The 144,179-nt window shown below is 45.4% G+C and overlaps 1 protein-coding gene across 3 annotated transcripts; it reads left to right on the top strand.

Annotated features, from left to right (window-relative positions):
* The first annotated feature begins 60,593 nt into the window (after positions 1–60,593).
* On the top strand, positions 60,594–132,602 carry ZFP64 (ZFP64 zinc finger protein). Of its 3 annotated transcripts, XM_061127528.1 has the most exons (9): positions 60,594–60,801; positions 63,842–64,081; positions 77,421–77,582; positions 79,034–79,096; positions 81,948–82,199; positions 119,987–120,136; positions 120,267–120,329; positions 128,709–128,960; positions 131,348–132,602. In XM_061127528.1, exons 1-9 carry the CDS (start codon positions 60,756–60,758, stop codon positions 132,037–132,039), a joined length of 1,920 nt encoding a protein of 639 aa, XP_060983511.1. In that variant the 5' UTR covers positions 60,594–60,755; the 3' UTR covers positions 132,040–132,602. The 3 variants fall into 3 exon arrangements, with proteins under 3 accessions (XP_060983511.1, XP_060983510.1, XP_060983509.1); XM_061127527.1 differs by lacking the exons at positions 119,987–120,136; positions 120,267–120,329; positions 128,709–128,960; positions 131,348–132,602 and adding an exon at positions 88,302–96,852 and having other exon boundaries at positions 63,848–64,081; XM_061127526.1 differs by lacking the exons at positions 119,987–120,136; positions 120,267–120,329; positions 128,709–128,960; positions 131,348–132,602 and adding an exon at positions 88,302–96,851.
* The last annotated feature ends 11,577 nt before the right edge of the window (positions 132,603–144,179 follow it).

Genomic DNA, 144,179 nt, shown 5'->3' with positions numbered 1-144,179 from the left:
AAGTACCCTACCGCTCAGCTTCATCACCTGCAAATAGGCATAATAATAAGGCCTACCTCTTGGGCATATTGAAAGATTAAGTGAATAATAATGTTAAGTGCTTTAGGCCTGAGACTAAAAGAGGTGGGTGAGGCACTTGCCTCAGGCATAGAATTTAAGGGGACGCCAAAAAACTCGGTAATCAGCATCAATCATATTTTGGTGCAACGTTTAAAAAAGAAACCAAAGTTAAAAAAATCCATGATGAACCGAATATCAAAATTTTGCAAAGAAGTAGGATCACTAACAGCACTGTGTGAATCTGTGCTAGATCCTGAGTCAAAACAAACAAATGCATTCCCACAGTTATGCTTTTATGTACTTTTTAGAAGTTTAACTTTTTTCAGAATTAGATTTTGAAAATGATGATAGTTTTGCACCCATTCAAGGAGAAAAGTGAAATTATCAATTCTGTTTGGGATAAAAATAAATAGTTAAACTTAAAATAATTTTATGCATTTTAGTACACCTACTTGTCAGTTTTTCAGTATTTTTTCAACTTTAACATTCTGAGGGAAAAAATAACAATTAAAAAGATACATACCAGCATGCATATGGGAAATGCACATTTGCCTCAGGTTTCAATATGACTCTGTCTTTATTTAAATTTTTGATATTTTGTTCATTAGGGATTTTATATTAACTTTGTTTTTAAAAATAGGGTTTAAAAAAAAATAGGGTGTAAAATATGAGTTAACTTGATACCTGAGTTTTTTTTATGTGCGCTCTCCCCCAAATTTTGTACCCACAGTGAGTGCCTCCCTTTCCTCACCCTGGAACTGGTTCTGGTTAGCACACCCTGGCGTGTAAGTACTAATAAATGTTACAGCTCATCCTCAAACCCAGTTCATCCAGCACAGCTGCGAGTGTTCTTGTTTTACAACCCCTACACTGCTTCCTTGGTCTATCGGGAATAACCACATGTTCACATCTTAACAGGTAACCAGTCACCACAACACATTATATCTTTTTTTTTAATATCATGGCATGAGGAAACAAAAATGGCAGACTTTTATTGAATATTTCTGAGGCATATGTGTTGATAACTACTCATATAACCCGTTATAGAGGGGGGGAAGTTAACAAAGCCAAGGCAATTATGGCTGGATAATTTGAAGGACCCACTTTTTCTTGACAGCAAATTAATTGATGTTATAATGGGTATGTCACCCTGTCATCCATCAACATTTATTGAGTTCTGACAGTGTGCTAGGTTACACGTGAAACAGAACACACGCACACCAAAATTCCAACTTACTCCTTGCCAAGTGTGACCCGTTGATAATATGGTTTGCAAGGTATATTTTTTAAGTAAAAGGGAAATAATATTTCCGGTGCCCCCTGTTTCATCGCAGCCTGCCTCTCCCCTGTGTGCCTTTCTTTCACTCCTTTCACTCTTCCCTCCAGGCACCCCCCAACCCCGTATTTATCTTAGCACAATGGTTCTGGTTTGTTTTGAACATGAGTTGTAATCAGCTTCTGAAATGGAATGAAGAGAATTCTGATTTGTGGGAAGAAATAAATTTGTCTGATAGATGCATTTTAATGATTTCTGTTTATTAATGACCCAGGCTTTCCAGAACACATTCAAGAACTGAAGTTGTACTCAGCTCTGCTCATTCCGCCTCTCAGCGTATTACTGTAAAAGCAATGAAGAGTCAGCAGCAGCTGCCCAACCAACCAACCCTCTGAGCTCCCCAGGCCTGTTAACAGAGAGAGGCTGGGGTCTGGAGGAGTAAATACCCAATAACTTTGTTGAAAATGATCCTGGAGGTGGGGGTGGAGGGGGAGGTCTATGGCTCAAAAGAAAAAACAAAAACACAAGTAATTAAAAAAGAAACTTCATTTCCAGTTGCTGAATAAGACATTAAAGAATTGCAGGAAGAAAATCCAGTAGAAAAACAGCTATTTAATTTTTGAGTCATTGTTAGAAATTAAAATGAAAGAACACTCTGGGGTGGATTTATTACTTTGTCCTTAATTCCACATTCTCATTTTTTTTAATTTATTTATTTGCGTATGTATAGTTGCTTTGGGCAACACATTCCAGCATTAGATTGAGGCCTAAGTAGTGAAATTTCATCCTTAACCCCACATTTCCTTTATTTCCAGCAGCTCTAGTTACAACCTAATGTTATTTTAACAGTTTTTCTTTAATTTAACGATATTTAATTTGCATTCACTCAAGTGACATACAATAGATCATGCTATTACCAAGATTTATATCAGATGAACTGGCATAAATTCAACATTATAAATTGCGCCTGTAAATGAAACTATTATTTTACAGGAATTACTGAGCAGAAAGGGTAAGGACCCTCCAGTCAACCTTAGTCAAACCCACTCTTTAGAGTTTTATATTTTATGCCCGCAATAAATGCTTTTGTGAAAGCCCATAACCCACAGAAAAGTCATTCGAAGTACATTAATTACGATAATACTATCCAAAAAGCTGCAAGGGCCTATTTTTGTGACATCATTCTCTGATTTCTTGCTGCCTTAAATTATCCCTTTGATGGCTGTGGAGATTAACAGTCATACTTTTGTCATTAAATATAAGGCATTTTAAAGCTTAATCCACCTAAGTTCTAATTGATATTGCTTTCAGTTGGCAGATAGCGACCTGATTTATAATTTAAATATGCGGCATTATATGCATCTCTTCAGTATAATGAAAAAGCAGAGTTCCTCTCATCTTTCTCGGCAATGTTAAACATCAAGGAAAAGTCGCTTTCTTTTTTCCTTTTATATCCTAAGCCTAATTGAAAACTGTTCATTGAATTTCAACATGATAGAAAAGTCTTTTTATCTCTCAATTTGTCCATTAGCGATTATAATTGAAGTATCTGCTACACAGCTGAATTGATATTGTTCTTGTTTAAATTCTGAATTTCTCTAAATCTTTCAGAAGGCATCAAAAAATATATATGTATATGTATGCACACACACACTCGCATATGTATGTGGCTGAGGCGATATCAGCTAACGACTTTGCTTAAATGGAACATTAGACTAGCTCACTCTCCACGTGGATAAAGCCACACAAAGAAGGAAACCATCTAATTTTGCTGGAGAATGTGTTGCATAATAATCTTACCAGCGTGACCATAAGGTTTGCTAATTGCCACATCTGTTTAACAGCTGTCAGAGGCTTCCCACATGTTGTCATCAATATTACAACACAGTACATTACCAGGAATTTTATTGTTTTCAACTGTTATTTATTTGCCATAGACATTACTACAGCTAATGACGTCTATTTATGTTATACCACTAATTGTTTTCTGTTTTTTTAGAAACCTGTATTCAATCTACTGTCTTAGTTGGGATTACGCCTTTCTTTCCTGCCCCCCATCCCATGACCCCTGGCTTCCTGTAACCTCCCTGACAACCTCTTCATGTTAATGATGCTAATTCTTCTTCATCCACAGTCATAAATATCCTAATGGGTTTGTAGAATTGAAAAGAAAAAAAAAGTTTGCAAATTGTCCTCATTTCTTACTGGGGCTCCTGAATTCCTTCACCGAATCTCTAAACTGAGCCCACATGAGTGATGATAACCGTACAAATACCTCACTGTTTAGGCCGCCTTTATGGAGGAGGAGTGCGTCTTGCTGGTTTTTGTAATTACTTTTGTATCTCAGCTGGTTCCTCTCTACCTGGTTCCTCTGCTTTTTTGTAAAGCACAGCAAACCACAACATCTATTACGCAGAAAGCAGTGACTGACAAACTGCAGACTGAGTGAAGTACGCATGACCTGATTTAAAATGAACTGATAGGTGTCACTGATCTCTATTATACATAGAATGTGTGAATTCCATATGGTGTATTATTTATCCATAGTAGACGCCTTTCTGTTTCATTAATAAACCTGTATATCAGAGATATACAGTACTGATGTAGTTTGAGGCAGTACAAAACGACAGGGTATTTGCCTGCCATTGCTCAATTATTTTCCTCATTTTTCCCCTGCGTCTTTGCATGAATTATTAAGACCTTGGCTGTTTATTTAAGAATCTAATTTTAGTGCATGTGTCCGGCTGAATTCTGTTTTCTCCTCTAATGAAAGGAAAATAGTGTGAAAATTTCCAGTCTTGGACTCTGGTTTTAGATTTGCAATGCACAATGCAAGTTGTAAAGGTCACTCTGCTTTTGAACCATATAGCATAGACATTTGATGAGCCTAAAAATCCATTTTGGTTACGCATCACATCGTGCCAACAAATTAAAGCAGAGTTGCTTGGTTAAGTCAAGCACAATTTGCATGCACTTAGAGAGAAATAGATTGAAAGAGCAAGGATCTGATTTGAGTAACCCTACAGAAAATCTCTTAAGCTAAAGGAAGGTAGACGATTGGAGATAACTTCTGGAAGCTGCTGTGAGTGACCATTGTTATATAGTGATGTCTAACAGTGCCTGTTCTAATCACCACATTTGGATGTCTTTGGTTTTCATATCTAGTAATGCACATTCATTTATAACCAAATCATGCCACAACCTGCACAGAGATCTTTGAGAAGTCTCATTGGGAGAGTAGATGGAGATGACCTTACACATAAAGTTTGCTTTGCTTTTCTAAATAAGAACTGAGTGATAACATTTTGTTATGGATTAAAAGTGATTGAAGATGATATATAGATGTACAGTTGGGGGATTTTCTTAGTTTTTTTTTTTCATTAAATGACTTCTTCAAAGATAGGTCTGAGACAAATTTCTTTAGCTTGTTTGTTCAAGATCTAGTGGAAGGAAAATGATAAGAGTTCAGTGTCCACATTGCTTTGAGAGAGGAGTAAGTGCCATGGAGTCTGATAAGAAATCTCACGTGGTGTAAATCAGGCAGTCTCTGGAAGCATCCTGTCCTGCCTCATTCAAATTTAAAATAACTAAGGAAATGCAAAAAATCACTATGTGCATCAAAAACACCTTTTTCAGAACCAGACACACTCCTTCACACTAATGGAAGTTTTAATAAATTCACCCTTTTTTAGGGCAGCTTGGCAATAGCTTTCAAAATGTGTAATACTGTTCCAGCTGACCCCAGTGTTCTCTTTATAGAAACATACATTGTCGATTGCCGACATTCTTGTGCAGGGGTACAAAGTTAAATGTACAAAGGCAATCTTGAAAGTTGTTTTGTAAGATTAAAGATTTTTAAAGAGAAAATTAGAAATGCTTCAGGTTGACCAATAGAGGAATATTTGCACAAATTTATGCTTGATCCATTGTTTGTAACAGCAGAATATTGGAAGAAAACTGATTTATTATTAGAGTAAATAAATGATCAATTTGTATGAGATACCACACATTAAAAATAATAAAGATCTATGGTACTAATGTGGAAGGATATACTGGATGATAAGTGAAAAAAAAAAGTAGTTTACAGAACACCATGTGTAATATAGCCAGCAAGTGTGTGTGCATTTGTGGTTATAAGGTGTATTGGATGGTTAAAGATTTACACATCCACAACAATGCGTGGATTCCCACAAGGCAAGGGCTTTGGCCTGTCTCATTCCCCAGCGTGCTGCCTACATCTCCATATCCATGCCTGGCACAAAATAGAGACTCAAAAATGACTTGTTAAATGAATAAATGAGCACTCATATGCTAGTACAAGCAAAAAGGTGTGCTTTAAGGGATACAGAGGGAAAGATACAAACCAAGTGCCTAAAGGATGGGGCAAGGATTAGAGGAGAAAGACTAGGGGAGTTAATTTTGATCCTCTACACTGTTGGAGTATTTTTTGAATGAGAATTTTTCAAAAGGATTTATCAGAAAATTAAAAGGATTTCGAGATATAATAAAACTGCAAAATGGAAAGGCATGTTGTGGCTCCCATTTGCATTTTTGTGTGAGTGTAGGGTCTGTCACAAAACTCTGTAAGGTCTCTTCCATGGTGCCTCATTGTCCCCTTCCCTCAGTTCCCGTTAGAAAAGAGTGGGTGAGGATGTGACGGGCAGGAGTTAGGAGGACTCAGCTGCTCCTCTAAAGCTCCTGTGACTGACTGTGCTCTTGGGGAGCTGACCTCAGCGCTGTGGATTCTGACCTTGTGAAATACTCAACAGGAAAAGACTTGAACAAAGCCATCAAGGACAGCTCAATCAAGGTGTCTGACTGTCTGCAGCAGCAGTCAGGAGAGAGGGGGAATGGATGGACATGTTAAACATTAATAGAAAGTATATTAAAGGACTTCCGGTTTCAAATGGTGGGTCGAATTCACCCGTTTATCTTCTCGCCGTCTCAAAACCTGGCTACCAAGACAGTAAAGGCATTCGGGAGTTATAAACTCCACAAGGACAGAGAGAGAGAGTGGAAGAACAGACGATGGCAGGAGAGAAATGTCAGCCAGATTTTGAAAGACGGAAAGTGAATGAACCCAGTGATAATTGACTGGGTTCCAGAACCTTCCCATTAACCTAGGACTCTTTGCAACTCCATGAACTATAGCCTGCCAGTCTCCTCTGTCCATAGGATTGCCCAGGCAAGAACACTGCAGTGAGTTCCCATTTCCTCCTCAGCGGGATCATCCCCACCCAGGGATCAAATCCGCCTCTCCTGTGTCTCCTGCATCGCAGCTGCCGAACCGTCAGGTAGTCCTGCTTCAAAATACAAAGGAAGACTCAAGCGTCACCGTGTATTTGAGCAAAGCCTCTAAGATAAAATTCAGGCATGTAAACAAACAGGGGAGAAAGGAGGAGCTCTGAGGAAATAGACTGTGGCATGCAAGAAAAAATTGTCCTATGTTCTGAAATCTCTTCAGTGGGTTGTAGCTTTCATGAATAAAATGCATACAATAAATAACTTTTGGAAATTGAAAGATAGAGTGCAACATTTAAAAATTCAAATGATAGTTTAGAAGATGATGGTGAAAATTCTCCCAGAAAGTAGAACAAAGGAAAAATAAAGAGATAGATGATGAAGAGAAAATATTAAGAAAATTAAAGATACAATACCCAAATAATGGGTGTTTTTTAAAAACAACAGCAATAAAAATTAGGAGTGAAAAAGGGGAAATAACATAAAAAATTATCCAAGAAAATTTATAAAGCTGAAGAAGACCAGCTTCAGGAACCCACCAGTTACCCAGCTCCAAAAGTGAGAAAAGTCCACACCAAGTTACGTCATCATAAAATTTCAAATCCTAAAAATTTTGCAGAGACAGATTTTAAAAGTACCATCACACATCACAGTAGCCATGATGAAACCTGAAAGACAATACATTTCTTCAGAATGCTCATGCAAAAGTATTTCTTTCTTGTAATTTCATAACTAGCCAAATTATTACTCAGGAATAAAAGTATTTTCAAACTTCCAATCTCTCAAAAATTGAAATATCGGACCTCCTTTCTCCAGTAAAAGGGGGACTTTTTTCTTTTTCTCCAGGTAAAGGGGGTGCATCTGTCTAAGAGTGATGCCAACCAGAGGGAAAAAGAGAGGGCATGGGGTGGGGAGACGGAACCTCGCTACCATCCTGTGAGCCTGGACCCAGAAGTGAGGAGAGTGTGGACACGGGGCCTGACCGCAGGGTTGCAGAGTTTGGTTCACTCTGACCAGTGCAACCGCTGTTATTAATGGAATCCTCTCTTTATGCCTCATTCATAAGTTTTTCTGAATCGTGCCAATAAATATGGATCTCTCTTCTTCCTGATCATGAGTCATTTTTGTTTATAATATTAAACCAGTGAAGCACTTCATTTCTAAGGCCTCGCTTCTTTGCCTGTAGGTTTTATGTTTCTCTCCCGCATATAAGCCTGTGCTTTCCAAAGGGTCAGTTAGAGCTCCTCTTGGACAGAAACGGTGAGTTCCTGGGTCCACCTCCCCCTCACACCCAGACGGCCACCAGGTTGACGTCGTTTCCCCGCTTGCTCCTCCCACCTTCTCCCACTGAAATCCCTGCTGATCTCCTTGCTTTCAGATTCACTGCTCTAGGATCAGTCCTCCACACAGACACCTAGCCATTCTAGAATGCCAGTCGGATCATGACCTTTCCTCCTGTTTGCAGCACTCTGATTGCTTTCAGTGGCAGAGGAACACAACCCAGCGTCCCTAACACATCATGCAAGACCTGGGCCCGCGTCCCGCCTGAGTTCACCTGAAGTCCCTCGGAGCTGTTTCATACCCTGTGACTTTGCAAACCCCGATCCCTTAGCTTGGTGCGCCCACCCCTTTGTCTGACACGTTCCCATGGATCCTTCTAGAGCCAGCACAGATAATTCCTGCTCTCTGAAACTTTATCTAGTCCTTCCCTCCCCAAGAAGGGAGTGCTGATTGCCTCCCCTAATACCGGTCCTCTATTAGAGCACTTGCCATATCTTTTACAACGTCTTGTGACATGTCAGCTCCCCACGTTAGGTGATGAGTTCATTTCTGTGCCCCCAGATTGAGACAGGCTCTGTCCTTGGTGGATAATAAACACTTGGTGACGGATCAGTGAGTTCTCTTCTAGAACCTACTTCCTAGCACATTCGTGGAAATACATCTCAATAGGTGTTTAGCAAAATAAATGGAAGCTTCTTTACTCTCAGTAGGGTGCATCTGTTGGCTTCATGTCCCACATCTATTCCTCGTCACCCTTGTGCTAGAATGATGAATTTTTTAGGAAACTCTTTCTCCCGTGGTCTCTGCCACCTCTCGCTTGTCTTCCCAGCTCATGAAAGCTGACTATTAAATTGTTAGCAACCTGCGAAGTCATTTGAGATTGTGCAGGTAAGTTTGAAATCAGCCACAGTGGGAATTATTGCACATAGAAATGTAATATATTCAGAAAGATTAAAACTAACACATCTAAAGGGATTCCATGGATATTGTTACTTAAAGTGAGTTGCTCAGTCTGACTCTTTGCGACCCCATGGACTCTATAGTCTATGGAATTCTCCAGGCCAGAATACTGGAGTGGGCTGCCATGCTCTCCTCCAGGGGGTCTTCCCAACCCAGGGATCGAACCCAGGTCTCCCGCATTGCAGGCAGATTCTTTACCAGCTGAGACACCAGGGAAGTCCATTACTTAGGATGAAGCTAAAGAGGTATTTTTTTTCAAATTTGTCCATTTCAAGAAAAACATTCAATAAATATACCCATCAGCATTCTTGACTCCAAGCAACAGAAACCAAGTCTGGTTAACTTAGCAGAAGTTTTATTTGTTGGCAGGAAATCAGGAAGTCCCCCAAAAGATAAGAAGGCTGGAAAAATGAGCAGGAACCAAGTTGTGTCAGAGGAACCACATCAAGGTGACTCCGAGGGGAATTCTAACTCTTGTTAAGACACTATTCTCCAAGTGCCATGGCCACTGCTGCTACTGGAGATTTCTGCCGTTGGCTCACAACGCTGTCCCAGTGCCTTGGCCACCAGCCCTTACTAAGGGAACTGCTTCTGTAGCCCCAAGGTTTAAGTGCAACAAGATATGATGTGAGCCAGACCAAGACAGCCTGTGCTACAGACATCCCCGCATTAGTGGGGAGAGGGAAGGAGTACTTTCCAGGGGGTCTCAATGTGGCTGCTCCTTGGAACCGTCCGAGGAACTTTACAGTATGCTGCTGCCTGATCCCACCCGCGAGGTTCAGACTGCATTGGTCTGGAGTGTACCGTGGACATTCGCGCTTTTAAAGCCGTCTAGGAGGTTCAGCTGTGCAGTCTAGGCTGGAAAACACTAGGCCAGGCCGCCTGACTCTCATAGTGGGCAATTTTAGTTACTGAAAGGAGAAATGGCCTTATCTGAGCCTTTCGCCTGCACTCTGCGATCGATTTCCTTGCTCTCCTTATATTCTCTCGTGCTAATGCTGTTTTCAGCTCTTTCAATTATGCGATTTCCTTATCTTTATACTATTGAGAATACCTTACAAGATTTCTTAAACAGTAACTAAATTTATCTGCCTGTCATTTTGTTTTCATTATCCATGATCGCAATCTCTCGCATAGCTGATGAGAACATATCAAGTGATTGGTTTTAAACAAACAAACCAAAATCCACAGAGTCAACATTTATCCCAAGGTGTATGGGATGCGTGTTGCTTCAGTGGCTTTGGCGTGCGCTGCATCCGATTCAGCGTTCACTCCGGCCCACAAAGACGTCTCCCCTGAGCCCGTGGTTGGTTGTTCTTATCTACTGCTCCCCTCTTATCACAAAGGCTGGTGTGCTGTTTTCTGGAGTGTGTTGCTGTGGCCCAAGTTTTGCTCCATAATGAAAGCAGTAATTCTGAAAATGTGCCGAAGGAATAAAGACGCGTGATAATTGTCAGAAGTTCTTCATTTTGAACGGGAATTGCTCATCGTGGTTGACAATTGATTGCTTTTAGCTGTAGAATGCCTGTAAAAATAACAAGAATTTTAACAACCTAACTTCTGTCTTGCTTTCAGATGAGCTTATCGGCAAAGGAGGTGTGGATCCATGGAACACATGAGGAGATCAAACTCAAAGCCATGTTGAACTGCAGCTGTGACTCTCCGTGGTTACCCACTTGGCTACCTGGGTACAGTGTTCATGCATTTCTGCTTGCCACCACCTGCCCCAGAGTTAAACTCAGATGATGCAACTGGCCAGTCCTCTGTGAATCCTCTAACCCAGAATTTCTCCCCCTCAGAATTCCTGATGTTTTGAGCAGATGTGTATTTACCACGCAGGCACCATAGGCATTGAAGGACGTTTAGTTGCATCCCTGCTGTCTCTCGGTACGCAAAATGAAATAGCACATGTCTCTCCCTGAGCTGTGAAGACCAGAACTGCTCCAACCATTGCCAGATGTGCCCCGGGAAGGGGCAAAATCACTGTCAGTCAAAAACCACTGTTCTAATCCTTGCTGAATATTAGAATTACCCTTGATGCCATCGCATTGGAATCAGAATCTTTGGGCACGGACCCCAGGTGGCAGCATTGGAAAAGCTACCCCGGGGTTTTAAACCATAGCCCAGGTTGAGAATTTCCATCCTAAAGCAACTGGTCTAATATTGCTATAGAGCTTCTTAAAGTCCTTCTCAAATATTTTTATAATCGGGTCCTCCACTTAGCAACACATGAGCAACTACTACGTAGAAACAATATTAGCTGTAATGTCAAGTGCCATCTCGTGGAATTTGCAATTTAATGAGGTCATGAGAGTGCGAGGGAAATAAATTGTTTTTCATGTGTGAGCACGTATGGAAAAATACCTCGAAAGAAGACCTAAAAGGAATGAGAGAAATGAGTGCTGATCTGTGGAAGGAGGACAGGGGAGTTAATAGACAGGTGGGACCCAGGAAGCTCTTTGGGGGTTAAGAGCCACACGACCTCTGCAACAACAGGAGAGGGGTAGGGCATTGTGATGTTTTGAAGAGCCTGGTATATTTTTTAATGAAGACGGTTATGAAGACTACAATATATGTTCAGCACTGATCTTTTTTTAAATACCAGCTTTATTATAACACACACACCATAAAATTCACCATTTCAAAGTGTACAATCCAGTGATTTTTAGTATATACACAGAATTATGCAATCGACACCACTATCAAATTTCAAAATATCTTCATTACCTTAAAAACAAACCCCATACTCATTAGTAGTCACTCTCCATTCACTGCAACCACCCCAGCCCCTGGCAACCAATAATCTACTTTCTGTCTCTACACATTTGCCAGTTCTGGACATTTCATATCAACAGATTCATGTAATATATGGCCATTTGTGTCTAGCTACCTAGACAGAATCTGAAAACAAAGCAAAATGAAAGGGAAAACAAAGTCTTCCTCCCAAGAGGCAATTTAGCCTCGAGCCCAAGAGATAGGCTTTGGCACCAGACAAAATTTCAAATTAAATCAAGTCCTAACCCTCTAGCTGTTTGATCTCAAGCAGACACCATTGGTCGACCACCCATCACCCTTCTCAATGTCCAACTCTCACCGTAGAGACTGGAAAGTCTAAGTGGCATTGTCCCAAGTCCTCCAGTTTTGCCAAAAAAGAGACAGTGGAGAGTCTCAGATAGCTCCTAGGAAGGCTATTTCCTCCTACGGTTGGAGAGAGATGCACTGGAAGAAAACATTGTGTCATTTGTCCTCCACTCCTTCCTCCCTTTGAAGGATGTGCTAAGGCAGAAAACTCGGACACACGGCTGCCACATTGTGACCATGAGGGAAAGGCTAAGAAGATCCAGAAATGCCAGCCTAGATTCTGCTTCTGCTGCTACAGATCCAGTAGCAGCAACTGTCTTCTCAGTGATTAGTTATGCCAGAAAAATAAGCCCTTGTGTGTCTAAGCTACTGTTATTTGGGTTTTGATTACTGGAAGCATCAAATTACTGCAACAGTAAGTTACTTCACCTCGATGCACAAATTCACACATTGGGGCAGAGCTCCCTTGCCTGTATCTCAAGAATCTGCTACCATTTGTTGAAAATTGGTTTCCTTTTGGGAGTGTATCTTCTTTGGGGAAACTCATGGGATTTGCATCCTGTTCTCCTTTTGCTAAGATATGAGCCTATTAGTCAACCTACACTCATCAGAAACCCCTCCCTGAAATTTGATTTTTGAGATGGAAAGTTATCAGAATTCATTCTTCCCAGTGGAAGCACAATGACTAATGAGTCTGTTCCCACCACAGGGCTGATCCTATATTTATCCATGCATACCTTCATCCATTCATTCTAAAAAACTATTTATTGAGCACCTAATCTGTGGCTTCCCTGGTCACTCAGCTGGTAAAGAACCTACCTGCCAATGCAAGAGACATGGGTTTGATCCCTGAGTCAGAAAGATCTCCTGGAGAAGGAAATGGCAACCCACTCCAGTATTGCCTGGAAAATCCCATGGACAGAGAAGCCTGGCATGCTGCAGTCCCTGGGGTCTCAAAGAGTCAGATACAACAGAGCGCGCACACATTCACTTAAATCGGCGCCAGTGTGAAGACATGAATTGGAAAAAAAGAGACAAATTCAAGTAGTTTGTATTCTAAGTAGCTGATGAAAAGTGAAAAGTGAAGTTGCTTAGTCATGTCTGACTCTGCGACCCCATGAACTGTAGCCAACTGGGCTACTCCATCCATGGAATTTTCCAGGCAAGAGTACTGGAGTGGGTTGCCATTTCCTTCTCCAGGGGATCTTCCTGACCCAGGGATCAAACCCAGGTCTCCCGCATTGCAGGCAGACGCTATACCGTCTGAGCCACCAGAGAAGCCCCAAGTAGCTTATATCCTAGGACTGTAAACACATCTGTGTCTTATATAACCTCAAATGGTGACGAGGCTATGAAGAAAAAGTAGACTGAAGGGGATAGAGTGTGAGAGAGATGGGGAAAAGGTGAGTTCTATTTTAGAGGGTGATCAGAGAAGGCCTCACTAAGGAAACTGTTTGAACAGAGAAGCTCTGGCAAAAGTGTTCCAGGCAGAAGGCAGAGCAAGTGCAAAGGCCCTGAGGCAGGAGCCTGCTGACTGTGTTTGAGAAGCAGAAAGGGGGAAGTCAGTGTGGATGGAGCAGAAGGATGGGATGGAAGTGTGATTGAGGAGCAGGCAGGAGAGGAGGCAGGACCCAGATCCGGTCGGATCAAGCCACTTAACCAAAATATGAGAAAACCGTTTTAACTTGATCCCTCCGGCTGCTAGATGTTGTAGCCTGAGAGGGGAAGGCGGGGAGGGCCAGCAAGGAGGCGCTGGCAGTATTTCAGGTGAGAAGTGATGAAGCCTAGGATCACGGGTGAACGGGAAGTAATCAGATACCATGCATATTTAGAAGATAGACCTAACCAGGTTTACCAAACAACTGGATGTGAAGTGTGAGAAAAATAGGAGCGTCAAGGACAATTCCACCCTGATGGGCTGCGGAGCCATTTGCTGAGGGGGAGGACGACAGGAAGGACCAGATTTTTGGTAGACAGGGTGATGACAGACATTACGATGGTGGTCATTACTGTGGGCCTCTTGGGGCTTCCTTGTGGAAAGTCTGGTCCCTCAGCTTTCCCACCATTCAGAGCTTCCAGTATCCTTCCAGTAATTTGGCTGAAATTAACCAGAGTTCGTTTCTATTATTTGACACCAAAACCCCTTAACTGATATAAGGGGCTCCCTTGGCTCCTGAGTGTCAGCACAGGAAACTAAAGCCCCTCCTGACTGTGGGAACATGTGTTCTGAGCGACAACTAACAAACTCACAAATGAACTTTCGGACGCCACCCACTTCTCAGCAGGAGGCTGACTTTTCCTCTCCCAGTGTCTCTTCTCAGAGAGACAGCTTCTGCCAGTACAAGGTGGGGAAGTGTCAAATACTATTAAAACCTGATTGCTAATTCAAATGCGATTGTGCTTGATATGCTTGTCATGTAAAAGTGCACAATGTAGCTTAATAAAATTGATAGAACTCCCTTTGAAGATATTTTTGTCACAGAGGCACTCAATAAAACTGTTTCCATGAGGCTTCTCTGCCTCTTCAATATTTTGCTAGTGACACATGTGAGTGAACTAGTCCAGAACCTAGCAAAGCATGTTTACCAAAGAATGTTGGGGAAGGAGGAGTACTCAGATTCTTCTTTTTTATTTCTTGTTGTTAGGAAGTTCTCTACCAACTGCCCAACGATATGGTTCATCTGGTCACTGGGAAACCAAATCAAAGCTGTTTTACTTCAGAATCAGACGTGATGAATAAATAACCCACAGAGGTTGCTGTCACTAACTCAAAAATAGCTAATTATATTTACCAAGTCCAAAAATTAATCTGTTCAAGGAAATGTTTCTTTTCTTCCTGCCAACATCCAACAAGTGTTTTCAGCCTGGGACCCAAGAGAACCACAGATTCCCATTCACTAGCAAGATGGTGGAACTTGACTCCCATCTTTGTTTTTCATTTGTTAGTTTTCCCATATAATTTTTTAAATTGATATACTGTAGTTTCCTTTTTATTCAATTCAAAATTTTTTCTCTTTTTTTTTTTTTCCATGTGACATGTGTGATTGGGGGCAGGAGGAGAAGGGGACGACAGAGGATGAGATAGTTGGATGGCATCACCGGCTTGATGGACATGGGTTTGAGTAAACTCTGGGAGTTGGTGATGGACAGGGAGGCCTGGTGTGCTGCAATTCATGGGGTCGCAAAGAGTCGGACATGACTGAGCGACTTAACTGAACTGAACTGAACTGTGTGATCTTAGTTCCCAGACCAGAGATCGAACATGCGCCCCCTGCAATGGAAGCTTGGATCTTAACCACTAGACCACCAGGGAAATCCCGACTCCCATATTTGGGTGCAGCCAGCATGGAACAGAAGTAGGTAAGTGACTTCTTGGTGGTAAAGCTGAGTAACTTTGGAGGGATACTGACCTGAGTTCAAAGCTGGGTGGTCTTGGGAAAATTCTATCATCCTGGACACTGAGTTCCACATCTGTAAAATGGGGATGGTATACTACTCCTGCAATGAGAGGTGGTACTCTTTTGAGTGTAAATGACAGAAAATCCTATTCAAATGGGTTTAAGGAAAAGTAAATTAACTCAAATATTTGAAAATATTGAAACTAGAGCTGGCTTCTACCCCAGTCACTTTTGGGAGCTCAGAAATCTCATCAGGGTCTGGTAACCTCGTGCCTTGGCTTGGCCCTCCACCGTATCAGCTTCACACTCAGGCTGACCAGCTCCAGATGGGGGCAGGATGGTGGCCGGGAGCTCCTGGCTTTTGTGTTTTTCTAATGAAAATTAGAACGCCCCTCTCCAGCCATCCGAGCACTGGCCCGGTGTCACGTGTCCATCCCGAAGCCTGTCCCTGAGTCAGTGATGCTCCGCTCATCCGCAGACCCAGATGGAGCCGCTGCGGTGTCAGTGTTCTGAGGAGCACTGGGGGAGCACTCTGGAGAAGATGCTGTTCCCCGGAGGGAAAGTGTGTGCTGCCACCAGGACATGGGAGAACTCATGCCGTGAACCTGAAATCCGGTGAACGTGCAGCCTAGATTCTGCTAGGGTAGCTGTTTCAGATGCAGCTTGCTAAAATGAAAGCTAAAAAACAAGACACGACTGGAAAACCGAAAGTGATCGGTGCACAACCGCACACGATGTCTAGTACCAGTATCTGCTTTATTAGGACTGTCGAGAGCATTCAGTAGGAAAACACTGGTCTAACGCCGGTGTCAGTTAAGAATTCCTTTGGTTCAGGGGCGATGAAGATGTTTTGAAACTAGATAGAGGTGGTAGTTGCACAACACTGTGAAATGTGCTAAATTTCTCTGAGTTGAATTCACTGTGAAGTGGTTATATGAATTTCATCTCAGTATTTTAGAAGAATACTTTCAGTTGCAAATAAGAGAAAGCCCTAAGCTACTAACCTGAAAAAGTAGAGATTTCTTCATCTTATACAACAGGAAGTCCAGAGGTTTATAGACCAGAGCTGGTCAACGAAGCCCTCAGACCTCCCTTCTTTCTGCTTCACACTCTCAGCAGACGGCATTGATCCCCATAGTCACAAGGTGACTGCTTCTACTCCAGGCCTCTCATCTGTATTCCAGGTGAGAAGAATAAAAATGGCAGAGGGACAGAAGGGGGAAGGTAGGAAGGAAAACTGACGTTTAATAGAAAGATCAGCTTAGTCTTCCCAACTAGAACTCTACTAATGGCCGCCCCTGGTGGCAAAGGAGATGGGAGAACAGCATGTTTTTTTATGTGGACAGATTGAGTGCTTAGACAGAGTTTGAGTTCTGCTGAGAAGGAAGAAAAGAGAACAGATATTAGACAACTAACACTGTCTTCCAAGTGCCCACAGCAAAGTAGGACTTCCATAGATGTCAGTGGACATCAAAGGAGCAGGGTGTGGTATTGAAATTCTGAAAACAAAAGATACAGTCCTCTATGCCATTACCTCTGAAAGCTCACTGATTTTTAAGTGTGAGATTAATTAGGCTTATTTTTAGTATTAAATACAAGCTGATTGAATAGGGGAAAAATGAAAAGGTAAGCGAAAGAGACCAGTAATCCTCTTACACCAATCACTTGCCTTTTTTCTTGTCTTGTCTTTTTGTCGTTTTCATTTTAATGAACTGCATCTGAAACAGCTACCCTAAGAGAATCTGGGATGCAAGTTTACTGGATTCCAGGTTCATGGCCTTCACGTTCCCCCCAAAGAATTGCTCTTTGCAAAAGCTTGGTTTTTCAGTCCCGGTACCTCCCTGTCTCGTGTTCACGCAGGACATTCATGTACTGAGGATGACTTCTCATTCGAGGTACAACGAAAACATGAGAAATGGTTTTAATAAAGAGGGTTTGCGAGGGGTCTCGGGGGGAGCAGAGGAGGGGCTTGGTTTACATCCACGCTCTGAAAGGGCAGCGGGGGGCTTCTCTGGCGGTCCAGGGGCGGGGAGTCTGCCTGCCACGGCAGCTGGCACGGCTCAGGCGCTGGCCCAGGAACACCCCACGTGCCTCAGGGCAGCTCAACCCGTGCGCCACAGCTGCTGAAGCCCACGCACCCAGAGCCCATGCTCTGCACCAAGAGAAGCCCCACAAGGAGAAGCCTGCACACTGCAGGGAAGAACAGCTCCCTACCTCCCCCCTCCGCCATCGCAACTAGAGAAAGCCTGCAGCAGCGAAGACCCAGAGCCGCCAAAGAGAAAGACAACAGAGAACACAGAATCCATCACTGCTCTCATCATGGCGTCTGTGTTGCTCGATTGTCAATGTTTAGCTAACTATAAAAGACACTTGCTGTTGTATGACTAAATGCCATTTACATACCGTAAGCATTACACACTGTTTGAACAGAAACTTCATTTTCTAATGAAATATGTTTCAGCTTTTTTTTTCTCGTGAAAAATAATTACTGTGCATTTTTGAAAGTCAAATAATAATGACTGAAGATTCCCTCACAGCCCCAACCCACAGGGGAAAATCCTGATCAAACATCCATCTCAGGCTCATTTTTATACCTATTTCCATCAACATACACACATTTTTAAAACAAAAATGGAATCCTGTGGGGATCTTGGGCCAGGAACATTTATTCTCTTGTCTCACGTTTCCCTAGAGAGAGACCACACACACGTGACACTCTTGCTCCCACCCCCCAGATAACTGAGTTACTTGATCGATGGGTGATAGCCATTGGTCCACATTGCTGAGATGGGCAGGCTAACATAGTAAAAGGCTAACTTGGAACCTGCTGCCTTTCTTATCTGTCCCACAACCATGTAACCTGAGTCAGCAATCTTTGACAAGTGTAAGTTTTCCCTGGGTAAGCTGTGCCCAGGTGGACATACTCTGAAAAACATCCTCCAAAAAAAAAAATTTTTTTTCATCAAAACTAAAGCTGACATTTTTATATCTCCATCTAGCTGGAAGTCCTCTGAACTCATCTAATTATTTCCCTAAGTAAACTTCTAGACATGAAACTGCTGGATCAAGACACATGGACATATAAAGTTAGTTAGCTAGTTATTGCTAACTTCCTTCTGGAAGGAACTCTGGAACATGATTGAACCACAAATGTCTATTTTTCCACATCTTTATCAGCACTGAACATTTTTTAAAATGTTTTCCATTTCTCTGAAATAAAAATAATGTCTGATTTTACTTGCAATTTTGTTATTACTGAGACTGCATGATTTTTCATGCACTCAACATACTCTTTTTGAATTGTCTGAGAAATGAAGTTTTATTGTTATGAAGCCAGTGTCCTAATAAACCCTTGTTCTGTGTTGAAGTGTTAGTCACACAGTCATGTCTGACTCTTTGCGACCCCTTGGACCCTCTGTCCATGGGATTCTCCAGGCAAGCACACCGCAGTGGGTAGCCATTTCCTTCCCCAGGGGATCTTCATGACCCAGGGATGGAACCCAGGTCATTGCAGGCAGGTTCTTCACCGTCTGAGCCACCGTGTGAAATCACATCACAAGGGCCTCACGCACCCTCTTTTCTTCTCTCACCAGTCCTCAAATGCACCCATCCCAAGGTCAGGACTCGGAGTTGCAACAGAGACCACCTCTGGCCATCTTGAGTGGAAAAGGATAGTTTATAGTCTGAGAATCTCCATGAGGGACTGAGACATGGGCTGGAGGCAGCCCGGCCCGGAAGCACGCCTGCGGTGGCCTTGCAGAGCTGCTCGGGGGACAGACGAGCCCTTCAGCCTCAGGCCCTGCAGCCGGCCCCCTCCTTCGCCCTGCAAGTGGGCTCTGGACAGCGCCCCAGCGCCCCCGCAGTTGCTGCCTCCAGAACCTGGACGGGGCTGCCCCTCCACTCCCCAGAGCGCATCCACGGGGCGCCTGCAGGAATCTCAAATCTCAGGGTCTGCAGTGGGTGTCTGACTTGTGTTGTGTGAGAGCTGCCAGGGAGGCTGGGACGGTGAGCCTTCTAATGGCAGACAATGGGCTCTCACCATGTGGCGAATCTCCCGTGTCTGGGAAGGACACAAAAAGGTCTTGCACTGCCAAAGAAATGGCAAGGACCCACCACAATTCTGGAGGACCAGATCTATGTGTTATGGTACCTTGGGACCTTCAGAAACTTCCGTCTGCTCCAGCCAAGTCAGACAACTGAGTCCCTCCCCATCTTCTGGTGTATCTATTATCCCGTTTTTAGACGTGCTGATCCCTCCCTCTAGGATGTGTGTTCTTTCTTGGGTCTATCAAAGCACTGCTGATCCAGGCTACAAGCCAATAAAAATTATGCTTAAAATATAGTGCAGGATCTGAAGTTTCAAAGAGTCTCTGAAAAGAAAAGAAATCAACTTGTCCTCTGCTTCTTTGTTTCTACATTTAGGAGAAGACACTTGGACCATTCTTCTAAGAGAACTTTCTCCAGGATGGAAGACAAACCCCCTAAAACACACACCCTAAAACAGAGATTCCTGTCTTCCTAATACTTATATTATTTTTTTCAATTTGCTTAATGAACAAACAGAAACTTCTTCCTTGACCTGGAAAGCCTGGAATCCGCCCAGCTATCCCTTAGCACCATTCCAGCACGAGAATGATGGAGCTCTGGGAAGAAAAATCACCTCACGGTGTTGGCTGACATCTCAACAAGCGTAGAAAGATGTAGCGTGTTTTAATAGGTACATTCCACACTTTTTACTTTCTCTCCACGACACTGGATGGTGCCTTCTAGAAATGGTGATCAGCCACTTGTATATCCCGAAGAGTGAGCTTGAGGAAGGAGGATATTGTTCTGTAGCGTTACAATTGCATCTCCTTGTAACAGGCAATGGGGCCCTTCCCAGATGCCCTCAGGGTAGTGTGTGTGTGTGTGGGGGGGTGCCTCTTCATCTGCTCTTGCCAGCTGAGCCAGGCTCACGAAGGACACCCACAGCTGAGAAGAGTAGACCCCCCATTACAAAATATGCATTGGGCAGAGCAGAAAAAGAAGTAAAAGGAATCCAGATAGGAAAAGAAGAAGTGAAACTCTCACTGTTTGCAGATGACATGATCCTCTACATAGAAAACCCTAAAGACTCTTCCAGAAAATTACTAGAGCTAATCAATGAATATAGTAAAGTTGCAGGATATAAAATTAACACACAAAAATCCCTTGCATTCCTATATACTAACAATGAAAAAACAGAAAGAGAAATTAAGGAAACAATACCATTCACCATTGCAACAAAAAGAATAAAATACTTAGGAATATATCTACCTAAAGAAACAAAAGACCTATACATAGAAAACTATAAAACACTGATGAAAGAAATCAAAGAGGACACAAACAGATGGAGAAACATACCATGCTCATGGATTGGAAGAATCAATATTGTCAAAATGGCTATTCTACCCAAAGCAATCTATAGATTCAATGCAATCCCTATCAAGCTACCAACGGTATTTTTCACAGAACTAGAACAAATAATTTCACAATTTGTATGGAAATACAAAAAACCTCGAATAGCCAAAGTAATCTTGAGAAAGAAGAATGGAACTGGAGGAATCAACCTGCCTGACTTCAGACTATACTACAAAACCACAGTCATCAAGACAGTATGGTACTGGCACAAAGACAGAAATATAGATCAATGGAACAGAATAGAAAGCCCAGAGATAAATCCACAAACTTATGGACACCTTATCTTTGACAAAGGAGGCAAGGATATACAATGGAAAAAAGACAACCTCTTTAACAAGTGGTGCTGGGATAACTGGTCAACCACTTGTAAAAGAATGAAACTAGAACACTTTCTAACACCATACACAAAAATAAACTCAAAATGGATTAAAGATCTAAATGTAAGACCAGAAACTATAAAACTCCTAGAGGAGAAAATAGGCAAAACACTCTCCGACATAAATCACAGCAAGATCCTCTATGACCCACCTCCCAGAATATTGGAAATAAAAGCAAAACTAAACAAATGGGACCTAATGAAACTTAAAAGCTTTTGCACAACAAAGGAAACTATAAGTAAGGTGAAAAGACAGCCCTCAGATTGGGAGAAAATAATAGCAAATGAAGAAACAGACAAAGGATTAATCTCAAAAATATACAAGCAACTCTTGAAGCTCAATTCCAGAAAAACAAATGACCCAATCAAAAAGTGGGCCAAAGAACTAAACAGACATTTCTCCAAAGAAGACATACAGATGGCTAACAAACACATGAAAAGATGCTCAACATCACTCATTATCAGAGAAATGCAAATCAAAACCACAATGAGGTACCATTACACGCCAGTCAGGATGGCTGCTATCCAAAAGTCTACAAGCAATAAATGCTGGAGAGGGTGTGGAGAAAAGGGAACCCTCTTACACTGTTGGTGGGAATGCAAACTAGTACAGCCGCTATGGAGAACAGTGTGGAGCTTTCTTAAAAAACTGGAAATAGAACTGCCATATGACCCAGCAATCCCACTTCTGGGCATACACACTGAGGAAACCAGATCTGAAAGAGACACGTGCACCCCAATGTTCATCGCAGCACTGTTTATAATAGCCAGGACATGGAAGCAACCTAGATGCCCATCAGCAGATGAATGGATAAGGAAGCTGTGGTACATATACACCATGGAATATTACTCAGCTGTTAAAAAGAATTCATTTGAACCAGTTCTAATGAGATGGATGAAACTGGAGCCCATTATACAGAGTGAAGTAAGCCAGAAAGATAAAGAACATTACAGCATACTAACACATATATATGGAATTTAGAAAGATGGTAACGACAACCCTATATGCAAAACAGAAAAAGAGACACAGAAGTACAGAAGAGACTTTTGAACTCTGTGGGAGAAGGTGAGGGTGGGATGTTGCGAAAGAACAGCATGTATATTATCTATGGTGAAACAGGTCACCAGCCCAGGTGGGATGCATGAGACAAGTGCTCGGGCCTGGTGCACTGGGAAGACCCAGAGGAATCAGGTGGAGAGGGAGGTGGGAGGGGGGATCGGGATGGGGAATACGTGTAAATCTATTGCTGATTCATGTCAATGTATGACAAAACCCACTGAAAAAATAAATAAATAAATAAATTAAAAAAAAAATATGCATTGGGAAAAAATACTCAAATGTGTCAGAATTAGAGCAGTGGTTGTCTTTGGGAGATCAAGTCAATAGGATTTCTTCAAGGGGTTTGTGTTTTCTAAATTTTCTGTTAGATGCTTGCATTTCATTTTCACACAATAGTTCATCCATCTGCCCCAACTCCTCACCTCCCTGCTCTCCATCTTCGGGGGCAGGAGGTCCGCCCGTCTCTCAAGGCCCACGCCGCCTCCTTCAGGAGCGCCCACCGCTGGGGGGTCTCTCAGCAGTCTCTGCGTCTCCCCGGGCCCCCGTCTCTCACTGTCCTCGCTGGGGTGAGGTTTGGCTGTGTTCTCTGCACAGGCCGTTTACCCTGCCTGCCCCTGCTGCCCTCTGTGAGCACAGACTCTGTGTAATTTTTTTTTTTCAAGCCATAACTTTTTTTTCCCCCAAGCCATGACTGGCACAGTAGCTTACATGGATCAAGTACTCAACAAGTATTCAGAGTTGAATTCTCATTTTTTTCTTTAACAAAGGTTTACCTCATCAGATTAATGGTCTCAAATGACACCTCTCTGAGAAATCGAACCAGCTCGGGCACAGTCATATCCTTGAAGAACCAGAGATTTTTCACAAAATTCACACATGGAAGCTCAGAGGCTTTGCCACTTTCTCTCAAGCTTTGGGTGACGCTGGAAACCCCCAAACTCCACCCCCACGCCCACCAGAGACCCATTCAACACACCCACCAACACAGGCACCAAAGGTATACAAACCAAGATATCTCCTGCAGGCTGGTGTGAGCTGTTTTAAACTTTGGATTCAGCCTCAGTCTCTGAATATAAGTGAAAGAACATCCACAGAGACTATGAATATTCTCCAGTGGTTATAAAGACAATGTTAGTTAAGGCTACACACAGTGAAATAAAAAGATCACCAAGACATAGTTACCTAGAAAAAGCAATACATCAACACATAGGCTAAAATTCCATAAAATTAATAAAAACTAAAAGTTTGTTTTTAAATGACAGATACATATAGGAGATATCTGTAGTCTATACACGGATATGTGAACAGTTTACTTCTGGGGAAGGAGAATTTTCATGAAGGGATAAAAAGGGATGGTAACGTATACCTCTATGTTAAAAATTATGTCCTGAAATGATTAGTTTGAATTTTTATGAAAGTGTATTCTCCTACATTATATGTGTGATTATAAAAAAAAAAAAGAATTGTAATTTTAGGACAAGTTAGAATTCCCAAACATGTTTAGATGAGGTCTTTTGCAGAACACCGTGGGAACCAACTTATAAAACTTTAAATAACTACATTTTGCTTGTCTGCGTTATGTCACGGTCATATTAAGTTATAGCCTTAAACTGTAGCAGTTAAAGAAAAATGTAATGCAGTGAAACAACTTAAATTGAGAAACTTTTATTGATTATTTTATTTTTCTGAATATTGGGCGGGGGGAGTCATAATTTATTTTTAAACGTGTGGTTTCACAAACACTAGAATCTCATACAGTTTGCTTTGAGAAGCCCAAATCTAAGGAGAAAGGGAAAGAATCTAGAAAAAAAAGTAGACCATGATTATTAGGGAGCTAAGACAATACAAGCTGAACAGACTGAAATCTTGAAAAACAAATTAAAAGAATGTCCTGGAAATGGTGATCAGAACCATTAAGATTAACCCAAGACCATTAAGATAACAAAAATCACTCTGGAAAAAAAAAACAGCAGAATCACCCACCTAGACCACACTGCTTCTCTTTGTCTTTACACAAAGGATCTAAGCAGACGGTATTAATATTTACAATAAATTTTCTTTGTGCAGTAACATATATAGAGAAACAATAGTCAAAAGACCTGTGGGATTGCAATAATTTAAACTTATACCTTTGCCTCTATTGTAGCATAATACCATGGGGATTTTATACATATTGAAAGACTCAGGATCATGTTATCCTTCTTAAAGTGGAATTTCACACATATAAGCTGAAAATAAAACAATGTCTTGGAGAAAATTTCATAACATGCTCAACAAGAATTGTATCAGAATTCATAGCCCTGTAGTCATTTTTTAAAATTATTTTTACAAAAAGAAAGAACGTTAAATACGCAACTAAAGAGCGCCCTCTAGTGGGAGATAGTGTTTGTACAAAAACTCTGAATTTGACCTATTTCCGGAAAATACTGCATCTCAGATTTGCTGCATATAAAACAGACTGTCCTTAGAATATATTGCTTCAAATCACAAAATTCTTTGTAAAATCACTGCATTTCACAATCCTTCTCTCCAACTATTAAACTCAATTGGCTATTCTTTAAAATATCTTGTTTTTCCTTGAAAGCATATCAAGACTTAAAACCATCACTTTTTCCTATTAAAACACCTTCCTTTGTTTAGAAATCCCTGAACCTTGCAAACGTGACTCCAAGTGAGTATAAAATGAGGGCACATTTGCCCCTCTTTGAAACATATCTCCTTTGGCCTTCAGCACAAATCTGCTGATGCTGTCTTATGGCCTGATGCAGACAGTGATAACAACCGAGTTAGAATCCCTCTTTAGGTGGCATTGAAAGGTGCTGAGGAAGCCTGGTGCAGCGTATTTCAGAAAAGTACCTGAATCCGGCCATCTTTACACAACCATTTATCGTAGTTTTTCCCTATTCGGTACACACATGTGAATGCAGAAAAGATTTTAAGCCCTCAAATGCTGGAAGGTTGAACATATGACCCAAAAGATCAGCAACAGAAATTTCACACATACAAAAAAAAATTCTCAAAGAAACACAGGAACACTGACCTTGAACCTGGAGAGCATTTAGAGTTTATTTTTCACAGTATCTCACCCTCACAATTTTTACCATATTAACATCCCATCTGTATAGCTCTTACCTTAATGTTTGTCTTCAGTCTGTTTAACATTTATTTAAAGACCAAGATCACATACCATAAATAGAAACTAACCGCAAAAATTAATTAAATCAAAAGAAAAGAGTAGTATATTACATTCTAGAAACTGGGTTTTCTATTGGGGTTTGCTTCCTTCTTAATGAAAAGGAGGAGATTGCAGGATAGGTGTTTCGGACAAAGTAACACACAATAGACTTTCTCATTCATGTTTCCGGAAGGACTGAACAAATCAGGATACAGTGTTACTTGAAGCTGTGTCCATGTAGCACCAAAATTATCTCCCATTCTGGCAGCAGTCCGTGTCCACATTTTTAGAAGGTATTCTTCAAACTCTCGCTTCTCACATGATCAGAGAAAGTAAAACTCAGGAAGGGAAAGTGCCTTGCCCAAGGCTGTTGGAGCGGACCTGGCTGGTGCCTGCCCACAGTCCCTCAGGCGTTCCCACCACAGTGCTCTCTAGGGCAGCTTCCCACTGCCAGCATCCCGTCTCTCTGCCTGGGGGCTCCTTCCGGGGAGCAGCCCACTCTGCTCACACACTCAGGGCTGGACCAGAAGTCCTGGAGAGTTAACATCCCAGGGGCAGTTCCCAACCAATGACCAACAGGAACCGGTATAAAAATACCCCAGCTCCCTCTCCCTCCCGTCTGGCAGGCATGCAGTCCACTCTAGCTCCTAGGGTTCCCACAAGGGATGAGGCTCCTATTACTTGCAGAACTAACCTGCTTTATCTTGCTGCTTAGTCACTCAGTCACGCCCAACTCTTTAGCAACCCCATGGACTGTAGCCCACCAGACGCCTCTGTCCACGGGATTTCCCAGGCAAGAATACTGGAGTGGGTTGTCATTTCCTTCTCCAGGGGATCTTCCTGACCCAGGAATGAAACCCACGTCTCCTGCCTTGGTAGGCAGGGTCTTTACCACTGAGCCACCCGGGAAGTCAAGTTGCTTGATAGCGCATCTTTTATTGGCTGTTCTCAATCCCAGTCTCACTGCCCCGTTCCTTTACGGATGTTTCCTCGGGTCACCCCCCAGATAATCTACTTGCACATGGGGCTGTATCTCAGGGTGTGCTACTGGGGAAACCCAAATTAAGGAAATTAAGTGGCAAATGAGCAATAGAGTCCATTTCTTAAGCCCACTTTTCCACTTCCTCTGCTGGGATGGTTTTATTTGTCTCTTCTTTGCTTTGCTTCCTTGTCCCAAGGTCTTTGGACCAACTGAGCCAAATCTAAAACCACGGTACCCTTCAGTTACAAGTATGCCAGCTAGAAGGCACGCAGGGTTGAGGAGGTTCCCAGAAGGTGGAACTTGCAGTGCAAAGTCCTGGGCAAACCAAGACCCATTAGTCACCCTAGTCGGCCACCACTTTTCCCTTGTGGAGGGGGCTACAGTTCTGAATTCAGAGACCCTGGCCTCCTATGTGTAACGCATCCACACAACCCATAAAACACAACTCTAGTGATGAAGCATCTGGAGTTCCCCAAGTTGTTACATACCGTAAGTCCCCTACATACAAGACTTCCAGTTGCCAACTTTAAAAGGTGCAAACATGTTCACATGCCCAGTCACGTTAGTTAGTTCACGTGCCTGACGTACACTGTCACATGTATGCGTCCCCCACAAGTTGTTGCATTTTTGTGTACTTTACAGTACTTGTGTAGGTGGTGCTCGTGCTAAAGAACCCATCTGCCAATGCAGGAGACATGAGAGACAGGGGTTCAATCCCTGAGTCTGGAAGACCCCCTGCAGGAGGGCATGGCAGCCCACTCCAGTATTCTTACCTGGAGAATCCCATGACCTGGGAGTCCATTGAGCTACAGTCCTTGGGGCCTCAAAGAGTCAGACATGACTGAAGCGACTTAGCACATATAGCACACACATAGAGTTTGCCATTCCCTTTATTTCCATTCCCTTTATTGCCATTTCCTTTATTGCCATTTCCTTTATTGCCATTCCCTTTATTTCAAGCCCAGGATGTCCAGAAGACAGTGTAAAAGCATAGGTGATGTAGCTGGTTCTATTGTAGTTTTCAAGGTGTGTGTGTGAGTCACTCAGTCATGTCTGACTCTGCAACCCCATGGATTGTAGCCCACCAGGCTCCTCTGTCCCTGGAATTCTAGGCAAGAGTCCTGGAGTGGGTTACCATTCTCTTCTCCAGGGGACCTTCCCTACCCAGGGGTCGAACCCAGGTCTCCCGCATCGCAGGCAGATTCTTAACCGTCTGAGCCACCAGGGAAGCTGCACTATAAGATTAAAAATAGTTTCTTTATTTTGTGTTTGTTTTTTGTGTACTATTTGTATGAAAAGTATTATAACCCTATCACAGCACAGTACTTATAACTGATTGTGTTAGATGGGTACCTAGGCTAACTTTGTCGGATTTGTGAACAAACTGAACTTAGGAGCCCACTCTTGGATCAAAACTCAGTCATATGTAGGGGACTTGCTACATTCGAGTGACGTAAAGGATGATTGTGTACTCTGCTAGATATATGTTTATCTTCTTGTGTTTTAGGAAAAATTCAGCACAGCAAATGTGTATTCTAGAGACATTCATGTCAAAGAGGATGCTCAGATAGTCATTTAGATTTACTTTTCTAAATGAGTTCATTAGATAAAAACAAATTATGGTACAGATTTTTACACACTCCTGGCAAAAATTCTTGTAGAAGTTTGTTAGCTATACAGATAATACTAGAAATCATATATTTATACATGTTTAAGTAAATTAAACTCACTCTTTTAATTTGTTAAGTAGATAACTTTTCAACTGTCCTTCAGTAGCCCTTCCTCTTAACCTATTTAAAATAAAGGTTTCTATTTGTCAGAATCACAGACAGATGAAGCCAGCAGTCTCTATCAGGCGGCAGAAAGATTTGATTACTGAGTAACTGCTGGGAGCCAGTCACTGGGCAGTTAGAAAGTACTTGCTGAGGACTCAGCCTTGAGCCTCTCGGTCCTGCATCTAATAGAGGGGGAGGCAGCCCTTGGGGAGCTGACAGTCAGGAGGGTAAGATAGACATTAACTGAATACTTACCCAAATAAATACGCAGTTATTGCAACTGAGGTAAACAGAAAAATAACGGGCAGCAAGCTGGGTTCTGATGCACACGCGAAAATGTATCTTTATTTTCTGTAACAAGCCCTGGAGTTGGTGGGGTGGGCAGATGAGAGGAAGTGCAGAAATAAATGTACAGCTTGCTCTTTAAGGCATCTCTGTCTCTTCTGGTTTAAATGCAGCCTCTTTGGGTTCAAAATAGTGTCTTTCAAGTGAACCTCAAAGACGTGTCTCTGAAGTAGAGATCCACACCGTGGGAATGAACTATAGCCCTGTCACGCCCTCACTGTGAGATTTGGGGCGAGTCATTCAGGCCCCCGAAACCCAGCTCCCAGTCTGTAAACGGGGCGTAGGGCTGGTGATGCCTGTTCCTCACTGCAGTGTGGGTGGTGAGAGGTATATTCTCTTTCCGTCAGAGCCCTTCAGTGGCAAGCAACAACAACCGTTAGGCCACCCTTGTTTGGCCAGCAAAAGCAAAAAGGAAACGCACTGGAAGGAGATCTGGGAGTCTCCAGAATTTATGGGGAGGCTACAGAAGCGGGCGCGAACAAAGGTCAGGACCCAGGCAGGAGCTCAAGCAGAACCGCAGACAGGGGTCATTGCCTTTGGACCCTCTTTGCATCTCTGAGTCACTTTGCTCACAATTCAAAGTCCAGGGTTAAGACAGTCTGATTTACTGACCTTAGTTCACTTGTCCACCCTCGCCTGCCCTGGAATAATAAGAAGTTTCTACCTCTTTGGCTTCTATAGTGGGAAGTGTGAAGACTTCGATTGACCATGCTCATGAGGGAAAGATAATTTCTAAAAATGAAAACAGGATCCTGTTGAAAGAGGGGGAAAGTACTGGGAAAGTACATAAAAGGTCACCGAAATGTAAAGTGGTGCTTATACCATCTTTCTTAGCTTTAGTGGAAGCCTTGTCTACGCATTTGTGTCAGAGGGCGTCGGGGAGGGAGCATCTACTCCCCTCAAGGGCTTCTTCACACTCTTGTTCCCAGCGTTACAGCAAAAATACAGACACTTAATGGCAAACCTAGGTGCTGAGTTTCAATTTATACTAAATTCAAATTCTTCTCCCAAAAGCATCAACCATAAATAGCAAAAAGATAAATAAGAGTATGTGACGTGTGAGGAAATCCATGGGCTTCATGATTTGTGTATGAAATTACTGATGATAAAAACATGATCAGATTATCATGCATTTTCAAGGCAAAAATAGTAGGTCATGGGGCTAGGATAAATGTGAGGCATAACCATTTGGTTGGGAAAGAAATCTTTTTTAGGTTCAAAATAGAGTGAATCATGACCGGACAGTCCAAGAACATACATTTTACCATCATCATTTACAAAATATTACTATTGAAACTAGGCCATTATGCAAAAAATACAGGTAGTTCCTCAAGAGAAAATACTTCAAACATTAATGTAAATAATAATGTTTTAAAGTTTAAAAAATATAACCACAAATGCAAGAGTTATAGACATAATATTTGACTCTCTTTTTGTTTAAATGCTGTTTCAGGAAAAAATATCTTCTCTTGGGCACATACATAAAGGTTAAGAAATATTAATATTAGCAGATCATTTGTATATACTAGTTTTGTTTTTCTACCATAAAACAAGGAAAAAAATGCAGGACAAATTTAAAAAATTTTAATGCTTCATCCAAATGATATGTTGAAATATGACAGAAAGAAAATTTTTTTTCTTTTATTTCTTGGCCACACCATTAGGCATTTGGGATCTTAGTTCCCTACCAGAGATGGAACCCACACCCCCTGCCTTGGAAGCTTGGAGTCTTAACCACTGAACCACCAGGGAAGTCCCCAAAATTTTTTTTAAATAAGCAATAAAGTTAATATAGAAGTTCTCCTACTTCGTGAATTTGTTGAAGGAAGAAGAGGGAGGGGAAAACAAAAAAAGAAAGTGAAAAAGAACAAAGAGAACCCAGATTGGTAATGCTAAAAGAACAACTTTACAGCTCAGAAAACTCATATTTGGTTACACCATAAATGCAACACTAGAACCAAGCCGGAGTAAGTCACCTCTGAGAATTTTTTTTAATGTTTCATTGACAGTATTTGAATGATCTATTTAACAAACACCAGTTGAATTTCAAAGTGATTCAACACTGCATGAGGCAAAACTGTAAGAGGGACTTACTATTTAAATTATCTGATATGTTACTGTCAACATAAGTGTATCCGACATGTGACTAAATTTTGCCTACACAGTTAGAAAATAACAGATAGCAAAAGCTTTTAAGAAATACACATTAGTATAAGCTCCATTTTCTATTATCTGTTGATACTATATCTCATGTTCTAATACAGTGGTTGTTTTGAAGACACAAATTACACAGAAGCTCACTATCCGCCCCCCCCCCAAATTTTACCCATCATTCAAATTCCAAGGCAGAGAAAAATTTCATCTAAATGAATTTGAGGACCCCCTTCTCCTTCTGTTAATTTTTTTAATGCATTAGGCACCTAACACACAAAAAAATACATTCTAAGCATTTTACAGTTGTTTGCAAATATTATGCTAGTGGAAGAAGCCATACAGTACCGTTTTTTAAGTCTATATCAATAAACATCTCCTAGTGTAAAAACCACAGTGCTTTATCTATAATGCTTTGACTGGAGGAAATGGCATAAGATTTGTTGAGTAAAATCTCCACAAAGAATATTACTCTAGGTAAGATTTGGTGTATATGAGTTAATAAATTTTTTGTCAGGCTGGCCCTTAGGATTACTCTTCTGTCTGAATTTTGGTTTTGTTTTCTCTCTTGTTCTTCCCTCATGGAGTTGAACCTGGAAATAGCATCACTCTTGAGCTCGTTAGTTTGATAAACTGGCCTAAGTGTACAGCGACAATGGGTACCTCCAGCACAGAAGCTTTTACGGGTCTCCAGGGAATTCTGAAAAACACCAGGAAGTGTTTAGGTACTGAATCACAGCCAAGTATTCTGAATCTTTAATTTTTTTTCCTATGAGGATGTCAGCATTAAAATATAGAACCTGCTTTTCCCACTTGGTTTCTATTACTTGTAAAGCATTCAAGAGCGCATAGGCTAGAATTACTTCCTTCCCAGACAAGAGAACAGGCAAAAATTTGAAAATGCGTTAACAGTTCCTCTGCTGGTCTTCTTTTACATTTTTGAGCCAACAATATAATAAAAATGACTAAATACTAAACCTGAGCATTGTGCTTCTAAATCCATCATGTTTATCCATGCAGTGTTCTCATCTTTGGTGGTTTAGATAATGCATGTTGAAATAAATTTCACACGATAACTAGTTTGTTTTCAGATATGACGCATCCATCATTCGAATAGCCAGGCAATTATGACATGGCAAACCTGTGGGATTAATGATTTGTTTTAAAGGTTGTTTAGGTTACAGTTAAAAATTAAGCTTTACTACAAAGGCAGCAAGAAATAAGATAAAATTAATGCTTGTAAATAAGAATTTAAAACTGAAATTTGGGTGGAAATAACTTGTTGTTTTTACTAATTAAGCACATGTATTATATTAGAATACCTCCGACAACCCCTTGTGGGGGGGTGGGAACTAGAGGTAACTGCATTTCCTCAAATCTTAGCTTATTTATCTTTGCTTACTGACTGCTTTAGCATTTTAAAGAAATCATCCCAACCATTGAACACTGAGATATTTATCTACAAACAAACAAGCAAAAATATAGGTACAGAGATGCTGAATTCACCAAAATGTAATATTAACAAGTTGGAGACAAGTGTCCGTCAATAGGGAATGACTAATAAATATTGATTAGAGTCATATAATTGGGATATAGAACGCTTTGCAGACATTTTGAAAAATTGAGGTGATCTGTGTACACCAGTGTGGAAGTTTATGCATGACTTAAAGTCGAAGGCAAAAAGTGTTCTACATTCAGTAAGAAGAGTAAGATGTCATTTTTAAATAAGCATTCATAGATATATCTGAACATTGCTTGCATTTTTACAGCAAGAATATATTATTTGCTCTCTTTATTATTTTTCAAATGATTATTTAAAGGGTCCAGAGGATACTGAAAAGCCTGTTAACAGTTAGTGTAGTGAGCGAGCACTCACTTTTCACCTGTGTCCATTTCACTCACTTTAAACAGAAGACCCCACATCGCTTTAAACAGTACTCATTTTGTCTGTGCACTGGTTTCGCAAACAATGAAAAAAAATTGTATTTTTGTGAGGTATAAGGGGATAATATTAAAATAAGTGCAAGTGTCAGCAACTAGAGAAGGAAAAAGACATGAATGTCTAATGAAAGAAATGTAAACTAATAATAATCATAGTGTCCAACATGGCAAAAAGGATATTTAAAATATTTCAGCTGATGGTGGGAACAGAAATTGGCATCGCCTTTATAGAAAGCATGTCTGCATTATATAGCTTGGCTTCACAAATGTTTGCGTTCTTAAATCCAATATTTCAACTTGTAAAAATTTAACCTAAGAAAAGAGTTGATGCTAACAGCACCACTTGAAAAAACAAAGAGTAGGAAACAGCCTAAACATCTGGTCAGAGAGGATTAGATGACTTATTATTTTTATTAATCTTACCTTGATGGATTAGAGCTAGGCATTAGGACTATGGATTAGAACTGGGCATTGTTCCATTATGTTCCAAGGGCTTAATAAACATTCTGTCCTGTACTCTTAGAACAACCCTATAAGATATACACAATTTATTTCTACTTTTGCAGGTAAGAAAACGAAGAAAAGAGTTGTTTCATCACTTGTCTAAGATCTGCGACTAGTAAAGAGGAATGGAGGGATCAGTACAGATGGACAAGCTGCCAAAACCTAACCAGCACCTCAATCTGTGTTCATCCGATGGGACACAGGTAGCCATTAAAGATCACGGAATATCACCGACATAGAAAAATACTCGTGATTTCTTTTTCCCTAAAAATATATAATTCAACATAGTATTTATAGTATGATGGTTCTTCAGAAGTGCACATTCACATGCAAACATAGAATTTTCTAAAATTAACATGTTCTTTTTATATGAATAGAACATGTATACACATAAAAGAGAATTAGACATAAAAGAGGTTAGTTTTAATCACTCTGTGAATGCTTAATGCCATAAATTGGTAAGCAAAAGTAGAAGGTGCTGGAATTCCCTGGCGGTCCAGTGATTAGGACTCCATGTTTTCACTGCCAAGGGTGTGGGTTCAGTTCCTGGTCAGGGAACAAGTCTCATGGTGTAGCAAAAAAAAAAAAAAAAAAATGCTTTTTTTAATACTAAGAAAGTGCTCTAGGACTTCCCTGGTGATCCAGTGGCTAAGACTCTGTGCTCCTAATGCATGGGGCCTGGGTTTGATCTCTGGTCAAGAAACTAGATGCCCTATGCCACAGCTAAGACCCTGTATGGCCAAATAAATAAATAAACATTCTTTAAAAAAGAAAGGGCGGGGGTACCCCAGTGCTCACTGCAGCACTGTTTACAATAGCCATGTCTTGGCAACAACCCACGTGTCCATTGACAGAGGAGTGGATAAAGAAGGTGTGGTGTATATTTATACACCTGGGAAGCCCACACACACACACGTGCACAATATAGGACTGCAATATAGGAAAACATTGTCAGGGATCCTGAGAGATGAGATTTAATCTTTTTCATTATACTTGCAAAGATACTTTCCAAATTTTTACAATATAAATGTGGAACTTTAAGAAAAAGTGTTATAATTAATGCTTAACATTTATATGCATGAGAGCTTCCCTGCTGACTCAGATAGTAAAAAATTCACCTGCAATGTGGGAGACCTGGGTTCGATCCCTGGGTTGGGAAGATCCCCTGGAGAAGGAAATGGCTACCCACTCCAGTATTCTTGCCTGGAGAATTCCACGGACAGAGGAGCCTGGCAGGCTACAGTCCATGGTGTTGTGAAGAGCCGGACACGACTGAGTGACTTTCACTTTTCACATACATAATGTGTAAGTGAAGCGATACAGCAAAGCTTTTCTGTTGCACATATATTAGTATTTGTATTATGTTTGTAAAGTTGTGTGTTTTATTGGAAAATTCAAGATACACGATAGTCTGACATTCCGTAAACTCATTATCCAAATTCAAGAATTACCAAGAATCAGTAAGACTGTGCTGCATTTACTACAAGTTATCAGGAGAGAGCTTGGAAGCAGGGCCAAGTCTAGAATGAGGCGAGACACTCATCTCAGGTAAAACATTTAAGGAGGCAACAAAAAGGTCAGTAATCAAGATAAGTAATATTTTAATGCAATATTTTTTGCCTTCAGGAAAATCGTGCCAAATGTTGCAACCTTGTAATTTCTAGTAAGAAACTTTGCAATACTACCGTATCACAGGAGAGAGGAGTTTGAGAGCTAAACTTCAATCTGCCAGGGCCCTTGTTTACATCCACAGACCCCGTTGATATCCACAATGTTTTTCAACAAATCCATCTTCCATTAGGAAGTATTGTGGGCCCACATCTATCTACAGATAGATGCGGGGGCCCAGGGGGCCGCAGGGCCCCGTGCTGTCTCTCTGGAGGCTCAGCCCGGAGTAATTAAGCCTGCGTTTGGCGCAGGGTGGCGGAGTAGAAGGACGTGCACTCATCCTCTCCTGTGAGGACTCCAAAACTGCAACTCGCTGCTGATCAACCGTCGACTGGAGAATGTTGGAGCCCACCAAAAAAGGGTATCCCACGTCCAAGGGCAAAGGAGAAGCCCCAGCAAGATGGTAGGAGGGGTGACATCGTGTTTAGAATCAAAGCCCACCCCCACCAGAGGCGCTCAGGGCGCTCAAACAGACCTTGTGTGCACAGGGCCCAGGGACCCCGCAGAGACTGGGCCAGAGCCGTGTCTGGGCGTCTCCTGCGGAGGTCCGCCGCAGGGGCGGGGGCTCTGGGTGCAGCAGACCTGGGTGTGGCATGAGCCCTCCTGGAGGAGGTCGCCACTAACCCACCACAGAGCCGCCAGAACTTACCCAGGACGGGGAGACAGACCCCTGGAGGGCGCAGCAGAACCTTGTGCACCAGGACCCAGGGGGAAGGAGCAGTGACCCACAGGAGACTGACCTGGACTTGCCCGGGAGTGTCCAGGAGTCTCCGGGGGAGGCGTGGGTGAGCGCGGGCCTGCTGCAGGGCCGGGGGCACCGAGTGGGGCGGTGCATGCCTGGGACCTTTTGAAGGAGGTTGCCGTTATCTTCATCACCTCCACCATGGTTTGGACCCAGGTAAATAGCAGGGAGGGAACACAGCCCCACCCTTCAACAGAAAATCAGATTAAAGATCTACTGAGCATGGCTCCGCCCCTCAGAACAAAACCCAGTTTCCCCCTCAGTCAGTCTCTCCCATCAGGAAGCTTCCATCAGCCTCTTATCCTTCTCCTTCAGAGGGCAGCCAGACTGAAAACCACAATCACAGAAAACTAACCAATCTAATCACATGGACCACAGCCTTGTACAATTCAGAGAAACCATGAGCCATGCCGTGTGGGGCCACCCAAGATGGACGGGTCATGGTGGAGAGTTCTGACAGAATTGGTACATTGGAGAAGGGAATGGCAAACCACTTCGGTATTCTTGCCTTGAGAACCCAATGAACAGTATGAAAAGGCAAAAAGATAGGACACTGAAAGATGAACTCCCCAGGTCAGTAGGTGCCCAATATGCTACAGGAGATCATTTCCAAACTACTGCACAATTGCACTCATCTCACATGCTAGCAAAGTAATGCTCAAAATTCTCCAAGCCAGGCTTCAACAGTACATGAACCATGAACTTCCAGATGTTCAAGCTGGATTAAGAAAAGAGATCAAATTGCCAACATCCGTTGGATCATCAAAAAAGCAAGAGAGTTCCAGAAAAACGTCTGCTTTATTGACTACGCCAAAGCCTCTGACTCTGTGGATCACAACAAACTGTGGAAAATTCTTCAAGAGATGGGAATACCAGACCACCTGACCTACCTCCTGAGAAATCTGTATTTGGGTCAAGAGCCAGACACGGGACAACATGGTTCCAAATTGGGAAAGGAGTACGTCAAGGCTGTGTATTGTCACCCTGCTTATTTAACTTATATGCAGAGTACATCATGAGAAACGCTGGGCTGGATGAAGCACAAGCTGGAATCAAGATTTCTGGGAGAAATATCAATAACCTCAGATGGGCAGATAATATCTCCCTTATGGCAGAAACCGAAGAGGAACTAAAATGCTTCTTGATGAAAGTAAAAGAGGAGAGTGAAAAAGCTGGCTTAAAACTCAACATTCAAAAAACTAAGATCATGGCATCTGGTCCCATCACTTCATGGCAAATAGACAGGGAAACAAAGGAAACAGTGACAGACTTTATTTTCTTGGGCTCCAAAATCACTGCAAATGATGACTGCAGCCATGAAATTAAGACCCTTGCTCCTTGGAAGAAGAGCTATGACAAACCTAGACAGCATATTAAAAAGCAGTAACATTACTTTGCCAACAAAGGGCCATCTAGTCAAAGTTATGGTTTTTCCAGTGGTCATGTATGGATGTGAGAGTTGGACTGTGAAGAAAGCTGAGCACTGAAGAATTGATGTTTTTGAACTGTGGTGTGTGTGGAGAAGACTCTTGAGAGTCCCTTGGATTGCAAGGAGATCCAACCAGTCCATCCTAAAGGAGATAGTCCTGGTTGTTCATTGGAAGGACTGATGCTGAAGCTGAAACTCCAGTACTTTGGCCACCTCATGAGAAGAGCTGACTCATTGGAAAAGATCCTGATGCTGGGAGGGATTAGGGGCAGGAGGAGAAGGGGACGACAGAGGATGAGATGGCTGGATGGCATCACCGACTCAATGGGCATGAGTTTGAGTAAACTTCAGGAGTTTGTGATGGGCAGGGAGGCCTGGCGTGCTGCAGTTCATGGGGTCGCAAAGAGTCGGACACGACTGAGTAACTGAACTGAACTGAACTGATAGGAATGCATACATGAAAAATTATTTGTGTATAAGTTATAAACTAAATATAATTACCAAAACAAGAGAGAGTTTCAGTTTATATTATTTTAGATGATGGCAACATACACTATCAAAAGTGTTAAGACCAAATTGGGAAGAATTCATTGAGGATAGACATTCAAGGTAATATTTAAAGAGTGAAGAGAAGCACATATGTTTTCTATGTTTATCCCCATAGGTGTTCCAGCAAACAAACAAAATTAGAAGATGGTATAATCTTTATCATGACAGAAAAAAAAACCCTGCCTCTTCTCCCACTGAAAAAATACCACAGAGTTTTCATGAACAGAAAGTTCTGGTAATATTGCCATTGACATGTCCTAGCCACTGGTTTGAAACCTAAGAAATTGTCTGGAATTTCCCTAGAAATTATTGACCACCAAGTAACAGACTTGGACAAAAAGGAAGCTCCCACATAATACATTTCAGAAGAAAAAGTAAACACCACTTCAGAGGTTGATCCTCAGCTCTGACAATGTACTTAATATTTCCTTCACACTTCCCCCCAAATTAATAATTATACATATTAGAAAGGAAGCAGACAAATTGCTATTTTAACATAATTAATTTGACATTTATTCATTGTTGTGAAATTATTATTGTCACACAGTCATACTTTAATGTGCACATGTCAATAAGGCAGACCAAGGATGAGGATTTTAAACAGTTTCAAGAAGGACGAGAATTAATTTTTATGATTGTTTCATAAACACTGAGTTAAGTGTCAAAGTAGCACATTGGAAGAATTCAAATGGCTTTGTAAAATGGAAGAGAAGGAAAGCCATAATTAAACATATCAGAGAATGACTAACTATTCTCTCAAAAGAATTCCTTTGCTGAAGATTAGCAAACTTGGTTTCTGCCAGATGTTCCAAAATGTGCACCTTCAGTGGGATGGGAGATAACTATGATTCTATTTTAATTGTTATTTTAATGTATCCTAGAAATGTCACTAACGTGACAAGCCTGTGATACCCCGGTAGTATTGCTGATGATGAACTTCTGTTTTAAAGGAAGTTCTTATAAATGAAAGTAAAACTAAGCCACAGTGTAAGTACTGCACAGATGAGAACAGGCGGTGTGAGTACGTCGTGTCCCTGAGCATCTTTTTCCCATTTTCCTGCACACAGACTCCCCGCAGGCACCTACTTCTAGCAGCCCCACACTTGGGCTCTTTCCATTTCAAGCTGCCCAAGCCAGTTTTGCCTGGAATTAGGCAGAGCTAGAAATGTCTTGGGCTTCTCTAGTGGGTGAGATGGTAAAGAATCCCCCTGCAACACAGGAGACCAGGGTTCCATCCCTGGGTCAGGAAGATCCCCTGGAGAAGGGAATGGCTACCCACACCAGTATTTTTGCCTGGGCTACAGTCCATGGGGTCGCAAAGAGCTGGACATGACTGAGGGATTAACACACACAGAAAAACGCCTTAACCAGTCCCCTTCACTGATGCCCAAGGGCAAGGATGTAAACCTGCTTCGTCCAATAGAAACATAATGCAATCCATCTCTGCCACTTGAAATTTTCTATTGGCTACTTTTTACAAAAGTAAAAATAAACAGGTGGAAATAATTTTGATTATGCATTTCATTTAGTCCATCACAGCAAAAGTATACCATTTCATCATGTAGTCAATGTTAAAAATTACTAGTGAGGTATTTCACATTCTTTTTTTGGTACTAAGTGTTCAAAATTTAGTGTGCATTTCACACTTACAGTGTATTTTCAATTTGGAGTCACCACATTTCAATGGCTCAATGGCCACATGTGGCTCGGGGCTGCCATCTTGAACAGAGCAGATCTAGACAGCCGTTATGTGCTCAATGTTTCTGTCTTCCTGTTCTCTCTCTCTCTCTCTCTCTATCTCTCTCTCTCTCTCTCTCTCTCTCTCTCTCTGCAATGTGAGAACTCAGCAAGAAGACATCTACTTATTTACAAACCAGACGGACAGCTCTCACGAGGAACCATATTGGCCAGCACCTTGATCTTGGATATCCCAACTTCTAAGAGTGTGAAGGACAAACTGATGTTGTTGAAGTCTCCCCAGGCTATAGCATTTTTGTTATAGCAGCCCAACTGCCTTCAGTCAAACCAGTCCATCCTAAAGGAAATCAGTCCTGAATATTCATTGGAAGGACTGATGCTGAAGCTGAAACTCCAATACTTTGGCCACCTGATGCAAAGAACTGACTCATTGGAAAAGACCCTGATGCTGGCAAAGATTGAAGTCAGGATTGACAGAGGATGAGATGGTTGGATGGCACCACCAACTTGATGGGCATGAGTTTGAGCAAGCTCTGGGAGTTGGTAATGGACAGGGAAGCCTGGCGTGCTGCAGTCCATGGGGTCGCAAAGAGTAGGACATGACTGAGCGACTGAACTGTCTCCAGAGCTCCCTGGGGGACTCAACCAACATAACTTTTGGGGGGTACACATTCAACTCACAATGGAAACGGTGCCCTAAACGAAGTTCTCTGTGTGCCTCTTTAAGCGTTTCCCAGGTTGGAAGGCTTTAAGAAAAAAAAATACATGAAATGTGTGCCAGAAATGAGCTGTTATGAGACCTTATTGAAATCTTCTTGGTCAGTTCTGCTCACTTTTCTTTTCCCTTTTTACTCTAGGCCTGGTCAGCCAAGTACACTCACCAAAGTCATCCTTTTTTAAAACTTGAGCCAAAGATGCTAGGACACAGGACTAAAGAATAATGACACCTTGAAGTGCTGAATAAGTTTCTTGGAAAAAATATGTCACATATCTGCCAACAAAAAAAAAAAAAATGAAGCGAACAATGAAATCTCTGGTAAAAATCAAAAAGGAAGTCAGTTGTGATGTTTCAACCATCAAGTCATCTTTGCAATGTGGTAAAAGAGATTAAAGTCAGTGGCCATCCCTATATAACTCTCTTCTGCCTCTGACACCTTCTGGACGTGGCCTCATTAACACCAGCTTTGTTTCTTATGACCATAGGAGCTCTCCGGAACCTTTTATGTACTATGGTCAGACAGAAATGCTGACCCAAGGAGATCCTTGTTTCTCATTCTTTTAGTTGAATTTCTGTTACAGTAAGACAAGTTTGGGGGCTTGAATGCCTTTTGAAAACTGCATAAGAGATCCTGATGCAGAAGCTTACTTTAATTCAGGCTGCAGGGTTCGCGTTAAGTTATTAGGTTGGTGAGCTGTGGACGCACTTCTCCACACCCACCTCTCCATCTCAGGCGCTGATACTCATGTTCCCTCTGTGTCCTGAAGCAGAGGAAAGTTTCCCCTCGCTGCTGTACCAAATTACCACAAACCCAGTGGCTGGAAGCATCACAAACATATTATCTCACAGCAAGAGAGGTCACAAGTCCAAACTCAGTCTCACTGGACTAAATTCAAGGTATTGGCAGGTCTGGCTCCTTGTGGAGGTATTAGAACCCGTTCAAAGGAGGATCCAACGAAACCAGGAATATTGAATGAGTGTGTGAATAGAGGGGTATCGGTTTCCTAATTCTGCTGTAACGAATCACCACCATCTAGTGGCTTTGGAACACTAAGTGGGGACTTCCCTGGTGGCCCAGTGGTTAAGAATCTGCTCCTGCAGGGGACAAGGGTTCAATCCCTGGTCCCAGAAGATCCCCATGCCACGGAGCAACTAAGCCCGTGAGTTACAATGATACTGATCCCATGTGCTGCGGTTCCTGAAGCCTGTGAATCTAGAGCCTGTGCTCCGAAACAAGAGAAGCCCCTGCAGTGGGGAACCCATGCACCACAACAGAGAGAGTAGCCCCCACTCGCCACAACTGGAGAAGGCCCACACGCAACCAACGAAGATCCAGCGCAGCCTTAAACAAGCAAATAAAAATATTTAAAAATCCTAAGCGGCTTGTTATCTTACAGTTCTGGAGATCAGAAGTCCTAGAACCAAGGTGTCGGCAAGGCAGCATTCTTTCTGAAGATTCCATGGAAGAATCCATGTCCTGGGCTTTTCCAGTCTCTAGAGGCTGCCTGCACTCCTGGGCTCATGGCCCCTTCCTCCATCTTCAAATCCAGTAGTATAGCATCTTCAAATCTCTCTCTTTCTCTACCTTTTCTTCTGTTACCACATCTTCTCCCACCTCCCTTATTTAAAGACCCTTGTGGTTACACTGGACCCACCCAGACAGTCCAGGGTCATCTCCCCAACTCAAGATCCTTCATTTCATCGCACCTGCAAAGTCCCTTTTGCCAAGTAAGGTAACACGTCCACAGTTTCCAGGAATCAGGACATCTCAGAAGGGTCCATTCTGAGCATTACTGTAGCATTACTCAGACTGCACAGGAGGAGAAACGGGAAATTAGAAACTGACTTGCCCCCAGTACAGTGTCAGAGAAGGAGGGGAGTATGGAAGCTCCATCAGCACACTCTCTCTGAACCTCAATCTCACCTTCACAGAGCCCAGTTCTAGGGGTTCAGATTATACACCTTTTAAGCCTTCCCTATAAAGAAAGCTGAGTGCTGAAGAATTGATGCTGTTGAACTGTGGTGTTGGGGGAGACTCTTGAGAATCCCTTGGACTGCAAGGAGATCCAACCAGTCCATCCTAAAGGAAATCAGTCCTGAATATTCACTGGAAGGACTGATGCTGAAGCTGAAACTCCAATACTTTGGCCACCTGATGCGAAGAACTGACTCACTGGAAAAGACCCTGATGCTGGGAGGGATTGAGGGCAGGAAGAGAAGGGGATGACAGAGGATGAAAGAGATGGTTAGATGGCATCACCGACTCGATGGGCATTAGTTTGAGTAAGCTCCGGGAGTTGGTGATGGGCAGGGAGGCCTGGCGTGCTGCGGTCCATGGGGTTGCAAAGAGTCAGACACAACTGAGCAACTGAACTGAACTGAACTGAAGTCTTCCCTTAAATTATTCACTAATTCATTTTTTTAATGTAAAATACAGATAACTTGATGTTTTCTCATTAGATGTACAATCCTATAAATGTTATCTCACATATATATTTATATAACCACCACCACAATCAGGACACAGAAAGAGTCATGATTTTACCTTTTTAGAGGATTCTCTTCTGTGTGCGTGTGTGCGGAGTCACGTCCAACTCTTCACGACTCCATGGACTGTAGCCTACCAGGCTCCTCTGTCCATGGGATTTTCCAGGCAACAAAGCCACAGCAAAGCCAAATTTTAAAAATAAAGAAATAAATAATTTAAAATAAAACAGAAAAGGAGAAGCGCAGGACAGGAGTTCCAATGCCAAATGCTGGGAGTTCCAGGATGAGAACAGAGGAGACAGCGGGGACAGGAAAAATCCAGTGAAATATCCTGGAACCAGAGGACATGCATTACTCAATAATTAGACAGCCAAGATCCATGCAGTGGGTAGAAATAGACCCAAACAATAAATATCATCATCAAAATTCAGATTACAAAGGGACAAGGGAAGGTAGCTTGAAAGCTGGTGGGAAAAAAATACGGAATTTTCATCTAAAAGTACAACAATCATAATGGCATCAGACATAGGATCATCAGCATGGGAAACCCAAGGACCGTGGAGCTGCCTTGCGCCTTGTGGCTGCCTTCGGCGTGGTATGGAAACTTGGCTTAGGTCTAGGAGCCTGGTGGGCTGCAGTCCATGGGGTTGCGAAGAGTCGGACACGACTGAGCGACTTCACTTTCACTTTCATGCATTGGAGAAGGAAATGGCAACCCACTCCAGTGTTCTCGCCTGGAGAATCCCGGGGATGGGGGAGCCTGGTGGGCTGCCGTCTATGGGGTCTCACAGAGTCGGACACGACTGGAGCAACTTAGCAGCAGAGCAGGTAGTAGCTTGGGCTTCCCTGGTAGCTCGGACAGCAGAGAATCCGCCTGCAATGCCAGAGACCTGGGTTTGATCCCTAGGTGGGGAAGAGCCCCTGGAGACGGGAATGGCTACCCACTCCAGTGTTCTTGCCTGGAGAATCCCAGGGACAGAGGAGCCTGGTGGGCTACAGTCCGCAGTATCACAAAGAGCTGGACACGACTGAAGCGACTTAGCGCTCACACATGGACAGTTAACAGTTGGCAGAGTTCGGTGCTAATGCATTAACAGTATATAAGCTGTCTTTCGATAGAAACACATACACTACGGTTATGTGTCAATGTCTTGATGAAAATATCACGGCTAGGGGCTCAAAGGAACCCAACTCTGCGTTTCCCCTGGAAGCAGGGGTTCGGTATTCACGAATTTGGTGGTCATGGTGACTGCAGGACACACCACCTCCCACAAGAAGAATCAGTTAGAATTATAACTTAGAATGTTCCTGTTGTTTTTGTTTATAATAGAGATAATGACTGCTTTCTGTCCGTGTGCAGGCCTGTGAGTTTACTTATGCATTGTCGGCTGCGCTGGGTCTGCGTTGCTTGGCGTGTGCTGTCCGCACTCGCGGGAACGACTCTGCTGTGTGCAGGCTCCTCACCGCAGCGGCCTTCCTCGTCGTGGGGCACAGGCCCTGGAGTCAGGAGCGGCAGCTCACAGGCCTTAGCGCGGGCTCATTGCCCTGTGGCATGCGGGATCTTCCCAGACCAGGGATCAAACCCTTCTGCCCTGCCGTGGCAGACAGATTCTTGGCCCCTGCACCGCCAGGAAAGTCCAGGCCTATGAATTTTAACACATGTATAGACTGCGGTGACCAGCGCCACAATCAGGACACCGAAGATTTCCATCCCCCTCTAAGTCTCCCTGGTGTTGCCCATTTGTACTCACAGCTTCCGCTCACTCTTAAACCCTGGCACTCACTGAGCTGTTCTCCATCACTGTCATTTTGTCTTTTAGAGAGTGTCATATAAATGGACTCCTACAACATGTAACATTTTGAGACTGGCTTCCCTCACTCACTCAACCTAGTGTCTTTGGGATTCACCCAAGTTTGTTTTTTTTTTTTCATTTAATATGCATTTACTTATTTGGTTGCACTGGTTCTTAGTTGTGGCCCACAGGATCTTTAGTTTGGGTGTACAGACTCTTAGTCGCGGCATGTGGGATCTAGTTCCCTGACCAGGCATGGGACTCACACCCTCTACGTTGGGAGTGTAGAGCCTTAGCTACTGGGCCAACAGGGAAGTCCCCAAAACTCCCCCCAGTTTTCATACATATCCATCATTTGTTCCTTTTCCCTGCTGAGTCATAGTCTGCCCAGCCTAGAATTTTAAACTCAAATCAATAAAGTAGGAGGATACACAAATCTTAAAATGTACTTTCCTTCTACCTTGTCATAGGAATCTACTATACCAAAAAAAGTGGAAGGTGGGGAATAAACCAGGAAGTGAAGACATAAGATCTGTAAAACCAGGGGCTCTGCCATGAGGAAGAAACGTTAAGAAAGCCCCGGGATGGTGTGAAGACGTCTTCAGACAGTAGCTCCTCAGCGGCTCCAGTCTGCATTGAAGAACTTCTTCAGAGGGTAAAATCAATAGGAATTGTCAAGTGCTTGAATTCACTGAGGAGAGATTTACACCACTGGTGGTAATTCATTCAGATGAATTAATACACAGATAAGTAAGTAGATAGACAGAAAAGGAAAACTTTTAACTCTAATGAAAACAAAAGGTTGTGCAGAACAGGAAAGGTAATCAGAATATCCTATGGTGCAACAACGACCGCTAAATATTTGTCTAAACATAATTACACCGCAATTCCTTTGGGGTCTGGGAAATAGGAGTGGGGAGATCACTCTCATTGATAATAAGCCTTGCAGAATTATCTAGCTCTTTAATATATGTGCCTTAATAACACAGATTAAAAAAACTAAACTTAAAATGTTAGCTTGATGAAATAAATTTTTTCCTAAATCTGACCAGAGAGCAAGAGAGAGAGCCGTTCCTGGTAACACCATCCTTGAAGCGGAAGTCATTCGTTCCCTTCTTTGTTTAAAGCCTGTTCAAATTTGGATTTCTCTCTTTAACACCCAAGAGATAGCGGACAAATACCAGAGCCATGGACCCTCCGCACCAGGAAGCGCCGTGTCCTCACTCTGTCCTCCGCTGAGCAGCCCGGACGGCGCGGGAGGTGCTGCGTGTGGTCAGGAAGGCGCCACCCAGCTGGACATCCACGTCAGCTGCAGAGCTCGCGGCTGCGGACAGTGACCAGGGCGTGCTGGATGCTGCCAGAGCTCGTGTCCCTGATGCCCAGGAACACCGTGCCCTGGCCGACCAGCGTGGAGCTGATGGGGGTCTGGCCAGAACTACTGGCGGGTCCGTTTCCAGGTAGCAGCGGTCCTGACCTGCCCTCTATAAGCTGGGTGCTTCACGTCATCCTCAGCTGTGACCTTTTAGTGGGTGCAGACCACCTGCAGGGCACTGCTTGAACCACACCTCTGTGTTCTGCTGTGGGAGTTCATCATGATTGTAAAATATATGATATTTTACCTCTAAGTCTGACTGGACGTGAAAGCCATTTGTACTACCACAAGAAATTCCAGCATTTACCAATGACAGGAAAGGATATGGATGCTGGCTGCTATACCCTTTAAAAAAAATGTTATTATTGGAAATTTCTGAAAATTTGTTATAAAAATAGTATGTTTTTACCCAGCTTCCTTGTGCTAACAGAGCTTTTCATGGAATGGCTCTTCTCACATATGTAACAGAGTGCTAAGAACTGAACTGAACTGAACTGAACTGAAGTTGCTTCAGTCATGTCCGACTGTTTGCGACCCCGTGGACTATAGCCTGCCAGGCTCCTCTGTCCATAGAATTTTCCAAGCAAGAATACCAGAGTGGATTGCCATTTCCTCCTTCAGGGAATCTTCCCAACCCAGGGATCAAAGCTGCGTCTCCTATATTGGCAGGCAGGTTCTTTACCACTAGGGCCAAAAGAGAAGTGACCATATGTAACATGTTGTTGTTCAGTCGCCCAGTCATGTCCAACTCTTTGTGACCCCATGGACTGCAACACACCAGGCCTCCCTGTCCCTCACCCTCTCCCGGAGTTTGCCCAAGCTTCCCTGCGCCCCTTGAATTCACGGCCAGATGTTCACCAGCCAAGACGCTGTCTGCAGCCTGTCCTTTTGGGTTTTCAAGGAGGCTCCCTTACCCTGGCAGTGTTGATTAAATCCCCAGCCATTGGTGGTAAAACCAATCTCTAGCCCCTCTCTCCTCCCTGGAAGTGGGGGGAGAAGGGCAAGGAGAGACTGAAGTTCCAACTAGGGCTAAACACAGCTGGGTTTCCCTGGCAACCAGCACCCATGCTTAGGTGACTGGGGCCTTCCAAAAGTCACCTCATTAACATAACAAAAGACACTTTCATCGCCATCATCTCCGAGGAAACTCTAAGGGGTTTTAGGAGCTTCAAGCCAAGAAAGGTGGAAAGCCAGGCCCATGTGTCTCATTATCAATCAAAGCATCACACATGTCCACTGTGGACTTGTCACTAGCGAAAGGAAACGAGTCTTTTCACCTATAGCTTAGACTGAGGCTGGGCACCCAGACCAAAGCTGGTCTTGGCCACTGTAACCAGCCCAGGAGCTCCAGGAAACCCATTTCTGTCCATCTGCCAATAGGGTTGCAGTGATCTGTGTCTGAGGCATAACTGAGAAAGACTCCGTGTAAGACGCTGGCAGCCAGAGGCGTCCTAGCTGAGACCGGCCAACGACCAACCGGCACAAAACGCTCCCGGGTGCCTCAGCTGGTAAAGGATCTGCCTGCAATGCAGGAGACCCTGCTTAGATTCCTGGGTCAGGAAGATCCCCTGGAGAAGGGACAGGCTACCCACGCCAGTATTCTTGGGCTTCCCTGGTGGCGCAGCTGGTAAAGAATCTCCCTGCAATGCGGGAGACCTGGCTTTGACCCCTGGGTTGGGAAGATCCCCTGGAGGAGGGCATGGCAACCCTCTCCAGTATTCTGGCCTGAGAATCCCCATGGACAGAGAAGCCTGGCGGGCTGCAGTCCATGGACTTGCAAAGAGTTGGACGTGACTGAGCAACTAAGCACGTAAGTACTAGGATACGGCCACACAGAGGGACCTGTAGGAGGAGGCTCCTAAATCAACGGAGATTTTAAAAGAGGTTCCATAGAAGAGGACCTTGAGCTCGAATCAAAGGAGGCATGATCCTGATAAAGTGAGAAACAGAATTTCAGATGGGAAACAGACAGAATGTATACAGTAGGGAAGCTTGGAGGAGCTTCAGATAATTCAGGATCATAGGAGACGCTGTCTCGGTCTGGATCACATGACCATTTTGGTTGACAACTGGGCTGGGGAGATGGGGGGTGGCTGTGATTTCCTTTATGTGGAGTTAGGGCAATCATTCTCAAGGGAAGTCACAGAAAGAAGTAGTCCTGTTATCAGAAGTAAGAAAGAGATACTAGGAAGACCAAAACGATAGCTCCTACATCCATAGCGTTCTCCAGGCAAGAATACTGGAGTGATTTGCTGTTTCCTCCTCCAGGGGAGCTTCTCAACCCCGGGATTGAACCCAGGTCTCCTGCATTGCAGGTAGATTCTCTACCATCTGAGCCACCTGGGAAGCCCCTAAATAACAACAGACTGAACTAAACCCTAGGTGCCCCAATCCCCTGGGTGATACACCATCTGAGAAAGAGCAGAATCCTTTCTGTGGCGGACAAGCTACTTGTACATCAAAAATACACCTCCTCCAGTCTAAAGGGTCCTCATTTCTTTAAAGGCGACCCCCTTCCATGGACGGGAACACCCATCTTAGACTGCAGAGAATGAGAAATTAGTTTCTATGTCTTTGAACTCTTGTATCTTGGGGACTATTGATTTCAACCACACATATGGCCCTAACTAAAATATTAATATTTCCTGGGACATCTTAATGAAAATCTGGGTTATCAGTATAAATGTGATATGACTACCTTCTGAATTGGCTGTGATCTTGGATGGGTAAAAAGCATTTAAAATTAATAAACATTTCAAGTTTTTTTGGGGGGGGTAACTCAAAAAGAATGTGCTGCTGTCACTGGAGAGAAGGTAATAAAAGAATTATACTGTTTTCGCAACTTTTTGTGAATCTTAAATGATTCCAAAATTAAAAGGTAATTTAAAAGATATTCAAAAAGGTAAAAAAAAAAAAAAAGTTTTCTAATTTCCACCAACAGTTTCGGATTCCTACAAGGGAAGCGTCTCAGTTTTGCATTCTGTAAAATGAGGGTTTTTGTTGTTAAGTCCCGAAGTCATGTCTGGCTTTTGCAATCCTGTAGACTATAGTCCACCAGGCTCCTCTGTCCATGGGATTTCCCAGGGCAGAACACTGGAATGGGTTGCCATTTCCTCCTCCAGGGGATCTTCCTGACCCAAGGATCAAACTCGCAGCCCCTGAGTGCATGTGGATTCTTTACCACTGAGCCACCTGGGAAGCCCAAAATGAGGACTAGCTCAGCGGTTTGCAAACCATACCATCATTTAGGGTTTCAAGATCTTAGCAAATAACTGATTGGAATTTTCTGTCACATATTAAAACCATTTGAAAACACACAAGCTAAAGTATTACCTGCTAATTTTTAACACCCTGGGGACCCCAGCAAGCTGAGAGCTAACCCCAGCAGGTTAGCTCTTCGACAGTCACATTCTGGGACAAAGTGTCTCCCTCGCCATTGATGCATTATGTCTGAACCTCTCTGAACTCATACTTATACAGATTGTAGCTGCATTATTCTGTTTTGTTGGAGACAGGTGTTGAGTTTGCCTTCCTTTGATTAAATTCAGAAGTATATCATAATTAGAGAAACGCAAATTAAATCTTCGACACAGCATTTTTTTTACCCACCAGATTGACAGAGATCAGAAACCTGATTACTGTGTGAGTTAGAATGTAGGAAAGAGATGCCCTAACAAGTTATCGATGGGCATTCTAAGTCCCATTGGAGCATCAAAATTCGAAAGGCAGAGTTGTCCCTGGTGGTCCAGTGGTTAAGAGTTCCCCTTCCAATGTAGGGGATGTTGCTTCAATCTCTGGTCGGGGAGCAGAGATCATACATGCCTCCAGGCCAAAAAAAACGAAACATAAAAGAGAGACAGTATTGTGATAAATTCAGTAAAGACTTTAAAAATGGTCCATATCCCAAAAAAAAAAAAAACAACCCCACTAAATGCCCATATCCACTGACTTAGCAATTCTATTTTAGGAAAGTATGCTACAGATATATACTCTCCCCTGTACAGACATAGATACAGCTATAGATACTCATTGCAGCTTTGTCTGTGGTAACAAAACCCTTGAAACAAACTAAGTGTTCATTAACAGGGATTGTTTAAGTAAATTTTAGTATATGTATATACATAATGAAAAACTGAACTCTTCCTAAGGCAAGGAGGAAAACCTAGGTTCACTTACAAGCAATATTTTCCAAGATACATTGTTATGCAAAAAAAGCAGGGTGTAGAGTGTTGTTTACATTGTATTTTCATTTGGAAGAAAAAGAAATGGAGGGAGATATATATAGAGATATGTATAGATATACCATTCTGAAGAACACCCCAGAAACTGGCAGTAATGACTGTTCCTTGGAAAGGAGACTGGGGGCTGTGAGAGGCTGAAAGAGGCACGCCCTTTTTACTACACACCTTCATAGTATTGAGCATTCTCTCATTCTCGCAGTTCAGACAGTAACTACCCAAAAGAGTGAAAAAAAATCAGGCGTGTGTGTGCTTGCTCGTATGGAATTATCCACGTGAGGCTTCTCTGAAAGCACAGGTGTGCCACCCTCAGATGCCAGACAGGACTCAGAGCCAGCTCTCATCAAAATGATTGGTTGTATAATCACCACTTAATGCCCAACAGGTTGAGTCTTGACTATATCCTATTACAGAAGGTTTCAGTGGTTATTTTAACTTTCAAGTGTTTCTTCATTGACTTTTTTTTTTTTTTTTTCTTCATTGACTTTTATGTTTATGTAAAGATTGCAGGCCGTCGTCAAATACTGTTGGCAAATCAGTTCTGGAATATAAAAAATGCCCCCCTGGTCTGCTTCCAAGATTTTAGGTCAGGTTTCACTGAGAAAGTCAGGAGGGGCCAGCTCGTGTCACCCACGAGGTTTCCCCAGGCTTGGCCCCTGGAGCTCCAGGCCTCCAGAATCTGTTCCCGCGCGGCTGGGCGTTGCCTGGGTGTGTGTGTTCTCAGCAAGCTCCCTTGGAGACTTTACGGCACTCTCCAATTGAGAATCACCTGCCGTGTCCAGAAAAGCCAGAAGAAAATTATAAGCCCTGCACACCTTAATCCAAACCTTAAATCAGAGCCCAACCAGGAAAAGAACAAGTCTGAGGATTTAAGTTAAGCTGACACCAGGAAGTGATAGCTGAAAGGCCAAATGGGAATGTGTAGGTAACCAGAGACTATAGCATCGGCTGGAAGTCACCAGCCCATGCTCCCCAGGGAGGAGGCTGTTTTTTCAGAGACCAGGAACCATCTGGTCAGAGCCACCTGCCTGAGGCCACGGTGGGCCCATCTGGGATCTGAGGCCAGAGCAGAGATGCAGACCCTGCCACCCAGAGAGGAAGACCTGGGGAAAGACTCTGGCTGCTTCTCCCGCTTCCTTCCACCCGTTAGCAAACTCGACAGGAAGCTAAAAGCCCCCAGAAGCCTGGCAGACACAGACAGGGGTCAGCTCCCCTGCAGAGCTGAGCAGGGGATGCAGGGAAGGGATCAGATGACAAGAGGCTCAGAGCCAGCTCACCCTCCTTGGGTAAGTTTATGGGTGGAACCTGAGGCCAGAATTTTCTGTAGTACTTTTGAGAAATGGAGAAGTGGAGAGGTTGCTGACACAAGTACTTTTGAAAACCGCAAAACCCTGGGTTAGCCATTCTTGTTAGCCTTTATCTAGAAAAATAAGGAAGGCTAAAAGGAATTTGCATATCAGTGACCATACAACTTAAATGAAATCTATAATTTTTCTAGATTCTGTCACTGTATCACACTTTTGTCTGTATGTTTTACTGAAAAGAGAAGAATGCTTTCCTATGATTGTCAAAGATTTGCTTTAATAGTTGTCTTCCAAAGTAACCATGATTCTAATCATTCCATCCATCCATCCATCCATCATTCACCCATCCATCCATCTGTCTGTTCATCATCCATCTATCCATCCCTTTTTAGATGCCAGACACTATTATAGATACTGGTGAGCAGCAGGGAAGAAAATGAACAAAATTTTCTGCCCTGAGAACTTCAATTTTAGTGAACTGTGCATGGTTGCTATAGGAAACTAAATCTGTTAAAATGGTTACTGTCAAAAAAATTTTGATCACTTGAAATTATAAACTATTTTGTTAGGATAAGGATATCTTTGCTTGCAGAACTTACAACAATCAAGACAGTGGCTGTGACCTCATTATTCTTGTTACAATTAATAAATACTACCAGCGTAAAAATAGTGTGTTTTCTTTTTTATTCATTTTTGGCTGCACTGGCCCTCCGTCGCCGTGTTCAGGCTTTCTCTAGTTGCAGCAAGCAGGGGCTACAGAAGGCTCAGTAGTTGTGGCACATGGGCTTTAGTTGCTCCAAGCATGCGGGATCTTAGTTCCCCAACCGGAGATCGAACTCATGTCCCCTGCATTGGCAGGTGGATTCTTAACCACTGGACCACCAGGAAGGGTCCTATGTATTTTCTTAATAATTGAAGAAATATCTGAAAATCTCCTGCCAGAAATCACTGAAAGAAGGATATAATTCTAATTGATTGACTGTAACATATGTAAGTCTCCATTCTTCAGTTACTTGTCCTCAAGGATTCTTAACTTCACTGGTCCTTTATTGGCCTTCCGTGTGGATGAAATTTATTTAACTTTTAGGAGACTCAGTTTCTGCATCTATAAAGTAGTATGACAGTGTCTACCTACGTGTTGTTCTAAGGATTAAATGACATAGCACAAGCAGTATAAGTAATTCCAGGCAAGAATCCTGGCGTGGGTTGCCCAGCCCTCCTCCAGGGGATCTTCCCACCTCAGGGATCGAAGCCGCTTCTCTTATGCCTCCTGCATCGACAGGCGGGTTCTTTACCACTAGTGCCACCTGGCAAGCCCACATACACATACAAACATACACAAAAAGAAGACTTTAGGTATATTCTTCAACCAAAAAGTTATTTCTGGGTAGTGAATTATATACGGGTTTTCTTTTCTTATATTATTGTGCTTTTTCTAAATTACTAACCAAGAACTTGTAATACTCTTATAATAAGAAGTACATGTATAGAAAGAAAAAAAGAAATTAAAAAAGGATATTTTAAGATCTGGAAAAAAAAAAAAAAAAACCACTGCAGTGACCTACATGTGAAGTAGAGAACGTCTGGCTGAGCACAGTAGCAAGTGGTTAATACGCAGCTGGTGGAAACATAAGTGAATTCATTCAGCAGCAAAAAAATGTACTGAGGTCCCATGTGCCAGGCCCTGTTGGAGGCTCCAGAGATGCAGGGTTAGTGAAAGAAATCATGCCCATGCTATCCAGGAGCCTACAGTCTGGAGAGGAGACGGCAACCAAGAACAGATAATAATAACAAGAACTAGGATTTGGACTTCCCTGGTGGTCCAGTGGTTGAGAATCTGCTTGCCAATGCACGGGTCACAGGTTTGATCCCTGGTCTGGGAAGATCCCACATGCCGCGGAGCAACGAAGTCCAGTGCGGTACCGAGGGAAGCCTGTGGGCCTAGAGCTGCACTCCACGGGATGGGAGGCCCCAGGGAGAGGCCGGGCGCCACGACCAGGGGGAGCCGCACGCGCCGCAGCGAGGAAGAGTCTGCACGCAGCAGGGGAGGCCCGGCACAACCAAAACCCAGTGATTTTTAGATATGTAAATATTAATTTCAGCTCAGTTCAGTTCAGTCACTCAGTCGTCCAGCTCTTTGCAAGCCCACGGAGTACAGCATGCCAGGCCTCCCTGTCCTTCGCCAACTCCCAGAGTCCACCCAAACTCATGTCCGTTGAGTCGGTGATGCCATCCAGCCATCTCATCCTCTGTCGCCCCCTTCTCCTCCTGCCCTCCATCTTTCCCAGCATCAGGGTCTTTTCCAATGAGTCAGTTTCTTTGCATCAGGTGCCAAAGTGTTGGAGTTTCAGCTTCAGCATCAGTCTTTCCAATGAACACCCAGGACTTATCTCCTTTAGGATGGACTATTTGGATCTCCTTGCAGTCCAAGGGACTCTCAAGAGTCTTCTCCAACACCACAGTTCAAAAGCATCAATTCTTCGGTGCTCAGCTTTCTTTATAGTCCAATTCTCACATCCATACATGACTACTGGAAAAACCATAGCCTTGACTAGATGGACCTTTGTTGGCAAAGTAATGTCTCTGCTTTTTAATAAACTGTCTAGGCTGGTCATAGCTTTTCTTCCAAGGAGTAAGCGTCTTTTAATTTCATGGCTGCAGTCACCATCTGCAGTGATTTTGGAGCCCAGAAAAATAAAGTCAGCCACTGTTTCCACTGTACCTCCATCTATTTGCCATGAAGTGATGGGACCAGATGCCATAATCTTCGTTTTCTGAATATTGAGCTTTAAGCCAACTTTTTCACTCTCCTCTTTCACTTTCGTCAAGAGGCTCTTTAGTTCTTCTTCACTCTCTGCAATAAGGGTGGTGTCATCTGCATATCTGAGGTTATTGGTATTTCTCCTGGCAATCTTGATTCCAGCTTGTGCTTCTTCCAGCCTAGTGTTTCTCATGATGTACTCTGCATATAAGTTAAATAAGCAGGGTGACAATATACAGCCTTGACATACTCCTTTTCCTATTTGGAACCAGTCTGTTGTTCCATGTCCAGTTCTAACTGTTGCTTCCTGACCTGCATACAGATTTCTCAAAAGGCAGGTCACATGGTCTGGTATTCCCATCTCTTGAAGAATTTTCCGCAGCTTATTGTGATCCACACAGTCAAAGTATTTGGCATAGTCAATAAAGCAGAAATAGATGTTTTTCTGGAACTCTCTTGCTTTTTCGATGATCCAAAGGATGTTGGCAATTTGATCTCTGGGTCCTCTGCCTTTTCTAAAACCAGCTTGAACATCTGGAAGTTCACAGTTCACATATTGTTCAAGCCTAGCTTGAAGAATGTTGAGCATTACTCTACTAGCGTGTGAGATGAGTGCAATTGTGCGGTAGTTTGAGCATTCTTTGGCACTGCCTTTCTTTGGGATTGGAATGAAAACTGACCTTTTCCAGTCCTGTGGCCACTACTGAGTTTTCCAACTTTGCTGGCATATTGAGTGCAGCACTTTCACAGCATCATCTTTCAGGATTTGAAATAGCTCAACAGGAATTCCATCACCTCCACTTGCTTTGTTCATAGTGAAGCTTCCTAGGGCCCACTTGACCTCACATTTCAGGATGTCTGGCTCTAGGTGAGTGATCACACCATCGTGATTATCTGGGTTGTGAACATCTTTATTGTACAGTTCTTCTGTGTATTCTTGCCACCTCTTCTTAATATCTTCTGCTTCTGTTAGGTCCATACCATTTCTGTCCTTTATTGTGCCCATCTTTGCATGAAATGTTCCCTTGGTATCTCTAATTTTCTTGAAGAGATCTCTAGTCTTTCCCATTCTATTGTTTTCCTCTATTTCTTTGCACTGATCACTGAGGAAGGCTTTCTTATCTCTCCTTGCTATTCTTTGGAACTTTTTTCCCATCTGTATTCAGATGGGAATATCTTTCCTTTTCTCTTTTGCTTTTTGCTTCTCTTCTTTTCACAGCAATTTGTAAGGCCTACTCAGACAGCCATTTTGCCTTTTTGCATTTCTTTTTCTTGGGGATGGTCTTGCTCCCTGTCTCCTGTACAATGTCACGAACCTCCGTCCATGGTTCATCAGGCTCTCTGTCTATCAGATCTAGTGCCTTAAATCTATTTCTCACTTCCACTGTATAATTGTTAGGGATTTGATTTAGGTCATATCTGAATGGTCTAGTGTTTTTCCCTACTTTCTTCAATTTAAGTCTGAATTTGGCAATAAGGAGTTCATGATCTGAGCCACAGTCAGCTCCTGGTCTTGTTTTTGCTGACTGTATAGAGCTTCTCCATCTTTGGCTAATAAGAATATAATCAATCTGATTTTGGTATTGACCATCTGGTGATGTCCATGTGTAGAGTCCTCTCTTGTGTTGTTGGAAGAGGGTGTTTGCTATGACCAGTGCGTTCTCTTGGCAAGACTCTATTAGCCTTTGCCCTGCTTCATTCTGTACTCCAAGGCCAAATTTGCCTGTTACTCCAGGTGTCTCTTGACTTCCTACTTTTGCATTCCAGTCCCCTATGATGAAAAGGACATCTTTTTTGGGTGTTAGTTCTAGAAGGTCTTGCAGGTCTTCATAGAACCATACAACTTCAGCTTCTTCAGCATTACTGATTGGGGCATAGACTTGGATTATCATGATATTGAATGCTTTGCTTTGGAAATGAACAGAGATCATTCTGTCGTCTTTGAGATTGCATCCAAGTACTGAATTTCGGACTGTTTTGTCGACCATGATGGCTACTCCATTTCTTCTAAGGGATTCTTGCCCATAGTAGTAGATATAATGTTCATTTGAGTTAAATACACCCATTCCAGTCCATTTGACTTCACTGATTCCTAAAATGTCGACTTTCACTCTTGCCATCTCCTGTTCAACCACTTCCAGTTTGCCTTGATTCGTGGACCTAACATTCCAGGTTCCTATGCACCACCAGTCACATCCATAACTGGGTGTTGTTTTGCTTGGCTCCATCTCTTCCTTCTTTATGGAGTTATTTCTCCACTCTTCTCCAGTAGCATATTGGGCACCTACTGACCTGGGGAGTTCATCTTTCAGTGTCTTATCTTTTTGCCTTTTCATAGTGTTCATGAGGTTCTCAAGGCAAGAATACCGAAGTGGTTTGCCATTCCTTTCTCTAATGGACCACATTTGTCAGAACTCTCCACCATGACCCGTCCATCTTGGGTGGCCCCACATGGCATGGCTCATAGTTTCTCTGAGTTATACAAGGCTGTGGTCCATGTGATTAGATTGGTTAGTTTTCTGTGATTGTGGTTTTCAGTCTGGCTGCCCTCTAATGGAGAAGGATAAGAGGCTGATGGAAACTTCCTGATGGGAGAGACTGACTGAGGGGGAAACTGGGTTTTGTTCTGAGGGGCGGAGCCATGCTCAGTAGATCTTTAATCTGATTTTCTGTTGAAGGGTGGGGCTGTGTTCCCTCCCTGCTATTTACCTGGGTCCAAACCATGGTGGAGGTGATGAAGATAACGGCAACCTCCTTCAAAAGGTCCCAGGCATGCACCGCCCCACTCGGTGCCCCCGGCCCTGCAGCAGGCCCGCGCTCACCCACGCCTCCCCCGGAGACTCCTGGACACTCCCGGGCAAGTCCAGGTCAGTCTCCTGTGGGTCACTGCTCCTTCCCCCTGGGTCCTGGTGCACAAGGTTCTGCTGCGCCCTCCAGGGGTCTGTCTCCCCGTCCTGGGTAAGTTCTGGCGGCTCTGTGGTGGGTGAATGGCGACCTCCTCCAGGAGGGCTCATGCCACACCCAGGTCTGCTGCACCCGGAGCCCCCGCCCCTGCGGCGGACCTCCGCAGGAGACGCCCAGACACGGCTCTGGCCCAGTCTCTGCGGGGTCCCTGGGCCCTGTGCACACAAGGTCTGTTTGAGCCCCCTGAGCGTCTCTGGTGGGGAAGGGCTTTGATTCTAAACACGATGTCACCCCTCCTCCCGTCTTGCTGGGGCTTCTCCTTTGCCCTTGGACATGGGGTAAACATTTAAATTCTCTCAAGCATTCGTTGCCCAGTCATGCTAACGTTGCCCTGGCAGTATTCTAAGCACTTTATATATACTGACTCCCAGGTGGCTCAGATGGTCAAGTGTCTGCCTGCAATGTGGGAGACCCGGGTTCAATCCCTGGTCGGGAGGATCCCCTGGAGAAGGAAGTAACAGTACTCCAGTACTCTAGCCTGGAAAACTCCATGGACTGAGGAGCCTGATAGGCTATAGTCCACGGGGTGGCAAACAGTCGGACCAACTGAAGGACTCCACTTTCACGTTCCTCTGAAAAGACCTTAGGGAAGTAGGTACCATTACTATCTCCAGATTATAGATAAGTGAGGCAGAAAGCAGTTGAATCTCCCATGCAGGTCACCCAACTAGTTACAGCGAAACAGCTCCAGGGTTTACATCACCTTGGAATAGTGTGTGTCCAGGTCGGGCCGACTTTTTTGATAGTGGAGTGCAGTTTATTACACCGGCGGGCCCAAGGCAGAGTCTCTTCTTAGCCAAGGACCCCGACCGGCATTTGTGAAAATCTTTTATACCCCATGTGTACGTGTCCAAACCCACCACCCCAAATCCCTTGGGGCTTACAAAGGAAGGGTAAATACAATCACAATAACCCCATCATTCACGTGTTATGTGTTCAAACAGTTAATAATCAATAAGCCCGCGGTTACATTCCAACCAGTTAATAACCGATAAGCCTGTGGTTACATTCCGATAGATACTGTCTGGAGGCAGGGGTGATTAGTGTCTGTTTTCTCTTAGGTGATGAGTAACCTGGATATGATAGGTTCCCCTGTCCAGAGGGGTCTTATCCTTCCATTGTCGTTCCCACAGGCACTAAGCAGAGAGTTCAGAGCCCACTGGAGAGGTGACCGAGCACGACCAGCATGGACAGGCCTCAGATGGAGTCCAGGCCCTGTGAATTCCTTCTTCATTCCCCCCCTCTTGATGCTCTTAACTCACATTATGAGCATCATTCATAGGGATATGTTGCACCCTGGCTCTCCAACTGCCACTTAGGGAGAATGACATCAACCTTCGGGTTACAAAGTTCATAATACATTGTAAAATTCAGGGTCCACAAAGCACTGATTCGTAAGGCCCCTAGTTACATCGTGGTAAGAATTACCTGAAGCACTTGTGAAATACATGCAAATTACCAGGTCTTGCCTTAGGAAATTTGGGTGCAGTTGGGTCTGGATTGGAACTTTAGAATTTGTTCCTTAGCAAGCCCCCTTGGTATTTCTCCTCTTCCAACAAAAATAAAAAATACTGCTCTCAACAAAAGGAATCTGCAGCAACAGAATTCTGTATGGTGTGTACCTCTCTGGACTTGGGGAGCTGGGGTAACAGTGACTGGGAAGGGGCATGAGGCTGGAAATGTTCATCCAGGTGGGGATTCATTTATCAAGTGTTAAAAAAGTAAATATCGCCCTATGCTGCAGTGCCTTTCTGGATCATACTGACCAGGGGTAGGCGTGATGAAGCCGATGTACACAGTGTACCAAGCGGGGGGTAAGTACTTCAGATAAGAGAGAGAAAAGGCCTTCCCCACAAAGTGACCTTCCTTCTGGCCCTGGATGACAGGAAGAAGCTAGTCCTGCAAAGACCAGGGGAAGGCAATCCAGGCAGAAGGAGGAGGAAATGCAGAGCTGGGCGTGGCTGAGCAGCAGCAGTGAGGGGGTCTGGCTGACCTGAGCAGCTGGGGGAGAGCAGTGAGACTCGCGGTGGGACCGGTGGGCGGGGTGGCCTGTCCCCGTCTAGCACATTGTCACGCAGGACTGTAGCGCCTGCCAGTCCCCCAGGCTGGAACTGCCCCCGACGCAGCGGCCTCATTCAAACATTGCTTGCTCAGATAAGCCAAGAAGCCACTATCACAGCCTTGTTTCATGTCTTCTGAGATCATGTCACTCTCAAGAAATTACACTGCTGATCTGACTGTTTAGTGTGGACTGCATCGCTAGCCACCATCCAAGTTCTATCAGAGCAGGAAGTAAATAGTCAGGATCACCCTTGTACCTCCAGGGGCTAGCACGCTGCCTGGCACATGGCAGACGCTTGTAAGTAAATTGCTGCTGAAGGAATGAGCAAACCCTCAATGGAAACCACAGGATAATTCCATCAGTCATACTCGCCCTATTTACTTGGGCCTACTATGTGCCGGGCACCAGGCCAAGTCACTGGGGATAGATATATCAGCGAGGCAAAGAGGTTTTTATTAATTCCAGGTTCTTGAGGATTTTTTGAATGTAAGGGGCAAGGGAAAACAGGTAATAAATGAATAAATCTTTATATCTGTCTGTGAAGTGAAGTGAAGTTGCTCAGTCCTGTCCGACTCTGCGACCCCATGGACTGTAGCCCATCAGGCTCCTCCGTCCATGGGATTCTCCAGGCAAGAATACTGGAGTGGGTTGGCATTTCCTTCTCCAGGGAATCTTCCCAACCCAGGGGTCAAACTCAGGTCTCCCGCATTGCAGGCAGGCGCTTTAACCTCTGAGCCACCAGGCAAGTGCCATATCTGTCTGTAGAGACAGACAAATTAGATAGATCTACAGATAGAAGGAGAGACTGGTAGATACAGGTAGAGATACTCCAGATGACCATGTTAGGTTTGATAAATTCTAAGAAGATAAAGCAGACCAGAAAGTAACAGGGGGAGCCACTGGATGGAGGAGGGACAGCAGGATTAGAACAGGGGGGCTAGCCAAGAAGGGCCTCTCTGTGGATGGCATTTGAAATCAAGACCTGAGGGCGTTAGGCAGGGTGGCAGGTGGATACAGAGGGAACAGGAGGCACAAAAGCCTTGAGGCTGGAAAGAGCTTGGGGCTGGAGCCTGAGGGGAGAGGGAGTAGCAGGTGAAGTCAGACGAGCGCGGGGTCAGATCGTGGGGAGCAGCGCCCACGGCACCAGGAACTTCACCTTGTCCCTTAGAAGGCTGGTCCTCGGGCCTCCCCCCGGACCCACCGAGTCAGAAACTCTGGGCTGGCCCCGCGGCCTCCGTCCTAACAAGCTCTCCGGGTGGTTGTGATGCACACAAGAGTTGGTGGACCCCCGGGGCCAGGGGTCTTGCCCCAGGGACCGATCCCAGTTGCCACCCAAGCACGTGAGCACGGTCCTCTTTATTTCACTCCTGGGCAGGGGGCCCGCCCCACGCACCCAGCCAGCTGCTGCCGGCTCGGTCCTCTTCTGCAAACCACCGGGGCGACCCGGCTGCCCGGACTCGGCGGGGACCAGACGCCCAGAGCGGCAGGTGCAAAGGCGCCAGAGCCGGGGTGGGGGTGCCAAACGCGCCGGCCCAGCCCTCCGGGGCGCGGACAGGGCGCCTGCTGCAGCAGCCCCGAGGGGTGGGGGGCGCATCCCTCGCTACCCGCGGCCGCCCCACCGCGTGTGCGCCGTCCGGACCCCGGGGGGACCCCGCGGCCCGGGGCGTCGGGATTGGCCGGCTGCTTCCCCCGGGAGCCGCAGCGGCGAAGCCAGGTTGGTGCGGCCGGGCCGGGCCAGCGCCCTCTAGGCAGCGGAAGTGGCGCTCGCTGTACATCCGTCCTCCCCGCCTCGCGGAGTTGGGAGAAGGAAGGCTGGGGGGGTGGAAAAATAAAAGGAAAAGTCCCTGCACCATGTAGACCCGCGCGCCCCGCGCCCTGGCACCCCGGCCGGCCGGGGACCCCCCCTCGCCCCCCAGTCTGCGGCCATGAACGCGAGCAGCGAGGGCGAGAGCTTCCCGGGCTCGGTGCAAAGTAAGTGCTTTTCCGGGCGCAGTGCGCGCTCCGGGGCCCGGGCCCAAGCACGCCTGCGACGCAGCGGGCAGGCCCGGGGCCCCGAAATCGGGGTGACGGCCCGGAGCCGGCGTCTCGGGGACCGCGGCGGGCGCTCCGGGCTGGAGGCGCCGGGGTGGGCCGGGGGCGGGCGCTCCCGACCCGGCGCGAGGCGGGGGCGCTCGCCAGCCTCCAGAGAGCCCCCCGGGCAGGGGGCGGTGGGGGAGGGCTGGCGGCTCCGACCATCGCCCACCCGCTCGCGGCATTCCCCGCCCCCGGCGCAGCCTGGAGGTGGATTTGGGGTAACCGCGGCCACGCTGATGGGAAAACTTCTGTCTCGGTGGCCCCGAATCCTTGAAGTCTGGGGTTCGGAGGACTGCACGAGGTCTGGCTGGCTGGGCTTGCCGGCTTCCTGGAAAGCTTTGTCCACGTTCAAGGTGGAGATCTGAATGGGGAACGGGGCCGTGGGCGTGTTCTTTGAGTTTTGAGTTTGGGGTTCATTTTCATTATGATGACAGCCTTTTTCAAGCCCGTGGTCTCACCGGGCTCCTTGATTCCTTAAGTGTAGACCAGGGGCTGAGCGCGAACCAGCCACCTGGGAGCTCCAGCGCTTATTTTAAAAAAAAAGGGGGGGGGGGGTGGGAAGCTCTCTGGGCCCCACCTACCAGGCGGTGGGGCCGGGGTTGAGGGGAGGAGGTTGGCCTTGCCCTGGGCGATTCGGAGGCACAGGAAGTTTGAGAACCCCTGGCACTTGTTAGATGTTATCGTTAACGACTTGGAAGACTCTGGCTCCCAAACTTGTCTGTGTGTTCCCTGCATAACTTGGGAAAAGCGCAGATTTCCCTAAACCTCAGTCCCCATTCACCCCACCTCCAATAGACTCGGTATCTCCGAAGTGGGGCTCGGACGTGTCCGTGTTTAAACAACCCACCCAGCCCTTATTCTGATGCCCAGACAGGTTTGGAGAACTTTGCAAGGATAAAGAGGCTTCTCAGGCGGCGCCAGTGGTAAAGAACCCGCCTCCCAATGCCGGAGACGGAAGAGTCACAGGTTCGATCCCTGGCTTGGGAAGACACCCTGGAGAAGGGCACAGCAACCCACTCCAGTGTTCTTGCCTGGAGACACCCATGGACAGAGGAGCCTGGCAAAGATAAAGGAATTCTTTTTGTTGATGATGCAAAAAAAAAAAAAAATTAGACCCAGTGTTTTCTGTTGGGTCTCAGTTCATTACAGATTTTCATAGGGGATATTTTCAAATTCAAATAGGACCCCTCAGTAATAACCCCATCATGTGACATGCTGGGGACCCCTGTGCTGGCCTTTTACAAGCACCATCTCATTTAATTCTCCTAACCATCTTATGAAGCAGAAACTTCACCACATCTCCTCCCGGATATCAGTCCTACCATTAAGGAATCTCAGCAATGCAGTCACTACATCTCTTGATTCCTTGTCTTCCTCTTAGCTTGGGCACCTCAGTAGCTACAGGAAGACAGTGTTCCAGAGAAGAGAAATGTCACCATGCTCAGTGCAAAGTATCTTTTCTTAGAAGTCAACCAAATTGTCTTTCTGCACAGAGATGTCTTGTCTTGGTTGTAATGGGACATTGGACATAATGCAAATATTTTATAATTTTTTAAAAAAATTATGAAGCAAGGATGTCAACTGTATATGCACAAAGGTGGTTTTCATACTATTTAGACTCAGGGAAAATTGGGAATACTATACAAACCTTATAGTTAGTGAGAAATTATGAGGCTTAGAAAATATGCTTGTAAAAGGCCAGCACAGGGGTCCCCAGCATGTATAGTACAGAAAGACAATTTGGTTGACTTCTAAGAAAAGATACTTTGCACTGAGCATGGTGGTTGTACAAGCATTGTGCTCTATCACTGAAATCTCTTTATATATATATATATATATATAATTATTTAATGATAACACATTATTCTTGTACAACAGTATTGGGGGGAAGATTAATTTACAATGCACTATGGTATAAACAATTTTTAATTGAAAATGAATGGAAGAAAATATTTTGTAATGTTCATGGTAGCCATAGGTGGAAAGACTGTAATTTCCCTCCTTGCTTCCTCTCTCCCAAATTTTCTCTTATCAACATGAATTTCCTTGTAATAAGGCAAAGAAAACTTTTAAAGTAAAAATTCAGTTTGTCTTATTAGTTAGAGACTTAGTCATTGTATTTCTTTATTTAATAAACATTTATATAGCAGTTTCTAATATAGTGCCAGGACTATGGTAAGCACTTTGTAAATGTTAAATACAGTGTTAATTCTTGATATCATTACTATAGTGAAAAAATGTCTCTGTCAGGAATTAATTTTGCTTACAAGTAACTAAACTGAACTATACTGGCCTAATTAGAAGTCTGGAATTGATTGATTCTAGGGTTGATTTAGGGGATCAGTGAAGTAAACTTTTGTAGAGATCTTACTATTTACCTCATGTTACAATATGGCTGCAGAAGCACCTGGCATCACATCTGCATTCAAGGCTGAAGGGAGATGAACAGTGCCAACCATGTCAGCTCCCTTTTTATCATGTTTTTCCCTGAAGCTCCTCCAGCACTGTGCTAGAGGGATTCCCAAGTATGTCATGAGCCAAAATTATTCAGGCTAGTGGTTCTCATGATGGGGGAGAGGGTTGGAATAGTGGGAGCATTAGTTTTCATAATGACTGAGAAGCACAATTACATTTTATCTGAGATAGGAGATGGTCCTTTGAAGTGCAAGGTAGCCTTCTTGAAGTGCAGGGAAGAACCTTCTTGCATGAAATACCACTAGTGCCCCCACAGGGAATAATCAGGAGCATTACTTGGGTGGGTATGTTGCTGCTGGGCAGAACTGAGGTTCTGTGTGCAAGAAGAGGGGAGTGGAATAGATATTGGGCCAGCAGCTAGCCACGTCTGCCACCATGCCCGTTTTTCTTACGTGGGTCTGGTGTGTGTTGTCATTCCAAGCTGTCTGAAATTAACCTGTGGCTCCCCCTTTGTCCCATGGAGTTCCAGGTGGCACAACAGTGCTGGTGGAGCTGACTCCCGACATCCACATCTGTGGCATCTGCAAGCAGCAGTTTAACAATTTGGACGCCTTTGTAGCTCACAAGCAGAGTGGCTGCCAGCTGACCGGCACGTCTGGGGCGGCGCCCAGCACGGTCCAGTTTGTATCGGAGGAAACGGTGCCTGCCACCCAGACTCAGACCACCACTCGAACCATCACCTCCGAGACCCAGACGATCACAGGTATGGTTGGGGGGTGGGGTAGTCACTTAGAGTTGTCTGGCTGTGTCCCAGATGCCTCTACAGATCTTGTTAAAAATATAGACATCCAGGGCCCACCCCCTAGGATTGCTGATTCATTATTTTTAACAAGCTCCATGGGGAAGCTAGCTGCCTGGCCAGGTTTGGGAACTGCTAGGTTAAAACATTAAGTGGTAGCAGTTATAAATTGTCACATGCTAAACAAAACTGCCAGACAAAAACCAGGTTTTTAAAACAAAACCAAAAAAACCCCTATATACCAAGAAAAAAATACTTGCAGGAAATGGTAAAAAAGGAAAAAGTGGTTATTTGGGGTGGTGGAAATAAGTGTGTGATTCCTGAATTTGCATTATTTGTGTAAAGGACAAAAAAAAGTTTAAGAAATTTTTTAAATCTATAAACAAATATTGATGACTCCCCTTCCCTGTGCCGCCAATCAGAAAAACAGAAAAGTTCATCTGAGTTTTTGGTCGTGTCCAAAAGAAACCGCAGATGGATCCAAAAGTTCAATGTGCACAATGAAACCGTCAAAGTTGTAGGAAAAAAACTATACACAGGCGGAGACACCCAAACACTCACACACCCCTATGCTTACTCCTTTCTAATCTGCCTTAAGGGACAAGACAGACCACTTTAAATATAGTAAGTCACCCATTTATGAGATAGTTGGTAGACACACTGTTGGAACCTATGGGAAAATAGAGAATGTATTTGTTAGCTAAAGGCATTTAAATTTTTAAATCAAAAAATATATTTATTAGTACAGTGCCTTCCAAAGAAAGCAGATTATAGGATTGCCCCCCCCAAAAGAAAAAGAATTGTTATGTAGTTGCAAATAAAGTTACCATTTTTCCAAAGTAAAAGCAATGTATAAAAAAAGCCTGAAGACAACTGGGGGGAAAAAAATGCAGTACATGTGACTACGGCCTAATATCCTTCATATATTAAAAAAAAAAAAAAAAAGTCCTAAAAATCAATAAAAGGACTAAGTGGAAAAGTCAGCAAAGAGCAGCAGTTGCTGCTCAAGAGCCAGTAAGTAGACAAGGATGCACCATCGCCTCATCATCACTCAATAATAATGCAAATCAAATACTGCTTCCCTTTCCTTTCTGGAGATATTCATTCATATAAGCCAGGAAGTTTTGTGATAGCTTTCAAACTTTAATTCTTACATTTAAAATCTTTCAAATTTTAAAATATACACATTTACCCAGTATGTGCGCTTTTATAGGTATTTATCCTATAAAACTTGACAAGTAAAAATGTACAAGGGTGTTGACGGATATACTGTAAAGAAAATGGAACCTTTGTAACATATATGTCAGGAGGAGATTAGATGAATAAATGCCACAGATAGATAATGAATAATAACCTAATAATTAATTCGATGAATAAATTCAGACAGTGGAGTGTGACTTAGCTCTGAAAAGGAGAGCTAGATCTGTGTACCCACATAGAGTCTCAAGGTAAATATAAACAGGCATATATATGCACACATATTATATTCAAGGAAAGCTTCTAGAACAGAAATGAGGCAGGTAATGTTAAAGAGAGAAGTCACCTTTGCAAAAGTCGTTAGGGGATGGTGGGGACTCTGCTGAAACAGAGAAAGTTGCTCTTTGGATTCAATCAGTTAGATATTTGGGTTTTTCCAAGAAATTGAAAGATGTAAAATTTCCCAAATTTTTAAAACTTTGTTAGGAAACTTCCCTGTCAGTTCAGTGGTCAAGACTGTGCTTTCACTTCAGGGAGTACAGGTTTGATCCCCAGTCAGGGAACTAAGATCCCACATGCCAGGCGATGAGGGGGAAAAAAAAAACTTTGTTGATCAAACAAAATACATCTGGAGCTTGATCGAGCCCATCAGCCACTTTTGACTTGTTTTCAGTGTTTTGCAAACAGTTAATCGGGAGCTAAGATGGGGAGTTGGGGTACCGAAGTACCAGCTTCTACCTTATCAGTTGTACGTTGATGCTGTGTCTGAATTTTTTGGCAGCAGGTGAAGTTTTGTGGTTGTTTCCTTAATGCATTCAAAATAACGTTTCTGCTGAGATTTGTTAAGCATTAAAATATAATTGATCACCTCACAAACTTTAATCAGGTTACCTTGAGGTCTTCCCACTTTTTCCTGAGTTTCTCTTAATCTCATCTTAGAGGAAATCACCAAGAAAGTGTTCGAACTGAAACCCACCTTAGAGATGAGCCTGGTACCACCTTCTCATCTTACACCTGGACAAAGTGAAGCTGCAAGTGGAGATGAGAGATGGTCAGGGTCCCAGCACAGGTTCAAGACAGTCCTGGGACTTACGTCCCTTGGCCTTTGCCCTCATGGTCTTCTCCCTGAAGATTTAGTGTTGGGTTATCTGTTCTCAGAAACAAACTCCCAGTCACCCCGCACACCAGTGTGAAGCCTGGGACCCGAGGCCCCAGCGCAGGGAGGCCTCAAGGCTCTTCATCTGTGGCCATTGCATCTTCCTGGGCACTGAGCCTTCACTGATGCCGTTCCCTCTGCCTGAAATGCCTTTCCTGCCTTTACCTGGCTGACACCAGCTCAACCGCGAAACCTAAGGTTCAGAGCCATCTGCACACAGGACCTGGCTTCATCTCAGGACACTCCCCTCCCCTCTGAGCCACAATAGCCGTGATGATGTCCTTTCTGTTTTCCGAACGAGCTGCTTTACCCTGAGCCTTTCTATGTGTTGCTCCCTCTGCCTTGAACTGACCTAACGCTGGTGCGTGTGTCAGAGCTGGGCTTAACTGCATTGCCTCAAAGAGCCCCCCGAGACCACACACATGTGCACTGTCCTCTCAGATCAGGTCCCCGTAATTAAATGATCGTTTGCAGAACAAACTTAAGGTCTGTCCCACTGCTGAACCGTAAGCGCCATGAGGTCAGGGGCTGCCTTTGGACCCCCAGCCTCATTCCCGGCACGGGTTCTGTGTGGATGAACGCACGGGGGCCCGCGTCTCACGTCCACTGGTGAAGCTGACCCCACACCACGTAACCGCCCCTTCCTCTGTCCTAGTTCTCGGCTCGGAGACCTTCACCCACCTCCTGGCATCTCCACGGCCCCGCCCTTATTCACGGTAGCCGTGCCTCAGTTTTGCCGACCGCCCTGTATGCCTAGGCGCCCACTGCTGGAGGTTCCCCACCGCACAGAGCTGACGGGGGCGCCGCGCACCGGAGATGGGCTGCTGGACCTTCATCCCGGCCTGCAGCCCTGGGCTCTGGGCATGTCGCTCACTCAGTATTCCTCGTCTGCAGAAAGGGATTATTAAAAAGGGTACCTAATACTAGTAGGTGCTTCCCAGGTGGCTTAGGGGTAAAGAATCTGCCTGCAATGCAGCAGACGCAGGTTTGATCCCTGGGTTGGGAAGGTGCCCTGAAGAAGGAAATGGCAACCCACTCCAGTATTCTTGCTGGGAAATCCCATGGACAGAGGAGCCTGGCGGGATACACAAAGAGTTGGACGTGACTTAATGAGTAGACAACAAACAAATACTATTGGGTTGTAGAATGAGGTGTAATTGGGTTATTGTGAGACTCTGCAATAATCCAAATAAAGGACCTGGGACAGTCGTTGGACTCAGTAAACGACCGCTTTTATTAACTTGAAGGGCTTCCCTGGTGGCTCAGCTGGTAAACAATCCGCCCGCAATGCGGGAGACCTGGATTCGATCCCTGGGTGGGGAAGATCCCCTGGAGAAGGGAAAAGCTACCCACTCCAGGATTCTGGCCTGGAGAATTCCACGGACTGTATAGTCCATGGGGTTGCAAAGAGTCGGACACGACTGAGCGACTTTCACTTTATTAAGATAAATATGACTGAGCGACTTTCCCTTTCTTAGCATCAAGATGAGCGCACACCTGATGTTAGCAGGATGCTGGGTCTCTGCCTGACCCAGCTGCTCTCCCTGCATGTGCCTGCAGCTCTGCCCCCAAACAAGCAGCATCTTGCTTCCCCCCGCCCCCATTCTTCTACACTGGTTGTTTCGGTTTGCTGGGTCCAGCTTCCCCAGAGTTTGGGCTTCAACGTTGCAGCAGCAGCAGTTTGGACCGGGGTCCCTGGGGATCTTGTTAAAGGTGCTGGTGCCAGGGCTGCACCTCCGGATCCGCCTGGCTGAGGCGCGGGCATCTGCATGTTTAACAAGCTCCCTGGGGGTTCCAGGCCTTGACCCAGCTGGAAAGGTGCTCACCGCCCGGCCCCCACCCTGGCAGATTCCTCTCGATACCCACACCCAGCCCTTGTCCAGGGCCCTTGGTCCCTCCTCAGTCCTTGATTAAACCAGACCCTTCCTCCTGCTCAGCCGCTTTGGTCTTTGCGACCCCATGGACTGTAGCCCACCAGGCTCCTCTGTCCGTGGAATTTTCCAGGCAAGAACACTGGAGTGGGTTGCAATGTTGGATATAAAGTAAAATTTATTCTCTGCCTGCTAGCTTTGAAAGCTGCCTATCATTTGGCATTTGATTTGAGAACTTCTCTATAAAAGCAGTAAAATTAGATCTTGACACTGGTGAAAAAAACTAGCATCCTACATGCATTTTTCTAAGTTCCTCCCTTGAAGTCATGGGGCCTGGGATCAGGCCCCTGTGTTAAAGTCTTGGCTGCAGAGGGCCTCAGGAGCTGTGTTATAAGAGCTTGTGTTGTCTCCTTTTTAAAGTGGGGACAAAAATACATAGAAAGGCCGTGGAACTTGGTAGTGGAGAGAGTCTGGGTTCCTGAGTCAGACTGCCTGTCTGGGTTCAAATCCCAGCTATATCAGTTCCCATCCAGGTAACCTCGGGCAGGTGACTTAGGGTCTCAGGGTCTCCATTTGCCCAGCTGTAAAACGAGAGAGTGATGATGGTACTCACCTCAGAGGGTCACTGCCAGGGGCTCCCACATGATAGACACTCCAGCTGTCAGGGTTAGTTCTCATTACTTACTGAACCAGAGGACTGTAGAAATTAAGTGAAACAGCACGTGGAAAATTTTACGCAGGCTCTGACTCATGGCAAGCCTCCAGACAGTATTAGTTGAATTATCAGTGACTTTTCCTGCCTCTTCTGGTTCATGCCTACTTTTTTAGGACCCAGGTTAAAAGTCACCTCCACCTAGAAGCTAGCCATGATTTCTCCCTCCCTTCCCCACCCCCGAAGGTTAGGTTCTTCACCACTTCCTCAACCAGCGCTTATCACAGTTGCCATCAGTTTATTTGGTAACAAGCAGTCTTTAGCCAGAGAAGTGAATTTAGATGCTCCAGGGATCAGGCAGTGGCAGCAAATATGGCAGCAGGTCACTTGTGAGCTGGAGTGGGCGTCGCTGGGAGCTGGGTTAACTCCCCGGGCGCGGGCCATGCTGTCCCCCTGCTGAAGAGAGTCCCAGAACGTCCACGTGGGACAGGGCAGCTCTGACTGCAGGGATGGGCTGAGAACAGAACTCCTCTGTTATCATGCCTGAGCCTCAGCACCCCGGGTGTCCCCTCCTGACCCGCTGCTCTGCTGCTCTATCGATTTTATCTGATGTTCCAGCCTTCTCTGCACCTCAGCACGGTTGCTAAGACATCAAGTCATAGGCTTGTCCCCGCTTCCCGACAGCCTCCAGTGCAGGCTTCCTTGACGCCTCCTCGAGGAATCATCTACCACGAGCCCCAAACATCTAAAACTCTACGTGCTTCCAGGCACCCTCTGACTGAGACCCTCCACAGCCCCCGTGGGGTGAGGGCTCCCCTACTGTAAGGAGTAATCAACTTATTCAACTACAGGTGTGTCCCTGGTGGTCTTTGGCCAGAGGTCATTGACCTGGGGAAGACCCAGCCCACCTAACTGATGTTGAAAGCCTAAAAAACAGAATTATCTGAAGGCTCAGTTTGGCCTGTGGGCCTCAAAGTAGTGGGTTGTTTTGTTTTCTTTTCTTAATTTTAAATGACCCTTATTCTATATTTGCAAAACAACTAATTAATAGTAAGCAAGGTAGTGGTTTAACTTCTAGTTTACTAGACTATAATCTGCCTGGTTTAGTGACTAAGTCGTGCCCAACTCTTGCAACCCCATGGACTGTAGCCCACCAGGCTCCTCTGTCCATGGGATTTTCCAGGCAAGAACACTAGAGTGGGTCGCCATGTCCTTCTCCAGGGGATCTTCCCGACCCAGGGATCAAACCTGGGTCTTCTGCACTGCAGGCTGACTCTACCGACTGAGCTACGAGGGAAGCCCCATAATCTCCCTGGAGCAGGGACTAATCAGTCTTGCTTTCTGGCCACCCAGCAGCAGGCCTGGCACATCCTAGGCGCTCAGTAAAAGTTACCAAGTAAATGCAGGAGGGGGCGCGGTTCGGATTCAACTCGTTCAAGTCCATGAGGTTCATGGCACGGCACCAGCTCCATCATGAGGGCCCGGTGAGGGTAGCTCTGGGACTGGTGGGCGCCAGATGCTGGAGCCAAGATAATAGAGATGCTTCCCTTGGAGGATTCCAAGCTCGTCCGGGAGCGGAGGAGAACTTAGTTGTAAGACACACAAGCCCAGCCATGTGTGACAGTACCCCCTCGTGCAGAGAGTTCATGGAGTAGGTTGGTCTTGGCAGGGAAAGCCACGGGGGAAAATGATGAGTGAGATCACACGCATGATCGACCTTGAGAATCTCACCGGCCTTTGGGAGGAAGACAGCGGGAGCGGGGCATATCCTCCCGATGGTCTGGAGGTGGGGAAGTTGATCCCTGCTGCTGAAGGGGAGCTCTGACCACAGTGGCTGGAGATGATATAGGGCATATGGGGTAGCAGCCCCTGCTTTGATCTGGCCTTTATTCAGAAGGAGCTAGGGAGCCACTGAAGGTTGTCAAGTGTGTGAGCAATTTAGTGAAACAAACTAGGTCGTGAGTTACCCGGAGGATCCGGCAATAATAATAGTAACAGCTAATTCTTGTGTGTGTGTGTTAGTCGTTCAGTCGTGTCTGACTCTGTGACCCCAGGGGCTGCAGCCCGCCAGGCGCCTCTGTCCATGAGATTTCCCAGGCAAGAACGCCGGAGTGGGTGGCCATTTCCTCCTCCAGAGGATCTTGCCCACATCAGGGATGGAACCCACGTCTCCTGCATGGGCAGACGGATCCTTTACTGCTCTGCCACCTGGGAAGCCCGGCTAATTCTTACGTGCTGCTTGTTATTGTGCCAAGCAGTTTTCTCACTGTGTGAAGCAGGTTTTTACAACTTCAGTTGTTAGCGAATTTAACGTTTAATTCAAAAAATTAAAATTTTGCAACATATATTAGATACTAATAATTATTATCCCCATTTTACCAATAATGAACTAAAGCACAAAGGCATTAAATAACTTGATCGAGGTGACAGAGCCAGATAGGGGCTAGAAGCCAGACCTGGGGCTGGAAGCCAAGCTCTCAGACCACAGAAGCTGTGCGTCTGGCCACCCCTCAGCACCCTTGGTAAAGTCCTCATCGTGGTCTTTCTCGAAAGAACCCGCTGGAGCTTCAGTGAAAGACGGAGATCCCCAGCCTCCTCCTTGACAGCCCCATCTGGGTGGTTCTGAGCGGGGTCCTGGGAGTCTGGGCCAGTCAGTGAGGCTCAGGTTAGTTCAGATGCTTTTGGTTGCTCTTAACACTAAGCTTCAAGAGGGCTGGAGTGTGAGCTCCTCCCAGGATAAGAGCTGGCCGGGCAGACCCAGGGTTTCTGCATTGTCTTGCTCTCCCGGGCCGTAATGCTCCTCGTGGCCACAAGGTGGCTGCTTTCCTCCTCAAGTCTTCACTCAGCCCAGCTCAGGGACGCGGAAAGGGACCTTCTCTTTAACAGAGAGGAAATGCTTCCCCAGGAATCCCAGGTTCCATTGGCTAAGATGGGTAACAGGCCCAGTTCCACTGTCTTGGTGTAGCCAGGCCAGCAAGGGTCATGGAGAAGGGGCTTAGCTGTGGAATTCAAGCCGAAAGCCCTTCTGGCCACCCACTCTCCTGCCACTGCCCTCCTGGAATAGTCTCGGGCAGCAGTTCTCAAAGCTGGTATGCAAAAGAACAGAAAATGTGTGTAAATTACAGCTATAAATATACCCAGACCTCGCATCAGAATCTCTGCTTCCTGATCAGTTTAGAGAACCACTGGGCCAGGAGAGAGGCAGGAAAGAACTCTATCCTGGCAGTGTCTAGAACTCTGGACACTGTCGGTGGCGATGTCTGGCACATGGGTGCTTCTTTTTCCAAAATAGATGATATGTCCACAGCAAACCACAGTGTCTTTGTCCCAGTTCCGAACCACAGGGCAGGCAGGTCTGATCAGTCCAGCTTCTGTGCCCGTGTCTGCCCCCAGACCAGCCGGCTGCCACAGAGAGAGGGGCAGGGGCAGGAATCAGAAGCTGGCGTTGGCCTCAGCCCTTGGAACCGGGACCTGCAGATCAGTTGTGGATGACATGAGGGGAAACCCTTTAGAAGAGCGAGAGACCACCTTTCCTTACAGAATTCCTTACAGAATTCTCCCAGGAGTGAATGCTGAGTTTGATTCACTCGAATCACGACCCCTAAATGTGAGCCGTGAGCATGGACAATATGGGGAAAAGCAAACAGTAGATTTAAGTATGTGACTGTGAAGGAGTAGCCTTGATTTGTAAAGATCATTTACAAGTAAATGAGAAAAAAGTCAAAATTTAATAACAAAAAATAAAAAGACAGAGCTAATAGCCTGAATAGGCAGTTCATAAAGAAGATATGTGAATGAATAAAATATAGTGAAGAGGGATTCTTTACCAATTATGAAAGAAATGCAGATTAAACTAAAATGATCTCATATTGTCCTGTCAGATAGTCTGTGTGATAGCCAAGGTGAAGGGGAGAATATATATTGATTTAGATTTCCCTGAAGGTCTTATAGTTATGAGTCACCAAGCCATACAATGACCGTTCCATTTTGACCTGATTCTTCAGCTTACAGGAAGGTATCCCGAGAAACTAAAGAGATAAGTTAAAATTTTTGGATAGCTGTTATTTATAAAGGTAAGCCCCTAGAAACCAACGCAATGTCCAAAAAAGAGGAAAGGGTTCATTTAGCCGGGACGGCCAAAATGGTGGCACGTTATGTAGCCGTGAGAAATGGTGTTTTGGATGAATTAATAACGTGGCAGCATGCTTTCACATAGCAAAACTGTTTAATAAAATTGTTTAATCATTTAATAAGAAAGAAAAGAATACAAAATGATTTAAGCCGTGATCTCAGTTCTATATTTTTAAAATCTATGTAAAAAGAATCCGTGAGTCATCTGATCCATCACTAACTCAACAGGTGTTCCTTGAGCCCCTGACCTGTGCCAGAATCCTGTGAGGCTCTAGGAGACAGTGATGGAGGGGAATGCACGTCCTCACTGGGCTCATCCAAGCGAATGGCGGAGAGGAAGGTCATCAGATACTTCACCACGTAGCTAGTTACAGCGGAGATGAGGGCTTTGGGGAGAAGTACAGAATTCCACGAGCGCGTCGTGCAGGGGGCCCGTTGCCACGTGGGGACGGCGTTGCTCTGCTTTTCTTCTCCACGCTTTTCTGTGCTCCCTGGATATTCTCCAGTCTGCGTTTTCTTTTGTGTTGACAATATAATACACTTTTAACTTTAAAAAAGAGAAAAGGATTAAAACTGGAGTTTTTAACTTGAGGAAGAGAAAGAGAAGCCACGGGACTTGGGGGACGTGGACGACCTCAGATACTCGCAGGGCAGTTTCGTGGGAAGAGCTGCAGGGGGCCCCGTGAGCTCAGCGGGCCTCAGACCCCAGTGGGTCCTAAGCTCAGAGAGCGGTTTTGGCTCCCTATGAAATTCATGAGACAGTCTTACTTTTTAAGCAACATCATGAGTGAATGACTGAACACCCGAGGTACTCCTGCTACAAACCGAGACTGCATATAACAAGCTGTGTGTTTCAGAGGTTCAGCTGGGCACAGCGGCAAGCCAGGGAGAGCCCCAGAGTCAAACAGAACCGAAAGCAGGGGTGAGGCTGTGAGCTGCTGGGGGCGCAGGGAGGGCGTGGGGGCTGATCCAGAAACACTGCACTTGATTGTAAGAGCCGTACCCACGGGGGAGGCAAGGCCTTGAACTCTGGGAGAAAGTTAAAAATGAGACTCCCCCATTCCACCCACACCCCCAGAAAGCAGCAGCTCATGCTACAGATCACCCCAGTGGAAAGAAGGGTTGAGAACATTCTTCCCTGGGGGTGAGTTCGCGCCTCTGCTAGAAGCGCTTCCCCCGCTCAGCAGATCTGGGCGCTTGGGGTTGTCCCTGCTGCCTTCACGTCTGCTGGACACTCAGATTCCACTATTTATGCCAAATCTGAAGACAGACAAGGGACCCCCCAAGTGACCCCTCCAGTTGGATGCCTCCCCCAAAGACACCAAAAGCACGTGCAAAAGGCAAAAATAGACCAGCAGGACTGCCCCAAACTTCTGTGCGCCTAAGGAAACAGCCAGCAGAATGTAAAGGCAGCCTCCTGGGTGGAAGGAAATACTTGCAAACCAGATTTCTGAAAAGGAGCTGCCGCCCAGAATACTCTCACGGTTCCCTTTGCTGGGAGTCTCCACAGAAGAGATGCTGAGGCTTGTGGGGGCGGGGCAGGGGGCGGTCAGCAGACAGGCCGGCGTCTCCAGGGAGGGTGGGAATCCCAGGCTCAGGACCATCCCGAACCCCGGACTCACCTCCCGGAGGGTTACAGACTCCGCAGCCGGACTGTAGGGAGTGCCTGGCCACCCTCACAACCCCCCACCCCCCCACCCCCGTGCCCCCAGTCTTCTTTCTGTCCCATTTACGTCGGGGTGGCATGACCAGCCGGAGGAGCCTGTGGGTGCTGTGACCAGGGGAGCCCCCCGGTCCCAGACAAGTGGTTGCTCCCCCTCAGCCTTGATCATTCCCGCTCAGAGTCTGGCGCCCAGTTCTGTTCAGCTGTAGGGATTAGTGTTTATTAAGACTCAGCTGAGGCCACATCCTGCACTCCTGATGCTCTCATGTAGCTTCCTGATATCCTTGTGAAGCCGGCACAGTGATTATCCCCACTGACGGGCGAGGAAACTGAGGCTCAAACGAGATCCTCGGCTGGCCTGAAGTACCCCCCGTAGGAAGTGGCTGAGCCTGGACTCACGTCAGTTCAGAGACACGTGATAACACCTGAAGCGGGGCTGCAGCTGGGAATCAGCGAGATGGCTGCCGGCCCGGAGGCAGTCACCAAGGAATTGTCTCTGCACGTTTGTGAATGACCTGGATTATTATCAGGAATCACTGCTTTACTCACTTTGGCGGAGATGTGTGCATTTTTTGGGGGGGGAGCTATGTGTGTTCGGTTTAATTTTTGTTTGAAATGTCTCCTGAGATACTGCAGGATGATTCAGATTGAAGATGAAAAGTAACTGTGCCCAGAAATACCTAGAAATAGTAGTAGGGGGTCAGTTTGATATTGATGAAGCAAGTTTTGTTGCTGGAGAAACAACCATTGGGTTTTGCAAAGCAACAACTGAGAGAGATGGATTCCCTCAGTTAGACAAAGTTGGGTTAGGGTTTACTGCCGAGCTGCATGGAAAAGTACGGTCTGCACCATTAGTTCTCAGACTTGTGTTTATCAGAATCACATGGGCCACCTATTAGACCAGATTGCTGGGCCCACCCTAGAGTTTCTGGTTCAGTAAGCTGGGGTGGGGCCCAAGAATTTGCCTCTGTAGCAGATTCCTAGGTAAGTCCAGTGCTGCTGCCTGGGGACCCAGCACTGCTGGCTGGGGGCCACACTTGGAGAACCAGTAGCTAAATCCCACAGATGAAGCATCTCAACAAGAGGCAGGTGTAGTTGATCAGGTCATCAGAGAGACTTGGCAAGAAGATGGAACTCCAGTTTGTCAGAATCTTTTGCCAGCTTTAAACAAAAGCCGCTGAACTCCCTGCTACATGTTTCAACTGAGAAGAATGGAAACCATGAGTTTGCTCAAATGCCAAACGCTGGTCCACCTGGTTGTTCTTTGACATACGTTGGGATGAAGTTGTCATTGCTCAAGGTGCCCAAGAGGTACATGCCAGGAATGTGGATTTCCTGTCAAATGTTCAATGAAGTCTCAAAGAACTCATTCAATACATATAAAATGTCTAAGGAATATCAATATATGTAAAATACCTAAAAGGAATATGAAAGCGATGCATTATCATGTGTTGAATTGACAGCTTTTAAAAATTTATTGTATATAAAATAATGTGACATCTTACGGTCTATAACATCTTAGCTTCAAAGAGAGAGAATGTTTAAGAGAAAATATAACTGGCACCTCAGACCTTTGGCATGAGTATTACTGCTTCAGCCAAAGCCGAAATAAGGAATGATGTCAGGCCCGTGTTGATTTAAAGAAGTGTACTTTGTAAATACAGTGGAGAAGTGTCAAAGGTGGTGCCTCCGTGACTGAAGTTTGGGAAGCAGAACGTGACGTGGGCTCTCAGAATCATCAGGAGGGCCTCTCAGCCAGACAGGTTCACCGGAAGAAGTCCCAGAGGCCGTATTTACTCCTGTCTGCAGCCAGATCTCCATGTGACGATTACAGGAAGAGAGAAAATACATATTCCCAAACTGCAAACTATAAACTTAATTAACAAAGCAGTGAAAACAATTTTAAGAAAAGACATTTGGGACTGCTTGTTTTACCTGCTATAATGACAAAAGTTAAAGATGATAATGATGTTTGGTCTTCTTTTTATTCTTTTTCCCCTAAAACTTCAGTGAGAATATAAGGTTGTTTGGTGTGTTGGTTGGTTTTAGGAGTGCTTGAAGAATATTTGTGTTTAGAGAGTATTCGTAGTTTGCCCAGAATTCCTTCAGTCAGTTCCTTTCTGGTTTTTGTAAGGATTTTGTGATAAAGCTTATGAAAGTACAGTACCTAATGCATTTGGGTGAAGTTAACAGAAAACCTACCTGGTATAAACGATAGGACATTTCTTGTTTATTTAATGAGTGTAGATTTGAGTGGGTTTCAGGACTCTGGCTCAACATCTCGCTTTATGGTTACAAAGTGGCTGCCTGAGATCCAGACATCACATCCTCATCAGACGTGTCCAAAGACAAATAGTAGGGCAACCAGGGCAGCAAGAATGAGTTTTCCTCAACGACCTCTCTTTCTGCCCCCACCTTTTTTTTAAATCAGGGAGAACATCTTTTCCAGAAACACCCCCAGCAGATGTTCTCTAGGGTCTCATTGGCTAGAACAGGGTCACGTGATCACCCCTAAGCAGCAAGAAACAGTGGGAAAACAATCTAACATATTTATTCTCACAAAGGAAAGTAGGCAAAGGGAGAAGCTACTGGGTATTCATATTATGAAAATTAATAATCATCCTATCTTTCAGTTTCAGCTCCAGAATTTGTGTTTGAACATGGCTATCAAACATATCTGCCCACGGAAAGCAATGAAAACCAGACAGCCACTGTTATCTCTGTCCCTGCCAAGTCACGTGCCAAAAAGCCCACCGCCCCACCTGCTCAGAAAAGGCTTAACTGCTGCTATCCAGGTAAAGGCAACTTTGAGTCCTGCTTGGGTAGAGAATGTGACGTCTAACAGGTCCAGGGCTCGAACTCCTGAATTCCCAACAACTGGACAAAGATGTGCTCCAAACTGCCTGGCTTAGAAATCAACCCCACAGAATTTTCATCGTTACATATGACCCACCTCTCACTGTCTCTGGTTGCCGTGCACTTGGGTTCTAAGACTTTAACAGCAAGGATCTTTGAATGGGACTAATGAGAATTTCAGATTACTGTGAATTTTTCTTGGTGCCACAGCTTAGGAAGATATCCAGAAAAACTGTCCCTTATTTACTTTAAAAAAGGGAAACAAAAAAATTTATTTGGAAATAATTTCAGACTTAGGGAAAAGTTGCAAAAATAGTACAAAAAGTTTCTGAGCACCGTTTTGTTATTGTTCAGTCGCTAAGTCGTGTCTGACTCTTTTCCACCCCATGGACTGCAGCATGCCGGGCTCCCCTATCCTTCACTGTCTCCTGGAGTTTGTTCAAATTCATGTCCATTGCAGTCGGTGAAGCTAGCTAACCATCTCATCCTCTCCCGGCCCCTTCTTTTCCCTTCAACCTTTACCTTTCATCTGGATTTCCCAAATATTAACATATTACATTTGCTTTGTTTTTTTTCTGGTGGTTGGTGGTTTAGTCGCTCAGTCGTGTCTAGCTCTTTGCGACCCCATGGATCACAGCCTGCCAGGCTCCTCTGTCCATGGGATTCTCCAGGCAAAAATACTGGACTGGGTTGCCATTTCCTCCTCCAGGGGATCTTCCCAACCGAGGAATCGAACCCAGGTCTCCTGCATTGCAGGCAGATTCTTTACCAACTGAGTTACAAGGGAAGCCCCTGTTTTTTTCTAAATATACATATATTTCCCCCACAGTTGTAGACATGACTTTTACCTCTAAGTACCTCAATATATACTTCCTAGAAACAAGGAAATTCTTTTATAAATCCACAGTATAATCATCAAAATCAGGAAATTAACATTGATAAATGCTGTTATCAAACTGCTTTGTTAAGATTATGCCAACAGTCTCATTAACATCCTCTGTATCAAAAGAAAAATATTTTCCCCTTGGTCCAGGATCCAATTTGAGATCACACATGGCATATAGTTCTCATGTGTCTTTGGTTTCCTTTAATGCTAAGCTTTTGTCTTTCATGAACTTGATATTTTTGCAAAGTAACCGGCCAGTTATTGCATCAAACGTTCATCACTTTGGGTTTGTCTGATTAGATTTCGGTGCAGCAGTTTGAGTAGGACGCACAGAAGTGATGTTCTGTGCTTCTTGATACCTGGTATGAGGATTCACCCTGATACCTGCTGGTCCCGTTACCATGGTATTAGTGTTCATCCGTGGGTTAGGGAAGTTGCTTCGCTGTTTCTCCATTCTCAAGTGACTGTTTCCCTCTGGCATTGATCTTTCCTTGCCTTTTTAAGGTTGCCAGTTCAAGACTGCCTATGGTATGAAGGACATGGAACGTCATTTAAAAATCCATACTGGTAAGTGGTCACACACATCCCCCCTCTGCTGGGAGGTGAGGGTCCAGACAGGTCAAACACATGATATGACACAGACCTCATTGGTCATCTCGGGAATACAAACACAAATGAAATAAAAACAAGACGCTGTTTCTACACATGATTTTGTCAGAAAATGTTTAGAGCAAGAAAACTCAGTGCTAGAATCGATATGAGCAAACTTAGGAGTGGAAATGTGAACTGGTGTGGGCATTTTGAAAATTGATCTGCCAGAATTAATTACAATTTAAATGCACCTGCTCTTCTCATCTGGAGGAGAATATCCTGTAAGCATGTGTGTGTATGGTGTGTAATGACCGGTAAACAGAGCAAGAAGGGGGAGAATAGTAACTTTTCACTGAGGTATCTTTACACTGCATCATTGGATGGATACCTGAGTGTGTTACTTTTGCAGTTTCCAAGGGGAAATTTAACAAAAACTATTTTAAAAGAAGAAAAAAAGATTGATGCATGGAAAAGAAAACCATGATGATTTCTTGTGATTTAACTTTCTTTAATGTATCATTTTTGTGTCTCCCAGACTTTACACATGGAGAAAGAATTGCTTTTAGGCTATTTTTAACAAAGTATTAGATGCTTATAAGTCAAATGATATAGTCATGTATAAATTCAATGAGTATCCATGTATATGAGGGAGGGACGCTGAAATTTGTCATGGGCATCACTAATTGCCCAAAATCTGCTCCTTAGCTTCAGATAAGTATCTATAAGATAAAATAAAGAAGACAGAATATCCAGCAGTTATCTCAGATATTCCTTGGCCAGGGCCAGTGATTGCTTTGTTGCACTGGGGTCACCATCAGGTCTAATCAGCCTCACAGCATCTTGTCATTTGAATTTCATCAAGTTATCAGACTCTGAAATTATTACGTTCCAGGTATTGGTAAGCATTCTCAATGTACCAAGCAGTAAATCTCTCCTGGTGGGTTTCCTCTGTTGAAGTTCCATCAGTCACATAGAGCATATTCATCATTGCAAGTGCAAAGTGCTATCATGATTCATGAAACTTAGGGAAATATTATAAAAGTATCAGTGAGGACAGTGACCTGAAGTTCACTGCTGCAGACCCTCAGGGAGCTTCCTTTCCTCCCAGTTAACCAGGTTGGATTTGTAAGGTGGTTTCTGTGTAACTGCAGCGCCTCCGTTAACATCCTCAAGTCTGAGAGCTGACGGCGTGCCCTTGCCTTAGAAGGGGTGTGGCCAGGACCAGCAGGAGCCGGACTCTTTGCCAGCAGCGCTGGCCAGAAGCCACCCGCCCAGCTCCCCCACTGTCCAGCATCGGTACACGGGCTGGCACCCACGGATGCTGCGTAGCAGCTGACAGTACTGAGAAGTGATGGTTGCTGGATTTTCTGACTACGAACATTTTTAATAATAAAATTGTAATCTTTAATACACTTCTGTAAATGTATTCTTAAATCCCAGATGTTTTTTCTATGAAGATAGTGATGACCCTTGACTGACAATTGACTTTAGCACTTAGCTATTTAGGATTTGGTCAAAGTATGTGTTTGGCATGTAAAAAGTGAAAATCCTGACTCACTGCCTACCTCCTTCGTATCTGATACCTGCCCAGAAGTCATCAGTCTTTAGAGTCCAGCGCGTCTCATCCTTAAATTTTGGCTGATACTAGGCTTGCTGTGCTGTAACAGAGAAGCTCAAATGCCAGCTCACACATGGCAGGGCTTATGTCTGTCTCACATGACTGCCCAGAGGTAAGCCGGCGGTCTAGGCAGAGAGGCAGCTGTGTTCTGGGAGGTCGTCTGGGGACTGACGCTCCCTCTAGTGTTACCGTGTGTTAGGTACATATCCACCCTCTGCAGCCGTGCTGTCCTCACATGTGCGTCCACCTCCACGTCTTGGGAACAGCTGGCCAGACAGGTGCAAAGAGAGAAAGTAAAAGTCAAGCAATTTCCTTTTAGGAAAGGAGCACATTCCCCTTCTTTGCTCTTTGATTGATGATGACTTTATCGCAGAATCACCCCTGGCTGCAAGTGAGGCTGAGAAATGCATTCTTAGGCTGGTAAGCCATTAGCCCAGAGACTGAGTTTTAGGCTGTGTCTGTTATGAAAAAGAAGAAACACAAACGGGTATAAAAGACAATGTCCCTCATTTTTACTTAGCTGCACTTTAAACATTTGAGTTGCTTTCTATTTTTAATTGATAAGGAACTCATATTCGCTGTCAGAAAAATTAGAAAATACTAATAAACAAAATAGAAGAAGCAATTCCCCCTCTCCCAAGATGTTAGCTCTTTGCCTGTTATCCATCTAGTTTTATTTATTATTATTATTTCTTTATTTGACTGCACTGGGTCTTAGCTGCAGCATGTGGGATCTAGTTCCTTCACCAAAGATTGAACCCTAGCCCCTTGCATTGGGAGTGCAGAGTCTTAGCCTCTGAACCACCAGGGAAGCCCCATCTAGTTTTATTTTTTAACTGGAGTATAATTGCTTTATAATGGTGTTCTAGTTTCTGCTGTCCAACGAAGTGAATCAGCTATGTGTGTATGTATGTTTAAGTATATATATGTAATATACATATGTTACATATATGTAATATGTGTGTGTGTGTGTATATCCCCCCCACCACCCCACCCTCCGGGTCATCACAGAGCACCAAGCCAGCTCCCTGGGCTGTCCAGCCGCCCCCACTCGCTGTCTGTTGACGACTAAAACCCATCCAGCAGGTCTCGGGGGGAGTTTCAAAATATTCTTGGGTGACTCTGCCTTCCTCTTTTCTAAAGGCAGCGGGAAGTAAGCCTTTTTCCTTTTTCATCTTGTTCCCTGCTGCCGCATGTGCTTGTTTGAAGGCGACAAGCCCCACAAGTGTGAAGTCTGCGGCAAGTGCTTCAGCCGGAAGGACAAGCTGAAGACCCACATGCGCTGCCACACGGGCGTGAAGCCCTACAAGTGCAAGAGCTGCGACTATGCGGCCGCCGACAGCAGCAGCCTCAACAAGCACCTGCGCATCCACTCGGACGAGCGGCCCTTCAAGTGCCAGATCTGCCCCTACGCCAGCCGCAACTCCAGCCAGCTCACCGTGCACCTGCGCTCCCACACCGGTAAGTCCTCCGTGCGGCCTGTCGCGTCGATCGCCGGCACCTTCAGGTGTTGAGTCCCAGCCTCGGGAAAGGAACTGCGCACGTCAGTTCGTCCCCCAGTGGGCCGTCTTGCTCTTCATCTGCTCAGAAGCGTCTTTCTCTGTACAACAGGCGAGAACAGTAAAGTTACAACTTTATGCCTATCTTTATGTAGCTCTGTAACTCACTCACTAGTATTTAATCAAGAAGGTGCTCTAAATGCATTTTTAGTAAATGCCTGCATAACACATGCTTAGACATTTCAGTGATTTTTTTTAAAGAATACTCATCAGTTCAACATGGGACAGCTTGATGGAAAAACTCAGCAGAGTAGGTAACTTAACAAATTATGTATGTTTTCCTTTTCACAAGTGTGTGTTTGTTAGCTTTTGACTCATTGACGCTGTGTAACAACCACCACAAAAATCTCAGTGGCATATTATATTAGTAAAAGCATTTATTGCTCACATACTTCAGGTCAGCAGGGGGTTGGCTAGACATTCCATTGATCTTTGCAGGGCTTGGTCATGCGTGTGGAAAGGGGCAGGTGTCCACTGACCTTGGCTGGGCATCTGCTGGCTGTCCCCTGGCTCTGGCCGGGGCAGTCTGACTGTGTCCACATATCTCGTGGCCTCCTTCTGGGACCAGTGGGCTACTCCACGCTTGTCCTTCCATGAGGATGGCAGACAAAACAAGCATGCCCCAATGTGTAAGCTCATTTCAAGCCTCTGCTTGCATCCCATTGGCTAAAGTCAGTTACCTGATTGGACCTGGTATCGAGGGGTGGGGCTGAGCTCTCCCACAGTGGAGGGTCATCAAAGGTTACATGGTGGAGGCCATGAACCAACCAGGGTTCACTCCACCCTCATCCACTTCCCTCTGACACGCACATGCTTTCTTGCTCTCCCCAGACCCCCACAAATCACATCTAATCATAGAATCAGGTTTAAAGACCAGGATCCTATAATCTCCATCATGTACAGATATGGCCTCTCTTGACCTAGAGCCTTTTGAATTTGAAATAAAAAGACAAGTTGTCTGCCCCCACACTCCCAACACACAGCAGTGAAACACGGTCAGAATACGTACAGTAATCCTGCCATACCAAAGGGGGAGGACAGAAGGCACTTGGCTGTCACTGGGCCACAGATTTCTGAACTCTCTCTGGAAAGATGCTTCCAGGTCCCCCAACTCTGAGGACAGGGAATGTTTCTTGAATAAGCGTTGACCCAGCTGCCTGGTTTTCGGCTCTGTCCCCTGCAGCATCCTTTCCTCACCTTCCTTCACCACTTCTGGAAAGGAGTGGAAATGTGCTTTTGAGAAACTTTCTCCACCTGCTTCCTTCCTACAGAAACTTGGGATCTTTTTGGATTTTATTTTACTGTAGACTGGTGAGCTACCTTTAAAACGTTGTGCATTTCCTCGGTATCTGTGTCAGAAGCCACACCCATACTCCTCTTGGAGACTTGCCTTTCTTCTAAACCTAATTATAGACGCTTTTGGCATGTAACCTTCTGGAGGTTGAAACCAGTGAGGCTTTTAGGAATTCTTGTCCAGCTGAGAGGACTTAGCTGGCACCAACTTTATTCTTTTGGAGATTTTAACAAGGAACCTTATGCTTATACCCCTCTTTCCTCATTTGTTCTTCCCTCTGAGATCAGTTCCCTGGATCTGATCTTTGTCCCCAGGCTTTTGTCTTACTTTGAAAATCTTTCACTGGTTGGAGATGAGAAGCTTCATCCAGCCCAGCACTTCTTTGAATTTCTATATTGTCTCTAAATTCCATTTTGAAATGGCCTGTTCTTCTTTGAGTTTGTCTCTTTCTTGTGGGACCTTATCAGATGCAGCTTGTAAGACACTTTCACTGTTCTACTTAGAACTAATCTCTTTGCTCAAATCCAAACTTCAGTGGGTATACTTTCTGTCTTCTGAGTTAGAACAGGTGACAGTTTTACCAAACTGTAAATACTGGCCATTAATTAAATACTGGCCATTGCCACTATTCCCCGCTTCTCCCTGCCACCCAGTCCCAGTCAGCGTGACATACTTTAGTTTTCTGTTAACGGCAGCACTAGTTTCTGGATGCTAACATGTGTATCAGTTATCTAATGTCACAATGATGCTGTGTAACAAAAGGCCCCAGAAAACCTCAGTGGATGTAACATGCCTTCTCTGCTCGTGTTTGGGGATCAGCTGAGTGTCACCTGGTCAACTCCGCTGGTCTTCGCTGGGCTCACTTACAAATCTGAGAGTCTGCCGGCTGTGGCTGCGTGTCCAGTGGCCTTGGCTGCAGCAGTCCAGCTCTGCCCCGCCTCTGTCACCTTCCTTCTAGGACCAGCGGGCAAGGACAGGATTGACCTTCTCGTGGCAATGGATGACAGAGGTACCCGTGGGCAAACCCTAATTCACAGACCCTGATTCAAGGCGTTACTTGTACCAAGTCTAGTTAACATACCATCCGCCAAACCCAGTGACATGATTGAGGCTATTTGGGGGGTCATGGAAGGTCACCCTGCCTCTGCCGGGAGAGCCTGCGTGATCACAAACCGGGAAGAGGCCGTGGCTGCAGAGAGGGCCAGGAGTTGGGGACATCTGGGGACATCAAGGTACTACAGCAAGCTAAGGCGCTGGCACGACTGGTGTCCATTTGATTTTCTTCAGAAGTCTCCCCCACCTAAGTTAGGGGCACTGAAGTGTGCATTTAGCCAAGTGGGTCAGAATCACCTTAGGAGGGAAAACTTACATTTATAGCAGCATATTTAAGTTGGTCTAGAAAAGGTATATTTTCTAAAAATTTAAATGTATGCCATCTATGCAGTGTCTCCATGGAACATTCATCCCTTTTATAAATCTGTGGCACTTGTAAATTTTTATAAATTATAAAATTAATAGGAGTTTGTTTTTACCTTTTTATCTCTTTGATCAACTACCTTGTCTTAGTAGCAACCTAAACTCAAGAAAGCCCTGTCAGCTTAAATATGGCAGTTGCTTATTCATTGAGCAACATTCATTGAGTCCCACCAGGTACCAGATAGTGTGGGGACCAGGTAGTGGGCAGGAACGAACGTAGTCATTAGCTTTGGAGAATTTTTGGTCCTATGGGGCTGGTACTAACATTGCTGCCTCATTTAAGAAATTAATTTATGGTTAAGAGGAAAAGGACTTCCCTGGTAGCTCAGCTCGTAAAGAATCCGCCTGTAATTCAGGAGACCCCGATTCAATTCCTGGGTCAGGAAGATCCCCTGCAGAAGGGATAGGCTACCCACTCCAGTATTCTTGGGCGTCCCTGGTGGCTCAGATGGTAAAGAATCCGCCTGCAATGCAGGAGACCAGATTCTATCCCTGGGTCAGGAAGATCCCCTGGAGGAGGGTATAGCTACCCACTCCAGTATTCTTGCCTGGAGAATTCCATGAACAGAGGATCCTGGCAGGCTTCAGTCCACGGGGTTGCAAAGAGTCGGACATGACTGAGCAACTTTCACTTTCACTTTAAAAGGAAAAAGAAGAAAATATAAAAATTTTTTTAAAAAGGAAAAAGACGATGATAATGAAGAGATTTAAACCCTCTGCTTTCATGTCAGAAAGTGTTTAAGCTCTGCAACTCAGCTGTGAGATTTGGTTACCTGGTTTTTCCAGGTTTGACCTTTGCTGGTTGCTTTTAAAAAAAAAAAGGCAAACAGATGGTCACTAATTTGAGCAGTGATGTAATTGGAATACCTAGTACAACATTCTGGAGCAGCAGTTCTTCCTCTGAATTCACAGACACCTCCACCAAGAGATCCATAGGTAGACTTTAGGAGGTCCATGAACTTGGATGAGGGGGAAAATTACATCTTCATTCTCACTGATCTTACTGGAATGTGATGTGTCCTTCAGTTATGAAAATTGGCATTCGATCTGATTACGGTATGTATGAAACCTTGTCATCCATAGAAGTCACAGATCTTTTGATAGCGAGTGTTTTTGATAGATCAAAATATAGTTTACTTTCTTCTCTATTTAGAAATTACTGTAGTCACTAGACCCGCCACTAGAGCTTGTCACTTCATGCACTAATGAAGCACACACATTGCCAAATCACAAGATTTTTTCCTTCAATTTTTAATAACTCCGGGTACAATCAGTTTCTCTTGTCTTCCCATTGATTTTTATTTTAGTTTACCTTGTGCATTTAAACATTCTCCTGAGAAAGGATCCACGGACTTCACTGCCAAAGGGGGACCCCGTGGCATAAAAAAGGTTACGAGCAGCATTCTCAGGCAGAAGTCAGCAGGCTTTTTCTGTTTGAATAGTTTTCTCCGTGTATTCATGGCCGTGCTGGTCTCTGTTGCTGCACGTGGCCTTCCCCCCGGTGCAGTCAGTGGGGGCCGCCCCACGGTCAGGGTGCCCTGGCTCCATCGTGGGGGCGGCTCCCAGTGTGGGGAACGGGCTCTCGGGCGCAAGGGCTCAGCATTGCAGCGTGAGGGCTGAGCAGTCGCGGCTCCCCGGCTCCGGGGCACAGGCTCGGCAGTCGCGGCTCACAGGCCTAGTTGTTCCAAGGCGTGTGAGAGCTCCCAGACCAGGGATCGAACCAGCATCTCAGGGAAGCCCAGCGAACTTTCTCCATAAAGAGCCAGATAGTTAACACTGGAGGCTTTGCGGACCTTACAGTGTCTGTCACAGATACTCACCTCTGCTGTTGCAGCATGAAAGCAGTCATCAGCGACACATTATCAGATGGACACGACTGTGTTACAATAAAACTTTATTTACAGAAACAAACTGTGGGCCGGATTTGGCCCATAGTCTGTGTAGCTTACCATTCCTCGTTAGAGAGTTTTGTGTGAATGACCTTAGTGGCATTTTAGTCATGCAAAGCGTTGTTTGGTTTGGAGCATCTTCATTTTCTCAAAGCTTGTTTAATCTGCTCCCTGCCATCGTTAATTGCTTTTATTGAACATCTCACAATGATGTTATAAGTCTTGTACCAAAAAGCCGGAACACAGTCCCACTCTTTTAGGTTTACAGTAAGAAAGCTTTGGTCATATGTACAGATAATGACCCAGCATCTAAAAATACCAGCTTTGGAATCAGCCTGGGTTGGAATCTGAGCTCTGCCATGCACTACCCAGTGACTGAACAAGTGATGTAGTCCCTCTAGGCCTCAGTCTTCTCATTCATAAATAGTGCTGAGAATAATGTTGACATCGGTACCCACCTCATAGGAATGTCGGGATCTTCAAATGAGACCATTCTTGTGGAGTGCTCAGCAGGGCACCTGCCTTCCCAGAAGCCGCCGAAGACTCTTAGCTGCTGTTTCTCTTGCTCAGACAGCATTGCAATGGGTGGGCTCACCAATTTGCTTCAATTATCAGACGATTGGGACTTGGCATTCACTGAGGAAATAAACTTGGGATATCCGTGTCCTTTCAGATGTTTGCAATTTCGCTTTTCCTGTTCATCTTTCACCGCACATGAATCTTAAAAAAAAAAAAAATCAAGCAGCTGGATTTTGTAACTCCAAGAGTAAAGAGCACAGCTGGCGATGTGGATAAATTAAGTTGCACGCAATAAACACATCTTTAATGATAAACATCTACATGAAGTATAAGCGGGGCATCTCAATCACTGTAAAAAGGATATTCTGATGAGTGAGCACGGAGCTGACTGATTTGAAAATGTACCCTTGAATCTGTTACAACACATAACTCAATCAAAATCAACGGATTATGCAAAATTATACAACTGTGAACGGTTCCCTGGCAGAACGAGCACATTAATGGTAGGAAGAGCTAGCCTGATTGTTTTAAAGGATACAGTGAGCGTATTCACAAATCTTATTTTACGGGGGACGATTAAGCAGCTTGATTTTCAGTCTCCATTTTCCTTCCGGGTATGATGATGGTGGTGGTGGGAAAGTTTGGGGAAAGGAGAGACGCCCGGGACCCCCCCTGTTTTTTTTCCTCCCAGGGGCTGCTAGGAGCTGCAGTTAGAAGGTCTCCACGCGCCCGCCTCGGTTTAAGCGGGTTTCTGGTGTGTGCTTCGGGGGGATCCGCTGTGATTGTTGCCTGCCTGTTCTTATCGAACCTCACCTTGTGTTGACAGGGGACGCCCCCTTCCAGTGCTGGCTCTGTAGCGCCAAGTTCAAAATCAGCTCGGACTTGAAAAGGCACATGCGCGTGCACTCGGGGGAGAAGCCTTTCAAGTGCGAATTCTGCAGCGTCCGCTGCACCATGAAGGGGAACCTGAAGTCGCACATCCGCATCAAGCACAGCGGGAACAGCTTCAAGTGTCCGCACTGCGACTTCCTGGGGGACAGCAAGGCCGCGCTCCGCAAGCACAGCCGGCTGCACCAGGCCGAGCACCCCGAGAAGTGCCCCGAGTGCAGCTACTCCTGCTCCAGCAAGGCCGCCCTGCGCGTCCACAGCCGCGTGCACTGCCCCGAGCGGCCCTTCAAGTGCGGCCACTGCAGCTTCGACACCAAGCAGCCCAGCAACCTGGCCAAGCACGTGAAGAAGTTCCACGGCGACGCGCTCAAGAGCGAGGCGGCGGAGAGGAGAGACGCGGGCCGGCCGGGCGGCCGCCAGGCGGCCAGGCTGGACGCCAAGAAGACCTTCCACTGCGACCGCTGCGACGCCTCGTTCATGCGCGAGGACTCGCTCCGCAGCCACAGGCGGCAGCACAGTGAGTATGGCGACGGCAAGGGCGCCGACGTGACGGTCCTGCAGCTGCAGGTGGACGCCGGCAAGCCGCCCGCCGCGCCCCTGGCCGTGGGGCACCTGCCCCTGCCGCCCACCCCGGCGCCCCAGTTCAGCGAGGGCAGGGTCAAAATCATCGTGGGCCACCAAGTGCCCCAGGCCAGCGCCATCGTCCAGGCGGCTGCGGCCGCCGTGAACATCGTGCAGCCCGCCTTGGTGGCGCCGAACCCCGAGGAGCTGCGGGGCAACAGCCGGCTGCAGGTCCTTCGCCAGGTCAACCTGATCGCGCCCCCTGCGCCCCCGGGCTGCCCCGGCGAGGCCGCGGCGCTGCCCCAGCCGGCTGTCCTGCTGACCACCCACGACCAGACCCTCATCCCCACCGCCCCGGGCGGCCCCCAGGAGGGCTCTGGCAACCAGACTTTCATCACCAGCTCGGGCATCACGTGCACTGACTTCGAAGGCCTGAACGCCCTGATCCAGGAGGGGACCGCTGAAGTGACGGTGGTCAGCGACGGAGGCCAGAGCATCGCAGTGGCCACCACGGCGCCGCCCATATTCTCCACGTCCCAGCAAGAGCTCCCCAAGCAGACTTACTCCATCATCCAAGGAGGGGCCCACCCAGCGCTGCTCTGTCCCGCGGATTCCATCCCGGACTAGTGCTTATAAAACAAGAGAAAGGGGGGGGAAAGGAGTGACACCCAAAAAGGACGTCAGAAAGAGAATTCTGTAAGAGAATTACTGTTTCCTTACTGTTTTCAAGGGCTGCTGTGAAAAACGCCTCGCCCCCATAATAAATTGCAATTTTATACTGCTCACTGTAATTTTTGTACGCTGTGATGATTTTGAGACCTCTGAATCACCGTGTTGTAACTGCTGTAGAGTCTTCAATGCTACCAACATGATGCCATTTAGGGTTTGGAATGAAATGAGTAGTGAATACATTTGTTTACTTCCAACTTGATTTCCCAACTCTAATAAAGGATTTTTCCATCTCATTAAATTTGTGTAGTAGATGGTACTTCTCGGCCTGTTGTGAGCTTCCGTTCTGAAATCCCCCCAGTGTTTGGGGTAATAGTGTTTTAATACATGGATACAAATCTATTGGCACGAAGGACCATTTTCTACATAATGTTACATGGATATGCGACTAAAAACAGTTTAGTGCAAATGAGGGGGCGGGGGAAGGAATGGTTTCCTAATAAGTTGATACATGATTCAAACATAACAAATGTTAATGATTCTTTAGAGTCACCCTATGATTTGGGTTATTGGGGGCTGAGTTATATAATTAAAGAGAACTTGAACAAGCAAAGGTTCTTAGTCCTCTCTCATAAATAGTATGTAAACGTCTTACCTTCTTCACAGTCAAATATGTGTGGTGCCTAAAGTGACCCAACTATCGTTTTTGTTTTAAAACTTCAGTGACGAACCTGACATTTCTGTTTAGATGCTAATATAATGCAAGTTCCTGTTAGCCTTTAGGACAATTTTCTAGGATACCGTTGTGTTAGATATTAATATACATGCAGTCCCAGGGATCAGACAAGCGAGACTGGAAAAGCATCTATGTTTTTCCAAAATGTGGGCTGTACAGAGAAGAAAATTCACATTTTACTGTTTTGAATTGAAATGCCGTGTGATCAGTAGGTGGCGCCAGAGAGTAGTCTCAAGTTTCCCGTACTTCAAAGACCTGAGGCTTCCCTGGGGCTCAGATGGTAAAGAATCCACCTGCAATGCAGGAGACCCAGGTTCCATCCCTGGATGGGGAAGATCTCCTGGAGAAGGGAGTGGCTACCCACGCCAGTATTCTTGCTTGGAGAATTTCATAGACAAAGGAGCCTCGAGGGCTACATAGTTGATGGGATCGCAAAGAGTGGGACACAACTGAGCAAATAACACTTTTCACTTTCAAAGACCTGAATTAGGGTCTTCGTCTCTGATTTCCAGCTTCTAGCATTATCTTCAGCTCAGGATGGGCTCTTAACACACTCTAAATGAATGAAACATGCTCTCACAGAGCATCAGCAAAGATTGGTCAGGAGGGGAGGTTACACTTGTGAGAGAAGCATGTTTAAAATGAGAGAACACTTTAGATACATTTTTACCAGAGTCATCAACACTTTAATGTCCGTAACACATGAACTTATTAAAATTCTCATGCATATCAACTCACTTTTACATAAAGATACTATCCCCCCTTTTTTGTAATAGCAAACCGAGAAACGATGCAAAATGGAGATGCCGGAAACCTTGAGAGTTGCCTGTTAGAAACAGAAAGCCAGCTTTCCATAGACACAGAGTTCAAGCTGCGTTTTGTCTTCTGTTTTTGGTCCCTTCCATTTGAACACCGTTTTGATAATTCACATATCTTCTTTGCCAGAATTTATTTTCAGCTATGGTAATATGGTATTTATTTATCAGCTATGGTAATAATGCATCATTAACTGTGGTTTGGTAAGAAATCAAAAAACTTGCAGTTTACTCTGTTAGTATTTTAGTTATTTTATCACTTTAGGATTATTGCTTGCCGCTCTTTGAGAAAATATTCAGCCACTAAATTCTAGCTGGGAAACTGTCATGAACCTATGTTCTATATGTTTCTTTTTTCCCAGTGTGCCCCTTGCTTCAACTTTTAAATGATAGTTTCCTGCTTATGAATGTTATGTAGTCAAGATAGAAAATATGGGAACCATGTTACAACTCTTCCTCCAACATACGAATGGGTTATGTCCTGATAAAGCCATCATTAGGTTGAAAATATTACTAAGTCGAAAATATCGTTAAGTCAAAAATGCATTTAATGCAGCTAATCTACTACTAAACATAGCTTAGCTTCACCCACCTTAAACATGCTCAGACCATTTAGTTTAGCCGACCGCTGGGCTAGTACAAAGCCCAACAAAGCCCATTTTGTGGCAGGATATGGAATATCTCATGTAATGTATTGACTGCAGAAAGTGGCGGTCATGGATTGTAGGGGTACGGAATGGCTGGGAATGGCTGTAGGTGTATCACTGGTTCATCTTTGGGCTCCCACGGCGGAATCACTGCCGCTGCCCAGCCTCGGGAGAGACAATCAGACTGCAGAGTGCTAGCCCAGGAAAAGATCGAAATTCAAAGTACAGTTCCATTGAATGCGTATTGCTTTTGTACCATCGAAAAGTTAAAAAATTGTAAGTTGAGCCATCGTATAAATTTGGGGCCATCTGCATATATATTAAGAAAAATTCAAAGACACTGATAGTTTTACTACCCAGATGTAAAAATTGTGACCATCTTGATGTACCTTCTTCTAATCATTATTCTCTGTGCTTGCGTATGTTTTCTACCCCAGTTACAGAGCTGGGGTTGAATTGAGCACACTGTTTTCTTTTTATATACTATATTTGTCTTTATACCATTACATCTCCAGAGAGCTGCAGCTCTCCATTTATACATGTAAAGCACATACACCTACAAGCATATACACACACATGCATATTTGGATTTTTTTTTTAACAAACTACAACAGGAAAACTTGTTCTTCCTGATAAACTATATATAGAGCTGGACAAAAACCAAGACAATAATCTCCAGCCTATTCTTACCCCACCCAAGCTAAGTAAGGTCTCTGTGTTCATACCAACTCAAAAGATAACCTAGAAAAGGTTTGTCCTTATTTTTGTAGTCTTGCACTATATACATTTCTCTCTGATGTGAAAAATGAAAGTGTTAGTCGTTCAGTCGTATCCGACCCTTTGCGAGCCCATGGACTGTAGCCCACTGGGCTCCTCTGTCCATGGAATTCTCCAGGCAAGAATACTGAAGGGGGTAGCCATTCCCTTCTCCGGGGGATCTTCCCCACCCAGGGATCGAACCCAGAACTCCAGATTCTTTACCGTCTGGGCCACCAGTAGAGGTTTTTCCTTGTTTTTGTAGTATCACACTACGTCCATTTCTCTCTGCCTTGCTCTTATTGCTCCACACACAGTACTATGTGTCAGTACAGCAACGCCTAACTTTTTTTAAGCAAAAGGTAGAGTATGAATTACCGTGTTAGAAGCACCCACCTCCATATTCGTGGATATTTTGGTGGTTTGGGCGTTTGTTTGCCATTACAAACTGCCACAGTAAATGTCTTACATAGTTCCTCGTATTCATTTGTGCTTTATTTGCTTTCTGTAGGTTAGATTTCTCAAAGTGAGTTTCAGTGAGTTTCTGCAGTTTGCACTTGTGTAGACTCAGATGACTTTTTCAAAATGATGGTCTCACTGGGGCATGAGCCCCAGCTATCGCCAATCTCGGGTGTTACTGATCTTTTGAGGTCTAGTCAATCTGATGTGTGAAAATGGTAATCCGGACTCTGCATTCCCTGAGCTCCTGCTTTGATCTGCATCTCCCTGACGCCTCTGCGTAGACTTCTGATTATTTGCACTTTTCTTATCTATGAACTTTAAACTCATACTCTCATTTTTCTCCGTGGGTTGTTGGGCACATGGGACATGAACCCCATGTTTGTCACATGGATACCTTCTTCATTGTACATTCCTATGAAACTTGCCAATTTTTTTCTGTAATTAATGGTCTATTTGGATTTTATATCTCAACCTGATATATTTTGGTACTACAGACTTGGCAAAAGGAAAAAAAAAAACCATTCATTTCACTCTAAATTTTCAAATCTGTAGTATGTAATTCCACTTAGTCTCTTAAAATTATTTCGAATCTTCAGTATTTTTTTGGTCTAACAGCTTTCTGATTACCTTTTTTTGTTTGTTTGGGGTTTTGTGAAAGGTTTTGGGGGTTTTTTGTTTGACTTTTGGTTTGGTTTTGTTGTCGTTGTTGGGTTTGGGTTTTTTGGGTTTTGTTTTGCTTTGTTTTTTGGTATTTTCAATTTTCTCCTTAGGTAGTCTGCCAAGAGTTTGTCTTGTTGTTTATGTAAAAGTAACGCTTTTGCTTTTATTTATTCTTTCTCTGCTTCTCCTCCATTTTATTCACTTCAGCATTTATCTTCATTTCAGTGTTGTCTTTATTAATTCGTTCCCCTGTTTTTCTTTCAGTTTTTTTATTAGTCTAGTTTCCTGTATTAAGTTCACTTATTTTCAGCCTTTAATGGTAAAAGCATTTAAACCTATGTATTTTCCAGTATGACTTAAAGATCTTTTCTTTTTTTTCTTCAAAAAAAAGATCATTTTTTTCGAAGTTTCAAAATCATGACTGTCATACAAATATAAAATGAACAGGCATTAGCAATTTCATTTAATTCAGTAAGTAATGAAGGAATCAGTAAGATGTTACAACAGGTTACAAGGAGAATTCAATGAATGAACACTTAAACAGGCAGTCAGGAATACTGAAGTGAGTTCACAGACAGATGCAAAATTGGTTAGTGTCTACAGGGCAACCCTCAGTTGCATTCCACCCACAAAATCTGTGTGCATTCTTACATGTTTTTTGCATTATCGTATGTTTCTATAACTCACAAAGTTGTAAAATATCTCAAAAACACTGACAGGCATTGACCCCTGTAGAATTAGGGGACCCAGGGCTGGGATCTCACAGACCAGCCAGTAATCTTTTTTGCCTGTTTCCAAGTCTTTCAGAAATTTTCTTGACATCCATATCTCTACAGATTTTTATATGAAGTGTCTTTTCAAAAATTTCTAGATTCTTTGTTATTCCAGTTTTAGGATTGGTTGGTTGGTTTGGTGGCTCAGAGGGATAAAATCCAAGAGGTTTATTTCTTATTTTTTTAAGTAAGTACAATTTGTGAAACTACATTTTGGTTTTTGATATTAATGTTTTGATCTGAGAATATGACCTGTAAAATATGTGCTTTTGGTAATTTATTAGTTTTCTTTATGGCCATGCAATGACCAATTTTTGTAAATGTATGATGGAGATCTATGAATTAAGCATGTTGATTTTGTTATTCAGATTTTCTGAATCCCTCTTAGTTTTTGTCTATTTGGTAAATTTTGAAATAAGTATTTTAAACCTTTCACTATCATTGTGTTTTTTATCAAGCTTTTCTTGTATTACTGTTTCATTTTATTATATTTTGTCACACGTTGTTTGATGCATATAATTTTGTGGCTGTGATGTGTTCTTTGTCAATGTCACAATTTATCCTTTATGCCTGATCTTTCCATTTAAAAGCTTTTGGCCTTAAATTATACTTTATTTTGTGACAATATTCTAAGACTTATTTTATATTTTATTATATTTTCTTAGTTTATCTTTGCCCACTCTGTGGTTTAATATATTTCTTTAATAGCATCTCTTTGTCTTTGGTTGGAGAATTCAAACTGTTTTGCATTTATCATAGTAACATATACTTAGTATTACTCATTTCTGTCTTATTTAATATTTACAACTTATTAAACTTTGTGATTTTCTTCTTTTCCCTTTCCAGCTTTTCACTTTGTTCTCAATGGTTCTTAAATATGTCTCCATTCTGCTAATAGTTACTTTCTAAACTTTAGTGATTGTTCTTAAATTGCTTCCTCTACTGTTATATCAAATAGAAATGTTAACCAGGCGCCAGCCTTTCATTACGTCCTCCTAAGAGGAGGCTGTGGGACCACATCTCTTTCTACAACCCCCTCCCCAAATCCTGAGTTTTGCTGAGATAGCTTCTAGATCATTTACTTCCAGACTTTTGTTAAATTTTACCCTACAGAATGTCTCTTATGTTATAATTCCCAAATTGCCATCATCCACTGAGATATAATCAAAGTCACAACATTCATTATTCATCTTAGTGTCTTATACTCTTTTTCCTGTATTTCATATCTTTACTCTGATTTTTATCCTTATTCCATTAATCTCTTGAGTATATTCCTCAGAAAGGTCACATAGGTTCTTTTGTCCTGGCAGAGGAATAATACCTTTGGACAGAGGGTTCTTTTAAGTCATCTTTAAAATCTGTTCTCATGGAGAAGAAAAGTTTGATACTGATCTGATCCAGTGACTGGCAAAACAGATAGAATGGCAGTGTTGCCAGGGAGAAAAAGTTGGGAAGTCTCTCATCTCAGCCAATCAGATCGAAAGAACCGGTCTCTGAAACTTGCAGATCCGAAACTTGATCATTTCATCCTACTACTCAGCAACAAAATTATAGTTCTATAAATTGAAACACATTTTTTTATTCCCTTTGACCATAGGGCTCCAAGCTTTAAATACTTCTTTACATCAAATTATCATTAGAAACAACTTTTTATTGTTATGTTGTAAACATGTTTTGATAATTAAAATTTTAAAAATTTACTGAGAGATAGGACTAGTTTTTAATCAGCTTATATATCTGTGATGAACAGTACTTAAAAGTTTGTATCAGATGTTAGAATGAGGGACAGATCATTTGCAGTTATATTCTCAGTTTTCTTTTTTATTGATATAAACCCTGAGAAGTCTCAGTCACATAAGTAAGGATGTGGACATAGAAAGTGTATTGTTTCAGCAGTGCTTCTCAATTATTTGAATTCCTTCTGAGTTAAATGCCAGATCATACAATGATCAATCATAATTAATTGGGTCAATTTTGTTAAAAGCAAAGAACTGAAAACCACCTGAGATTTCCTTCCCAGTCATGGAGCACTTACTTTCTCAACCTCAGCACCATAAGTCACCTCCTGGGTGTTTTCTTAGATGATCAGTTTTTGGGGAAAGTACACATAAAAGTGGAGGATCTGAGAACTGGTTTCCTCAATCATGTCCGTAAACCTCTTGAGAAATCTTTCTATATTCCCCAAACACAAGAACCCCAGTTAAAGGCCCTTGCTATGGAGCAGGGTTTAGCAAACTTCTGTAAGCCAGAGACAATAGTGAAGGAGAGGGTATAGTTGTGTTCCAATAAAACTTTATTTATGGACATTGACAGCTGAATTTCATGTAGTTTTCAAGCGCCACAAACTATTCTTTTTCTCCAACCATTTTTTAAAAAATGTGAAAACCATTCCTGGCTCGCAGACCGCACAAACACAGGTGTGTTGGGCCACAGTTTGCCAGCCCTTGCCCTAGTACAACTGCACAGAGTAGGTGCATAACAGACTTTTATTAAATAAAGAGCAATAATGATTTTCAGTGATAAAAAGCTAACATTTATTGACTCAGGATATGCCATGCATGCATCCATGCTAAGTCACTTCAGTCGTGTCCGACTCTTTGCAACCCCATGAACCGTAGCCCGCCAGGCTCCTCTGTCCAACACAGTGCTAAATGCTGTACGTAGTTATCTCCTCCTCCTAACAGCCCACGAGGGAGGCACAATTATTACCCACCTTGTGCAGAAAAAGATGTTTCCCAACTTGCCTGGTGTAAGATTCAGGCCTTTGTGACAAAGGCCCGCAGCCACAGCCCAGCTTTGGGAATACCGATACAGTGCCCCTGTGAGGGGGCCTGAGAACCTGTGTTTTAGAAATTGCACCGCTGACTATTTTTCTGGTCCAGACAACATGGGAAATACTAAAGAATCAAAGGCTCAGGAAGGGTAAGAAACCCACCCAAGGTCACAAAGCAAATTCCCTTGTAATGCTGCAGCCATCAGCCAACATTCAAATCACCTGCCCCATCCTAACCGGCTTGTTTTCTGTCGTCACGGCCCTCATCCAGTTTGGTAAATCCGGGATTCTTCTCTGCTCCCACCCCCCCTGCACCCCCTGGAATATCAAGTGGGACTGGGGAGCCGTTGCTGGCGTGCCTGCCACACCCACCCCCAGATGTGAGTGACAGATGTGTTCTGTTGCGTGTTGGTTTATAGCTATAGCTTGGGGAATTCAAAGGTAGACTCTTTGCCCTGAGCTTCTCATACACACCGAAATATTTGTTTTGTGTTTCATATTATTCTGTGTTTGATCTAAGACAGTAAAATATAAGCCTGTTAGCATTCTTCCAAAAGGAAAAGGCCAAAAAAATAAATAAGTAAATGGGGCTCCTTGGGGAATGTTAGCTCCTGGGAGAGGTGTTTATTTCTAGAGAAGCAATACCACATGTATATCGTGTATATAAAGAGACCGTGTAGTCCATCATCCAGTCTGGGACAGAGAGTGAGGCGGCACTCTGATAATTAGGACGGGCGAGCAAGTGTAAGTAGCTTCCAATATGCCCTTAGCACCCATTCCAATGGAAGGCCGAGCCCAGAAGCCGTAAAATAATGCCTAATGCTTTGCCCTAACAATAGAAGGCAGCAACACAACATAAGGCAAAGGTCAGAGTTTCATACCCCACAAGTCAGTTTTCCAAGAAAAATAACAAGTCACACGCCACAGAGTTGATGGAGTTTGAGTTTTGACCTAATGCTTTAGAGATAAATGTATTATTACTATAAATGTATCATCTTTCTCTGTTAATTCTTCCCTGTGTGATTGCATTCCTATTTCCAATGTTAGTAGGCATAGTGGATTAGATTTCTGTTTCCAACCCGGCACCCCCTCCCTGGGACTGAATCATCCTTACCCAGCCTTGCGCATCAGTATCATGGTGGGTAGAGTGGCTTCCGGGCCCTGTTGACTCTGGGCGAAGCTTTGTGGTTTGCTGTGGCCAATGAAGCCAAAGGGAAGAGGGGTTTTAGCTGGGCCTGTGTAATTTGGCTCATCCTCTCGCTCTCAGATGACCTGTCATGAGAAGCACATGCCCTGTGTAGATAAAGACCCAAGGAAAAATGAGCAGACACATGGAGTTGGCCTGAACCCAACCCAACAGAGCCACAGTGACTCCCAGATCCATGAAAAAGAACATAAAGATTTGTTGTCAAGAGCCACTGAGATTTTGAGGTTGTTACACAGCAAAAGCCAACACAGGAGACTATTAGTGAACATCCTCAATTTATGATTTTCTGCTGAATTGCCGTATCCCATATTTAGCATTTACCTGAATAAGTAAAACAATGTTTCCCCTATAAAACCACTTTAAAATCACTTTCAACACAAGTATGATGAAAAAAATATTTGTCCTTAGAAACTTTGAATGCAAATCCAGCAGGTCTCTTCACATCTTACCTCCTTTTCCTTCCTTTTGCTTTTTTTTTTTTTTTTTTTTTAAATTTTTGGCCAGTTCCCTTTTTTCAGAAACAGAAAGAAAACTGCCCAGAGGCCTCCCCACTCGGTCTGCCCAAGGCCTGTTAGTCTCCCTGTGGGCATCTTTGGTTAGAGGCAGCGTTTTCCCTGCTGGCTCTGAGACTCAGCGCGTTCCAGAAGATACGTGAGAGTAACAAAGTTCTGGAGATGCTTCAGCTTTTGAGAGAGTTTACACCTTTTCTTAAAGAGGATTCCATTTGTTTCTACCTGACTCTAAGTTACTATGTGTCTTCAGAAAGATCAGCAGAGTTCAGGTTAATTTGAAAGATTTGTATGTTGAAGGATCCATGAGAACTTGGAATTTTTTCAGTATTAAAAGTTCTTGCAAGTTAGTAAGTTGGCAGTCAGTCATCTTTACAGAGCTTCTTTCCACCTAGTCCAGTGTAGACAGCATGCGTGCGTGCTAAGTCACTCCAGTCATGTCTGACCCTCTGTGACCCCGTGGACTGTGGCCCGCCGGGCTCCTCTGTCCATGGAATTCTCCAGGCAAGAATACTGGAGTGGGGTGCCATTTTCTCCTGCAGGAGATCTTCCCAACCCAGGGATGAAACCCAGGTCTCCTGCATTGCAGGCGGATTCTTTACCAGCTGACCCACCAGGGTGTCTAGGGTAAAAAGAACAAAGGGTTCTGTGACGCAGTTTGTTAGGGCTGGGCCTGTGAAGGACACGTGGCTGTCACCCAAAGCCCTCGCGAGCCTGGGTTGTACGCAGGCCCGTGGAGAAGTGGAGCAGGGATGGCAGCGGTTAGGAAGGAAGCCTCTGCAGTCAGATGAATGTGGGGTAGAATCCCAGCTCCGTATTATCCCAGAGAATGGAAATGACCCAGACAAGTGACCTAACCTCTCTGAACCTCTGTTTGGTCTTCGTTATAATGTGAGAGAATAACCGTGCCAGCCTTAGAGTACTATAAAGAAGAATTAAATAAAATAGTACATGTTAAATAAAATAATGCATGTTAAGATACAGAAAATTAGCAAAGGGGAGAAGAAAGGGAGAGGGGACAAATTAGGAGTGTGGGATTAACAGATACACATACTACGTGTAAAACAGATAAGCAACAAGGATAAACAGTATAGCCATATCCATTTGCTTATAATAACCTATAATGGAATATAATCTACAAGAATACTGGATCCCTATACTGTATACCTGAAACTCACATAACATTGTAAAGCAACCATGCTTCAATTTAAAAAGAAAAACAAAAAGGGTGATACATGTTAGGTACCTAACACATGTGAAAGTTGCTCCGTAGTGTCCAGCTCTTTGTGGCCCCAGGGACTATACAGTCCATGGAGTTCTCCAGGGCAGGATGCTGGGGTGGGCAGCCTTTCCCTTCTCCAGGGGATCTCGCCAACCCAGGGACTGAACCCACGTCTCTTACGTCTCCTGCACTGGCAGGCGGGTTCTTTCCCACTCACACCGCCCGGGAAGGCCAGCACGAACCAGAGGAGGTCTCAGAGCTCACTCACAAGAGCAGCGCTTCTGCCGAGGTTGCGACAGTGTGTGACGGCAGCAGCGGCGGTTTCTGGGCGCAGCGGGCCCCGCTGGGGAGTCCCCAGCTTCAGCGCCACAGGCGCCCCTGCGGCACCCCGAGTGTGGCCCGTCTCCCGCCCACCTGTCACCCAAGCCGTGCTCTCAGCTCCCTCACTTGCCACCAGTCCGTTCCTGATCTGGTGCAGCTGGCCAGCAGTTTCTGTTGCTCGTAATCAACGAACTCTAATTGATGAACTCCCAGAGAGAGGAGCTCTGGTGGGATCTGCGGTCACTGGTCTTTACTGAGGACTCCCTCTGGGCAGAATTGGGGGCTGTATCAATGTAGAAGTCATTGCTTAGACTCAGCCCTTGCACTCAGCTAAAAAGCCAGTTCAGATGTTTTTGGTCTAAGTGCAAACCTTGTTTCCTTTAAACAAAAAGATGCCCTTACCACCAGCAGGGGAATTCTCCTTCCTTCTGAGAGCTTAATGGGTTCCAGTGTGTGAGGGCCGGCCTTCTTGAGGGGAGGGCATGTGTCCCATGCCTGGCCAATCACAGCACCCTGTGACCTCGGTCAAAGGTATCAGTCCAAAAGCAAAGGTTAGTGAGATTATCCTATAAGGCAATGGAAAGAGTTGCTGGTTTCAACAGAAATAATTGACAGTAAATATTTATCATCTCTATGGCAGCTCCTCAGTTCTGTAGTTCTAGCGCAAGAGCAGCCGTGTGAAGGGAAAGTCGCTCAGTCATGTCTGACTCTCTGCGGCCCTGCCAGGCTCCTGTGTCCAAGGGATTCTCCAGGCAAGAATACTGGAGTCGGTTGCCATGCCCTCTTCAGGGGATCTTCCCAACAGAGGGATCGAACCCATGTCTCCCACATTGCAGGAGAATTCTTTACCCTTTGAACTGCTCAGGAATCAGCCATAGATAAATATGGAAATGAGTGGAGCCATGTTCCAATAAAACCTGATTTACAGAAACACGCAAATGGGCCAGATTTGGTCCATAGGCCATAGCTTGCCAACCCCTGGGCTAAAGGATGGGTATATGACCCAAGACAAGCCAATCAGGCACTTTGTAGATACTCAATAAAATCAATAATTATAGAAATTTGTATTTTAAAGTATTTTATTTTATTTTATTTAAAACATTTTATTGAAAGTATTTATTGCATTTTAAAGTAGTCTTTAAAGTTATTATAGTGTAAGGGTAGTAGGTAGATGGCTGCTGCTGATAATAATAAGAATAACTAATATACTTGATTCTTTACTGTCAGCCCCTTTACATATATTTCCCTTTTAATACTCAGAAAAACCATTTGAGTTAGGTAGAATTATCATCCTCATTTTACAGATGAGGAAACTGAGGCCTGAGGAGGTTAAGAGACTTGTTCAAAATCACACATCTCTGAAGAGCTGGACTCGGTGAGACAATGCGTGTGAGATGTGTTCACGGAGGCTCACACGGCGAGCCTCTGATCACTCTTCACTGACAGCATCGCAGCCATCACTGCCATCACCACTGATGCCTCCCAGCTGAGGGCAGGTTAGTTAGCCTTCCCAGACCAGGCCTCGGACCTGCTCTGGAAATGTCCAGGTTTAATAGGGAGAGAGGGGAAGGAGCAGCAGGAGCTGGCTTCCCTGCACCCTCTTGCCATCAAAGCCTTCGCGTCTCCTCCCTACCCGCCTCCTGTCCCCAGCGATCCGCCCGCCTCCAGCCAGACTGCGGTTTCTCCAGAGTGCCACATCTGTTCCCTCTTTGCCTCATTTCTCTGTCTGCCTAAGACCGACTCTTCCTGCGCTTCTGGGGTTACGAGTCTGCCTCTTGCATGAAGCTTTGCCTGACCACTGTGTGAGTCTTTATCATACTGTATGGAACTGTTTACTTATTTTTCCTCTTGACTACTCTGTGACTTCCTTAAAGGCTTACTGTAACATTCCTAGAGATCGATATAGCACCTCACACTCACATGGAACCCAATTAATTTTTGTTAAACAAATGAATGGTTCTGGAACAAGTGCTAGTAGAATATGTCAGAGTCAGGGAGACTGTGTGCCATAATATCAGCTCATTTCAGTAGCTCAGTCATGTCTGACTCTTTGAGACCCCATGTACTGTAGCCCACCAGGCCTCCCTGTCCATCACCAACTCTCAGAATTTACCCAAACTCATGTCCATTGAGTCGGTGACACCATCCAACCATCCTATCCTCTGTCGTCCCCTTCACCTACCGCCTTCAATCTTTCCCAGCATCAGGGTCTTTTCAAATAAGTCAGTTCTTCGCATCAGGTGGCCAAAGTATTAGAGTTTCAGCTTCACCATCAGTCCTTCCAGTGAATATTCAGGACTGATTTCCTTTAGGATGGACTGGTTGGATCTCCTTGCAGTCCAAGGGACTCTCAAGAGTCTTCTCCAACACCACAGTTCAAAAGCATCAATTCTTCAGTGCTCAGCTTTCTTTATGGTCCAACTCTCACATCCATACATGACCACTGGAAAAACCAAAGCTTTGACTAGATGGACCTTTGTTGGCAAAGTAATGTCTCTGCTTTCCAATATGCTGTCTAGGTTGGTCATAGCTTTTCTTCCAAGGAGCAAGCGTCTTTTAATTTCATGGCTGCAGTCACCATCTGCAGTGATTTTGGAGCCCAAGAAAATAAAGTCAGTCACTGTTTCCACTGTTTCCCCATCTATTTGCCATGAAGTGATGGGACCAGATGCCATGATCTTAGTCTTCTGAATACTGAGTTTTAAGCCAACTTTTTCACTCTCTTCTTTCACTTTCATTGAGAGGCTCTTTAGTTCTTCTTTACTTTCTGCTATAAGGGTGGTGTCATCTGCATATCTGAGGTTACTGATATTTCTTCCGACAATCTTGATTCCAGCTTGTGCTTCATCCAGCCCGGCATTTCTCATGATGTACTCTGCATATAAGTTAAATAAGCAGGGTGACAATATACAGCCTTAATGTACTCCTTTTCCTATTTGGAACCAGTCTGTTGTTCCATGTCCTGTTCTAACTGCCGCTTCCTGACCTGCATACAGATTTCTCAGGAGGCAGGTCAGGTGGTCTAGTATTCCCATCTCTTTAAGAATTTTCCACAGTTTGTTGTGATGCACACAGTCAAAGGCTTTGGCATATTCAATAAAGCAGAAGATGTTTTTCTGGAATTCTCTTGCTTTCTCGATGATCCAATGGATGTTGGCAATTTGAGCTCTGATTCCTCTGCCTTTTCTAAAACCCGCTTGAACATCTGGAAGTTCATGGTTCATGTACTGTTGAAGCCTGGCTTGGAGAATTTTGAGCATTACTTTGCTAGTGTGTGAGATGAGTGCAGCTGTGACATAATGCATGGACACCAACAGAACCTGAAAATGACAGTGGGCTGGGTGATTTCAATGTCACCAAAAAGGAAATGGAAACGCATTTTTCTCAAGAGTAGGTAAGATAATGGAGCAGTCCAGGCCCGCCACCCCCAGCCCCACATCCTGAGGTTTAGAATGCTTATTCCGGGAAAACATTCCTTTACCATTCAGGAACTTCCATACCTGTGCGGGCCAGCCTGGGAATCGAAGGCTGTTTCCACCATACAGGTCCTGATCCACATTGTTGCCTACACAGTATCCTCCGCCAATACTTCATTCTCGTCATTTAGAATTCTGATCCGTGCAGGGGAGGGGCTGGAGTGTCGGAGGAGAAAGGAAAGGGGAGAAGAACTGAGGATCTGTATCATGGTTATTTCCACTTTCAGCTAAGACTGTGTCCTAGTGGCTGTGGGCTGCCCAGGTGGCGCTAGAGGTAAAGACCTCACCTGCTGATGCAGGAGATGCCAGAGAGGTGGGCTCCATCCCTGGGTTGGGAGGATCCCCTGGAGGAGGAAATGGCAACCCACTCCAGTGCTCTTGCCTGGAGAATCCCATGGACAGAGGAGCCTGGCAGCCGATGGTCCATAGTGTCGCAAAGAGCTGGGAGTCAGACACAACTGAAGCAACTTAGCACTAGTGACTATTTAATGAGCTTCTTCTTTTTTTTTTTTTTTCATTTTAATTTAAAAAGTTATATATTCTGAGAAAGTGAAGTGAAGTTGCTCAGTCGTGTCTGGACTCTTTGCGACCCCATGGACTGTACAGTCCATTGAATTCTCCAGGCCAGAATCCTGGAGTGGGTAGCCTTTCCCTGCTCCAGGGGACCTTCCCAACCCAGGGATCAAACCCAGGTCTCCTGCATTGCAGGCGGATTCTTTACCAGCTGAGCCTCCAGGGAAGCCCAGTGGCTCAGCTGTATGTGCTACATATCCCTCATATGCTGATAGGGATGTAAATTAGTATGGCCACATGGAAGTAGAGTTTGGCATTTCCTAGGAAATTTTAACATAAGCATATGTTCTGACCCAGGCATTCCTACTACACTACATTTCTCAAACTTACCATGCATGAGACTCACCAGGGGATCTTGTTATTAGTAAAATGCAGATTCTGGGCTTAGAGACACTTATACATATGAATCAGGAAACCTGTGCCAGAACGTTCGTAGCCACATTGCTCGTGATTACAAATTGGAGACCACCCGTCGTGAAGGTGTAGATGAAGTGTGAATATATTCACGGGGCGACCGTGGATGAACCACAGCTGCCTGCAATGACGTGTTCAACCTCACAGGCTTAAAGGGGCAAGGGAGGGAAAGTTAAGTCATACCATCCCACGAGTGGCAACACTAGGCAACATATTTAGGCGATGAAATGACGTTTAAATAACACACACAATTAGAGATTGTGGAAGCAGGTGGCTGAAGGAAGGAGAAGCTGATAAAACCTGTGAAGGGCTCCTTCAGTGCTGAGAATCTTCCCTATCTCCCTATGTCGATGGTTATTCCTTAAGTTGCACGTTAATGTTTTGTACATTCTTGTACGTGTGCCAAATTTAAAATTTTCAGACTTAAAAGAATGTGAAAAGGCATGTAGCCAAGATGTCCGTCACTCGGACAACTGCGTCACAAATACTGCTGTTGTGTCCCCAGAGAGAACTCATGTTACCCGCAAGCTGGTCTCCTCTGCATTCACAAGTTTATGTGAGAATGTGCATATATGTACATGTGTTAAATTTTATGATGATACTATTGCGTGTGTGCATGCGTCTTGAAGAATATTCCATCTGTGCTCAGAGAAATTATTTTTATGGCCACAAAGAATTTATCCCATTGTATGATATAACCATAATGTAGTAATTTTAATTATTAACTTTTAACCATAAAGTAGTATGTGAACCTGCTCCCTATTTAAAAAAATATATATATATATATTACTGAGTATAATGTTCTCTTAGGCACATCTGTGGATATTTCAGGCTCTCCAATCCATCCCCTCCCGAACTACTCCCTGCCCACATCTTCCTTAACTCACGGCCAGTATGCATGTGTGCTGTCTCTCAGTCATGTCTGACTCTTTGCGACCCCATGGACTGCAGCCCATCAGGCCCCTCTGTCCATGGGATTTCCCAGACAAGAACACTGGAGTGGGCTGCCATGCCCGCCTCCAGGGGGTCTTCCCGACCCAGGCATCAAACCTGCGTCTCCACAGCAGCAGGTGGATTCTTCACCCGAGCCGCCTGTGGGAACCCATAGCCAGTGTGCATTCTGCCGAGACATTTCTCCCCCGGACATTCATTTCTTACCCCTGGAAACATGTGGAATTGAATATGTGTTCATGTCTATGTGGGCCTCCCTGGCGGCTCAGCTGGTAAAGAATCTGCCTGCAATGCGGGAGACCTGGGTTCAAGCCCTGGGTTGGGAAGATCCCCTGGAGAAGGGAAAGGCTACCCACTGCAGTATTCTGGCCTGGAGAAGTCCATGGGGTCGCAAAGAGTCAGACACGACTGAGTGACTTTCACTTTCACTTTCATGTCTTTGTAGGACTTGTTTTTCCTCCTCAGTGCAGTCTATCTAGAGCTCTAGCCATGCCTATAACCATAAATCTGCCTGAGTACTTCTATTTGCTGCCTGATGTGGCTAAACCACAACTGATTCTAACCATTCCTCTCCTGTTGGGCATTCAGGTTGCTTCTTAAGGATTTTGCTCTGACGTGGTATTGCAACAAACATCCTTGGACCTGCAACCATTTCTCTGAAGAATCGATGAAAAGCAGAACTGACAGAATTGGCAGGGCGTATCTAAAGACTCATCACCGAATTGCCCTCCAAAGGAACTATAAATATTCACACTCCCACTAGCAATGCATTAGAGGACTAATCTCCTTGCGCTCTTACTAAAAGTAGATGTTACCAGCATTCTCAATTTTTATTGAGCTGATAGGTAAAAAAACAAAGACTTTATGGTTAATATTCATTCCAATAATTGGGCTTCCCTGGTGGCTTAGTTGGTAAAGAATCTGCCTGCAGTGCAGGAGACCCAGGTTTGATCTGGATCTCAGGAAGATTCCCTGGGTCAGGAAGATCCCCTGGACAAGGAAATGGCAACCTAGTCCAGTACGCTCACCTGGGAAATCCCATAGACAGAGAAGCCTGGCAAGTTATAGTCCACGGGGTCTCGAAGAGTCGGACACAACTTAGCAACTAAACCACCACCACCCGTATAATTAGTGATGCTGAATGCCTCTTACACATTCGTTGCCCAGAATCTGCACTTAGCATGATCCCCAGGTCAGTCTTCTGCACGTTAAAGTTTGAGAAGCCCTGGAGTCAGAATCTGCTTCTTAACAGGGTCCCGCGTGATGCCCACACACAGTGAGAAGTGCACTGGGAGAGGGGAGGTGGACCGCAGCATACACCCCTCTCCACTGACATGGGGCGTGCGTGAATTTGTCTTGTCTGTTCAGACAGGGTATAAAATAGTACCTCAGTGTATTTTTAACTTGTATTTCTTTCATCATAAGTGAGCTTGGACCTTCTTTTCAAATTCTTATGAGCTATGTTTTTCTCCTCTGGGAACAGTCAGAGAGAGAATTGTGTTTTTATTTATTTCTCTTAAAAAAGAAATTACTTGGCTAATTGAGTACTAGTACTTATTTACTAGAGAGAGAAACTGGCATGAAGGCATGAGAATGTGCAACTCAGAAGGGTTGATAATGTCAGCACAGCTTGTTTGCTTCCTGTTTATTCCCACATAAAATGAATATCTGTCTCGAGTTCACTGGAACCACCAGTTCTGTTTTTGTTTTTCTTTTTTTGGTTGGTCATACCACGAAGCTTGTGGGATCTTAGTTCTCCAACCAAGGATCAAACCGGGTCCTCAACAGTGAAAGCTCAGAGTCCTAATCACTGAACTTCCAGGGAATTCCGGGAACCACCAGCTTAGATGAGCGTTAGCTACTATTATAGATAACTGTAACTCTTACCCCACTGTCATAATAACCGTTAACATTCACAGGCCTGCCTCTGTAGCAGACACTGTTCCCTGTGCTTTACAATCATTCACCCTCGCCGCCACCCTGGGTGTATTAGCATCCCCATTTTATTGATGGGAAAACTGGGGCACAGGGCCGCTTTCTCAAGGTCACGTGGTCTCAGAGCCGGGATTCCCACCCCAGCTGGCCCGAGTACGCGTGCTTGGTAATGACAGGATACCCACTCTGGAACCTTTGCAATGCTTTGTAAGGGGATGCTGAGTGACCAGGAGGACTCTCCTGTATAATTCAGCAGTATGCATTATCTCTTGGCAAAATGCTTAAATTATCAAAATTACAGATATACTCCATTGTTCTTTTACAAAGTGACAAGCCTTAAAAACTAACTTTCTCTGTGAAGAAACGGAACTACCTAACAACTATTTTTAAAAAAATCAAGACAAAAGTAATATATAAAGAATGAGGAAGTAACTAGGGACTTCCCTAGCAGTCCAGCGGATAAAACTCCACGCCCCCAGTGCAGGCAGCACAGGTTTGAACCCTGAGAGGGGAACTTCCAGATGTTCAAGCTGGATTTAGAAAAGGCAGAGGAACCAGAGATCAAATTGCCAACATTCATTAGATCATTGAAAAAACAAGGGAGTTCAAAAAAAAAATCTACTTCTGCTTTATTGATGACGCCAAAGCCTTTGTGTGGATCACAACAAACTGTGGAAAATTCTTCAAGAGATGGGAATACCAGACCACCTGACCTGCCTCCTGAGAAATCTGTATGCAGGTCAAGAAGCAACAGTTAGAACCAGACATGGAACAACAGACTGGTTCCAAACTGGGAAAGGAGTACATCAAGGCTGTATATTGTTACCCTGCTTATTTAACTTATATGCAGAATACATCATGAGAAATGCTGGGCTGGATGAAGCACAAGCTGGAATTAAGATTGCTGGGAGAAATATCAATAACCTCAAATACAAAGATGACACCACCCTTATGGCAGAAAATGAAGAAGATCTAAAGAGCCTCTTGATGAAAGTGAAAGAGGAGAGTGAAAAAGTTGGCTTAAAGCTCAACATTCAGAAAACTAAGATCATGGCATCCAGTCCCATCACTTCATGGCAAATAGATGGGGAAACAGTGGAAACAGTGAGAGACTTTATTTTTGAGGGCTTCAAAAATACTGCAGATGGTAACTGCTGCCATGAAATTAAAACACACTTGCTCCTTGGAAGAAAAGTTATGACCAACCTAGACAGCATATTAAAAAGCAGAGACATTACTTTGTCAACAAAGGTCCGTCTAGTCAAGGCTATGGTTTTTCCAGTGGTCATGTATGGATATGAGAGTTGGACTATAAAGAAAGCTGAGCGCTGAAGAATTGATGCTTTTGAACTGTGGTGATGGAGAAGACTTTTTTTTTTTTTTTTTTTTTAATTAGTTGGAGGCTAATTACTTCGCAGGAGAAGACTCTTGAGAGTCCCTTGGACAGCAAGGAGATCCAACCAGTCCATCCTAAAGGAAATCAGTCCTGAGTGTTCATTGGAAGGACTGATGGTGAAGCTGAAAATCCAATACTTTGGCCAACTGATGCAAAGAACTGACTCCTTGGAAAAGATTCTGATGCTGGGAAAGACTGAAGACAGGAGGAGAAAGGGACGACAGAGGATGAGATGGTTGGATGGCATCACCAACTCGATGGACCTGAGTTTGGGTGGACTCCGGGAGTTGGTGATGGACAGGAAGGCCTGGCGTGCTACAGTCCATGGGGTCGCAAAGAGTCAGACAAGACTAAGCAACTGAACTGAACTGAGGGTAACTAAGATCCTACATGCCCAGAGACAAGACCAAAGAAAAAAAAAGAAGTTCTAAAAAAGAAAGTAACTAGTTTCCAAGAGGAACATGATATGGTGTGAATATTTGAAATGCAGTGTTTGGCCAGGATTCCTTTGTTAGGTGATTTTGTTGCTGAAAATAAAGAAAAGTTGTCACCTATAAAAAAACCTCTATCTGCATGTTTAAACTTGGCAACAGAATTTCCTAATCTTTTTAAATATCTTCCACCTAAAAAGCTTCAGTGGGTTTGAAATCCACTTGTTACACATATAGTGGTGCATCATCTTTAGTTTAGTTTGTAGAAGCCCCAGGTTGATTATCAGGGAAGTTGAAAATTTACGAGCTGGATTTCAAAGAAAATGAAGAGTCAATTTGTATTAACTGGTGAATGGGATTAAAAAGGAAGAACTGAAACTTAAGCATACCTAATGGTACTTTGCTTTTTTCTATATATTCTGTGAGGTTTTCTCCTCTTCAGTTTTTCAGTGATGACCCTGAAATTAAGCCACTAAAACCAAACATGGTACAGAGCTTTATTTAGGATCATAACTATGAATGGATGTATCACAAAATACTAAAACAATGCCTTCAAAAAAGGAAACAAATTTTAATCTGTTGCTGTCATGATACTTGTAGAAAACATTGCTAATTTTTCACTTTGTTTTTTGTAGAAATATATGCAAGGATAATGCAAGTCAAAACCATAGTGAAATATCTTTGCCATCAATTTGATTGGCAAAAATTAAGACATCTGATAATATGGAGTGTGGGAAAGAAGGTGGCTCCACGGTCCTACTTTGCTGGGAAAGTGAGGCTGATGCCTCCACTGTTTCATCATTTCTTAGTCTCTTACAGTCCAACCAATGTATGCATTCATTTAAGAAACTGACACTTTTCAGAAAGATCATAGCCACATTAGTCAGAAGGCAAAGACTGGTAAACAACCCAAGTGCCCATCAACAGGAAAGCAGACAATCAGACTGGAATATTACACATCAGTCAAAATGGTTGGACAACAGTAACAGTTTGGATGACCTTAGCAATATAATAAATGAGGGAGTAATTCCTGGGAGATGACATTCCCTTTTATTTTTTCTTTTTAGTACTTGTTGATGTGGAGCATTTTTTAAAGTCTTTGTTGAGTTTGTTACATTGTTTCTGTTTTACACTTTGATTTTTTGGCCCCAAGGCATGTAGGAATCTTAGCTCCCTGACCAGGGATCAGAGACAGGCACCCCTGCATTGGAAGGCAGCACCAGTGAACCGCCAGGGAAGTCACTACATTCCCTTTTAATGAAGTTCTTGAAAAATTAAGATTTAAGGAATACGTGTAGGTGCAAAAAGAAAAAAACTTGCCAAGGGGAAAAAAAGGCAAAGAAATGAAGAATGGAGGGTTTCGGCTGATGGCTATTAAATTGGGGGAGGGGTTAAGGAAGGTATATGAGAAATGCAGGTCATGGTTAAGGTCCTGGCACGCCGGGGTTGTGGGTTCCCTGGTATTAATCATATCATAATAAGCCAAGGAACAAACAAGCAACCAAACAAATGCAGGCCAGCGCGACACATCATGGATGACAGCGGGACATGTGTTGATACCAAAGATGCGCTAACCCAATTCTGTGACCTGAGCTGAAGAAATGATCTCCATCCAGAGCAAATACAAACACAGGCACACACCTCGGGTGGCAGAGCGCTGTCAGACCTCTCCCCACCTCCAGGTTGCATGCATTTCCTCTTTCAGCTTCCCCAGAGGCAACCCTAATGGCAGAAAGCAGAGAGGAACCAAAGAGCCTCTTGATGAAGGTAAAAGAGGAGTGTAAAAAAGCTGGCTTAAAACTTAACATTCAAAAAACTGAGATCACGGCATCTGGTCTCATCACTTCATGGCAAATAGATGGGGAAAACAATGGAAAAGTGACAGACTTTATTTTCTTGGGCTCCAAAATCACTGTGGACAGTGACTGCAGTCATGAAATTAAAAGACACTTGCTCCTTGGAAGAAAAGCTATGACAAACATAGACAGCATATTAAAAATTAGCAGAGACATCACTTTGCCGACAAACGACCATTTAGTCACAGCTATGATTTTTCCAGTGGTCATGTATGGACGTGAGAGTTGGATCATAAAGAAAGCTGAGGGCCGAAGAAAGGATGCTTTCAAACAGTGATGTTGGAGAAGACTCTTCAGAGTCCCTTGGACTGCAAGGAGATCAAACCAGTTAATCGTAAAGGAAACCAACATTGAACATTCACTGGAAGGACGGATGCTGAAGCTCCAATATTTAAGCTACCTAATGCGAAGAGCCAACTCATTGGAAAAGACTCTGATGCTGGGAAAGATTGAGGGCAGAAGGGGACGACAGAAGGTGAGATGGTTGGATGGCATCATTGACTCAATGGACATGAGTTTGAGCAAACTCTGGGAGGTAGTGAAAGACAGGGAGGCCTGGCGTGCTGCAGTCCACGGGGTCTCAAAGAGTGGGACACAACTGAGCAACTGAACAACAAGAGGCAACAAGTGCCACCTCATAACCCTTCTGAGACATTCCAAAAGGACACAGACAAAACACAGGCTCACATGGGTGTTCTGAAATGGCTTTGCCTCTGTGTGCCCGGGGCTTCCCTCGTGGCTCAGTCAGTAAAGTCTGCCTTCAGTGCGATGCAGGAGACGCGGGTTCGGCCCCTGGGCCGGGAAGATCCCCTGGAGAAGGAGAGGGCAGCCCACACCGGTGTCCTTGCCTGGGAAATTCCATTGACGGGGAGACTGGCGGGCTACAGCCCAGGGGGCCGAACGAGTCGGACACGACTGGCCACTGACCCGCCACGGCCACCGTATGTGCACATAGGCACACATCCCAGAGAAAACTTTAAAAGTTGCTTTTAAAAACGTCGTGAAAATTTAACCTTGAGTGACTTCACCGGGCTTTACACAGACCTCTTGACAATCAATCTACAACTTGAAAATCAACAGGAAATGTGAGGAAAATTGAGCTCTGTCTTTGAGAAATATAAAAATGTGCTTCTCGCAGGCAGTAGGGTTTGTCAAGGGTAAACTTCACAAAAGGTGAATTACAGGATGAAGCGGAAACCGCACGGGGCGGGACCAGCCGCAGAAGACAAACTCACCCGCGGCTGCGTTAGAAATAGGGATGCCCAGGCCCCGCCCCCACGGGTTCAGCGCCGAACCCGTCTTTTTAACCACAGCCCCGACGTGAGTCTCAGGTTCGGGCAAGCTCCGGGCACAGCTCCGCCGTAAGTGACTCCCCAACTGCAGAGCGCGAACACCTGGGGCTCGTAGGTGGCTTCCTGCTCCTGGTCGGATGTCGTTTACGTGGGGCCAGGAAGGGTCCCCTCGGGTCTCATCAAGACCCAGCCAGTCTGAGCACGAACGCCAATTAGCTCAACCCCGCCCGCCCCCAGGACCACGCCTCGGTCACCTGCCGGGCGGGGTCCGCCCCGCTGTGCGCCCCAGGCTTCCTCCGTGTGGTCTCGGACCCCGGGCGCCGGAGTCCCGGGGCCGGGCGAGGAGCGGGGAGGATGGGAAAGACGCTGCGTAGAAATGCAGATTCCTGGGCCCTGCTGCCTGAAGCGAAAACTTGCGGAATCTGCATTTTTACCCGGCTCTTCCAGGACCCGTGGGTTCACCCTTCAATTGTAGCCTAATTTAAATTTTAAATTCGAATACGCAGCCACGAGTGGAGGTCGTGCTTCCCAACCTTGACTGCACTTCAGAATAACCTGGGGAGTTTAAAAAAAAAAAAAATTTTTTTTTTTTTTAAATATATATACACACCAATGCCCAGGGTTCAGTCCAGGCCAATTAAGCCAGAATCTAACAGCGCTGCCTGGGCGGCAGCCGCCTCACCTGGGAACTCGTTAGAAATACAGAAGCTCAGGCCCCACCCCAGACCCACTGAGTCAGAATCTGCATTTTAACGAGATCCCCAGTGATTCGCGCGCACATTAAGTTGCAGGAGAGCTGTGCTTCTAAAATTTTAATGGGCAAACGAATCACCTGGGGACCTCGTTAAAATGCAGACACGGTTTCTCAAACTTTAATGTGCATGCGAATCACCTGGGGAGCTTGTTAAAATGCAGATTCTGATTCCGCGGGTCTGGGGTGGAGCCCGAGAGTCTGCATTTCTAACGAGCTCCCAGCCGGTGCGGGCTGCCCGGGTGCGCCCCGCGCTTCCCCGAGAGTCCCGAGGTCTTGGCTGCAGGCCAGTCCGCCGCCGCGGCTCCTGATAAACCGTCCCGCTGGGTTGATGAGCAGGATTGCCGGGACGTGCGCGCTCCGGCCGAGCCGGGTTAACTCCCGAACTCCGGCAATTGGCTGTGTGAGGCTGGCCGCTCGCAGGGAGTCGCCGGAGCCCCGATCCTCACGCCATGTCGCGGCGCAAGCAGGCCAGGCCCCAGCATCTCAGCTCCGAGCAGCCGCAGCCGGCGATCCGGGAGTTCGCCGAGGCGGCCCGGGAGGCGGAGGGGGAGCCGGGTGAGTGGCGCCGCGGATTCCGGGGCTGGGGGCGGTTTTCTCGGACTTTCCGCAGACCCGCGCGGGTGCGAGCTCCCGGCCATCAGGCTCGGGTGGTGTGGCGGTGGCGGTGAGGCTTCCAACTCGAGTTCTGGGGCTCAGACCTTGTTACCCTTGCCTTTGTAAGTTACACACACACCCCCTTGTAAATTGACCCTTCTCGGGTAGATTATGTCGCTCCCCGAGTCGCTCTCTTGCAACCACTCCTGCTCCCCAGCCCCCCAAGCGCTATTCGATGACGGTTCATTCCTCGGACACCTTGGAAGGATGCTCTGAGATCCCTCCCGAGGCAGCCTTCGGCGTGCCGGGCCTCCTTGGCGCCGGGCTGGGGATGTGCGCCTCGGAGGTGGGCGTTCCGAGATCCCAGGCGTCTTGCTGGGTGTTGGGGGGAGGTGCTGGAGCGGAGGCTCTGCGACCAGCCGTCCTCCTGGAGCTCGAGGCCGCTGGGGACCGGAGCGGTGGCCCCCGAGATAAAGCGGTGGCGCGTGCAGCGTGTTAGGGGTGAGCGCTGGGAGGGGCCGGGGTGCTGCCCGGGGACGGCCTCTCGGCGGAGGTGGCACCGTCGAGGAAAACTCCGGAGGCTTTGAGCGAGCGGTAGAGACGGCCGAGGGCGATAGGGAGGCTGGAGCTGGGGAGGGGGGGGGGGTGGGGGTCCGACGGAGGTCTGAGAAGGGACGGGGGTCCCGGGCTCCAGTAAGGATGTCGACTTTTACTCTGAGCGAAGTGGCGCCATGGTTTGGGAGCGGGGTCAGCGCGGTGGTGGGGTGTAAGGTTAGAGGGGTTCCGGGAGAAGCTTGGAGACCCTGGGCTACCCTGAGTGCCCCAAGGCAGCCTCTGCTTCCGAAGACCCTGCGGGTGGGGAGCTTTGAGAACTCGCTAGATTCCTCCGGCTTCCACCCTGCGCTCCTGGAATGCCAGGGGTGGAGTGGAGTCGGGGAATCTGCATTTCTAAGGCGCTTCCCGTTGTGATTATCTTGTCCTCAGATAAGACCATGTAGGTTCCTATTTCAGGTCTCTCTTCCCCACCCCAACCCACCCACCCCCGCGGAGAGTTGCTGACTTTTGCTTAGCCTGGAGCTGGTGAGAGCCCTCACTGGAACTTTCTCCCCTTCTCCCTCCTTCCCTCCCCCCCCCCCCCCCCCGCCCCGGCATTTTCCTGGCTCCGAAAGGGAGAGGCGGGATCTGGTCTCCTCTGCGAGAAGGGCCAGACCTCCAGCAGCAGGTGTCTGGTGGGCTCTGATGACCACTCTGCCCCCAGGGAGGCGGTGAGGAGAGAACCAGCTCAACAGAGCCACTCCTAAACTCCTGGTTTGTGTTTAGAAGTGAAGCTTGGCTGGGTGAAACTTCTGCAACCCAAACACCCCGTCTCTGTGCTCAAGGTCTAGAGTGCAGATAGGCAGGAAGAACCAGGGTCCTCTGTAAAAAAGAATTGTGGGGGTACTGGGGATGCTGAGTCTTGTGGGGGTAGCGATAACATAAGACTGTTCTTGAAGGAACACAGGCTGTTCAAAGTGAGTGCTATGGGCTACTTTTTACTTCTGCAAACAGCGCTTGGAGGGCAACCTCCTGGAGCCTTGCTCTGTGTTTGGAGGAGTTGGGGAGGCTGTTCTGTGTTGTGTGGCACTGGGGGGTGCCAGGGCCCCTCAACACCCGCCCCCGCTGCAGAGAAAAACAGCCCTGTAACTGACGTTCCCCTGCACTTGCCTCAGGTCTGTTATGAAGTTGAGCTAGAGCCCCCCCCCCTTTTTTAAGGTTGTGCATGCGTGTGTGTGTGGTCAGTTGCTAAGTGTGTCTGACTTTCTTCGACCCCGTGGACTGTAGCCCACCAGGCTCCTCTGTCCATGGCATCTTCCAGGCAAGAAGACTGGAGTGGGGTGCAGTTTCCTTCCATTTCCTCCTCCAGGGGATCATCCCGACCTAGGGATCAAACCCACACCCCTGCATCTCCTGCATTGGCAGGTGGATCCTCTACTAGGAAGCCGTTTTTAAAGTTGGGCTGCTGTTAGTTTGCAGGTGTCGTTGCAACTCATGTGGCTTCTGGAGGAGATAGAGTGACACGGGTCAATTGGTAGACTTCAGTCACCACCAGAGAGAAACTGAGGCAGGAACACAGCCTTACCAAAAGGACACCTGCAGTTTCTCAAAAGGTTTGAAGGGCCACTCTGCTACCCTGAGTTCTCACCATCCTCCTCCAGTCTAGAAGGGTCTCTGCCCCAGCTGCGCCGGTCTCGGGAGAGCAGGCTTCCCACCTTCCTTACTTTCCTGGAAGAAGGAAGCGCCTCTGAAGCTCTGCCGTTTTCTGCCTGGGTGACCCTTTGTAGCCTTGGGCACAGTTTTCTGAGAGCTTTAACCCGAAAGTCTCCCTTCTGCCTGCCTTCACATTAGCACTGTGAGCTGTTTTCCTCTCCCTGGGAATTTGGTGGCTCATGTCTGCGCACATCAGTGGATACAACCAAGAGCATTTGTATAGTGCTGACTCGGAAGGTTCTTCTACGAAAGTATGTTAAGGAATTTAATATTCGTCTAAACCTGGGAAATGGGGACCAAAGTCCTCATTTTATAAATCTGGAAACTGAGGAACAGGAAAGTTGAGGAACTCCACCAGGGTCAATAAAGAATAGAATTGGAATCTGGAACTTATCAGCTGGTTTCCCAGGCAGTTTCGTAAACCACTGGGCTTCACAGCCTCCTACTTAGCTTTCGAGTCTTAGCTTTTCAGCTTTCCAGTCTTCTTTGGTTTCAGTGGGACTAAAAACCCTCAGGAGCTTAATGGCTTGCTTTCTTTAACACGAAAATTGCTAAGCAATGCAAGGTTTCGTCTTCCTCTGAGAGGCACAGTGATGGACTTCAGACCTGCCAAGTGTGGGTTCTGATTCGCTGAGAACTTCTGCCCAGCAGCCTTGAGCAGCATCTCTGAGCCCGGTTCCCTTCCCGCTGCTGCTGCTAAGTCGCTTCAGTCATGTCTGACTCTGCGACCCCATAGACGGCAGCCCACCAGGCTCCCCCATCCCTGGGATCCTCCAGGCAAGAACACTGGAGTGGGTTGCCATTTCCTTCTCCAATGCATGAAAGTGAAAAGTGAAAGGGAAGTCGCTCAGTTGTGCCCGACTCTTAATGACCCCATGGACTGCAGCCTACCAGGCTCCTCCGTCCATGGGATTTTCCAGGTGAGAGTACTGGAGTGGGGTGCCAGTGCCTTCTCTGTCTCTTCCCACAGAAAGCCCCAAAGCGTGGCCCCTAGACCAGCAGCATCAGCTGGGAACTTGTTAGAAATGAAACACTGCCAGCTCCACCTGGGACCTCCAGAGGGGGAGCCAGGCCGCCTGTACCTTAACAAGCCCTCCAGGTGACCGTGATGATGGGTAATTTGAGACGCCCTGGCTTGGAGCTGTGCTTCTGACTGGATGTGCATGGGCCTCACCTGGGGATCTTGTTAAAGCACAGACTCTACGTCTGAGAGCTGGGCTCAGCCTCTCTAACAGGTTCTTGGGTCATGCTTGTGTTAGTGCTCTGAGGGCCACCCTTTGAGTATCAAAGGCTTAGAGAGGAGGATGAGGTTGGCGTGCTCTAAAATGCAGGTTCCTGGGCTCACCCCCTCCCCAGTTAAGGTGGATGAGGCTTTGGAGACCACATTTAACCCACAGTTCAGGTGATTCTGATGTTGCGTTTGGGGGGGTTCTGTGCATCTTTGGATGTTCAGCAGCGTCCCTGGCCTCTACCCACTAGACGCCACTGTCACAAACGTGTGCACACGATCGTGACAATCAAGTGTCCCCAGGTATTGCAAAATGACCCCCAGTTGAAAGGCATAGGCCTACGCCCCCTGTTCAGTCCCCGTGAAGGGGCTTTCAACCATCGCAGCTCCTTGGATATGGCACCTGCGTCCTTTAACCGAAGCCCTGTGATAGCATTGATGCAATGGAGGCTGGACGCTGTGCCGGAAATTTACATAGTACATCTCTTCTTACTCGGAGGCAGGTCAGTGATACCTCTTTACAGATAAGTAAACCGAAGCTCAGAAAGGTTAAGTAAGCTGCCGGTAATCACACAGCTCGCATGTGACTACGCAAACCCTACGCCCTCATCAGCGTGTTCTGCAGCTTCTATGGTAAGAAGGTTTGCTTTGACCAATCTGTCAAGGAATTTGGAATCCACCTTCTGTGTTGTCCCTTGTTGCCCCCTCACTGAGTCAGGTCTGACTCTTTGGAACCCCATGGTCTGTAGCCCACTAGGCTCCTCTGTTCATGGGATTTCCCAGGCAAGGATACTGGATTGTATTGCCATTTCCTTCTCCAGGGGAACTTCCCAACCCAGGGGTCAAACCCACATCTCCCGCTTGGCTGGCAGATTCTTTACCACTGAACCACCTGGGAAGCCTGGGATCAAAAGTCTCTGACCCTGGGCTGTAATTCATAAACCAGTTAATACGTTTTTCTTTTCAGACTTAAAATATTGACAGCACCTCCTTTTACCTGGGTCTTAAATCTCTTTGGAGAGAAATCACTTTATAGTCTTTGAGGAGCACTTGGTCTTTGTTGTAGAAGTTTTTAAAGTTTCCTATTAGATTGAACCATATGAAATAATCTGGCCATTTTGACCGACAGAAACCGCAGTAACACCTGGGTCAGCCTTGCTAACAGAGGGTTATGCTTCATGAACCAGAGGCTCAGTTTCGATCACTGGTTACAAGTGGCCAATCTTGTTTCTTCATACAGCCGTCGCCCTGCCCTGGATTATTTTGATGCACATCAGACATGTGCAGTCTACAGAGAGCCATCTCCAAACTACTAGAACACGGCTTCCCACGTGGCTCAGTGGTAAAGAACCTGCCTGTCCATGCCGGAGAGTCCAGTCCAATCCCTGGGTTGGAAGATCCCCTGGAAGAGAGCGTGGCAACCCCACTCTAGTATCCTTGCCCTGAGAATCCCATGGACAGAGGAACCTGGTGGGCTACAGTCCCTGGGGTTGTGAAGAGTTGGACATGACTAGCATGAATGCATGCAAACTACTAGAATACTCTTTAAAACTTTAATTTCATCTTCACACCTTAAAAACTTCCCTTAAATGTTCATTTAGCGTTGGTGCATCCCAGGGTCTTAAATGGATTTTACAGTATGTTTAATCAGGATCCCAGAAAGTCCTGATACTGCAGACCATCTCAAGCCTTTTAGCCTCTAGTTTTTTTTTCCTTCATGTTTCAGGTTGAAACGGTGGCATTTTAACCTGGAGATCAGTGACATTTGAAGGTGTGGTCTGTGACTTGTCGCTGAGTTGAGTCAAAATAAGTTCAGAAACAGAGCATTTAAAAGCAACTCAACAAACATCCAGCTTTATGTCACATCTGAAACATCTGGGCTTTTACTGTCTTATTCCACTTTTCTCATACTTTATTTTATTAAAAATGCTGGTCTGATGGATCAGAAGTTATTTTACGAATCAGGTCTTCCCCACGTCTTTCGAAAGGTGCGGTTGCAAAGTCTGGATCTTGACAGTCCTGTCCCTGTCACATTCCATGTTCCTTGGTCCCGTCCCCTCTGCTTCCTGGAAATTGGTGAAGAGGATGGTCAAGACCAGAGTGTGCATGGCTTCTAATCCGTAATGTCTGGGGTTTTTCTGGCAGGAGTGAGGGTAGGTGGAATAAGCCCAGACCTGCTCTAAGACTTGTGTGCTCCGAAGACTCTGCGACCCCGTGGACTGAAGCCCGCCAGGCTCCTCTGTCCATGGGATTTCTCCGGCAAGAGTGTTGGAGTGGGTTGGCATTTCCTCCTCCAGGGGATCTTCCCGATCATGGTGCTTGTATTTGAGAAATCAAGTAATACTTTCCATTGTCTCGATTTCAGCTTCGGAACTGGATAATGATGCTCCCACACCACCTTGTCCCTCCGCTGACGGCAGTGATGTCCAGAAAGCCCCTGTTGCGGCTCTTCCCCCTGAGTCAAAGGAACCAACAGCGACCCTTGGGGAGAGGACCTTCAACTGCTGCTATCCAGGTAGAGGGTAGACTCGACGTGCTGAGCCCCTGTCTGCACCCGGCTCTGTCACACGCGCCTCGCCGGATTTCAGATTCTTCCTGACTTCCTCTGTGAGGTTCTGTTAAGGGAACCTGTTTTTCTTTTCTAGGTTGCCATTTCAAAACTGTCCATGGCATGAAAGATCTGGACCGCCACCTAAGAATCCACACGGGTAGGTACCCGTTTGTTTGTCCCAAACTTGCGTGTTGGAAAAAACCCCGAGAACAGGAATGTATGCTGGTGAGCCTGGCACAGAAGGTCCCTGCCTCAGGACGCGATCCCGTGGGAGGCGCTGGGGCCTGAAAAGTCACAAAGGCAGTGATGCTAACTGACGGGGGGAGACTGTCCTAAGCTGGTGATGGCAGACTTTTTGGAAGAAGAGGCTCTTCAGGTAGGAAAGATGCCTGAGGAATCAGGCGAGGAGAAGGAAGGACTCCAGGCGGAGGGGATTGCTGTGCAGAGGCGTGGACAGAGCAGAACGGGGGTGGGATGCGGTTGAAGAGGCGGGCAGAGGGAGGGTCAGCGCAGAGGCCCTGTGGCCAGCGGGGTCATGGGTAAGAGCAGTGAGGCTGCTTCTGGACGGAAGGGGCCTTCTGAGCAACCACGCTGCTGAGAACGCAGAGAAACCAGATGTGCTGGGGCAAAGGACTGACCTAGAGGCACACTGCATGCGGCCTGGTGTCAGGCCCGGCCCGTCTGTTACCTGTGGCTGCTGCTACAGATAGTATAAGAGGAAGCCCATCATGTATTAGCAGCTGCATGAAAAATCACTGTTTCCCGGCCCTGCAGTGAGGTTACTGAACCACTGCTGGAGACTGCATGGTACGCAGAGCCGGACACACACTGTGCAGTTTGTTAGAGAAACTTCCCCCCCTCTGGTGTCCAGTGTTGAACCCTGCACTAGCCTGTAGGAGTTGAGATACTGATCTCTTCGCCCTCACAGACTAAATGACTTAAACACAATGAGTTTTCTCTTTCTCAAGTACAATTTAAGAAGCCAGGTAGTCCCCAGCTGGTGGGATGCAACTGGCATCCTAACAAACAGCTTTGTCTCCTGGTCTGAGGCAGCTGCTCTGGACCTTGGTCTCTCAGCTGGTGGAGAACTGAAGCGGGAGGAAGGCTCAGAGCCTCCCCCAGGCCAGGCCCCTGAAGTGGCCTCCCCGGTGACTAGCCAGATAATGAGCAGGACTCAGTCATGATCGTGCCAAGCACGAAGCAGGGCTGAAAAATGCCTTCAAGAAGGGCAGCCACATGCCCAGCTGAAACCCTGAGGCTCCATCGTCAAGAGGACAGCTTTCTGGACCCCTAGTCTCTCTTGGAAATGGACAGTGGGCTGTGGAAGCTAGAGAGCAAAGGGCCGGCTTTGCCTGGGAAGGGTGGATCGTGAACGGCCTCCTTGTGAAGCCTCGGGAGATAGGGCTGCCAGGATGATGGCGGTGCGCCCGCAGACCGCGGGAGCCATTTGAACAAAGAGAGACTCCTCATCAAGGGGGGCCGGGTTAGGCAACTTCAAAGTGGGTGACTCGGTCCTGAGGACAATCAGGCAGTGCCCCTCCGCTGGGGCACGTGCCACTCTGGTGGGTGGAGGCCGAAGGTGCTGCCCAAAACCTGCAGTGACCAGGACGGGCCCTGCAAAGGGTCGTCAGGCCCTATGGCCACGGTACCAGGAGGACCTCAAAAGACAGGTGTGAGCTAGAGTAATGTTTCACTGGAGTAATACAGAGCATGAGGGGGATACGGAAGTACAAGGTGAGGCCCTGTCCTTGGTGGGGCCCCCTGAGCCGGGGGTGGAGATGCTGGGCAGGCCCATGCTACCTCTGGAAAGCAGGAGTGGGCCCTGGGGCGCTCATAGCATCTTTCCCCACGGTTGCATAAAGCCAACATATTTCTGACCTGTTGGCGAGTGTGGTGGCTAGCCCCATGGTTTCAGGGATTCGGGGTCCTATTTTGTTGCTTGGATATCCCAGAGATTGGTGTGGTCTCAAATGGCTTGTATTAGTTGATCAGTCGTGTCCTCATTCTTTGCGACCCCATGGACTGTGGCCCACCAGGCTCCTCTGTCCAGGGATTCTCCAGGCAAGAATACTGGAGTGGGTTGCCTTCTCCAGGGGATCTTCCCAACCCAGGGATCAAACCTGGGTCTCCTGAATCGCAGGCAGACTCTTTACTGTCTGAGTCACTAGGAAGCCCTACTCCCACCTTAAAGGCAGCATCCTAGAAGTTACACACGTCATTTCAGTCGATGCCCGGATCTGCCCAGTCGATGGCCAGAACTTAGTCGCGTGGCGATTCTTGGCTGTGGAAATGAAGTCCGGGAGCTTGAAGTCTTGAATCTGTGTGGTAAGTGCCCAGTTACAAAGAGAGAGTTCTATTACCAAGAAAAAGAGCTCACATATAGACCACATGGCCTCTCAGACGCAGCCGTAAGAGGGAGGTGGGGATGGCAGTGTGTGTGTGCAGGTGACCGCTTGAGGCTGAAGCTGGACCTTTGGCAAATAGGTAGAACACTGATTTTCCAAGCACCGTTTTGAGATCCTTTACTCTTCAAACCTGAAGATCCCCCGAAGTGTGTTTTAATTGACAGTCACTACATTAGACGTTAAAACCAAAACTTTAAATGTATTCATTTAAGAGTAACACTAAGCCCGTTATATATAAACGCCTCTATGAAAAGTAACTATTTTCCAAAACAAAGCAAGTAACGGTGCATATACACTTGCAAACGTGTCTTATTTCATGGTTTAGCTGAACTCTCATCCCTGTATCCCAGTATCCAAATCTATTGCCATGTGTTCCTTTGGTTGGAATGTAAAAGGAAAATCTGGCTGCTCATGTAATGTAATTGGAAATGGGGGAGTATTTCAATAGTCTTTTCAGTTAATACTATACCAAAATACAACAAATGGTGGTTTGTTAAATATTAGTTGCTGTATAGAATTTGCAGTCATATCCATAAATTTTCAAACTTGTTAAATTCCATTTGTCTGTTTTCAACTTTGAATAGCCCTTACTCATGCTTGATTGGCTCTCAAACCATACTTGGTTTGACACTCATACACCAGTCATTTGGGAAAATGTGGCTTTTGCCAACTTCTGTAATTCTTTCAAATGTTGATCCATTTCATTGTACCATAGGAGAAAAATCATGTTTAATTATGAATCTCAGTAGAAATACCTAAAGCTAGGATGCTGCAGGCCTGGGGTAGTGAGGGATATATGTTTTGCAATCCAAACTTTCTAGAATTCACAAGTTATCATCCCAGTATTGTCAGTAACTTTCCTTGACATGACTGGCTCACTCAGTTCATGTTTCAGGAAACATCTGCCAAATACCAAATCTGAAATAACTGGTTTTTTTTGTTGTTTCAAGTAAACAGGGTACATCGTAGGGAAGGCACCCTGCGCAGTCACCCCTCACGCACTTGTTGTCAAGACAGCCAAGGATTTTGGTTTACAGAACACTTTTTGTAGTGTAATCGACATCTTTAACAGGGAAATTTATCATTCAAATTCCAAATATCCTAAATAAGTTAAAGTCTATATCTTACTGGGAAATATAGGAGGACAAATTTATGCTGAAAATAGACAGGTAAACACAATTAACAAAGGTCCACCAAGAAGACAGATTAAATATGACTAAAGTTAAAACGTCCACTAAGACATCATCATGACTAAAGTTAAAACTTCCACTGAGACATCAATAAGAAATTAGGAAATTTGCAACGTGGGGCAGAGGTCATCTTCAGAACACACAAGGATGCCTGCAAATCAGTGATGGCTCCAACAGAAAAGGAGCTGAACAAGCAGTCACTCAAACAGAAGTGCCCATATTCAGGTGAAAAGCCCACAAGAATAAAGTCCAAAAGAAACACGAGAACTGTGTTTTCCCGAGAGTGGGCTAGCTGAAAAGTACTCAGTTAAGACTGCAAATCGCGGAACACGGCACCTAACAAGCCTCGCCGCACCGGGCCTCCCCACCGCCCAAGGCAGGATGTGGTTCTCTTCAGGGAGAAGACCAGGATGAAGGATGGGATAGCAGCGGGGTGTGTGGGAACCTAGAGGGCTGACAGCGGCAGAACCAGCTTCAGAGAAGTTTTGCATGTTCTCTCCAGGCCCTGGCTGCCTTCTGTACTCTAGTAGGTCAAGTTTATGCTTTGAATTGTCCTGGTAGATTATCATATGCAAATCATGTTTCTGTCTCTATTCCATCTCGAGTGCCTTGGTGCTCTGGGTCAGAGTTGAACAGTAGTGGCGAAGGTAAACCTATCCGTATCTTACTCCTGACTCTGATGGAATATCTTGAGTTTTTTTTCCTTTGGCCGCTCCGCAAGAGCAGCTTTCAGGATCTTAGCCCTCCAACCAGTGATTGACCCCAGACCCTCAGCAGTGAGCACCCAGCCTTAACCACTAGGCTGCCAGGGAGTTACTTGGATTTTGTTTTTTTTTTTTAACCATCATTTGTGGTTCAAATCCTTAGGATCCTTGTGGAAATCATTGTCATGTTTGAGAAGTTTTTGTTTGATTTTATTTCAAGTCTGCGGAAGTGGGTTTGGGTCTTGGGATGTGTTTTGTTCAGCTTTGGGTTTTTTCCATCAAGAATGATAGTTGATGGGCTTCCCTGTTGGTTCCGTGGTAAAGAATCCACCTGCCAATGAGAGACGTGGGTTTGATCCTTGGGTCAGGAAGATTCCCTGGAGAAGGAAATGGCAACTCGCCCCAGTCTCCTTGCCTGGGAAATCCCATTTGCAGAGGAACCTGTTGGGTTGCAGTCCTTGGAATCGCAAAAAGTTGGACACAATTTAGCGACTAAATTATAAAAGAACCTAGTGATGGTTGAATTTCAAATGTTTTGCACTTAAGATAATTGTCTGGCATTTAACCTCATAAAGGACATTGTCTTCCAATGTTTGTTTTATCCCACTCTATTTCTTCCCTTGGTATTGATATTAGGGTTAATCTATCCTGAAGTGAGTTGAGACATTTTTTTCTTTGCCTCTGCTGTTAAACAATTGAACATGCAAACGCTTTTGCTGGTAAATTGGGTAGAACATGACCACAGTACTCCGCTTGCAACTTTCTTTTCCCAGAGGCTGGAGAGTGCATGGACTAGGCTGTGATGACGGTGCCCGTCTCCGTGGCCGCGGAGGCCAGCTTCGCTCAGCCCTGTGCCCCCAGAGTCACTGCCAGCTCCACGCCTGTGGTCTCCCCTCCAGGACCCAGCTGGTGGGGCGGCCCATCTGAAACATGCCACCTAAAGGCTCTCTTAACCCTTTTTTCCTGCTGTGGACTCCTGGCAATTTTGTGAAGCTTACAGAGCCCTCCTAGAATAACATTTTAATAACATAATAATATAACATATATATAATATTAAACATAATTTAATAGCATAATAAAATCACATTAAACTATATTTAAATACAGCTGCTATCAAAGTGTTCATTGTGTAGTATTTTAATATACTACTCTTGCTTTCCTGAAGAGTGAAAGTGAAGTCACTCAGTCGTGTCTGACTCTTTGCAACCCCATGGACTGTAGCCCAACAGGCTCCTCCGTCCGTGGGGTTTTCCAGGCAAGAATACTGGAGTGGGTTGCCATTTCCTTCTCTAGGGGATCTTCCCAACCCAGGGATCAAACCCAGGTCTCCCGCGTGGTAGGCAGGCGCTTTGCCCTCTGAGCCAGCAGGGGAGTCCTAAAGAGTGGTACAGACCGAAAAGGTCACCACCACCTGGGAGCTCATTAGAAATACAGGATCTCAAACCCTCCCAGACCCACTGACCCCGAAACTGCATTTTCCTCCTTGTTTCTATGAGTTCGGTTTGAGAAATGGGGAGATAGCAGTTGAAGGTAAAACCTACAGCTCTAATAAGAGGAATGAATCCTTGGAATGTATGGGATTGGTAAATTCCAGTTAGAGGTAAAGGAGATAAAACTTAATCCCTTCTCACACAAGGTCTTAAAACTCCCTAAATTTTACCCACGGGGCCCAAATTAAGAATCCTTGCTCTTCCCAGGAAATAAATCCAATATTTTATAATAACTGTAAGTGTAATATAACTTTAAAAAACTGAATTTCTATGTTGTACACCTGAAACGGAGTTCAAAAAAACAACCCCTGATCTGGAATGTTACAGGGCATCCTGGACAAGAGAAGCAAGTGTAGCCAACCAGACACTGGCTCGTTTTGTTTTTAGTTTGGGGTCATTTTTGTTTTTTTCTTTCATTTTGGGGGGATCTTTTTGTTTCTGTTTGGGGCAGTACCACAGCCCGTTTGCTGCAGGATCTTAGTTCCCAGACCAGCGGTCGAACCTGTGCCCCCTAGTGGAAGCGCAGAGTCCTGACCCTTTGACCACCTGGGGATTCCCAAGATACCGGCTCTTAAGACCGTTTGCCCCTCTCCATTGTGCAGAGCCAGTCCCACGTCCAGGCCTACAGTGATGGGATCAAGCAGCCTAATTCTCCTGAGAAGGACACCAAATATTTGAACAGAAAACGGTTTACCTTGGGGCACATCTCTAACATAGAGGTTTTTCTAAATTTGTTATTGCTCTGTTTTCTTTCTTAATTCAGACTGTAGTTTTGTATCTTCCTGGACCATCACTGTTTTATTGAGTCATCTAAATTGATGGTGGCTCAGATGATAGAGAATTCACCTGCAAAGCAGGAAACACAAGTTCTTTCCCTGGGTGGGGGAGATTCCCTGGAGAAGGGAATTGCTAGCCACTCCAGTATTTTTGCCTGGAGAATTCCATGGACAGAGGAGCCTGGTGGGCTATAGTCCATGGGGTCACAGAGTTGGACATGTCTGAATGACTGACACTTTCCCTTTTCAAGAGAATTAAACTGACTTGTAAAAAAAAAACTAACATTTTTAACAGGAACTTTAATCCATTTGTACTAAATGTTTGACTTTTACCTTATTTTCTGTTCTGTTGTGCCCCTTGTTTTTTATCCTTCTCTTTTCCAGTTTGAAAGCAGTCCTTCCCATTTCATTACTTGTATCCCACATCTTGTCCACTTACCTTTTTGTTGTTGTTGTGATGTACACGGGTCAAGTGTGATGCCTGGTGTGATCTGTCAACTGGCTTTATTTTCTCTTTTCTTTCTCTTCCCACTCAAGTTGAGCGCTTAGTCGCTCAGTCGTGTCTGACTCTGCGACCCCGTGGACTGTAGCCCACCAGGCTCCTCTCTCCATGGGGCTCTCCAGGCAAGAAGAACACTGGCGCGGGTTGCCATGCCCTCCTCCAGGGGATCTCCCCAACCCAGGGATCAAACCCAGGTCTCCCGCCTTGCAGGCGGATTCTTTACCAGCTGTGCCACCGGGGAAGCGAGTTCAAATACAGGGTTTTATTTCAGTAATTTCTGTGGAATTCTGCAGGTACTCTTCCCATCTTTTTACCATCCGGTGTTGTCTGAGGAGTTGTGTGCTCATCTGGGCCTTTTTTTTCCTGAAAGCTTTTTCCCCCCCCCCCCCCCCATTTATTTTTATTAGTTGGAGGCTAATTACTTCACAATATTGTAGTGGTTTTTGACATACATTGACATGAATCAGCCATGGATTTACATGTGTTCCCCATCCCGATCCCCCCTCCCACCTCCCTCCCTATCCTGAAAGCTTTAGGATGTCGTCATTCTTCGGCTTTGGACACTGTCCCACTCTGCCTCTAATTGAGCCATCCTAAGACCCATGTCTGAGGAATCCCCCGGCAGTCCAATGGCCAGAACCCGGCACTGCCGCTGCCGGGGGCCTGAGTTCGATCCCTTGTCAAGGAACAACGATCCCCTGAGCCACGCACAACCCAAAACAATCTTTTAAAGACCCATGTCTGGCTTTGGTGTCAAATAGTTATTTAAGTCCAGTTTCTTTAGTTGGGCATGCCTTCCCATTCTGGGTTTCCCTCATCAGTGGGTTCCGGGGGAGGTTTTTGTTTGGAGGTGATCCATCTGGAGTAGTTGTGGGAGGAGGAGGAACGCAGTTTGGTGGTGATGTTCTGGGCATGGGGTTCTCTGCTCTCCAGGAACCTCCACATGCTTGGAGCGTTGGCGGTGCTTCTCCAGCCTAAGCAGCCTCCCTTCCTGACAGCCCGGAGGGTGGGTGCCTCTGCTGCTTGTGGTTTAGCCCAAGTCAGGGAAGAGTCACCCTGACCGCTCTCCAGGCGGCTCATCAGCTAGTGAGCCGGAGAGCCGTTCCAATATCCGCCACCTGCGGCCTCCGATCTCGACTGCTTCTAGGAGCGCTCTCCTTTTCCCAAACAAGATTTGGCTTATGACCTCCTTTCAGCCTGATTTTATCTCTGCTCCTCTGGAGGCTTCACAAGCTCTGAGCCGTGAATGAAACAGCACCCCTTCTTGCGTCCCACGGTGCTCGTCTAGACCTCGGTGTCTTCCTGTCTCCAGGCGTTTGGTCAGAAGGAAAAGGCAGAGCCGGGGCCCAGGCCGCCTCCTTGGTCGGCCCTCCCTGCCGGCGGGGCCCGGGCCGCCTCCTTGGTCGGCCCTCTCTGCCGGCGTCCTGACGGACAAAAGCCCTGAAGCCGCGACTCGGTTGTGTTTGCAGGAGACAAGCCGCACAAGTGTGAGTTCTGCGCCAAGTGCTTCAGCCGCAAGGACAACCTGGCCATGCACATGCGCTGCCACACCAGCGTGAAGCCCCACAAGTGCCACCTCTGCGACTACGCGGCCGCCGACAGCAGCAGCCTCAAGAAGCACCTGCGCATCCACTCGGACGAGCGGCCGTACAAGTGCCAGCTCTGCCCCTACGCCAGCCGCAACTCCAGCCAGCTCACCGTGCACCTGCGCTCCCACACCGGTAAGTCCCCGCCTCTCTGCACCTCTGGCACCTCGGTGACCGGTGATCGCTTAGCTGAAGCACAGGCAGCTTAAATGACTCCGGGGCGTGAGTAAGGGAATCTGGGGCTTCTCTGTTGACGGTGAAGCCTGTGGTTTCTCCCACCGGGACGGCAGCTTCTAGTAAAACACTGGACGTCTGACAGCTGAGTTTCCTAACTTGCCTGTGCAGAATACAGCTGGGGGCGATTATCCAATTCAACATGAAGGAAGCAAAGGGTGCATCTCAATAAAAGTCTGATGAATAAACTAGGTGTTTCTGTCATTCAACGTCAACTCTGATTGTGCGGCTTAATTCAGAAACATGTGGCCACGTGTAAAACGGCTGGCTAGCGGGAAGCTGGTGCTCCGTGCTGGCCTGGAGGGGCGGGAAGAGCAGGGTGGGATGGAGGCTGGAGGGGGGTGATATATGTGTACATACAGCTGATGCATTCTGTTGTACGTGACATTGTAAAGCAATTATACTCTAATTTAAAAAAGAAACATGTAGCAAAATTACCTGAATGTAATCACAAGCATCTAGAACTTAGGCTTTGCAGAAAAGCTTTTCCCTCCCTGTGTGAGACACTGTTGAAATAACGAGATAGAACCAACCAACCCATCACAGTGCAGAAAAAGGGGGATTGGGGAAGCTCATAAGAAGAGTCAGAAAATTAAAATTTCCAGTGAATGCCTGGCAAATGGCAAGCAGACCGGCATATACTGACATCCAAAATTGAGTCAAGAAACCTGTGTCCCAGCAGACAAGTGGGAGGCAGCCAGAGAGCTGGGTGCTAATCTTTGCAGCCAGCATCTGATGGCCTTGGGTGTTTTGGACCTGGAACTGGTGTAGGCTGCAGAGGCCAGAGGCCAGAGGAGCAGCTGAAGCCTCTTGGCATGATGGCCCAAACTGCTGAGTAACAGTTAAAACACACCGAATGTCTAGTCCTTAAACTGATCTCCTCTCCTAACTTTGAAGTGTCATCTGCAGATTATGAGTCATCTGCAGGAAATAAGTGGCATGAAATGTGCCAAGGCTAACAAATAACAAATCCTGGAGACGACAGAGTGCTTGCGTAACTTACCAGAATTTTTTAGTTCTCATTGGTATCCACCCACTGGCAGGAATGTTGCATCTAAGAAGAGCTCTGTTAGAAACAGTAGAACAAAGCAGTATGAATTGAAACTGGGGTTGCTGGCTATAACCAACTTTTCAGAGAGCAGAAAAAAAGCTGGAGAACTGACAATCAGAAGATAGAAGTCTGGTTTCTGGCAAGGTCAGGAAGAAAAGAGGTGAGAAAATCAAGTGAAATAAAGCCATTTCTGAATCTAGGAGAGGTAGTGGCAAAGAGAAAGGCATCCTTAAACCTCTCAAGCTGATGGACTAAACACTGAAGCTAATACTCGCTTTAGAGAGTGATGCTAGATGAGTCAGAATCACAACCAACAGAACGTAGGAGAAGTCTGGGGAAAGGATGGTTGTGTAGGATATGTAACAATCTCATCTTTGCCTATAATCAACTGAGAGTGATGTTTAAAGTAACAGCCTCCAAAGAACTAAACCCTTAGCCATCCCTCCAGGGAGTATAGAGGAGGCTATGGCATTTCATGATTTGTCTTCTGCTCCTGCTGCCATATTCATGGGTTAATTTCATAAAATTCAGTCTGTTGGTATGAAACTGCAAACCTTTAATACAAGCCAGTTAACTGATGTGATAACACAACTTAAAGTGAAAAGTAAAAGTGTTAGCTGCTCAGTCGTGTCCGACTCTTTGCCGCCCCATGGACTGTCCATGGAATTCTCAAGGCAAGAATCCTGGAGTGGGTTGCCATTCCCTTCTCCAGGGGATCTTTCCAACCCAGGCATCGAACCCAGGTCTCCCACGTTGCAGGCAGTTGCAGGCAGATTCTTCCATGTGTGAGCCATGGGGGAAGTCCAAACACCAAAGTGAGCATGTTTATAAACCTTGATTTGAAACAGTTTTGTATCGCATAACCACACCTCTTCCTTCTGTGTCCAAATCTGAGCTGTCAAGTGAGTTTAGATCTGAACCAGAAGTGTGGTGAAGAGGGTGCACCTGGATGCCATGATGCTGCTTGGCCATGGTCAAATGACGTGACCTCTCTGAGCCTCAGTTACCCCATCTGTTAAAGTGGGGTAGCACTCACACGTGGGATTGCTATGCGGATTAAGCCAGTTTTAATACACAGTGTTCTCACGTGGTGCTGGTAGGAGGTGAGGAGTAACTGGAGTTTTAAGGACCCAGCTGTCTGCCAGCACGTGTTGTGAGCGCATGTGGGGGGTGGGGGGGGGGGTGGGGGGCTCTGTTGCCTGCCTGCTCTAATGGAAACGCACCTTCCCGTTGCCAGGGGACACCCCCTTCCAGTGCTGGCTCTGTAGCGCCAAGTTCAAAATCAGCTCGGACTTGAAAAGGCACATGATCGTGCACTCGGGGGAGAAGCCTTTCAAGTGCGAATTCTGCGACGTCCGCTGCACCATGAAGGCGAACCTGAAGTCGCACGTCCGCATCAAGCACACCTTCAAGTGCCTGCACTGCGCCTTCCAGGGCCGGGACCGGGCCGACCTTCTGGAGCACGGCCGGCTGCACCGGGCCGACCACCCCGAGAAGTGCCCCGAGTGCAGCTACTCCTGCTCCAGCGCGGCCGCCCTGCGCGTCCACAGCCGCGTGCACTGCCCCGAGCGGCCCTTCAAGTGCGGCCTCTGCAGCTTCGACACCAAGCGGCCCAGCAGCCTGGCCAAGCACGTCGACAAGGCGCACCGGGACGAGGCCCGGACGGAGAACCGGGCCCCGGCGGGCCGGGAGGCGCCGCCCGTGGCCAAGATCGTGACGCACAGGGCCTTCCGCTGCGAGACGTGCGGCGCCGCCTTCGTCAGGGACGACTCTCTGCGCTGCCACCGGAAGCAGCACAGCGACCCCGGCGAGCACCGGAGCGCGGGCCTGGTCACCTTCCCGCCCGAGAGCGGCGCCCCCGGGCAGCTGGGCGCGCTGGTCTCCGTCGGGCAGCTCGAGGCGCCCCTGGAGTCCAGCCAGTGCCTCTAGGACCCCCGGAAAGGGTGGTCAGCCAGCCGGACCTCCGGACGCAACGCAGCCGGCCAGCCCTCGAGCCACGCTGGACTCGCGCGCTCCGGGGATGCCTGCTTGCACGCTGAGGCCTGCAGAGGCCGTGGCCGCAGTCACCGGGGTGTGAGGGCAGGCGCCCAGGCAGCCCTGTGGAGACACATCCCCCAACCGCACCCCGCGTATCTGTCTTCCCTCCAAGCATCACCTAAGCAAGTTTACTCGGTTCCAACATCGGGGGGTCCACTGAGCACTGCTCTATCCAATAGGGATAGTTCCCTCACGATGGATTCCGGTTCTAAAACTGGTCGGCCCCCCGATGGGATTATGAAACAAACGAGTTAGACCACGTGGAAAAACTACACTGACCCATACACACATAGAGCAGGTTTAAGGGGATGTCGGGGTATGTGGAGGGTCTGGGGTGGCCCGAGAAGTTCTACTACTTAACCTGGGTGGTGGTTTCTAAGAGTACCCGCCTTATATGTTTTCTGTGTGGTTCCTTTTATCTGTTGTCTTATAATAAAAAGGCAAGCTCGTCTGTAGAGTGGTGTCAGAGGGACACTCCATTTTTGTGGCCTGTCACAGTGTGGAGGTTCTCCAGTGCCCTCCAGCCGGTGGTAATTTCACTGCAAAGGCACCTAGGATTTCCGAGTGTCCCAGTGCCGCAGTGAAGCAAAATGCAGTTTGATCTGTAGGTGGCGCCCGAGATCAAGCTAACACTAGCTCAGCCAGTAACTGTGTTGTGAAATTCAAGATTTGTGTATCTGTATTCATAAAAACAGAGTAGGGACCCAGTGGGTCCTGGGCTTCGCTGTGGGACATGGCGATGCGCGGAAAAGCCTGGGACTAGTGTCTTTCATCATAGTAAGCACTTGGTGCTTGCTGAACCAACAAATAAGGGAAACCCCAAGCCTCTTGTAAATGGACATTTAACTTGACCGAAACTTAGGAGGTCTTGGAATGCCAGTGGATATATAATTTATCCAAAGCTGCTTTCGTCTTTTCTTTAGATACAGTCTTTGTTTAATATTCTTGTGTGCCCTCATCAAGCTAAATATCTGGGCCTTTGAAACACTGAATAGATCCATTGTTTTTGATAAACTGGGAACAGGAATATGAAAACAGATTACTTATAGATTGTAAAGGTGACTATTTCACTTATGAAATAGACGTACAGAGCTTGTTTTAGAAGGTTTGTTTGAACAAATCTGATCTCATTTTGGCTCAAGGCGTGTGATAATGACTATAAGAGGAAAAGATAGAAACGATGGCAGAGAGAATTAATAACTTTTTTCTTTTATGGCTATTTTCGATTGTTCAGAAGTGTTTCATCCCTGGTTGCTGGTGCATGGTACAGATTCTATTGTCACCTTTTGCCGTTTGTCATGAGTCTTATCTGTGTTTCTGTTCTGGTAGCAGAAGGGCTGTTGACCTTTCAAGTGGGAACACAAAGATTGAAATCATATAAACGTTCCTTGTACTTCTGGTGTCATAGCTCTTCAAAGAAACAGGGAAAATATCAGCCTCTTTAGAAGGCATTTTATCAAGGGTCTTGGATCCACACTGGTATCACCTAGCAAATTTGGATCCCCAGTAGAGTGGAGGTCAGCAAAAAGCTTGGAACCAGTTAGTAAATATTCGAGGCTTTATGGAGCCATAAGGGCTCTTCCATGACTAAATTCTCTTCACAAAAGCAGCCAGACTGTCTGTATGCCAACAAAACTTTATGAAATGAGGATGAGACTTAAAATATACAGCTATCACCAAATGAAACTGGAAATAGCCATAGTAGCTAAGAGGCCCTCAATTGGTTTCTGCACCCAGCTGTGTTTTGCAAGGTGCACATCGATCTCAAAGGGGACGTTGATTAATGAATGTTTGCCGTGTGACATCACATGGACCAGGGGCTGGGGAACTTTTTCAGTGAAAGGCCAGACAGTAAGTATTTTTGGCTTTGCTAGCCCCAGTCTCTATTCAACTCTGTTCACCTCTGTAGCACAATCACTCAACTCTGCCCGTTATCAAACCCGCTGGAGACAACAGGTAAGGGAATGGATATAGCTGTGTGCCAATGAAACTTTATTTACAAAAAGCAGGCCATGATTTGGAGGGCTGTCTTTTGCTGATTCCTGACCTGGACTATAGAGTGCAAACAGTAAGGTAATTGGTATGTCAAAACACAGGAGAAACACAAAGAATGCCAAATTTCCTGGGGTCCTTTTATGCCGGTACAGTTTCATGCAAGAGATAGGTTCAGTTCAATTGCTCCATCGTGTCCGACTCTTTGAGATCCCATGGACTGCAGCAAGCCAGGCTTCCCTGTCCATCACCAACTCCCAGAATCTGGTCAGACTCATGTCCATCAAGTTGGTGATGCCACCCAACCATCTCATCCTCTGTTGTCCCCTTCTCCTCCTGCCTTCAATCTTTCCCAGCATCAGGGTCTTTTCCAGTGAGTCAGTTCTTCGCATCAGGTAGCCAAAATATTGAAGCTTCAGCATCAGTCCTTCCAATGAATATTCAGGGCTGATTTCCTTTAGGATTGACTGGTTTGATATCTTTGCAGAGATAGCTTAAATTCCAGGTTGTATACATGCGTGCTAAGTTGCTTTAGTCATGTCTGACTCTTTCTAACCCTATGGACTGTAGCCCACCAAGCGCCTCTGTCCATGGGATTCTCCAGGCAAGAATACTGGAGTGGGTTGCCATTTCCTTCTCCAGGGGATCTTCCTGACCCAGGGATCAAGTTCCTTAGCACTAGCACCACCTGGGAAGCCCAAGTTCAGGTTGTAAGTGGAAGTCACTCAGTTGTATCCAACTCTGTACAGTCTGTGGAATTCTCCAGGCCAGAATACTGGAATGGGTAGCCCTTTCTTTCTCCAAGGGATCTTCCCAACCCAGAGATTGAACCCAGGTCTCCTGCATTGCAGGCAGATTTTTTTACCATCTGAGCCACCAGGGAAACCCAAGAATCCTGGCATGGGTAGCCTATCCCTTCTCCAGTGGATCTTCCCAACCCAGGAATCGAACCCAGGTGTCCCACATGGCAGGCAGATTCTTTATCAGCTGAGCTACCAGGGAGGTTAGGGACTGACCAGGGAGGTTGGGGACTGGGAGATGCCAAGTCCTTCGGACGTCTGTTCAGTGCAGCTATGAAATGTCCAGTGAAGAATTAAAAAATCAAGGTGATCCCCTCTTGCTTTCCTCTGCTTAAGGCTTCCTGCCGCCTTCTAAACACTGTAGGACATGAGTTTGTCCCTGTGTTTAATTTATTAAAAAGAATGAGCCTCAATGGCTGCTGCTATGTTGATGTGAGTCCTTACTCTGAGCCAGGCACTGTGATAAGAACTTGACCTGTGTTGACTCATCTCCTTCTGTCAGGTGCTATCCAGAGCTGGAACTAGGTTGAGATGAGGAAGGCACTGGCCTAGGGCACTCAAAACTCAGCAATCATATGTTTTAAAGTGATATATTTAAAAAAAAAAACAAAAAACGATATATTTTCTAAATTAGCAAACTATGGACTACAGGTCAGCTGCTTTTTTTTGTTGTTTTTTTAAAAGTTTTTTTAGAAGTTAGCTTGGGAATTAAGGCAGGACTTGGTCCTGTCTTTTAAGATTGTGATGTTTTTGTTCATTGTGGATTTTCTGTGTTAAGTTTGGTCTTTAGAAAGATTGCATTAAAATACTCTCCTCGATCAGTGAGATTTGGGGCACCCCTTTCTGTTTGCACTGGAGGGGAGTGCCTCAACCACCTCGCCCTCGTCCCTGCCTCTTGTCCAGACACAGAACCTGAAGCATGAGGGTGATGGACCTTCGAGAAGAGAGTTAGGCTTCAGTCTCAGAGTAGCTCCTGAGTCCACATTTTTAACCAAAGTACTGGGCTGGGTCTCCAATTCTAAAATATCTATCTTGTTAGAGTAACAAGCTGAGCTGAGTACGGTGACGACAGACTCATGCAAAAGGAGCCTTCACTTGTTGAAAGTTGGGGTTGAGGAGGAAAGGGGTCTGAGCAGCCCTGCTTCTGGCGTTACTGTGTGCGACGTCCAGCTGGGGTTTGGACCTCGGGTTCTCCATTCGCTTCTCTATCCATGGAGCGCTCAGTCACTTCAGTCGTGTCCGACTCTTTGCAACCCCATGGACTGTAGCCTGCCAGGCTCCTCTGCCCATGGGATTCTCCAGGCGAGAATACTGGAGTGGGTAGCCCTTCCCTTCTCCAGGGGATCTTCCCAACCCAGGGATCGAACCCCAGTCTTCTGTGTTGCAGAGTCTTTACCCGCTAAGCCACCTAAGGAAGACTTTCGCTCGTCTGTAAAATGGGCCATTTCAGGCATTTGGCTTAATGATAACGTCAACAAGTTTAAAACAGCAAAGCAGAATCCGGCTCGCCTGTGTCTTTTTCTCATTTATTTTGTCGGAGCTGGGGCATGGGGATAACCAAGAACTAGTACTGTGACCTTATGACCTTGGGCATCAAAGTTTCTATCTTACTTCCCACCCCACCCCTTATCTGCAACATGTGGTCCAAAATGGTGGCAACTGAAGCTCCAGCCAGAGGAGGAGGAGGCCTCCCCTTAGCACTGCGGGAGGGTTGCACGTAAGCTTCTGTTTCCAGGCCCTGCGACCTGGCTGGTCATACGCCATGGCCCTTGCAAAGGGTGCTGGGACATGATGGCGCTAGAGTAGCTCTGCTGAGTTAAAACCTGGAAGGAGATGCTGGGTCATGTGTATCCTCTGCCCCTGAGCAGTCATGCAGGGCTCTCGTGAAGGCTGGAGCTGACTTGCTATGAGACACCAGGCGTCGGCCTTGAACACCCACGGTATTCTACATAGGAATGTTTCTGCTTTATCAGGGCTTCGCCGGGGCTCCCTCTGCCTGCTTTTTGTGATATTGGCCCATGGTGTCCTTCCAAGGTTCTCTGCCACTCTGGCCTGGTGGGTGTCAACTGGCTCCGGGCTGAAGTATGTGGGAAGCTCTTGGGTAATTGGAATCTGCCTCTGCAGGGAGGCCGTGGGCATTGGTACCTCCTGAAGCCGTGCAGGTGATCATAATGTGCAGCCAGGTGGGAACAGCTGCCCCAGTAAAGAAGCAGGGCTGTCTTCATGTATGTTTGCCGCCTATACTGTCCCGGAGGGCCCCACACTCGGGTACCTGCTCTGCTGATGCTGTTTTGTAATTCTTAGTTTTTGAACCAGGGGTCCTGAGTTTGCATTTTGCATCAAGCCCGAATTACATAGCCAGTCCTGTGAGGAAAGAAAACGTGCCTAGGAAGGGAGCTAGTGTACGTTACTGGTACAGAAAAGGTCTCAACCTTTGCAACCAAGACTCTTGTCTGGAGTCAGCCAGCCTGGACTCTGGATAGGAGGGAGAAGCACCATGAATCGTGATGGTCTAGAATTCCCCTGCACGATTCCATTCAGACGTTACAATGAATACCATGTGCATTTGTTATTACAAACAAAGCTGATTTTCGGAAAAGTTAAACCTGCTCAGGGCAGCTAGGACAGGAAAGTCAAACCCATGTGTGCTGGACTCCTGTGCTGTGGGTTATTTGCAGCTTAGGCGGGGCTGTCCTCCACCGGCAGAAGTGGGGAAACTGGGGAGGGAGCCATTTGAGTTCTAAGTGTCAAGGCCAGAAAAGGACATGATCTTTTGTAAGAATGGTTAGCTCTGTAGTTGGCTTGGAAAATATTTTGAATATGGGTATTGTTGGATGATTGGAAAATGTCCCTAGGCTATGTGTCCACGTGCTGCGGGTAAGTTATTGCAGGAATGACCGATGTTACATTCCCCCAGCTCAGGCAGGTTACAAGATGGTTGAGCTTCGATACTGATCTTGATGAGAACTACACTTGAACTCCCAGCGGTGTGACAGGCCCCGGGAGCCCACGCTCAGCCACCCTCAGAGGCCACTGAGACAGGATCTCGTGTATGTCTCACACCTTGAGACGCTTCTGTTTTAATAGAGAAGAAAATGAAGGTAAAGAATCCAAGTCCAGCACGTGGTCAGGATTAGAACCTGTGTTCTTGTCCTCTGAGTGGAACTCCTTTTATTACCTAACACCACCTGCTCGAGAGACCTAACGCCAATTTTCTTCATTGCTTTTGGAGTCATGAGCCCCTGTGTCAGTCCAGACAAGTCTATAAATCCTCTCTTCAAAGAACATTTAAGAGAATAAAGCAAAATATATAAGCTTGCGGAGGAAAACTATTGAAATCATTATCAAAATATTTATTGGTTTAAGTGTGCTTAATTAACATCATATTAAAGGTTGTAGCAGAAGACCTCTAGCATAACTATCATTTATAGCCAGCCTTGGGCTTTCCATGTCCACAGTTCCTCCATGGCCATGGATTCAACCAACTGCAAGGTGTAGTCCTGTAATATTTGTTATTGAAAAAAAAAAATCTGTGTATAAGTGATCCAGTGCGTCTCAAACCTATGTTGTTCAAGGGTCAATCAACCACAATCTTATTTTGAAGTAGAGATGCTCATAAATGTTATTTCAAGATAGTTACAGCAACCAGGATGTTTTATGAAACTTGGAAGATGGGAAGTGTGTGAGTGTAGCTGTGTCCCACCTTTTGGCGACCTCACAGACTGTCGCCCGCCAGGTTCCTCTGTCTATGAGATTTCCCAGGCAAGAATACTGGAGTGAGTTGCCATTTCCTCCTCCAGGGGATCTTCCTGACCCAGGAATTGAACCCACATCTCCTCCATCTCCTACATTGCAGGCAGATTCTTTACCACTGAGACACCTAAAGTTACTGGTCTCTTTTGTTGACCCAGTCACTGGTCCTGTCAATGCTCCTGTGATCTGGTACCTACATCCCAAACTGACAGGTGCTCAATTTCAGTTAGAGGGAGTGGAATAAGATTCATCTTATTTCCCTTGCAAATTCCTGGACCTTATCAATTCTACCCATGGTCCCTTTACCCCTGTGTTAAGACCTCTGATGCCAATGGAATTTCTGGGGTCTGATTTTCTTGGTAAAATTTGAACTTGCAGTTATTTCCATCATGACCAGGTCTAGTAGCATCAGCATTTAAACATTTACCCCTGCCTCACCCCACCCTAAGAAAACCGTGCATTAGAAGGCCTTCACCAAACAGGGCTCTTTGTAGTGTCTAGGTACAGCCCGTTTCCGACAAGCTCTTCTTAGGATGGCTCAGTCCTCACCTGTCAGTTTGAGGGACTTTGGCTTATAGAAAACAGACACTGATGTTCATCAAACAGCTCTGAAGTTCTCAAGGCATCACACACACCCAAGTGCGCTCATGCTGTACCCCTGTTTCCTGAAAGGTCACAGCAGACTGGCTTCAGCCTAACACGGAAGGGTTTTTACCCAAGGCTGAGAGCGTAACACATGAGTGACAACAGCAGATAATTCTAGTGCTCAGCCCAGGGTCGTCTGTACTTACTCATCTTAGGAGTCCTAGGAGGGAAAGGGTTATCTCAGCTGTACTGGTGGTCACTTGTCCATCTGCAACAATCTACCTTCACTTTTTTTTTTTTTATAGTTTCGATAAATGATCCCTTTGGATTTAAAAGACATTCATGTCCTGTGTGTAATTCTTTCCAAACGCATAGACATCTCTGGATTTGGAGACGACTGGTCACCTCTGCCTCTTCTTCTGTTGTGCATTTGTCCCTTGTTTCAAGAAGACGTTTCTAACAGCAAGACCTGAGGGAATCAATGGTGCAGATATCATTTAGAAATGTTTGGTCTTTAAAAGAAAAATCTTGATTCCAGATACTCATTTCTCTCCTGACTCCAGCCCAGCCTCCAGCCCAGAGGCTGGCAGACTTTTTCTGTAAAGCTAGTAGGAAATATTTTAGGTTTTGCAGGCCGTACAGTCTCTTGCAACTGCTCAGCTCTGGCCTCACAATACAAAAGCAGCCAGGGATGGCACTTAAAGAAATGTATGTACTTGTGTCCCTGGAGTGCTTTACAGACACCAGAATTTGGATTGCATGTGATTGCACATCACAACATATTTTTAAATTTCTCAACCATTTAAAAATCTAAGAGCTACTCTTAGCTCGTGGATTGTACAAAAACAGCTCATGGGTTACTATGAGAAACACTGGCCAAGGTACATAGGGATCTCTTACTGTTACCTTTACAACTATACATGGATCTACAATGATCTCAGTAAAAATTTCAATGAAAAAGACTTAACAGACAGTTGACTGGATTTAGCACCCCCCGCCCCCAGGCTGTGGTTTACCACCCCTGCCAGTGAGAACAGCTTATGAAAATATGATGCATAATTTGAAACTGCTCTCCTATTTCTGAGATTGTTTTTGACATGAATGGAATGCTTGAATAGCATTTTTTTCTGACATGGTTTGTCCCCAAATATTGGCTTTATATTACAGTTCAAATACAGAAGCCTTAGCTGTTAGCTGTTAGAATTAAAGATTCTAGTATGGTTTGAGTAAGTTGATACAAGTAAATTTACATTTATGAAATGTTCACTTAATTAAAAAGCTCAGCGTATCCTCTCTTGAAATATGAAAGTGATTTATAAGAAGTCGTGCAGTCCTAAACTGTTTTCTTTTAAAATAATAATCTATACATATTTTTTTTAATCAAGCAATACCAGGGGATGTACAGTGAAAAGTCTCTTTCCCATCACAGCCCCTCATTTTCCCTTTCAATAGGCAGTCACCATTAGCTGTGTCTATAAATTCTTTGGTTTAAAATTTTGTCTTCGTGAGTTTCCTGGCGGTCCAATTGTTAGGACTTCACACTTTTCCTGCTGGGGGCCCGGGTTCAATCCCTGGTTGTGGAACTAAGATCCTAAAAGCTGCAGGAAGTGGCAAAAAAAAATAAATGATGCATCATGGCTGTCTTTTGGCTGGCAAAAATCATGATTATAGTAGCTACCGGGGCCAAATGTGCTCCAAACCTCACAAAGGTCTTGACCGCCTGCAGCAGCTCTCCATTGTGGGTGATGCTGGCCCCATGTTGCCCATTGAACTCTTGGAGGCAGAGTGATTGCTCAGAGGGGGCCACGGTGTCTGTGTGGTTTTGTGGTTTGATGAAATGAAACCCTCCTGATGCCGAGTGGCAGTTGGTACGGGGCTTGAATGAGACATTTGAAAGATGAGCCACTCTCTGGTATTGAAAGTGTTCTATTCTTAAGAACTGTCACTGGGGTTCTCCTAGTACAAAAGCAATATGTGGTCACTGGAGGAAATGGAGAAAAGCAAAATTAAAATTAACCTGTACTGCCAGGAGCTGCTGGAAACGGAAAGAAGCAAGGAGGAAATTTCCCCTCGAACCTCTAAGGGAGTTGGCTCTACCAGTACCTTAAGTTTGGACTTCTGGCCTCCAAGCCTCTGAAATAATACTTTTCTGTTGTTGTGAGCCAAAAAAATAAATAAATTAACCCATGCTTCAGCCATTGCAACACCTTGCTATTGGGACACCTCCACCAAAGGCAGGTAAGGAAGTTTTCCGTTGTCAGTGCTATGATAAAAAGCTTTGTGGAGGACTGTGGAGCGCATCCTTATTTCTTGAAGATGAACTTTGAATAGAACATGGTCGTTAAGAGCCCAGAGGCTGCAGTCAGCGTGTCTGGTTTGAATTCTGGGTCTGTCATTTTATTAGCTGCATGACCTTGGTCATATTACTTAAGACCCTCTATGCCTCATTTTTCAAAATCTATAAAATAATAATTATAGTACCTACCTCATAGAGTTGTCATGACAGCTAAATAAGTTAATCTACATAAAAGAGCTAAAACAGTGCCTGGCACATGCCAAGCCCCAGGTCAGACTAGCTAACTAGAATTTATACTTTTTAATGAGCCATTAATACCTGTCAACAATTCTCAAATATCCAGGAGTTTCCTTAATCCTCAAATCAATTATGTGTGACTTTGGAATTAATTCTATATGCATATTAGATTTACTTTGTTAATAGTAACTCCTGACGCACCAACTTGAATTAGAGCAAACCTACACAGACCTTCTCCTCATGCTCTTCTCTTTGGTCAAATACAAAACTCCTCTCCGTTGAAAATAAGTGGACAAGGGACTTCCCTGGTGATCCAGTGGCTGAGACTCCTCACTTCCAATTCGGGGGACCCAGGTTTGATCCCTGGTCAGGGAAGTGAATCCCACATGCCAAAGCAAGTATCAAAGATCTCACATGCCGAAGCTGAGATCTGACACAGTCAAATAAACAAAACAAAAAAATTTTTTAAAGAAAAGAAATGGACATAATAAGTTGAACACAGCAGGATAGAAATCACCTATTCATTTTAAACAAAATTCAACTGCAGGGCCAGTTAGTGAGGAAAGAGAATTCTTATGCCCTGCTAGGATGAGATTGGGGGAACCAATTGGATGATATCTACCAAAATATTAAAATGTGAGTTCCCTTTGATCCAGCAATTACAGAAATTTCTCCTGTGGAATTAAGGAAGCAAATGAGCGTTTACAGAGTTGTTCAGAGCAGCGTTGTCCATAAGAGCAGTTAGAAGGATACAACTAAATGTCTTAAGGCTGTCAAAATATTGATATAGTCAGACAGTCATGACCATGCATCACTTTAAAAAAAACAAACTTCCTGGTGGTCCAGTGGTTAAGAATCTGCCTGCCAATGCAGGGGACGTCGGTTCTATCCCTGGCCTGGGAAGATGCTACAAGCCATAAGCAATTAATTTAAGCCTGTGTGCTGAAACTACTGAACCCAAGTTCCCCAGCGAGAGGAACTGCCGCCAGGAGAAGCCACAGCGAGAGAAAGCCTGGGCAGCAAAGCTCCAGTGCAGCCAAAACGTGTTTTTAAGAAAAGGTACAGTTGAAGAAAAAAAGGTACAGTTGACCTATGTGTGTTGACAGGTAAGTAGCTGAAGGTCAATTTTTAAATGAAGAAAAAAAAAAAAAGTTGCAGTTTAATCCCTCTTGGTGTTTTAAATAAAAATTGTCTTAAAGGATATGAAATAACTTGAATGGTGGCCGTCTTCTGTAAGTGAAACAGATGAGGGAAAGAGGTTTTATGACTTTAATAAAATCTGTTCTGTTGGGCTTTTTACAGCAAGCGAGTATTAAATTAATGGAAAAAAATAGCTTTTATCTGCCAGATTCTCATCCACTTTGCCAGTTTATTGACTTTGATGTCCATGTTCTAAATATAAATATACACACTGATTTAAAAGTGTAAAATCCTATGAAATTTTAAAAAATTCTGTGAGCACTTCATCCCTTGTGTTTTCCACACTCTGCCTCCACATCCATCTCCTCCACTCTCCTACCTACCTTTGGACACTTTTTAATCTTATTTTCTGGAAAATACTTGGATAACCAAATAAAAAGTACTTTATAATGCCGCTTATGAGTTGCACAGAACTTCTTTCAAAATGTGAGCCTGGAAAAATTTATCACCTTCATCGGTTTGTTATTTTCTGGCATTCTAACTTCAGGATAAAATAGGAATTTACCTAATTAGAGCAGTAATTTCAGCAACCGACCTTGTTTTTTGCCAAAAAGAATCCAATTACCAAGTAGATCTGTTCTTTTCTTTCATCTGCAATTCACTTTCCAGTCTTATGCTTTCCTCTAACAAAATATTCTCAAACACAACCACACCTCTGAAGAACAGGGAACATCGTGCTGGGAACAATGCAATGCGTGATTGATACTTCACACCAAAAAAAAATAATGATCTTAATTTTTTTTAATTTAAAACTGTTGTAATACATTCTATCATTTTTATCGTATAAATTAAATTCATGCTTGTAGAAAATTTGGAAAGCACAGAATGATACACAAAAGCAAAATCACCTGTGTGTGAGTGCTCAGTATCGTCTCTGCCACCTGCCAGGCTGCTCTGCCCGTGGGCTTTCCCAGGCAAGGATGCCGGAGTGGGTTGCCATGTCCTCCTCCAGCCCATCTTCTCAACCCAGGGATCAATCCCGGGTCTCTTGTGTTTCCTGTGTTTGGCAAGTAGATTCTTTACAACCAGCGCCACCTGGGAAGCACTTTATTACCTATAATTTGGTTACAAATCCATAGGCGTCCGTTGCGAACACTGCGCTCTATTTTCTTAGTCTTTACTCTGCTTAGTATGTTTTTACATCATTAATATAGTAAGTGTACACACTA

Source organism: Dama dama, chromosome 23 (genome assembly GCF_033118175.1).
Source record: "Dama dama isolate Ldn47 chromosome 23, ASM3311817v1, whole genome shotgun sequence".
NCBI lineage: Eukaryota > Metazoa > Chordata > Mammalia > Artiodactyla > Cervidae > Dama > Dama dama.
This window is presented reverse-complemented; position numbering and strand designations above follow the sequence as displayed.

Bases quoted from the DNA above. Each gene is read 5' to 3' on its own strand.
- ZFP64 (XM_061127526.1), top strand. From the start codon at position 60,756: ATGAACGCGAGCAGCGAGGGCGAGAGCTTCCCGGGCTCGGTGCAAA. The intron at 64,082-77,420 runs GTATGGTTGGGG...CCTATCTTTCAG, and splicing joins CGAGACCCAGACGATCACAG to TTTCAGCTCCAGAATTTGTG. The intron at 77,583-79,033 runs GTAAAGGCAACT...TGCCTTTTTAAG, and splicing joins GCTTAACTGCTGCTATCCAG to GTTGCCAGTTCAAGACTGCC.